The sequence below is a fragment of the Marmota flaviventris genome, chromosome 13 (genome assembly GCF_047511675.1).
Source record: "Marmota flaviventris isolate mMarFla1 chromosome 13, mMarFla1.hap1, whole genome shotgun sequence".
Taxonomy (NCBI): domain Eukaryota; kingdom Metazoa; phylum Chordata; class Mammalia; order Rodentia; family Sciuridae; genus Marmota; species Marmota flaviventris.
Window position 1 is genome coordinate 61,449,119 of NC_092510.1, and position 144,179 is coordinate 61,593,297.

A 144,179-nucleotide genomic window follows, 5' to 3' on the forward strand; every position below is an offset into this window, starting at 1 on the left:
AAACAACTATCTAAGCTAGGATTACCAACTCAAATGCTAACCTCACAGAATACCTGAAGCTCCTCTTTTTCAGAATTCTTCATTAGTGTGTCTTTATTATTACCAATTACACTGCTCTGAGCATTCATGAATCAGTATTTGGTCCAAATAATTCACAGGACAAGTTTTACCTTGAAAGGAATTTGAGAATTCTATGTAAATGTAGTTAGTTCTGTGTTATCTTTATTTATGGGTGATGGTGTAGCATGAATAAATCAAATCAAATAATACCCAGAAATTTAACTCTACAGTTAAATTAGAGTTATTATTATATTTTTATTGTTATTATTTTTCTCTCAGTACTGAGGATGGAACTCAGGGATTTGCATATACAAAGCATTCACTCTGCCAGTGAGTTATATCCTCATCCCTAGATGTATTCTGAATTAGTGATTTTCAAATTCTATGTAAGTCCTGAAAACCATTCTTCAAGTTCAATGTTGTGCATGAGCCTGATGTAGGAAACAGATAAAAGAGAAGCTGCTTTGATTTAAAACAGGATTAGAGGCTGGAACCTCCAAGAAACCTCGAGTTTCTCAAAGTCCTGAAGACCCTGCCTCAGACCAAGGATTTTCTTAAAACATGTAATCCATGAGTCCCATAGGACTCTGCTAAGAGGTTGTGGAGTGATTGATTATTTTCACAAGAAAATAATGCAAATTTCTGGGGGAAAAGAAGCTACTTAATAGTGATCTTTTGCGTCTTATTATGGGACACAAAAGTTGCATCATCATTGTTTTAATCTTTTCTTTATTATAATTATTAACATTTAAACAGCACTGAGTTCTTCCTCTTTTGAAAAGTGGTAGCCCAAATTGTAGGTAGGTCTTAGATCTTTTAGTTTATCTAAATGAGACATGGGGGAAAATGTTTGAAAGTTGTTCCTTTAAAACTATATTCAATTTCCTCTCTTGTCCAGTCTTGGCAATAAATAGACAAATGAACAACTTTTCATTCCAGCACAGTTTATTTCCTCTGGCCACTTTCTGATGGAGGTGTGAAAAGCCAAATTGTGAATAGCTAAGGGGAAAAGCAGAAATAGCAGCAAAGAGCCTCATTAATGGGAGAAGTAATATGTGAAAGGGCTTTGAGATGCTGAGAACACAGATATTGTGTAGCAGTTTATTGCTGTTATTATTCTACAGAATGTGCAAATTCAAAAGCAGCAGGAAGTCACTGCTCTGTCTCTGCCTATCTCCTAGCCTCTATGGACTTTCCCTTTCCATAGCCTACTGCATCTGGCCTCCCACACACAGGATCAGCCCCACCTGCTTCACACTCTGTTGTATGCATCACATTAGTCTTCAAATTCTTAAATCAGATCTGTTTTGCTGCAGATCTGATAAGTGGGTCTCTCTGAGTTTCATGACACAAGGCTTCTAGGGCCCTGCTACTCAAAGTGCTCCTCAGGGACCAGCAGTGTCAGCATCAGCTGGTATCTTGTTAGGAATGTAGCCTCTTAAACCTCACCTGAGACTCACTGAATCAGAATCTGCATTTTTCTAAGATTCCTAAGTGACTTGTATATACATTAACTTTGAGAAGCACTGGTATAGTCACCCTTGTGACTACTTGCAGGCTCAAACTTGTCCCTAGGATCCATGCTTCCCTGAGGGTTGTTGCCTGCTGCTCATCCACTTGCTTATTAGGTCTTGTCATTATTGCCTGCTCTGAGATTGGCCATCACTTTATTGGACTTAACTCTTTTCCTTCTTTGGGATCTCATCTCACATGGACCCAAGCTGATGCTTCTCCTGGTTTGCCTTAAATTGTATGCATTGATGATCTTTGGGAACAATGTATTTGCTGTGGTTTGGAAGTGGCCTCCGCCAAAGCCCACATGTTAAAGGCTTGGCTGCCAGTCTGTGATGATTTTGGGACATGGAACCTATGGAAGAAGTTAGGTCATTGGGTGTGTACCCTTGAAAGGGATATTGGGACTCTGGCCCTTTCTTTTCTCCTTTGTTGCTTCCTGGCTATCACAAGGTGAACATGTACTCCCACCATGATGCTCCATAGGGTTGAAGAAGCAGGGTCAAATGACTATGGACTGAAATCTCTGAAATTGTTAGCCAAAGTGAACCTTTTCCCCTTTTAAAGTCAATTATCTCAGGTATGCGTTACAGTAATGGAAACCTGACTAACACAATATCAAACTGAACTCTCTTGCGGTATCTGTAGGTCTCAGTCCACTGATCCTGAATAGCTTTAACAACCAATGCTCTTTAACAACCAACATCTTTAAATCATTAACCTGAAAAATACCTTTAAAATTATTTGAAATTCCTCAATGATTAATTTCTACAAAAAAATTAAACAAAGTTTTTTTTTTCTTTCTTTTTTTTTAAAGAAAGTATTTCTTAGGGAACTGTTAGTAATGGGAGTTGTATAATGAAAAAAAGCCAGCTACAGAAAGATAAATATTGCATGGTGTCCCTCATATGTGGAATCTAAAGAGGGTGATCTCATAAAAATTTAAAGTAGAATAGTGATTACCAGAGGCTGAAGAAAGTAGGGACAAGAAAGAAATAAGGAAGGATTGATATTATTAGGCAGAAAAAAAAATAAGTTCTGGTGTTCTATTGCACAGTTAGGTGATTATAGATGATAATATATTTTATATTTCAAAAGGTAGAAGAAAAGATGTTGATTATTTTTACTACAAAGAAATTATAAATGTTTGAGGAGAAAGATATATTTGGCCCAGTTTGAACATTACATAGAGTATACATAAATCAAAATATCACATGGTATACTACAAATATATATAATTTTTATGTGTCAATCAAAAAATAAATTTAAAAATTAAGAAAAAAAATAGTTTATTTTTGCTCCCTGCACATTTTTTACCTTTGTGTATTCTGTTTTTATTATATATTGGCTGGTACTTGTTCCTGTGATCATGGTAGACAGATTAATAACCCTCCAAAAATTTCCATGTTCTAAACTTTGGACCCTTTTACATTGCAAAAGGGACTTTGTAGATGTGATATAGGGACCTTGAGATGGGGGAGATTATCCTATAACCTAAGAGGGGTACAATCTAAGCATGAGTCCTTAAAAGTGGAGAACCTTTCCCAGCTATAGTCAAGAGAGATCTAAATACTTTTATTATCATAAAAATAACATAAAATAACATCTGGGATCCAAAAGATGTGACCTGTTATTTCTGGCTTTGGAAATGGAAGAACAATGCCATGAATCAAGAGTGGTGGTGCTAGGGATGTGGCTCAAGTGGTAGTGTGCTGGCCTGGCATGTGCAAGGCACTGGGTTTGATCCTCAGCACCACATACAAATAAATAAAGATATGAGAAAAAAAAAAAAAGAATGGTGGCTAGCCTCTAAAAGCTAGAATGGCAAGGAATAGATTCTTCTAGAACCTCTAGAAAGGAATGCATCCCTGATTTCATTTTGGTAAGTTCCATTTTGGACTTTCAACCTACAGAATGGTAAGGTAATAAATTTGTGTTTTCAAAAGCCACTAAACTGGTAATTTGTTATGGCAGCAATAGAAAAATTATGCTAAAAGAGTAAACAATTAAAGTATACAACACTCAGATGTATTTTCATGAAAATTTGCATTAAGATAAATATAAATTTTTAAAATGGTATTATTTTTCATATATCTTTTCAAAAAAGTTTTCTAATAGTACATTTATCAATAAAATATGATATTATCAAATTTAGCCTAAATAAATAAATGTGAACATTTAAAATAAAATTAGTAAATAAAGCTGAAGTTTTAAATATTTTGATATTTAATAAATCTGGTTATTTTATGATAATAAAAGTATTTGCATTTCTCATGTTCTATGTTCATCTAATTGCCAATATTTCACTTGTATTACACTAAGATTACATATATACAAATTTAAATCTAATATAAAATGCTTGATGTTGCAAAATGTTCTTCAGCAACCATGTTTGATTTTTAAAAATGAATTTAATTCAGAAGTACCTCTGAACTACAAATTGGAACATGAAGAAAGCAAGAAAATAGATGCCTGGTGCTCCTGGGAAACTATACTTCATTATGCAAGAATCTATTGCATTCATGTTATCTGAAAGGAAGGATTTGACAAGTTAATTAATTTGTCTCTTCTCTTACCTAAGTGCTTCTGCCACTCAAACACTCCCTGCTATCTAAAGCAGTGTCTCTCTGATTTCAACAGTGGCACAACCCTCAGACCTTCACAGAATTCAGATGTTTTGCCTTTTGTTTGGCAGTCACAGGGAACAGGTTGTGGAAAGCACTTCTCTGGGCCCTGAATGATATGAATCTTGAAAGCAGATGTTTATGGCTATGAGTCATGTGTGATAGCACTGAGCAATGGATCCTGAGGGACAGAGGCACCTGTGTTATTTCCTTAATGCACTTATTTGTGTTAGTTTCTTACATGCTAGGCCCTATAAAGAACAGGGAACAGATAAGTAACACCTCTTGCCTGCATCCCAGGGCAGTACTGAAATATCTAACAAATCATCCAATCTTCCAAGCTATTATTGTCTAGTTTTTGTATGTAAAAGAAAAAAAGTTTGTTTCCTTCAAGGTTGAGTTATATTACAAATAGTCCCCATTTAATTACCTTAGTGCCAGAAGTGCCAGCTCCAGAAAGGGTGAGAAAAAGCATTTAAGAAAACCCATTCCCTTTTATCAGTGAGCATGATTCACTTTACTGATTTTTTTTTATCATATGACTTGGGCTTATTACAGGTATTATTTGTGCTGTTGGCTGCAAGTTCTTATGTTGAATTTTCTTCTACCCTAACTTTTGTAATACACTGTTCTTTCTCTTCTCTGATGGCTCTCCTGTAACCACTTTCTCTCTCCTGCAGTGGTACACCAGGCTCAGGCAGTGGTCTATCCCTGCTGGACTTTGCATCTCTGCTACCTGAGCTTCTCCCTACACGTCTCCCTGTGCCCTGGGCTGAATCTGCTCCTTGTCAGATGGCTAACACCTCACTGGAGTTTTCTCCTTTTCATGTTGCATTTATTTTCCTGGAGTTGAGAATCAGTGTTGTCCCAAGAAGATCCTTGAGATCTGTTTGCATTTTGAAATTCTTTTCCTGATAGAACTAAGGTAAATGTCAACAGTTTCTATTATAAAAGAGAAAGCAAAGCATTGTTCATATAAAAGAAACATATGATCCAAGTTATTTTTGATGTAAATAATCAATCAAGATATAATTGCTAATCTTATTCCTTGAAGAACAGTTTGCATATTTCCAATCACTCATTATAAAGGCACACTCTAACATCTAACATTTATTTTAACAGGACTTAGTGGCATAAAAGTAAAATATGGAAACTGTTGAGATATTGTTGGGTATATTGTGGTGGCAGCTCAGCCATTAGTAAGCATCACTAATGTTAAAAGCTGTCTTGACATGTATTGTCCTTGCACTAAATTTGCATCCTATGGCCACAGGTCCTCTCTGCACTGTTAAGTGGACCTTTCTCATCTGTAGAGAGAGAGATCTAAATACTTTTATTATCATAAAAATAACATAAAATAACACCAGGGATCTAAAAGCAGTTCTCTAAAGTACTTCTATCTTGTTTCTCTTAGAGGAGGTAGGTCCTTAGAAGCAAAACTTACCTGCCTGGGAATTCCAAAGCTGAGCAGCAGGGTGACCTTCAACCCTATTGCCTACTCTGTAGGATTTAGGTAACTATCTTTAGATATTTGATGAGCACTATAGAGATGCTTCCTAAGAAACAATTGGTAATCTTATGAATCTTAGGAGATAAACTTAGTGGGAAATTAAAAAGAAAATGAAGAAGAAACCAGTGAAGACTTCCTCATTTTTTTTTTTTTGAACAAAAACAAAAAATCAGAGTTCTGCAATTTCTCGTCTTTTTTTTTTTTTTTTCCTCTTCCTTTTCCTGTCTTGCAACCTTATTGGTACAACCACAGCATAAAATTCTAAGATTGTTTAAAAAATTGTGGTTATAACCAAGTTGAACTGGAGTAAGTGGATGTGATGTGTTAGACTCAGGCTTTACCAAGCTTTGCCTCCTTGGCTGTTTTTCAACAACTGAGCCCATTTGACCCACACTTAAGAATTCAGTGCTGCCCAGTTTCCTAGGGCAGTCTCTTTGAAAACAGGATCTTTCTTTCTTTCTTCCTTCCTCCCTCCCTCCCTCCCTCCCTTTCTCTCTCTCTCTCTCTCTCTCTCTCTCTCTCTCTCTCTCTCTCTCTCTCTCTTTTTCTTTCTTTCTTTCTTTTTAAAGATCTAGCTCAGTGGTTTATAATTCTAACTGCACATGAAGAACACCTAAGGAGTTTGTATAAAATACCAGTACCTCAGCTCCATTTCAGAAAAATTAAATCAGAAATTTCAGGATGGAGCCTAGGAATCACTCCCAGGTTCTTTTAATGGTTCTCTTGGGTTGAACACTCTTCTATCCTGGGCCAGTGGCTCTCAGTTGTGTAGTTTTTGTTCTCCAAGGGATATTTATCAATGTCTGGAGGCATTTTTTATTGTTCCAAGCGGAAGGGTGCTACTGGCTCCTAACTAAATAGAGACCAGAGCTGCTGCTCAACATCTTGTAGTGTGCAGGTCAGTCCCCAGCAAGAGACTTATCTTGCCAAAAACATTAATTACGCCAAGATTTATAAACTGACTTAGATGAGCACCAAGACTGTGTCAAGTTATCCTGAGCTGAGTCTGTTGAGATTCTACTAGTCTATTCCAGGTGTCAGATTAGATCCTCACCTAATCCATAAGCCTCAATTCCTCTAGCTCTGTTTCCAAACCTTAATATTTATTAGTAGAATCAAAGATCTCCAAAAGGTTGATGGTCGTTTTGCTGTGTGGACAGATGAAGAATTATTAATCCTAACTGCCCATCACTGTGCTCTTCCCCCATGTTGGAATACAAATGTCACTACCTCTCAACCTTCCTGTTGCCAACTATTTGCCTTTTCACAGGGGTCTCAATCCTGGAATTTTCATTTGTTGTTATTATTTTATCTGTGTGGTTACATTAGTAAGTAACGGCAACAAACCAACCAACCTCTCAGTGGCTTTATTTATAGATAAGAGGTCACCTAGAATTCAGGGAGAAAATTGACCAGCAATTTCAAGACATTTCTGTAATACAATTGTTGATAAGTGAAAATGCTACTGGGGAATTTATATATGAATAAGACAAGCATACGACTGCCCCGGGAAATCTCTGAGCATACAAAACTATTCTTAGAATCAGAATAAATCAGAAGAAGAGTCAGGGAAGGGAAGAATGAATGCATAGCAGCTCCTTGCAGCCTCACAAATAGATTGGCAAACGCCATCACAGAAAGATATCTAGACTTTAATGTAACACTGTTGCCTGGGAGGATCCAGCTCCCTGGTATGGCAAAGACTTTAGGGAGAGACATCCAATAGTGACACTTTATTGCTTTGTACCCTGACTGATGGCATTAGAGAAGCAAACTTCATCCTTCTTTAGATTCTTGATATAGAGTAGAGTTGAAAGATTTAGCAAAGAAAGATAAAGGATACTCAGTTATATTTGAATTTCAGATAAATGACAATTGTTTTTTGTATAAGTATACCAAATATTACATGGGACATATTTTTATTTAATTTTTTTTGTTGATCTGAAATTCAAATTTAATTGGGCACCTCATCTTTTATCTAGCAGCCCTAATTTGGGCTTTCCTTCCAAGGAGGAATGATCAGGAGTAGACTAACTAGGATAACATGGAATTACTACTGCTTGACTTACTATCTAACACTGACTTAAACAGAGTTGATGGAGGAAGCCATGGGTGAGGAGTACTCAGGGGCTCTCTTAAAGCCTCAGCTGGAGATTCCAAATCTTACACAAAGCCATTTTGTGATCATCATATCCTCTCCATTCATGTCATCATTCTCCACAGCTCAAACTTTCTTGAAATTTCTACTTAGAAACAACATACTACAGAGATACAGCCACATCAATGTGTATAGCAGCACAATTCACAATAGTTAAATTGTGGAAGCAACCTAGATGCCCTTCAGTAGATGAATGGATAGGGAAACTTTGGAATATATACATAATGGAATATTATTCAGCATTAAAAGAGAATAAAATCATGGCATTTGTAAGTAAATGGATGGAGTTGGAGAGTATAATGCTAAGTGAAATAAGCTAATCCCCAAAACCCAAAGGCCGAATGTTTTGTTTGATATGAGGATACTAACTCATAATAGGAACATGGGGGGAGCATTTGAGGACTGGAGGAACTTTAGATAGAACAAAGGGGAGGGAGGGGAAGAGAAGGGACATGGGAATAGGAATGATGGTGGAATGAGTTAGACATCATTACTCTCAGTACTTGTATGAAGACACAAATGGTGTGAAAATACTTTGTGTGCAATCAGTGACTTGAAAAATTGTGCTCTATATGTGTAATATGAAATGAATTGCATTCTGCTGTCATATACAACAAACTAGAATAAATATACAATTTAATAATAATAACAAAAAAGAAAACTCTCATCCCATGACCACCTAGAGTTAACCTGACCTAAAATGGCTCTGCCTCTAATTATTATCTACTTCATTTGCATAGATTTTTTTCTCCTTTTTTGATGTCATTTTTATAAGGTGGGGAACCATTGCAAGGTTATTCCAGAATGTAGTATTGCAGAATTTTGATAAATATTACTAACTCTGCTTATTAAGATTCCTTTTGCATTCTTGTCTCCTCTTACTCTGATAGTGGAAAGAATAAAAATCATTCCATAGTTCTATATCTTCTCTTTGTTTTAGCCTTCTTTCCATTGGGTCTGAATTTTTCTTCAGTTCTACATCTCCTTCATTTATTAACTTAGCTTCACGATGCTTTTCTTCTTTTCCTCCTTCATAAGTCTTATTCTCATGTGGGCTTTCTACTCAACAAATGCAGTTCCTGGACACATGAAACAGAAGAGACAGCCCTGCATTAGTGTCATGCAGCTGAATGGATGAAGATGAATTTTAATGCGCTCTTGTAATTTGAGGGTTCTGGTTTTACCTAATTTGTGTGACCCTAGCTTAAGTAATAATATGATTTTCTGAGACAGGAACTTCAGTCATGAGCACTGTAAGGCATGTGGACAAGGATATGTAGTTAGTAGGTAAGCCAAGCTGACTGCTCAGCACCTGTCAACATTGTGTATTCACCATTCTAGTCCTGGAGTCTCAGAGGGCAACACACCTTATCCTCATAGAGGAGACAGATAATAAACAAATAAATCAGCAAATAAGTACTCTCAGGTGGTGACAAGCAGCATGAAGAAAAATAAGGTGGGGTGATGGATGAATGTATCTTATGGTAAGAAGGAGAATGCGTTTAAAGCATGACGGTCAGAGAGGAGTGACCTTTGACAGAGACCTTACTGATGGGAAGGAGAAAGATGAGTTGCTATCTGGAGAAAACCTAGTTAGAGGGAACAGAAAAATGGAAACACTTAAGCTCAAGAAACAGTAAGAAGGTGGTAAGGAATGAAGGGGAGAGTTGGGGAGGGGTAAGGGTAGTCAGAGAGGGAAATCTCTCAGGAGGACCCACTGCTTATACACTTAGGTCTGATATCTTTAACTGTGCTACCTTTTCACCTTTCCTGGCCCATAATACCCTGTCTTGACCACAGGTACCTCTTCCACTTTCCCTTCTTCTCCAGTTCCATCTGAGTCAAATCACTGTGCCAATCTTTCTCACTTAGCTTGGGCTTTTACACTTCAAACCAGGTGTTGTTTTTTAATCAAGCTTTTATTCTCTATTTTTTTTTTGCCACTTTTAACAAAGTGACACAACACCTTTTTGTTGAAAACAAAATATTGAAAACAAAATATTATAATATCATTTGAATATTAGGAATATGCTAATCAATGGTATAAATAAAATGAATGCTACAAGAGAAATAAGATGCAATCATCCCATGATAATAAGATATGTATTCCATGGTTTGGATTTGCTTCTTGATATCATAATTTAAACACTTTTGAAAATATCTGGAGAAAATAACAAGAATTACAAAAGATGAAAAGAATTTTCTTATTATAGCACCAAGCTTCAAGAAGGTGAAGGATGCAAAGAAAAATACACTGATGTGAAGTTTGGTTGAAGTTTTATGCTTGTAAAATTATAATATGCTTTTTTACTAGAAAACAATGAAGCTCTTAAAGAAAATTAGTAATTGAGGGTTTTTTCAGTATCTAGAATTGTGAAAACTGTGATACTTGATGTGATAAATTCTGCAAAACTCTCTCTGGGTTATAAAGCCAATTTCTTCAAGAGACATTGCTGTTGAATAAGATAATTTTTACCAAATAGCTCAGGGGAAAAACATGTTTGAGATTTAAGGTGCATCTTTTGTTGAGAAGTGCAAAAGAAAGTAAAAATTTTAGGAAAAAGGCAAATTTTGCTGTCAGCTATTTTATGCATCTGTTAATCTTTTATAACCAAGTTTGCAGAGCAGAAATATAAGGAAGCAAGTTTTCTACTTGATTGGGTTACAAAACCAGGTGCAAATTTCAGAATTCCTGTTGGAAAGGTATTTTTAGTTGTTATAAAATCACTTTTATTCCCCAAATTTTCTGGCTTGCATAAAATATACTTTAAAATAAGAATTTTTTCTTCCCTCTTCTTATAAAAAAAAAATAAAAAACAATTGCAGAAGCAGAAAATCTTTTGGTCTTAGTCCCAGGATGCATTTGACAGGATGCTGAGGATCTGCCTCATGCAACCTTGGGATGAGGTTACAGGATCAGCTGCAGCAGAGGAAATGAAACTTATTAGTTAGACTGCATCATGAAATGAAACTTACTAGTTAGACTCATATCACTGTTGCTCAGATCAGCAGCATTAGTGTCCATATCACCTGGCAAAGAAGTGCAAATTCTCTGGCCCCACTTCAGATCTACCACAATCAGGAAGGCAAAAATTGGGGTCCCACAATCATATTTTGTTAAGGTTTTCTGATGAGTTTGACAACACATGCTCAGGTTTGAAAAACCACTGAATTAGATTAAGCTACCATTGGCAAAGTCTCATTCAATAAAATTGTCCTTTCCTCATTTGCTTTTCTCTGGCATACATTCTGCCACTTCTTGACACCATGGCCACTACTAAAATTTAAAAATAAATTTTTTCAGCATATTAAAAATGTTTTCACACTTTCTCCTCTTCTCCAGACATAGACTATATGCTACTTAATACAAGAACTAGTGTGAAGTAACTACTCAGTAAATTCTAGTTCCCTTTCTCTTATTCCTCAGATATTTGCCTGCTATTCATTAATTAAAAGGTACAGAGATAAGACAACTGGCATTTCTAAAACCTCCAAAGGTAAATTCAGAGAGTAAGTTGGTAATCATTTTTTATAAAAACTATACTCAATCAAGTTCAGCATATCAAATATGTTAATTTTAAGAGCAAAGCAAATTAAACACATTTTTATCTTCCTTTTTTAAACAACCTCTTATACATTAATAATGATTAAAAATTAAGAGTACAAATATTTCTCACATTTCCTGACATTTCTATATTTTTTCCCCCACTGTGCAGGGACTCAGACCCAGGAAACAGATTCAGGGTTTGGCAGGTGGAAGAAGATGCAAGATGCAGTAAGGATAGTAGACATGCTTTATTCAGAGATGGTAACAGCTTTCAGCCTCCAGCTTCAGCGTTAGCCCTCAGCCACTTCCATTTTAGCCTTCATTTTGCCCTTCATAGCCCCTGAGTCTTTTCCCTTTTTACATGTAGGCCAAACAAAGAAGGCACAGTGACAACAGGTTACATCAGTAGCTCATGCTCCCATGTCATGCTACGACCTTTAGCATACATGCTGAGTTAGAGTGTTTCTGGCCTCCACTAAACATAACATAGCCAATTTCCAGCCCTGGCTATACGCTAAAAACATAACATAACCCACTAGAAGCCTAAATATAGCTATTTTGAGCCGGCCTCAACATCCCCTAAAAGCAAAAATGAAAAACAAAAACCAAACCAAAACAAAAAAACCCCAGTGCCTTCCTCATCATTTCAAAAATCTCTAGCAGTTACATGTTTCCTACTAGGAAATGTCCATGGGAAGCCTGTGGATATCCAAAGGCTGGTTCTCTTGTACTCTACTGTTTTAGGATCTTCATCCCTTGAACAACTCCTATTGGCCAAGGTCAATAATATGATTTGGTGGTATTCTATTTGATGAGGAAGAATGTCATAGGTAAATGAGAATACATATATTTTGCCTATTTCGACACATTTGAATTAAACCAGCATTTTCTCAGACTACCCAGTAATGATTTTCAGACTTTGGTCCATGTAAAAAAATCATTTTATGATCTTGTTTAAAATAGAAAATATGGTCATATCTTGATTTAGTGATCTAGGGCAAAGCCCAGAGGAAAAATATATCTAGTTTTTCAACTAATACATGAGCATTCTGGGCAGGTTGGGTCTTTTCCTTGATTCTTTGCCCATTTATAAGTGTTTGCATAATGGGGCTTGTTGTCAGTGTAGATGAACCCTCTATCCCTGCCATGATTAGATTATCCCTGCCAAAGATAGCAATGGGGGCTCAGTGGGAGCCAAGAGAATCATGTGAATGAGTGGCACCTTTCCAAGACCAGGCTCCTTGAAGTGGTTTTGAAACATAGAAAGAAGTCAGCAGTTCACTTTGTGAGACCCCAGCACAGTAACTCCTTAAGAACCCAGTGAGGAAATGTGTCGAAGAAGCTTCTCCCACTGTGTTCTGGCTACCTTAAGCTGGAAAGTCTGGGAGTATCCAGAGACATCATTGTCTATGTAGACAGTCCAGTTCTCAGGAAGGCTGATAAGGATGATAAGGTCTTTCCCAGCTGACCTTGGAGAGGTGATGTGGGCAATGGGGACTGAATCAGGAAAAGGAGGAGAGTCTGGGCTCTGTGTGGGCACTGACCTTATTTGGAGCACATTTGAGAGACTTCTTTGGAGACTAAAATAATGTGATGGTTTAAGAGGACAGTTTGATGTCTTCAAATTATATTGGCTAGGCCTGTTAAGGTCGGAGATATTTGGATCTCATATTTTATGTACATAAAGCATGTGTTTTCATCTATGTTAAGGGAAGTCATGGAAAATGTGGCATATATACAGAATGGAATATTATTCAGCAATAAAAGAGAATACAATCATGGTATTTGCAGGTAAATGGATGGAGTTAGAGAAGATAAGGCTAAGTGAAGTTAACCAATTCCCAAAAAACAAATGCCAAATGTTTTCTCTGATATAAGGAGGCTGATTCATAATGGGGTAGGGAGGGGGAGCATGGGAGGAATAGATGAACTCTAGATAGGGCAGAGAGGTGGGAAGGGAAGGGAGGGGGCATAGGGTTAGAAATGATGGTGGAATGTGATGGTCATTATTATCCAAAGTACCTGTATGAAGACATGAATTGGTGTGAATATAGTTTGTATATAACTAGAGAAATGAAAAATTGTGCTCTATATGTGTAATAAGAATTGTAATGCATTCTGTTGTCATATATAAATAAAAAATTAATTAAAAAGCTCCCCCCCGAAAAAAACAAAAACAGGGAAAGTCATGGTACTGGAGATACATCACTCACTGAACTGGACATTGTTGGGTTCTCATATTGACTTAAGACAATTAAAAACTTTGAGAAACTGTATGAAATGTGGGCATGTTTTTTTTCACTACATGAGTCTTTCTTTACCATACCTGGAATCTTGAAAAGGTGCATCTGTGACTGAGACTCTGACCTCTTGACATACACGTGGAGTCAACCAATCAGAAGGCAGCAGTGTTTTGACTGTAAGTGGCTTATAGGTGTTCTTGGAACCAGCCACCAAAATTTGATAACTATTATTGTGTTTCTAAAGCATGTTATAAATATCACAAATCAACTGAGAGTGGATTATCTGGTGGTAATAATTAATATATACTTAAAACATAGGTTTTTGTTTGTTTTATAAGAAATCATAAGAAGCATAGATAATTACCCTTAGAATAGACAGAAAGTTCCAAAAAAAAAAAAAAAAAAAAAGAACACTGTTTATTTGACAGACCTCTTTTTTCCTAGCAACTTTATCACTGGAGCTACCTTAGATTGTTTTTGTCTTAATGGATTTATTAGTGTACTACAAAGAGGCATGATGGGTATCTGGGATTGAAATCCTTAGATAACAACTGTTATCTTCAGGTTATAATTATACTAATTTGGTATAGCCATGGCCATTATAATTTCTTATATCAATTTCATGGAAACTTCCTGGAGAACAACTGAAGAGTCCCGCAATAGAATTTGCGATTGCTTTCATCATTACGTACGTCAGTGATTTTTATCTGGTAGAAAAGATGGTCTGATGTAGTTACACATTCTTTATCTGATTTTTGAAAATGATTTGTTGACATTTCAAAAAGGGATAACTAGACTTAACACTCAGAAAAACTAAATCATAAACAACCATATGTATTCAAAAACATATGAACACATAAAATGCTTAACAGTTTAGAGAAGGATGGGTCAACTCTGTCTTTTTTTATCTCTTCAAAGTCTCCCAAACTTTTTTCCTGACAACTATGTAAGAATTAGCACTCTTTTATTTTATAAAGATGAGGGTAGTAAATGTTTTCCTAATACAACTAACTATAATATGAATATTATGAATTATGAGATTCTATCTATTAAATTATTACTAAGTACATTTAATCAGCTGCAGGGAGAATCTATGTTAAGTAATGATAGTTTGAATGGTCTTTTTTCAAAAAATATCATTGAACTACATTCCAGTCTTTTATTAAAATTTGTATCAGTTTTGCTAAGTTAGCCTCTGGAGTAGCTGGGAAAATTTTTGTTTTAAAATAAACTTTAATATATAATTAACATGCAACAAATATACCCATTTTAATTATTCATTTTGAAGACCTCTGCAAATCATACAACTCTATGACCACCACCTCAATCAAGACCCCTGCATTATCTTAAGATAATTCCTCTTTGGAGTCAACATCTATTTCTCCATCACTCCTATTCTTGGCCTCAAATACTGCTCTACTTTTTATTATTACTTAGTTTTACTTTTTTCCCCCAATAATTTAATATAAGTGGAAACATAATTCTGTACTCTTTCGTGTTTGTCTTTTTATTTCAGCATAACTATTGATATTTGCCGGTTGTTACATAAATCAGAATTTAATTCCTTTTAATTGCTGAACACTCTCCATTGTGTGATGATATTGCCATTAGTTTGTATAGTCTATGACTAATGCATTTTTTGGCTGTCTCTGGTTTAGGAATAAAGCTCTATGGACATTCTTGTACAAGTTGTTGGATAGGCATGTTTTTATTTCTCTTGAGTAAATACACAAAAAATGAACCGATGAGTAAAGTTTTTATTTAAACTTTATTAATGTGTTTGTTTCATATGTTTATTTTAGGATTTGGTCTATTTTAGCTTCAAATAAATAACTTCCTATTTGTAATATAATCACTTGGTTAAATTTTTTCTATAATTTCCTCTTTATTTTAGTTGGTGTTTACCTTCTTGAACCCTGGCAGTAGCACAAATCCACTGCAGTTTTTTTTTGTAGTGTTGCCTATATTTCTGGAAACTGGGAACTTAGTTTATATGGGGGAAAAGGGAAATACTCTCTGTGGTAAAGTTTAGGAAGAAGACAACTGAGGACAGAGATAGTAGTCATCAAGATGGCCTATGAACTGGGTAGAAACGTAAGATCAGCATAAGGAGAAAGAAAAATACAGAATGCTGAGTACAGAAGCAACTTAAAAGTAATCTTCAAGACCTTTTTATCTTTTAGATAATAAGTCACTTTACCTTGGGTTCTTTAGGAACTCTAACAGGTGAAAACTCTTAGGTATATAATACCTTTTTATGAAAGGCAAGCAGATGTAGTATTTTTCTTTGTCTTTTTCATAACATATTATGTTGTGTGTTAGAGAACACTTCCATATCAGAATGCCCAGAAATTGCTGCATCTTCTACAAAACATTTTGCTTTTGCTTTTTCCTTCTCCTGAATCCAGATATAGTCAACTTACTGCTACAACTTGAAAGCAACTTGGAGTTCTAATTAGAGATTACAAAGAATAACTACACAAATCAGTTCAGGTAAAAAAGAGGTACACAGAGAATATATAAGGCTATGTTACTAAACTGAGGGTAGGAAATGTGGTCACATATTGTGGTAACCAGGTTAGGAGATAAAAAGCCTCTGAGAACTCTTAAGTTCCCTGCTCTGATTGTCATTCTCTGGATCTCTCAGTGGCCTTTCTGTCTCACTCCTGTCTTTATTTATCCTTCACTGTATCTCTTTAGCACAACACACTCTTTCAACTCTGACATTCCCACAAGGTCTCCTTCATTCTCCTCTATACTGTGTGGGTTAACTTCCAGTAACCCAGGCAGTATAGTCTCCATTTCTTAATCACTTAACTTGCCTTGATACCAGCTTTGGCTTCAACTCCACATGACCTTTCTGCTTTTCCTGACACCACTTATGTAGATAGAAGTTCAAATTCTCAAAAGAGAGAGAATCCAGTTGGTAATAGGCCAATGGACTGACAGGCTGGGAGAGCTGCCCATTTTGGGGCAATACTTGTGGCCAGGATAGGCAGGGTCACATAGTTCTCATCTGGCCATCCATCCCTTCCTTGTAAGAACAATGAGTGAGGAAGTTTAAGGGAAAGTCGTGCAAGATGGAAAATTGAAACAACACAACCACTATGAATAGATTTTATGCCTACTAGAGGGTGGTTTTTTTTTCCCCAAATCTCCAAATCTATCTTATAAGGTCCCTATTAACTAATGTTTCCCTGATGTTTAGTAGGTAGACAGGTGGGCAGGAGATAGACCAGGGCTATCAAACTAGGCATCTTGTTGAATGCCGCAGTCTGGCTGGGCACAAAATCACGAGCCACTCACAGCCTTGTAGATTCAAACAGCAATTCTTTATTCCTGAACTCACACTGGCACTCTACACGCACTTTCTGGGGGAAATCCACACTCTCCACCGGGCTCTGAATCCCAAATACTCTCTGAATCCCGCGAGAACTCAACGGGAACTCCAGGCGCCTGAGGCAGCAGGATATGCCCTATTCCCAGCAGGAATCACCTTAAACCTGGAACCGCCCTAAACCCGGATCGCCCTAAACCCGGATCCGCCCTGGTCCTTGAGCAAGGTCACCTTTCATGCAAAGTCACTGCAAATGACCTGGGTCCACAATGGAGAGTCCTTCCTCTAAGCAACATGGGGTAGGCTGACAAAGAAATTGCCATGCGTCATTCCTACTTGGCAATGGCTCTCAGCAGTTGAACTTCAAACTTTTCAGTTATTTTGAAAGAATATTCTCTCCTCATCTAATTAAAATTGTCTAGATTGTCAATGGCCTAGTGATTTTGATTTAAAACAACAATTTTAATGCTTGTTGGATGAAACATAATGAATAAACACAGAGGTGAGTCAATACAAGGGATAGTGACTCAAGATCTTCAACAGCAGTAAAGAACATGTTTGAATTTGCCTATGTCTGCTGAGCAGCCATTGCCCTATCCAATGCATTAAGATCTAAGCCATGAACCTACAACCTATATTTTGATTAGTCTAGTATGTCATAATACTTAAATTTAACAGAAGCCAGTTGTCTTTAACTCATCAGTGTGTAAATGGACTTCAAGGTAATTTTTAATTTATATGTAAATTAGCTGTTTCTATAACAGCCATAGTTTGAATTTGTGGATGTGCAGAAAAGAAGGATTGGATTCAAGCAATATTTTGAAAATAATGTCAAGAAAGGCTATACAAATGATACATGACTCCTGATGAATTTGAATAGAGGTTACATTAAGACACTTTCAATGAAATTATTGTCATTGAAAATTTTCTGGCGCCGATAATGCATGAAGTAATATGTAGAACAGAGAATGAAAATGTGAGTTCATTGTAGGTTGTTAAACTATGTTAAAGGTTACACAGTTTTCCATTAGAGAGCTTCCATTTGGCAGATTTTGTATAAAAGTTTATAGTATCTTTACTGAATTCATTTTATTCTCAGTAAAGTTACTTAAATATAAAGTGAATAAAACTCTTGTTTTTTAGGGGCAGGTAGAGCAAGGGACAGGGGAAGTACTAGGGAATGAAATTGATCAAATTATATGAATGTACAAATATGTCACAATGACTCTTACTATTATAATGTACCAGAAACCTTGTTTTTTGATACAAAAATGATGTGCTTTATCTATTTAAATGTAGGCTTATAAGTAAACATGCTGTCATATTTATAGCTGTAGTGGTACATGTTAAAACATCATAAAACCTTAATTTTTCCTAGTTTTAATCAGAATGAAAGTTATATTAATATATACCTTCCCAAGCTTTCTAATCAATTATTTCATTATTAAGGAACAATGCAGCATAGAGAAATGTTCTGAAGGATATTAACAAAAAATATAGGTATTCAAACCTCATTCTAAAGTTGAGTATTAGTCTTTGATTACAGTTGTGTAGCACAAAGATAGAATACAATGGAAAGATGCAGAATGAGTTATTTTGGTTGCCACTTTACTTTCTCTAATAGTTTCATTAAAATAGCTTGGCACAGAAGTAGTAGATTCAAGATATGACTTAGGACATACTTTCTGAACTTTTGTGATTATAACTGGCTTTAACTCAGTGTGCTATAAATTTATTTCCAGAGGGAAATCAGTGCATTTGTTAATGATTTGAATCATTGTCATTAGGATCAATCTAAAAATACAAATCACTACCCTGCATCGCTGACCTGCCCAGGGTAGGCCTGAGTCCATCCCACCACTGGCAGACACCTGCTGGAGCTCAGGCTAAGCCCAGTCCCACCTTTCAGACCTGTGTGGGAGCTAGGGTAAGCTTGGGCCCACCCACCCACAACTACCTGGGAGCCCAGGTCTAACCCATTTTCATCTTGAGACACTGCAGCCATCCCCATAGCCTTTCCCATTCAGTAGCCTCTACCTTGGAACAACAAACAGGGCCTAGAAGCAGCTGCATCTTGGAGTAGACATCCCAAAGCCAGTGTAAGGCCTACATTTTCAGCCCCATTTCTGAAAGACATTGCATCCATCCTGGGGCACCTCCAATGCTATCTCGAGTTATTTCCTGCTATTACCGCCATCACATATAGTGGCAGTAGCATCCATCTTGCGACACTGGCAGGGTCTGGAAGCCCAGCACCAAGGTGAGGTACAGATAATCTGCACAGATACTACAAGATTACAGGATACAAACTGTAATACCTCAAATCTGCACTGCAAGTAAGGAAATCACATAGACAACATGAATAAGCAAGCCAGGATACTACAATAACAAAACTCATGGACGGTTGCAGTTGATGAAATGTCAGAGAAGGAGTTCAAAAGGTTCATAATTAAAATAATCTGTGAATTAAAGAATGACCTAAATGAGCAAGTATAGGCAAAAATCGGTCACTCCAACAGAGATTTAAGAGAGCAAATACAGGCAACCATTGAAGACACCAATAAACAGATAAGGGAGCAAATACTAGCATGCACTGATCACACAAAGAGATAAGGAAGCAAATACAGGTAGCAAAAGATTAATTCAAGAAAGTGATAAAGATTCCGAAAAAAAATCAGAAATCCTTGAAATGAAGGAAACTATAAATGAAATTAAAAACTCAATAGAAATCATCACTGATAGACTAGATCACTTGGAAGACAGAATATCAGATAATGAAGACAAGGTATACAATCTGGAAAATGAAGTTGACCACACAGGGAAGATGATAAGAAACAATGAATAGAACATCCAAGGATTATTGGGACAGAGGAAGACACAGAGTTTCAAACCAAAGGAATGCACAATCTCTTCAATGAGATAATACCAGAAAATTTCCCAAACATGAAGAATAAATTGGTAAATCAAATATAAGATGCCTACAGGACACAAATGCACAAAATTACAACAGATCTACACCAAGACAAATTATAATGAAAATGCCTAGCATACAGAATAAGGATAGAATCTTAAAGGCCACAAGAAAGAGGAATCAGATCACATATAGGGGGAGACCAATTCGTATCTGAACAGATTTTTCAACCCAGATCCTCAAATCCAGGAGATCCTGGAACAGCATATACCAAGCTCTGAAAGAAAATGGATGCTAACCAAGAATCTTATATCCAACAAAATTAAGCTTTAGGTTTATTGATGAAATTAAAAACCTTCCATGATAAATAAAAGTTAAAAGAATTTACAACTAGAAAGCCTACAGAACATTCTTGGCAAAATATGTTAAACTATGTTAAAGGTTACACAGTTTTCCATTAGAGAGCTTCCATTTGGCATAAAGGTTACACAGTTTTCCATTATAGAGCTTCCATTTGGCATAAAAGTTGTATAAAAGTTTATAGTATCTTTACTGAATTCATTTTATTCTCTTCATTCTCATGAAGAGGAATTGAAAAACAACAATGAATCAGCAAAGGGAGGGATTACACTAAAGAAAAAAAGTAATCAAAGGAGAAACCAATTCAAGTTAAATACAAAAAATAAACAAAAATGGATGGGAATACAAATCATGTCTCAATAATAACCATGAATGTTAATGGCCTTAACTCACCAATCAAAAGATATAGGCTAGCTGATTGGATTTAAAAAAAAAAGAAAAACAAAAATAAAAAACCCAACAATATGCTGCCTCCAAGAGACTCATCTCATAGGAAAAGACATACACAGACTGAAGGTGAAAGGTACCACTCACATGGAACGTCTTCAAAAGAAAGCAGGGGTTTCCATCCTCATATCAAATAAAGTAGATGTTAAGCTAAAGTTAATCAAAAGGGATAAAGAAGGATATTTCATGTTACTTAAGGGAACCACTCATCAACAAGACATAACAATAATAAATATATAAGCCCCAAACAATGGAGTGTCTACGTTCATCAAACTCTTCTCAAGTTCAAGAGTCAAATAGACGACAACACAGTAATTCTGGGTGACTTTAACACACCTCTTTCACCACTGGATAGATCTTCCAAACAAAAGCTGAACAAAGAAACTATAGAACTCAATAATACAATCAATAACTTATACTTAACTGACATATATGGGAGGCCATCCTCGCACGTGATTTGAGTTACCTCCCTGGCTGGGCGAGAGGCGCTTAGGCACAGCTGTGTCAGAGCCTTCCCCACCCTTCTCCAGGTCCGAGGGCTTGTCCGTGCAGAGGCATGTCTGGCCACTACCCCAAAGACCCAATTGTCACCCCTGACCTTGGGATGCTGCAAACCTTAATCTCCATTGGATGGGATTTTCCCCAGAATTTTTTGTTCCCCAATAAAAGTCCACTCCCTGGCGTGTTCACTCTCTCTTGATAGCCTCTTCAGTAAACTTCGCTACCACAACAGGTGGCTGGAGGCTGGAGCTAGGAGGAGCCATCCTGGAACTGGTTTAAAGGTAATTAGAGTCTTGTCTCTTTAATTCAAAACTCCCTAGTGGTTTCTCCCTACTCGAACCTTCATTCATGAAGTCGGTGCGGATCTCGGGCTCAAGACATATATAGAATATTTCATCCTTCAACAAGCAAGTACACTTTCTTCTCAGCAGCACATGGATCCTTCTCTAAATTAGACTACATTATGCCACAAAGCAACTCTTAGCAAATATTAAAAAGTAGAAATACTACCCTGCATTCTATTAGATCATAATGGAATGAAATTAGAAATCAATGATAAAATAAAAAATAAAAGCTATTCCAACAACTAGAAACTAAATAATATGCTACTGAATGAATAATGGGTTACAGAAGACATTAAGGAGGAGTTTAAAAAGTTTTTAGAGGTGAATGAGAACACAGATACAACATACAAAAATCTCTGGGTCACTATGAAGTCAGTTCTAAGAGGAAAGTTTATTGCATGAAGTTCATTCCTTAAAAGAAGAAAAAGCCAACAAATAAATGACTTAACACTACATCTCAAAGCCCTAAAAAAAGAATAACAAATCAACACCAAATGCAGTAGAAGACAGGAAATAATTAAAATTAGAGCAGAAATCAAAGAAATTGAAAAAAAAAGAAACAATGGGAAAAATCAAAATTTGGTTCTTTGAAAAAATAAATAAAATTGACAGACCCTTAATCATGCTAAGGAAGAGGACAGAGCAAACTCAAATTACTAACATATGTGATAAAAAAGGAACTATCACAACAGACATTACAGAAATACAGAAGATAATTAGAAATTATTTTGAAAACATTTACTCCAATAAAATAGAAAATATTGAAGGCATCAACAAATTTCTAGAGTCATATAATTTGCCCAAATTGAATCAGGATTATACACAAAATTTAAACAGATCAATTACAAGTGACAAAAATAGAAGACATTATTAAAAGTCTACCAACCAAGAAAAGCCCAAGACTGGATGGATACACTGCCGAGTTCTACAAAACCTTTAAAGAAGAACTAATACCAATACTCTTCAATTTATTTCAGGAAATAGAAAAAGAGGCAGCATTTTTAAACTCATTCTAGGAAGTCAATATCACCCTGATTCCAAAACCAGGCAAAGACACATCAAAGAAAGAAAACTTCGGACTAATATCTCTAATGAATATAGATGCAAAAATTCTCAATAAAATTCTGGCAAATTGAATACAAAAAACATATAAAAAAAATCATCCACTACGATCAAGTGGGATTCATCCCAGGGATGCAGGGTTGGTTCAACATACAGAAATCAAAAAATGTAATTCATCAAATCAATAGATTTAAAGATAGGAACCATATGATCATCTCAATAGATAGAGAAAAAGCATTTGACAAAATATAGCACCGCTTCATGTTCAAAACACTAGAAAGACTAGGATTAACAGGAACATATCTCAACATCGTAAAAGCTATCTATGATAAGCCCCCTGGCCAACATCATTCTAAATGGAGAAAAATTGAAAATATTCCCTCTAAAACCTGGAAAAATATAGTGATGCCCTCTTTCACCACTTTTATTTAACATAGTTTGAAACAGTGGCCAGAGCAATCAGATAGATGAAAGAAATTAAAGGAATACAGATAGATAAAGAAGAACTGAAATTAGCACTATTTGCTGATAATATGATTCTATACCTAGTAGACACAAAAAATTCCACCAGAAAACTTCTAGAACTAGTATATGAATTCAGCAAAGTAGCAGGACACAAACTCAACACCTATAAATCAAAGGCATTTCTGTATATCAGTGACAAATACTCCGTGAGGGAAACAAGGAAAACTACCCCATTTTCAATATTGGGAATCAACTTAACAAAAGAGATGAAAGACTTCTACAATGAAAATTAAAGAATGCTAAAGAAAGAAATTAAAGAAGACCTTATAAGATGGAAAGTTCTACCATATTTTTGGATAGGCAGTATTAATATTGTTAAAACGACCATACCAAAAACACTACTCAGATTTAATGCAATTTAAATCAAAATCCCAATGGCATTCCTATTAGAAATAAAAAAGTAGTCATGAAATTCATCTGGAAAAATAAGAAACTCAGGGCTAGGTTGTGGCTCAGTGGTAGATCACTTGCCTAGCATGTGTGAAATACAGGGTCAATTCTCAGCATCACATATAAATAAATAGTTGTCCGTCAACAACTAAAAAAATATGTAAAAAAAAAGACCCAGAATAGCTAAAGAAATCCTTAGGAAGAAGAGTAAAGCTGGTGGCATCACTATACCAGACCTTAAACTATACTACAGAGCAATAGTAACAAAACAGCATGGTATTGGCACCAAAACATACTGGTAGACCAATGGTACAGAATAGAGGACATAGAGACTAACCCACAAAACTACAATTATCTTATATTAGATAAAGGTGCCAAGAACATGCACTGGAGAAAAGATAGCCTCTTCAATAAATGGTGCTGGGAAAACTGGAAATCCATATGCAACAAAATTAAATTAAACCTCTATCTCTCACCATGCACACACAACTCAAAGTGCAGTAAGGACCTAGGAATTAAACCAGAGACACTGCATCTATTAGAAGAAAAAGTAGGCTCAAATCTCCATCATGTTGGATTAGGCCCAGCTTTCTTAATAAGACTCATACAGTGCAAGAATTAATATCAACAATCAATAAATGGGATGGATTCAAACTAAAAAGCTTCTTCTCAGCAAAAGAAACAATCTCTGGGTTGAAGAGAAAGCCTACAAAAAAATTTGGGTACCAGTTTTTAACCACCTGCACATCAGATAGAGCACTAATCACCAGGATATATAAAGAACTCAAAAATCTTTTTTTAATATTTATTTTTTAGTTGTAGTTGGACTCAATATCTTTATTTATTTTTATGTGGTGCTGAGGATCGAACCTAGGGCCCCGCCCGTGCTAGGCGAGCACTCTACCACTGAGCCACAACCCCAGCCCAAGAACTCAAAAATCTTAACAACCAAAACACCAAATAACCCAGTCAATAAATGGGCCAAGGAACTGAACAGACACTTCTCTGAAGAAGATATACAAAGAGTCAACAAATATATGAAAAAATGTTTAACATCTCTAGCAACTAGAGAAATGCAAATCAAAACTACTCTAAGATTTCATCTCACTCCAGTCAGAATGGCAGCTATTAAGAATACAAACAACAATAAGTGTTGGCAAGGATGTGAGGGAAAAGGCACATTCATACACTGCTGGCACACTCATACACTGCTGGTGGGTCTGCAAATTGGTGCAGCCAATATGGAAAGCTGTATGGAGAATCTTTGGAAAACTTGAATGGAACCACCATTTGACCCAGCTATTCCACTCCTCAGTCTATACACAAAGGACTTAAAAGTAGCATACTACAGGGACACAGCCACATCAATAGTTATAGCAGTAAAATTTGCAATAGCTAAACTGTGGAACCAACCTAGATGCCCTTCAGTAGATTAATGGATAAAGAAAGTGTGGTATATTTACACAATGGAATATTATTCGGCATTAAAAGAGAATAAAATCATGGCATTTGCAGGTAAGTGGATAGAGTTGGAGAATATAATGCTAAGTGAAGTTAGCCAATCCCCAAAAAACAAATGTCTAATATTTTCTCTGATTTAAGAATGTTGATTCATAATGTGGTGGAGGGGGCATGGGAGGATTAGATGAGCTCTAGATACAACTAAGAGGAAAAGGGGAGGTAGGGGAAAGGAGAGGGCATGGAGATAGAAGAGACGGTGGAATAAGATGGACATCATTACCCTAAGTTCATGTATGAAGACATGAATGGTGTGACTCTACTTTGTGTACAACCAGCGATATAAAAAATGTGCTCTATATGTGTAGTATGAATTGTAACATTCTGCTGTCATATAAACAAATTAAAATGAAAAAAAAATACGAATCAATGTCCTTAAGATCAAGTTACTATTTTGACTCCCCAGAGATATTAAACACCACTGGTCCTTTAAGTAACAACTCAAAGAATTTTAAAAATTCTGATTTTATTTGTATTTATACAACCCCCTGGAGTTTAACCACTGTGGTGGATTGTTCTCACTCTGAAGTGACTCTTATGCAATTGTACTCTCGCTGGGAAGTGATTTTAATGCATAAGAAAATGAATGAGCAGAGACCAGTGAGCTATGTCTGCTGATAGACTATAATTTGCAGACTGTGATGTCAAAGCAGATTTGAGATTTGTAACAACATTTGGTTGTTGATTGCACTACTGGACAATTCTGTGGCCTCAATGAGCCATGTCATGTGCAATCTTACTCCACCACATGTGCACATGTACGTTCAGTCTGTATATATACATTACATGGTTATGTAATACCTGGCACATAGTAAGAAAATGATAGCAATTATTAGCACTAACCCTACCCCCAATGTTTTCTGATATTTTCTTAACAATCAGACTGACTTCAGTAAGCTTGTATACTAAAGTATTCTGTGTCTTTCAGAGCTCAGAACAGTTTTTCATAAGTTGGTTTGGCTACCTTCTGAGCCGATATGCATACTTGCATAGAGTTTTCTCACACTCATAGCTTCTGGAAGATAGCCTGGTGGTTTGGCAGCCACATTCTGGTATAGATAATTTGTGTGCCAGTTCTCCTGAGAAACAATGGTGCTGGTGGGAAGCAGAATTTTGGCCTCCAGGAGCTTAGCCTGTGATGACATGTTGCTCTCACATTATTTTCTTTGGCAATAGAGACTCTGCAGATGTAGTCAAGGTTAAAAACTTAAAATAGGGAGGTTATTCTGGATGTTCTGGGTGGGCCCAATCTAATTAAATGAGTTCTGAAAAAGTAGAGATATTTCTGAAGAATTTGCTGAAGTCAGAGAGATGCAAAAGAAATCAGACTAATGTGAAGCATTAAAGGGACTCCACAGCCATTGCTGGAGGGGCCACAAGGAAAGCATGAGAAACAATGCGAGTAGTGGCTAGAAGCACACACTTCTTCTCGGCTAAAAGCAGCTAGTGAGTGGGTACCTCAGCTCTGCAAATGCAAGGGACTACATTTTTCAAACAACCTGGATGAACTTACAAGTGGACTCTGTCACTGTACCTTGACTAAAGAATATAGCCCTGCCAAGACCTTGATTTTGAAGTGTAAGACCCTCAGCAGAGTGCCTAGTCTAGCCCACCCTGCCTTTTGACATTTAAAAACCTTGAGATAATACATTTGAATTGTTTCAAGCCATCAAGCTTGTGAACATTTGTTATAGTAGTGATAGACAACTAATACCATGTCTATCCCTGAAACATATCAGATATGGCTCTGATATTTCCACTGGTCAGATTCCATCTACCTTCTTGGTCTTTAATTTTATTTCAATTCTGTTCTCCTAACTGTTGATCCATCTTATGACTTCCTATATCATCCTATAACTCATTATAACATCCATTAATAGCCTTTAACTTCCACAACACAGTTACAATTCCTATAGCATCCTATAGTAGTCTATAACTTCTATGATATACACAAAATAAATCTACAAAGCATGGCTGGAGAAATTACTTCTCTGATCTAAGTAACTTTCATCTCTGGAAAATGACTGAATTATATGTAAATCTATTTAAAATATGTAATAGCCATCTCCTTCTCACTTTCTTACCTTTTGCTGACAGCTTCCCCCTCCTCCCTACTGAGCAATTGATTTTTAGTTGTTTGCAATTTAAATTTGGAAAACTCAGATTTATCATATGAAACCATAATGTTAACCTACTTCAAGGTTGTCATTAACAAACTCCAGCACAACTTACTCAATAGAGAATTGCCTTTCTTTGGTCCACTTTAGCTCAGAGAACAAATCAACTCATTTGTTTACTTCTAGAGTTAGATGGAAAGAATATGAGTTTACAGTTGAGTTATGAGAGCCCTTTCCATTAATTGCAGGCTATTGCAAGAAGTGTGTTATGTCCATAATTTCTATTTCCTTTGCCAATTTGTGAAAGCACACAGAGGTTTAATAATTGTGCCTTTTCATTCTGAAATAAATAAGCAGGACAGCCAATTAAGGATACATGCATATAAATCAAAATTATTTTCCATATTTGTGCTTGTGAAAAAGAGCGATCTAGATAACATTTGTAAAAAAATTCCCCAAATAGTTAGTGTTGGGAGGATCCCTGGAATTAGGAACTGCTACCCACACATTTCTTCAGCTTTGGAACCACAGCTGTGTTTGAATACTTTAATCCATCTCTTGGTAGCCATATGATGTTCATCAAGTTGCTTAGCTTCTCTAACCTTATGTTTTCTCATTTTTATCATGTGATAATAACATGTATCTTGAATCTTTAAAGTACTTGGCATAGTTCTTCCAAAGACCATCAGTGAGTATGCTTTCTTCAAGAAAATGCAAGGTCCTAACTCTTTTTAAAATAGTCATTTGCATATGGCACATTTCATGTAAAACATTGAGCTAATTGGAATCTCCGATCATTTCTCTCACTAAGCATGGCTAAGAGTTTTCTACATCTTTCAAAAGAACAAGAATAACAAAATGAAATGGGTGAGAGGGAAGAAAAGACTGAGATGGGTTGGGATATCTATGGGAGCTGTCCTGTATAAGCCCTTGGAATAATTAGTGTATAGATGTCACTGACATTTGTTCCCTGGAGCCAAATTATTTTGAAAGATCTTTCAATATAATTTTAGAATGTTTTGCTTCAGGGGCAACATCTATGATGTGTTAATATCAAATCTTTCAAGTCCATTCTCAGACGTGAATCTGAAGTTATATTTTCAGCATCTGAGATTAGAAATTGAACTTGTGTGTGCTGTGTTTATGATGGTAGCAGGGCATGTCAAGACAGGTCTGAACATAAAAAGAATTATTATTTCAAATTTTCTGAGGATCCCAGAGAGAGAACTATCTTCCTCTATAAAGTACTAATATTTTTCCTTTGATAGAAACTTAAATTGCAGGAAAATTCAGTTTGTTGAAATCTACCTTCTTTTTCTGCTTAGATATCAGACCTGCCAGCGGCAATGTGGAAATTTGTTCTTCATTTCAGTAGAGGACATTATGCTGATAATTTTGGGTGAAAAAGAGTCTTATTGTTTTCTAAATAATAGTTTGTCAGAGAAAAGCATATTATAGTCTCTTTAAAAATAATTTAAAATGGAAATAATTTCAGGTGAGTTTTTGTTAGCTGGCAGGGGAGATATGATAAATTGTAACAGAACAGATAAAAGATGCTCTTTCATATAAGTTAAAAAAAAAATCTTTCTATCTCAAAAATATTGAACTACTGAGAGTCAAAAGTCACAGGAATTCAGAATTCAGCCCCAAATTCCTATCTCATTTACCCCAAACACCCAGAGGTCCAAGCTCTCTGTACCTTACAGTTGTGCAATCTGAGCTTAACTCTCTAGCCACACCCACCCTCCTATTTCAGGCTGCTCCTTCCTCTTGCATAGACTATGTACATCTCCTAGCTGGTCTCCCTGTTCCTACCATTGGTCCTGCCACCACCACAAGTCACCTGTACAATGCTGCTGGTGTGATCTATCTGAAACAAATCCAAGCATGTTGCTCCTCTGCTTAAAAGTGGTTCCTGGCTTCCATTGTTTAGAGGATGAAGTCTGTTCTTACTTTTACATACTAGGCAGTTCACAATAGTCATTTCTATTTTTCTTTTTCTTTTTGCTCTACCTTCCAGCCATCACTCCCCATTTCCCCATTCCAGAAACAGCTCATTATTCCCTAAATACACCAGGATGCTTTGTTCTCCAACTTTGCTTAATTGGCTTTGATTATCTTCTCCCTCTCCCATGTTCCTTAGAAATATTCATCTTTTAAACTGAACTCAGTGCAAAGTCTCTGACCCTATTAACCCTACCCAGATAGAACTGCTCGCTCGCTCTCTCTCTCTCTCTCTCTCCCTCCCTCCTCTGGGTCTGTCCTATAGCATGGAAAGTTCTCTGGACTTTTAGTGTTTGTCATGTTAATTGCATTTGTTCAGGTGACCTTTTTTCAACCACAGACAAAAATCTCATTAAGACTTTATCTTCTCTTGCAAGTAGTAATGTGCCAGGCACTTCAATATGTACTTAATACATATTTGTGGAAAGGAGGAGGAAATTGTAAGGCCTGGAATAGAGCCATGTGCTTGCCATGTGTGAGAATATTGACAAACCACGTAATCTCTCAGAGTTTAAGCCTGTAAGTTGACAGCATTATGTTAATTCTTCCCATTGCACTGGAACAAACCCCTTCATCCAAAGGCTGTTAGCCCTGGTCTTAGACACTGTCTTCCCTCTGCTTTCCTCTGGAACCACATTCCAGACCACCATTCCCTTCCTTCTTGGTTCTGCCTTCTGAGAGTTTCCAGAATTTGCTAAGCTTTTTTTTTTTCACTTCCCACCACCCCTCACACAATTCCTCACACACTGCATTTGCACAGCTGATTCTTGGAACAGAAGTTCCACCCCCCCACTGGCCCCCCCTGCCACTTTTTAGGGCTGCTTGCTTTTCATCAAAAGCCACCTCCTCAGGAGGCCTTGACCGACTCCTCTCTAAAGTAGGTTGACTCACATTGTGTCTGATTATTTTCTTTGTTCAATTTTTCTATTTATTATGAGTTATTAATTTCTTAGGTGCTAATTTATAAATTAAATTTTATCATAGGCATGTATATTTAGGAAAATACAGCATATGTATCTGCAGTTTCAGGCACCCACCAAAGTTCTTGAATTTACTCCCTATGAAAAAGGGTGGGCCACTAAATGCGACAAAGATCACATTGGTCATGTTTGCTATTTATTTCTAGGGCCTGAAACATTACAAGTACATAAGTATATAGTGTACAGATATTTGTATACTTGTATATACTTCTAATTAAAGACATAGATCACAATTACTTATTTTTTTTAAGTCAGAAAAAAAGCCTTTCCAGAATATGAAGATATAAGCCAGAATATGAAGATATGACTGTGCTCTAGTTTCTGGTGTCCAAATGAACAGATCAGAAAGCTAGAGGTGTTATAGAATGGTGCCTATTCTAGGGCACTTCTAGGGCATTTGTGGGTTGTATACTCACATCCATACTCACGTATATACATATGCAAGAAATGTGTGGCCCATGTTAATGGCTCACTTTTCAAATTGGTTTCCTTGTCTGTTATTGGAAGAATTATGTTCTTGAAATTTCTTCTATGTTTTAAACATGATAAAACATTATGGGAAAGGAAACTTGTGAATGGGCGTGTGCAGTTTTCTAAAATATCCTGAGTATAGTTACCTACAAATATTTTGATTTTTTTTTTGATTGTCTTCAAAGTAAGCTTACAAATTCTTCAAGATACTAAGCTATTTTACTTTATAGTCTTGTCTTATGTGTGGATACAAAAGGGAACATTGTCCAGCTTCATCTGTCACTTTATTTATTATCCTTAACTCTGAATAACTTTTGTTGACTCCAAATATGCTTCTAAAGCATAAAATTTTTCCATTCCTTAAAAGAAGATGTAAGGATATGTCCCAGGAATAAGGGCAATTCCAAAGAGGATTCTCCTTCTCCTTGTCCCAAATTACTCTCTGCAGCACAAAATTTTAAGTAATTGCAACATTGCTAAAAATAACTAATTGTCAAATGCTCATCTTTTGTTCAAGGATACACCATTCATTTGATGGCTTCTTTAGCTTGGAGTCATACACTGAATACAGAGGAAATCTCAAAGGGGTACAAAATGCTCAAGATCCTTGACAGTGATTTCTGTGAGTTGATTAAGCATCCCGTGTTCTTGCTTCAGTTTCACATTTAAAGAAATAAGATTGTTGAAAGGATAAGACATATGCCTCTAATAGCAAGCAGTGACATGCCAGAAACGGACCTTGCTGCTCCAACTTCATGATGGCCATCGCATTCCATACCACCTGTGAGTCTGCCTCTGCACCTCCACACCCAATTCCTGTCTCAAAGATTTGATGACAAAGCAATAATGGAAGGTTGTGATGGGATGGGGTACATGCTAGATAGGAATCAGAAGACCTGGTTAGAAATCTGGGTGTTAATGAAATGAAATAGAGCCTTTGAAAGCACTTACACAGGGTCTGGCACCCAGCTGGCACTCATATATGGATTTTTGAATCTCAGCTTTAGAAGTTAAATCTATAAAAGTCAAGGCCTACTGGATTTTATATACACATTTTAATAATGGGATAAAATTGCATGCTAGAAGAGGTCAGTCTTTTAATAACCCAATACAGTGAATCTTTTAATTCTTAATTCAAAAGTATAAAAAAATTGAAAGAACCTAGCCTATAATTATTCTGCCAGGTCATGAGATACAAGCAGGTAATTTTAGAATGTTCTAAAACAATACCTTAAACCATGGATTGCATTAAGTCAAGGTAATAATTTTTTTTGGTTTCCTGTGGAAGGGTTTATTTTCTTGATGTAGAAATGTGCAATTCATCATGCAAAAAAAATTTTTGTGGGTTAGTCCTCTTCCTCATCCCAATTTTCTTTATTTCCATCTTTTTACACAGCATAATGCAATGTGTGTGTGTGTGTGTATGCGCGCGCACGCACACGCACATGTGTGCATTCTTACTCCTCTACATACAAATTAAAGCTAAATGGGCATAATTAGTCACATTTTGACTTATAATTTGTATTTCAGGTGAAAGCTCCATCTTATTTTTCTCCTTTGGAGAAAACTATGGAGCAATATATTAGCATTCTAGAATGTTTTGTCTCACGCCTTCCCTTTCTTTTCTTGCATGTAAACTTTGTCGTCTTGCCAAGGTGCTGTAATATCTGCATGTCAAACACAGATTACAAGCCCCCTGTGCTGGATTCACACTGGCCTCTTGGCTTTTCACAGAACCTTACATAGCCTTGTCACTAGCTTGATGTTATAGCAAATAATACTAGCATCCTTAGTAAGGCCTTTGCACTGAAAACTGAGGAAATTCGACCACAATAAACATGCTGAGAATAAAATCAGGCACTGCTGTAATTATTAGGTCAGAGGCAGGTAAGCACAATTATTTCTGTACTGAACAAAGACAGGTGGGGAGAGGCTGGCTTTGCAATGAGAGGGCAAGCTGCACGGGAGCTGGGGATACTCAATATATAAGCCCACATACATCTAACGCCCACATATTGCCTCCTATATGTTTTCCCCCCCTCTCTGCTATTCTTTCTCTTTGTTTTTAAAGACTGAATTAAATTGGTTACCTTTGTTTTTCTCCCCCTTCACATACTTCTTTCTGTGCTTACAGGCAAGGACAGTAAATTAAGCATATCTAAGGATTTAATGCTCAAAATCACCTTGAATAATTGGCTTACGGGGTTGAGCCATGCTTTTCCCTTGGTCTCTTAGTCTTAATGCAATTTCTCCTCAGAGGGTACATCTGTCAATAATTGATGGTGCTTTCTTGGGTAAATGAGCTGTTTCTTGAGACATTATAAATCATATTTGGAATCAAGTTTATTTTCAAGCTGCTTTTAAAGTCTTGATGCTGTGCTAACTGAATAGCAAATACTAAATGTTTGAGGGAGTAGTGCAAGCTCTCAAGGGCTAACGGCATGAGCCAGACTTAAGAAAAACAAATGGAATTTATACCCTCTGAGGAAACAGGAACACATTTGGTTTGTCAGAAAAGCATGTAGTTTGGCAAGGGCCTTCTGGAAAGGAAAATGTACCAAGTACCTACTATGTACTGAGCATTGTGATCCATGATTCACTTGGGGTGTCTGAATCACAACAGACTCACCTGGCACGTGTTACTGAATTTTCTGTGGAAGAAAGTGAGGTGTAGGGAAGTTGATAACTTTTTCAGTGCACAGATGGAACAGTGGCAGATTTGAAATTGGATCAGTTGGATTGTGAAGTCTAGGTATTCTCTTTCTACCTGAAGTCAGACATTCTGTATGACCTCTTCTCCACTCTGCTGTTGTTCATGCAGTGGGTTTAAGACTAAAGCCAACAGCTTCCTGTCACCAAGGCTCTTCTGGGTCTCTCTGTAGTGCTCAATTAGTGCAGCTCCATTTCTATGTGATTTGTACAGAGGACTTTAGCATGGAATTTTGATAATAAGACTCTACTGCTAAAAGAAGTTTTTATTCTCACAGCTGTGAGAATAAAAAAATCTATCCTATAAAATCATGCCATTAGCATATGCAAAATCATAACTGATATGCAGAAAAATTAGGGAATATTTTTCTCCTTTCTCTTCTTCAAAAGACACCATCAAAGGACATTCCAGAATGATCCTACTTGAAGCATTGCTGCACACTGAAAGCTGAACAGAGACTCAGCAGTCTAGGTTTTTGTTTTGCTCAGTCATTAATTCATTCTGTGCTATTATTTTCCCTTCCTCAGTTTCCACAACTATGAGCTGAATTTCAGACCCTTGATGTGATGATCAAAGGAGACAAGCTACTAGTCTGAAAAAGAAGTAACATGCTAAAAGAGTAAGTATTGCCACGACTGCAGTTTCTGTTTTTTAGGAGGTTGGAAATTCATCAGTTGTTGATCTGAACATCATAGTTAAGATTTCAAAGGCAAAATGGTAAGAGTTTAGGCGATTTTAACAAGGGACAGATGGGGATGTAAAAGGCATAAAGCCATTTTTAAAAGCTCATTCAGAATAATTATTTTAGAGATAATGGTTTATTAAGTCCATAATATCTGCCCTTGAGTTTTAGTTATGCACAGTATTGGCTGCTGCTCATTTTTAAACTTTCTAATGAAAAGATATAATATAAATCACATTGCCTCTTTGTTTTCCTCCTAATTGTCAGGGAAAATATATGCTAGATTTGAAAGGATGAAATAGCTGACATGAGACCAAAATTACTATCTGTCTCAGGCTTGTTGAGATAAGGAGTTGTTTCCTGAATGTCTGCCTGTCACTCTTCCTTCCCCTCCTTTACTCTTATTTTTCTTCTTCCCTTCTAGAAAACATCTATTAAAATCAATTATTTGCACACATGGATAGAATACAGTGTCTTCTCCAAAGCTTTTCGGCCCAGAATCTAAATAAACTCACTTCTTACTGTGATATGTACCGAGTCAGAGGTCCACCTTCACCTTACTGATGCTGCTGCACACCCCATTGAGCCCTAGAAGTACTGCCTCATTTTGTGTCATGACCCACTGACATGACAGTTATAGTTACTCAGTTTCCCAAAGCTAGGGTGGTGAGTCAGATTAGAAATATTAAAGATATGAGAAATTTAAGAAATAAGACAAGACACAAAAATAAGTAAAACAGCAGGATCTGATGGGGACCATCTCTAATGGAGACTGGGTCTAACTCCCCCAAACGGAGTCTCTGGTCTTTATTTAAATGAGTGGGAACACCAATGGGATACAGTGTAAAGAACTTCCTGAGGAACAGGAAGAAGATGGCAGAAATAACTCAGCTGAAGTTTAGCAGTTTAGGCTCCCCTCCTCTACCTCTGGGGAGACTGAGTTTGAACCTAGGCTGCTGAGTTAAGGAATGGCATCAGCATAATCTGGAAATTCTTGAACCAGGGAATTTCACCCAGGAGCCCTGAGAAAAGCAACCTTCCTGCCTTGTAATGGCTCAAACAAACCCATAATTCATAAACAGCCTCCAACAATTTTGCCTATGGAAGAAGCCTAAACAGTTTCACGGTGACTACTTAGCTATAGATAGCTGAGTGCTTTCAGGTCTGCTTTTAACTTTGTTTCTAATCAGTTGCATTATAGTCTACTTGAAGCTTACTCATATTCTTGAGTTTTGCCCATACAAGGATGTTCCTTGTATGAGGAAATCCTGAGAACTTTCTGTGTGTCTTGCTCTCTTGGTTGCTCATTCTAGCTACATCTGTGTTTTAATCTTGCAAAAACTTTAAACCTGCAGACACCTGCCCCTGATTCCCTTTCTTCCTTTTTGACCTCTGTGCCCTTCCAGCTTTCCTTCTATCTTCTTTAATTTCTTTCTCTTCCTCCTCTTACCCTAGGGACAAGAAAGTTAAATTGGTTATGGTAGACTTGGGGAGAATAAATGGAGAAAGTTGAAAAGAAAACAAATTGAAAATCAATGGTTTAATATTTTAATCTTCCCTCCAGTCTACTTCACCGAATTTCCTTCAGATTTTTCCATAACATTTCAAATTTGATTTTTAGTTATCTCTGGCCTGAGAGAAGAAGCAAAGTTTCTAAGTAGTACCAAGGGGGAACTCTCCTAGAAGACAAGATTGCAACTGATAGTGCTTGTCTGGACTGTGCAATTAATGTCATTTGGCACAACTAGATCTATTTCTTAAAAATTCAGTGTTTTTGGAGGTATTTCATCTGTCTGTCATTACAGGACAAAAGTTTCAACAAGCACCTCACCCTGTGGCAGAGGCCAGATCTGCAGAACACATAAGGGTTTGTTTACCTGGAATTAAAATGAGAATTAAATTATAGAGAAAGATTGAAATGAAAATTACAGGAGGTGAATTTGTCAGCCTACTCCCTTTGTAGCCAGGTACCTAATCATTTTCCCTTTTCCCCATTGAGCTATTTTTCTTTCTTGAATCCAGATAGTGGGAACACAAGTCAAAGCAGGTCCAGATCAACAGAAATGCCTTCAAAGGTCTTGGAGCTATCTGCTGGCAGTGTATAGGAGTACACAAAGCATACAGTGTTTGGAGCCAGATTGCCCTGGTTCAAATCCTGGTTATCCCAATTAATTTCTGTGTGAGCTTGGACAAGTGACTAAACCCTCTGAACTTCTAATTTGTAAAATGGGGCAAATAAAATTAACTTTGATGCAGTGTTGTATGAGGATTGAAGGAGGTAACAATTAGCTCTAATTCAGGATAATGACAATACCTTTAATTTATTGGACAGTGAACTCCCATTATGCCAGATAGCTACAGAAACTCAGTAAGGTGAGTTAGGCACTGAATGAAGGTACAGTTTTTCCTGATTCTTCTGCAGTTAGGCAAACCTGTCTTGGTATCTGTCTAGGTGAATTTATTTAACTCCTTTTAGCTGACATTGAATCGGACCTAAGACTTTACCTTCCATAGCTCATTTAATCCTCCTCAAAATTTTGCAAGGTTGGGTAAACATAATCCCACAACAAAGATAGGATTAACGAGGCTTAGAAATGTTAGGTAATTTGCCTGAGGATTTCATCCTAAGCCTGTCCACTCCCAAAATCTTTGCTCACCTACTACACCATGGTTTTTGGTTAGAGTTCTTATCAGTAGGTCACTTGCCTTCTCTAAAATTGCCTGCCATTTCCACACTGGACTCTCAAAAGTCCCTTTTCTAGCCTCTTGGGCACTCATTCAAAATGCTAACTGTTCTTTTATGCTTCTGCATATTCAGGAATCATATCCATTTGGTCTTTTTGCCTGTGCAAAGAGCCCTGTGCAGAATTAAACCTATTTATCTTCTAAGGTGTACTCAGAATGTATCTTGTCAAAGATCATCTACCTGGTTAAGAGGCAAACTCTATGCTGTGATGCTCACCCCCGCCCCCAAATGAATACTTATTCGTGCATTTTAAAGCAATACAATGTTGGATAGCATTTAGTCATTTTAAATTAAAATAATAATAATAGCATTTATCCAGCATTTGCTTGGTGCTGAACTCTATTGGCCTTATTTAACTTTAGGAGATATCTAATATGCCCCTCACTTTTGAGATGAGAAACTTGAGATTTTGATAGGTTAAGTGACCTGCCTCAAACCACAAATATGATAGAGCCAGGTTTCCAATGGTCTCATCCAGAAGCCCCATCTCTTAGTCACCACTTTTGCCACCCTCATTAGTCCTGGTTGTCCAATGCAATGCAGATGGCCCCGGGAGTTTGCCAAGTACTACCAAGGCACTCACTGAAGACAGTTCCTCAACTTGGTTCATTCAGTAGGTGTTTTACTAATTATCTTCACACATGCACACTAAACTACTGAATCCATGGAAAGTACTGGTATCCCCTGGCCTCTCAAATGAGGAATGAGAAGATACTGACTTCTAATCAAAGGGAACAACTCAATGAGTGAGTGCTCAATATCTTGAACTGAGGTTATTAAGGCCTCTACCACTCCCTTTTGGGTAGTCAGTTGAATCCATTGATTCCATTTACCTTAACTGTTTTTGAGAGGAAAGCTTCCAGTTTGTTCTATGTCTGAAGAAAAATGCATGCAACCATTTTCTAGAAAAGATGAAGCTGTGTATGAAGAAGGAGATCATTAACTATGAGGAGGATAACACAATCAGGTTCTCTGCATGTAAAAATCAACATAATGGTAGCAGTACTTGGAGTCTTTACTCCAGGTCAGGTGCTACTCTAGACACCCTTCACATAGGTAGTGCATTTCATCCTCACAACAATGTTATGAGTTTGAAATGTTTGCCTTCAGATTGTCAAAGATACTTCAATAGTCTCAGGGAGATTAAAGAATGTATTCATGTTCACCCAAGGCAGGGAGCCATCGCTTAGTCCACCTGTTGTCAGAGACCAAATTCTAACCACTTTTCTGCACAGTAGTCCTTCCTTATCCTGGAGGGATATGTTCTAAGACTCCCCATGAATTGTTGAAACTGCAGAGAGTACTGAACCCTATATGCACTTATTGTACAACGAGGCAATAATTTTTGCAGTTTTATGTGTGAGAGCAAAACCAGCAAAATTTTCTTTTTCCTTCTTTACAATTTCACAGAAGATTTTTTTTTTTTTTTTTTTACCATAGATCTTAGAAACTTTAGCATTGGATTTTTTTTCTTTCTTTAATTAATTTGAAAACACCTTTTTATTTAAGGGAAGCATTTTACAGTGGGTTCTCTTTGGCATCTCTGAATTAGCAGCATCAATACTCTTGTACTTTGGAGCCTTCAAGACAGGAGTTACTTGAATACAAGTACTGTGATACTATGATAGTCAATCTTATAACCAAGATAAATACTAAGGGACTAATGGATGGGTAGCATATATAGCATGAATAAAATTGGATAAGGAAATGATTTGTGTCCCAGGTGGAATGTAAGATGGCTCAAGATTTCATCACATTTTTCAGAATGGCATATGCTTTAAAAAGTACAGGTTGTCTATTGCTAGAATTTTTTATTGAACACTTTCAGCCCATAGTTGACTGCTGGTAACTGAAACTGTATAAAGTGGGACCTCAGGTAAAGGGGTGAGTGGGTGGGGGGCCTTCTGTACTGTCTCTGTGAAAGGATAAAAGAAACTGAAGTTAAAATGTAAAGGACCAGGTATTATAAAGTTTCTGAACTGCACTCAGAACCTGAAATTCCTGTGGCAGTTAAGACAATTCCCGGAACTGCCCATTAGATATGTGTCGAAATCCCCCTGACCACTTAGTTGCTTAACAACCTGGACCCTGTGCAGCTCGGCACGTAGGCACCTCAGGGCCCAACCAATCAGTTTAAATGTATCCCCCTCCTTAGAACTGACCTATCACTCTCGCCCGACCTGTTCCCGCCAATGAATGTGCTAATCATGTCTGAGAGTTGTTGTTTGACTTTCCCGCGCCTCATGGTGATTTGCTCTGATGTATGCAAAGCCCCCGCCCTCCCCAAAAAGTGTACTTAAGCACTGCTTAACCCCTGCTCGGGCCTCTTGGCCGCTCTCCCTTCTTGAGTGAGCACGGAGCCCCAGCGCGCTGGATTTTCAATAAACCCCCTTTTGCTGTTGCATGAGCCGGTGGTCTCTTGGTGGTCTCTTCCTCCGTCGTTCGCTGGTCCCTTACATCTGATAGGCTAGAGAAGACAAGAGGAGGAGATTGGAAGGGACAGAAAGAGAAATGAACTACTTCACATTTGTTGAGCTTTCAAGCAATTGAAGTTATTTTATATATCTAAACTTTAAAAGATGATAAGTGTTTATTTGTTTTACAGATGAGAAAACTGAGCCCCAGAGGGTGAGTGACTTTCTCAATGGTACTATGTTGGCACATGTAGAACCCAGCTTTGAATCAGCCTGTTCTACCTGTTACCCTGAAATGCTTAAAGGGGAGATGTACTTTATGAATCTCTAACACTCTGGGAGGGTAAGTGCTGCTATTATCATCTCCCCTTTTCAAATGGGGAAACTTGGATTGGAGAATTATACTACTTTTTTAAAATCATAATAAGAAAGTAAGTGGCAAAGACACATTGGAAGTCTTTAGACCTATTTAGAAAAAGTCCCATGTTCTACACCCCAAAAAACACACAGATGTTCCCCTGGGACCTCCATGAGCTTTTTGAAACCAAGAGCAGAGCATTGTTTAAAAGTATGTTTCTGCTGTGTGTGGTGGTGTACTCTTATAATACCAGCAACTCAGGAGGCTGAGATAGGAGGATTGTGAATTCAGAGCCAGCCTCAACAACTCAGGGAGGCACATAGCAACTCAGTGAGACCCTCTTTCCAAATAAAAAAAAAATACATATATATATTAAAGGGCTGGAGATGTGGTTCAGTGGTTAAGCACACCTGAGTTCAATCCCTGGTACCAAAAAAAAAAAAAAAAATAAAATAAATAAAAAAAGAAAGAAAAGAAAAGAAAAGAAAGGAAAGAGAGTTGAAAGTATGTGTTTCTAGATCCCAAAGAGGTTAAGCCAATGTATTAATGAAGCCAGAATTAGACAGGTAGTCAGTATAGATTGGTAAATCAAGTCAGATCAGATCAGAAAAAGAATGCCAATTTTGAGTGAATCCAGGAAGTTGGAGACTGTCCCCTGAGGGATTGAAATGTTAATTCCTTTAGAGGCCTTCCTCCACCCTTATCAAGCCTGCTTCAACCTGTTGCTAAAGTAAGCTGTCCCAGGAATTGCCCCTCCCTACAGGGAGCTATAAGGTTGTTAATTAATGTGTCTTGGGTTGCATCATCCTGCCCTTCTCCCTTCAGCCCACCTGTTTTCCACCTTTTGGCCATCCCTTCGAGCATTCCTGGGCCTAGTCAGGGTAAGCAGGAGGGAGAAAGATAAGGGGAAGAGGGCAGGAGAACAAAGGAAGCCTAGGACATATAAATAAAAAGAGCAGAATACCTTGCTTCTTGGGATACCGGGATACCAGGATACCAGCTATGGCCCCTTCTCCCTCCCGGAAGAAGTCTATGTTACCCCTTTTTAAATAAACCCTGCTTTATATGCTTGCCTCCGTGTGCTTCTCTAATGTTCAAACTTCAACATGTGAGGAAGCAAGACTCCTCACCAGTAGCCAGCAGTATCATTAACAGTATAGGGACATTGAGTTTGTTGCCAATCGCACATGGAACTCACTTTCTTATATACTGCTCTTAAGTTGTGTCAAATTGTGTAACTGGTTTTCGGAACCCACTCTTAGAAAAGTACGCTTATCCATGCTAAATTTCATCTTACCATTTTCATCTCTTTCAAGACAGTTTCTTTTCATCTTTCTTCTGTTTGGTAACCTATTTGCAATTTCTTCAAATAATTTAGTCAGCACTGTCTCTTAATCTGTACCTAAATTACTGCTAAAATCCAAGACTGACCCAGGAGGACAACAGTTGTGGTGATGCTTTCAAAGCCTGTACCTCCTTTGCATTTATTTTTCTCCTTAAGTTGCTGAGGGTGTGTCTTGGGAGTGGACAGAGGCAATCCTGCACACATTAATAACTAGACAAGCTGCTGTTTCCAATAAGCAGAGCCAGTTTCTGAGAGTCTGTCCATACTCCACGTCTTTTGTGTGAGGTTGTCTGGTAGGATGGTATTTGCCCTCTGCACTCTTTAGTGTGGCATTAGAGATTCACAGCTCCTTCCATGAAGGACCTTAACTATCAGGAGTTTTCTTATCACTCTTTTGAAGCACATCTCATCTTTCCACTAATCCTCTAATGCTTTCTGAGAAACCAGGCTCAGGTATGTATTAGGTCACAGAAATGAGACCTACCCCAATTTCTTCCCCTTGGTTTTCAGGTCATTTCAAAGGCAAACAACTCCGGTATTAAGTGTGGGACAGATTCAAGTCTTCCTATTTGTTTTTAATTTTTTTTTACTGTGGGTTAGTTGGGCTGTGTCTAGCAACATTAAGAATACCTTCAAAAATACATATTTTCAATTTCTGAAGAAAAACAAATTATCAACAGCATTTGATTTTTCTGCAAACTTCAGACTGATGTCTTCCTTTTGTGATAAGTAATAACCTACGTCTTGGCAGTGTTTTAAATCTTTTATGTCTCCTACCTATACTTTGTCATCTTTGATTTTTCTTTTTGGTAACAAGTGACATTTTATTCTATATTAGTGATTAATAACTTTTTTAAAAAAAACTCTATTTTCCAAAATGCCTGTTTCTCATCAAAGTTTCCATCAACTGACTGATTCTTATGCTGCCTTTGAAATCCCTTCCCTCCTCTTGGCTGAAAGCATTTGAACCATTTTTTTTCCCCAGTTCCATGCAAATCATGTCATATTTTTGTCATTACTTAGAAAATATGTAAGCTTTGGACTTTGTTTCCCTTTGACTATTCACAGCCTTCAGTGTCAGCTGGCACTTCTCCATCGAGGGAGTGCTAATGTGACTCCATGGCAACCACGGGCTTGCTCATCCCTTTTCTAAGTTGGACGTAGCATAGCACCTTGGCCTTTATGCTGGCGAATTATGGGGAAGACGTTTTAAGTGTTACTGTTTTTAAGCCTATTTTTCAAAACTAATCAGTATGTAGTAGGAAAAAAAACACAAAAAACAAAAACAAGGCTTGAGTTGGAGCCTTAGTTGGATCACTCACTGGTTCTATGACTGTGGCCACCAATTACTCCTGCAGTTCACAGCATGCCACATTTAGAAAGGGATTTAGAAAGGGGTGGTGATGCCTCCCCCATCCCTGCAGAGGCTGGCTGTGGTTAGGAACACTGCTGATGAACTATGTGAAACATGCTGTAAGTCATTTGCCCTCCCTGAAACAGAAGAGACTGTGTCATCAGGGGAATGGAAACAGGAATGATAAGCCCTGGTCATTCTCAGTCATTTATAACACTTCCTTCAATGCCTATGATTAAAGGTTTTGGAGTTCCTCTTCATCCCATGTCCTCTCCTCAGTCTCACACCCTGAGTACTCAGGAGCTGATTCTTAGTTTAAGTTGTATTCAGTATTTTGCCAGTGTGCAGGCCAGTCGGTGTTCCAGTACTGCCTGGGGCCCTTGGTGGACAGAATCCTAGATGGGGTCATAGCATGACTTGGCCTGAACTCTCCACTCCTCCTGGCATGCACTCTTTACCTTGCCTCTGTGTTTAGTCTTGTGGCTTATTTGGATCTGGAGACATTTGCATGATAGAAGCAGAGCCTTGAAAATTATTTGTGACTGAGTATGCTGCTCATCCTCTGCTCATTTTTGTTAATACCATGCCCCATATGTGAGGCCAACCCAGAATGGCCAGCAACCAGCTAACCCCAGATATGTAGGCAACGCCTGCACAGGTCAACAGAGTCAAATAGCTGACACCCAGCTGCTCCTACAAGTGATCATAAACATTTGTTGATGGCTCTGAAGCTTTGGAGTTGTTTGTTTTGTTTTGAGGTTATTGTGAATGGAATAGCTTCTAAATTTCTTTTTCAGCCAATTTATCACTGGAGTATAGGAATGAGATGGATTTATGGCTGTTGATCAAAGTTTTCTTGTGGAGTTTTTTGGGTCCTCTAAATCATGTCGTCAGCAAACAGAGATAATTTGGGCTCTTCTTTTCCTATTTCCTTTAGTTTCCTTCTCTTGCCTGATTGCTCTGGCTAGAGTTTCAAGGGCTATGTTGAATAGGAGTGGTGAAAATAGGTATCCCTATTTTATGCCTGTTTTTAGAAGAAGTGCTTTCATTTTTTCTCCATTCAGAATAATGTTGGATTTGTCATCTATAGCCTTTACAATGTTGAGGTAGGTTCCTTCTGTCCCTAGTTTTTCTAGTGTTTTAAACATGAATAGGCTCGTACTTTGGTCAAATGCTTTGCCTGCATCTGTGGAGATAATTGTGTGATTCTTGTCTTTAAGTTTGTTGATGTGGTCAATTACCTTTATTGATTTCTGTGTGTTGAACAACCCCGCTTACCTGGGATGAAACCCACTTGATCACAATGCACTCTTTTTAATGTGTTGTTGTATGTGGTTTGCCAATATTTTATTAAGAATTTTTGCATCTATATTCAACAAGGATATAGGTCTAAAGTTTTTTTTTCCTTGATGTGTCTGTCTGGTTTTGGTATCAGGGTGATAATGGCTTCATAGAATGAATTTGGTAGTGTTCCCTCCTTTTCTATTTCATGGAATAATTTGAGAAGGATTGGTGTTAGTTCATAATTAAAGGTCTGGTGGAACTTGATTGAGAATCCATGTGGTCCTGGGATTTTCTTTGTTGGAAGACTTTCACAATCCTTTTGTGTGTGTGTGTGTGTGTGTGTGTGTGTGTGTGTGTGTGGTGCTGTGAATTAAACCTAGGACCTTATGCATGTGAGGCAAGCACTCTACCAACTGAACTATATCCCTACCCCTGTTGGAAGGCTTTTGATAGCTGCTTCAGTTTCATTACTTGAAATTGACGTGTTTAAATTTCCTATATCCTTCTGGTTCAATTTGGGTAAGTCACACGTCTCTAGGAATTTGTCAATATTGTCAAGATTTTCTAGCTTATTGGAGTATAAATTTTCAAAATAGTTTCTGATGGCCCTCTATGTTTCAGTAGTGTCTGTGGTGATATTTCTTGGATCTTGTTGAGTTTTTCACATCTTTCTTTTGGTTATTTTGGCCAAGGGTTTATCAATTTTGTTTATCCTTTTAAAAACTTGACTCTTTGTTGATCTTTTATACTTTTTATTTCAATTTCATTGCTTTCAGCTAAGATTTTAATTATTTCTTGTGTTGTATTAATATAGGTATTGGCTTGCTCTTCTTTTTCTAGGGCCTTGAGATTTAATGTTCTTATTTATTTGATAGTTTTCTATTCTTTTAATGCATGAACTCAATGCTATGAACTTTTCTCTTAGATGTGCCTTCATGCAGCCCCAGAAATTTGATATGTTGTATCACTATTCTCATTTACTTTTAAGAATTCTTTTTATTTCTCCCCTGATTTCTTCTGCAATCCATTTATCTTCAAAAGTATATTATTTAATCTCTAAGTGTTAGAGTGGTTTCTGTCTTTTAGCTTATCATTGATTTCTAATTTCATTCCATTATGATCTGATAGAATAAAATGTGTTATCTGTCGCCATCTGATGACCTGATGCTGGTGACCTGATGCTAGGTTCACAAAATCTGACTATTCCAATAACTCAAGAAAACAACAAAGAAAACATGCAACCACACGGAAATACCTTTCAGTAATCCGGAGATGGCTCTGTGACCTTAAGGGTCCTTGGAAAGAGAGAGAGAGCTGTTGGAATTCTTTATTCTTATATAGGGAACACACAAGGGGAGTTTTATTTATTTACTTTTATGTGGTGCTGAGGATCGAACCCAGTGCCTCACACGTGCTAGGCGAGCTCTCTACCACTTAGCCACAACCCCAGCCTCCTCTATTCAACCTTATAAGAAACAAAATCTTATTACAATTGTTCTTTATGGTTCCTTAAATTTAGGTATAAACCTATAATAAAGTTCTGGAATAGGTCAAAAATTAGTTGTTAAGTTTAGCAAACTTATTATAGCCTTAAGTGAGGGTTGAAAGGTGGGGAGATGGGGCAAAAAGGAGATGGAAAAGAGAAATGGAAAACTAGCGGGGAGAGGATATAAAGAATAATTTACACCAAGGTAGAAAAGAGAAATGAACAAATGGTAAGTATTTGAGGTAGTAGCAGATAATGTAAGAGGATGAATAGAAGGTAAGAGGAGAAAGTATAAACTAGAGCCAGGAAAACAGAGAGGAAGATTGATTTCAATTAATGCCTTAAACCATTAGATTAAATACATTCAAATGGGTTGAAGTACAAAGTTGGCTATTGGGCTAACAATTATCATTAAAGTTAAAGAGTTATTTATATGATCAAAATTGACATTAGGGTTGTTTATGGTAAATCATGTCAAGGTAAAAATTCTTGTTGAATTTCAGTTTGGATTTCATTGGGGTTTGTACATTTTGAAGATGTCCATCAGTCTTTGGCTCTAGATCTCTCCAGTGTTGAAGGGGCACAGGAGTCAATTTCCTAGTTGCTATGAAGTTTCTACCAGTAGCTTCTGGTTTGTCAGCTCAGGGGCCTGCAGCTGACTGCTTGGAGGATGTAGTGTCTTGGGTTATCTCTTTCTATTGTGTGTAGTAGTTTAGAATGCAGGCTCTGGAGTGTCCCTGTGATTGCTGTGGGTCACCATGTACCTGCTCCCCTGTACAGGATCCTTTTTGTGGTAGTGAAGATCCTTGTGGCTATGAGTGCAGGAACTTTGTGAATTTTCCATGGGTGATCTGTGGTGTGGAAGTATTACCCTGGCTATTGCCATTCTCTGAGGTACTGTAGTGAAGGGTCTCAGGTGGCTCACCTGGACTCTAGTTTCCAGCGCCCCATATTGTGAATGGTGGGCATTGATTCCCTCTGTTTACTAAGTCTGATGCAAGGTCCCACCAGTCACTTGCCCTGTCACTTGCCAGTTTTGATCATGGGTTATGCTGTGCACTAGTTAAGCCTGTGATCAGCCCCTTCATGCTGCATAGACTCTGGTAATTGTTTGCAGGTCTTTATGTCACTGGATATTCAGGAAGCTTCCCTTTCAGATAGCCTTGGGATTATGGGGACCCTTCCTAGGCTTCCCATAGTGCCTCCCCACAATGTCAGTGATTTGGGCCTGGTGAATCTGCTTTCTTCTGTTTGGGCCCAAAGCTACTTTGTTGCTGTTTCTCTCTGAGTCAAGCTAGTGGACACTGTGCAGATCTTTCCACCCTTGCCTTTGTCACAGAGGCAGAGCAGGGTTAGGTGCATGGTTGAAGTATATTTTAAGAGGCTGACTATGCAGCCTTTTTGTGGGCATCACATCTTTGAATCACCTTTGATGGTTAACAGGAAGTGACTGTGGCATTGTGGTTTGCTTGGGCAGGTAATTGTACAATGTTAAACTGTTCAAAAGGTACAACTTTTAAAAGTTTTGTGCTGAGCTTCTTAGTTTAACATTGAATGTATTTTTAATTTCCCCTTTCTTTCCTTAAATTTTTTAATAGCACTAGCAAAATGCTTGTAACTTCCAGTATCTTCAAGGACACATTTCCACATACTTGTTCTCTGATGTATATACTGATAAGCTGAATATTTGATTTTCTCTCTTCAGGTTCCATAGAACCAGTCATTTGGTTTACAAAAGGGGAGAGAAATACATGGTTGGTGTTAGAAAGACATGAGTGAAACATTGATACCAACTGACCTCTACCAAATTTTAATCCCATAACCTTGCCCTAGTATGTCAGAAGGCATGTGAAACTGGCACTTCCCATTGGGGGTTGGTGGTGGAGTGCACAGGACAATGGAGATTGCTGCGAGGATAGGGAAACAGATGTCAAACTCCTGACTTAAAGGTAAAAGCTTTATCTCCCCATATTTTTACTTGATATCTCCTCTCTGTTCCCTTCCTTCTCTAGATAAATTTTCTCTCAATGAAGTGAGGAAAAAAAGTTGAAAACTAATAAAGATAAATGGACACTGGTTTTAGGACTATGTTCTCATTTTGAGCCAGGGCCCAAGTGATAGGTTAAGAGGCTGAGACACTAGCTAAGTGTGAAAGGGTGTGGAACTAGTCCTTCAGAAGGCATTGCTATGGGGCACGTCTCATCCTGACAATGTACTTTCTCTATCCCTTGAAGACAGATATGAACTTGTGACTTGCTTTGGCTAAAAAGTTGTGAATGGGAGTGATGTAGGTAATTTCTCTGTCAAAGCATCTAATTACTGGTGTTAGACTTTCTAGACTTCTTCTTTGGCTAATTTGGAAGGCTGAGCCATCACATGAAAGAAAGGTATCATGGGAATTTTCTGGAACTGTAATAAATTTTATGAGTAAAGAATGAAATCGTGTTACCCTTTGGATGTTGTTTATTACTATAGCACACCTACCCCATCCTGACTAGGGTAAACGTTGTTCTCTTTCCCATCTGGATGGTTGGAAGGGGAAAAACATCACAAAGACTCTCATTCCACTTAGCCTGGAACAGGAGAACTGAGGTGGCTGCACTAAAATGTTGTTAGGGGTACAGAGGACTTATTGACAGATCCTAATTGCTCCACTGCCCCAAGAAGACATGGGATAGCTGAAACTTTCTGGTATCCCCAATAAGAATGCATATTGTAGTGGACAGACACATATGGATATCCAAAGAGTCTAAAGATCATGATAAAAGATGCAACTTACAAGTTATGGCACAGGTCATTTGATCTGAGACCTGATGCCATCTGGGGTATAGCTACTTCAGTGGTAGCCAATTCAGAGGGGTGGTGACACAAAGAATCAGATGTTATGATCACCTGTATCAGAGGATCTCAATTCTGGGAAACAACTGAAACACTTCCTCATGTATATTATGTCACTATGTAAGCACTAGAATTAGAATCAAGAAGAAAGGGAAAAACCCATCATCTGAACATAATATTGAAATATCTAAGAAATTATTGAAGTGGTTGAGTTTACTTGGAAGCAATCAGATCAATTTCCTATCAGGAAGCAGTAAGGTATTGAGATAGAAATTAACCTCAGTTATAAAGAAAGAGCTCTGTATTTGCCCATTTGAGCTTGTGGCTATGGAAATCATGAAGACCTCATATTTTTTTGTGAATGAATTTAATGGAACAGATTTTAAAAAGAGAAAGACTAATGCTAGTTTGCAACATGGTATGGTTGTTGATGGTGAGGAATTACTGTATTCTTTCACCTATTCCTCTGCTGAGCCTTTTGGGAATCTGGACCTATTTCCATTGCACACTGCTGTACCTACCCAGCTGCCCAGAGATGGAGAACCTGTGGCTCAGACATCAGACCATGGCTTACTGTGACTGGGAGTCTTTAGCCAGGTGCTGGCTTCCCCAGAGATAAAACCATGAGGTCAGGTCACTTTGCTAAATGATCAACATGTCCATTGAATGCTGGTGTTCAGTGGCTCATCACCTTGGGCACTAATGTTAGGTGTGTCTGATTCTTTGGTTGTTAACACTTCCCTATTGACTTAGAGATTTTGAAAATAAAAGTATTTAAAATTTATCCATCGGATTAAGATACCCAAAAGATACGGAACAATGTAGTTATTCATGTCATGCTACACATTTGACAAGTGCTCATTAAAAAAATAAAATTAAGTTGCAAATATATTAGCTGGTTAAAATAATCCTTCAAATGCTGAGAATGTGGCAAGAAAAGAACATGCCTAGAGTGATGTAAAAATTTCAAAAGAGTTGAAATGTGAACAAATTGTTTCCTAAACATATTAATACAGGGCCTTCATTAAATCAGTTTAACAACTTTGTGAAGAATATTTATGTATTTTGACCATCAAATCTAGGCTCTTATTTAATCTAGTCTTTCTGTATAGGCTTCATAACACCTTATTTGGTGGTGTGGATTTTTTCCTCATTCTTACTGGCATTCCTGTTAGGGGGGATTTCTTTAGATAGATTAAATTGTCAAAGGGATGCTGATGTCAGGGAAATAAAATCCCCTAAAGGTTTGTGTCATTCAGTGGTTTTTGGCCTTGGATTTACATTAGAAAATCAATTGGGGGCTTATATATCCTACTGATGGTAAGGATCTACCTCGGTCCAATGAAAATAGAATCTCTGGGGGTGAAAGCTGGGCACTGTTCTTCTAAAAAGGATCCGAAGTGATTCTAATGGGTAGATAGGGCTGAGAATCCTTGACTTAAGCTCACATTTTAACACACTGAAAATCAGATTCTATTAGGATAAAGCAATTAGCACAGGTGCTAAGTCAATGCATTAAGCACCTTATCAAAATAGGTAATCATCAGTAGGAGGTAGAGAAAAGAACTCTAATCAGTCATTAAGGAAGGCCTGTAACTGAGTTACAGGATGTTATTCCGGAACTTGAAAAGTGAATGAGCTCTCAGTTGTTGTATTGGCATTGAAATTTCATATAATTTAAGATTTTAAAAATGAGAAGAGGGAAAGTAAATGATGAAACTCTGTTGGGACTGGTGCTTTGAGATTTCCCTATGCATTCATATTTGTGAAGCAGTGTTTGAATAGGAATGAGGTATCTGCATGTTAATAGAGCTACTGGCAGAGAGGAGGCCTTGTGTACTAGGCACACTCTAGTTCTGGGGGACACAAAAACCCACTTCCTGCCTGAGAGGAATTCACACTCCTAACAGGAAAGACAGGACATATGTTAAGAATGACCTTAAAATTATATGACTGAAACCATAGTACATTGAAATACATTTAAAACTTGATTCCTCATTTAAAAATTCCTACTTTGTGGTTAAAATGGTGATATAATTAATCATAGTAGTACATTCTAAATAAAAATCTTGAAATTCTATTATATAGTTGTGGAAAAATAGCTTTACTGTGTAATAGATTATGATATTCTGCCATTTCCCCCTTATCTAGGCCTTCATTAAATACTAAATTACCTTTCAATATTGTTAAATTCATCCTCTTCTCCTTTGATATCTTCAAGTGAAGTTCCTGCAATTTCTCTTGACCATAGAAGTCATCCTGTGTCTACTTTTAGCTTTTTTGAATTCTAGTCACTTTCAGTCTGGAAGAGCCACAAGATGGCCTTCCACTTCCTGCAGCAAAGGTTTAAGATCGACAGTATGGCCTACAGCCTTCTTACTCCAGGAGGGTTTTCAGACTAGCAGCATTTGCTTCACCTAGTAGCTTGCCAGAAATGAAGAATCTCGAAGGCTCTCCCTCAAACAACCTGCATTTTACCAGGATCCCAGGTGATCTGTGGGTATAGTAACATCCGAGAAGCAGTGGTATGTTATAGGACTCTTATGAACTGGCTTTAGTCTACTTCTTTCTCTCTTCTTCTGGGCATTGTGTGTTCCAGAAATATCAAACACACCTCTGAGGCTCTTTCTCAGCATTGCTCTTCTGGCAAATGCCAGCTTGTTCTTTAAAGACTTTTCACTGGAGCACAGTATTTTGTGAAGTTTTCCTTGTCGCTTCCCAGGTAGTAAATTCTGCCCTTCTCTGATGATTTTCGTTACATATGGAAAGTTCTGGTGTTGAAATGGCTTTTCTTTTTTACCCATGGCTAAATATTCACCCACCAGACTTAAAATGCCTGAAAGTCAGGGGCGTGTTTCTAATCTCAGTACTCCTGGTTTGTTGAATAGGGCTAGGTGGCTGGGCACTTGGCAGTTAGCACTTCAGATTTATTGCTCACAATTTGGTCTCATCATTCCCTCTCCCTGAAGGTGCATGTGGTTCTTCTTCAGCTTCTGAGATGGCCATGCCTGAAGACAATTCTTAAACTATCGCAGCCTTCTCAAGTTGAAGTTTATTACTAATTTTCCTCATTAAAAACGAGTGGGTATTCACATTTTTTCCTATGTAATAGTTTTCCACTTAGTCTACATTGGTTTTTATTTTGCAACAGGCTTCCACATCAGACTTCTTAGTTATATCTGAATTTTATAACTTGTAGCAAGGCTTTAATAGGAACAGGAGAGTGAGAAAGAACTGGTCCAGGGGCATCTGTCCTCCCAGCACTTCAGGGTTAGTAGCTTTCTGCTTTCTTGCTGCCTTGGGACACTGGAAGTGTTTGCAGGTTGCCTGTTGGGCTGTCTGGCTGGATATTCTCCCTCCTGCTTTTTCTCAGCTATTCTGTCTATTGTGTTAATCTCCATCTTTTCTTTCCCTCCATAAACTGTTTTCTCAAGAATAGGTTTCTAGGCCTAGCAAATAAAAATAGGGGCTTTTTAGTTAAATTTGAATTTCACATAAACAACAAATCATTTTAATAGAAATATCCTTCAAATATTGCAAGGGTCATACCTACACTAAAACATGATTTGTCATTTATCTGAAATTTTAATTTAAATGAGAATCTAGTATTTTATCTGGCAACTCCCTCAAGGGCTCAGTCTTTGAAAAATTCACACCTTTTATCATCTCTGAAGGGAGGAAGTAGACAAGCTACTAATTTGAAATAGAAAGGGGAAACAAAATCCAGGAAGAAGCATTCATATGTTAGAATTTCATGGTATTATCCAGTCAAAATAACTATGTTGAGTGTATAGGAAACACTCATTTCTAGGTACAAGGAACATTTTCAGTCCTACATTAAAACTTTGGTAATCTTACATAGGTGATTTGTATTTTCAGTGAGTTTGGTCTCAATAAAATTGGGAGAGGGTAGCAGATGCTAGTGCCAATTATGAAGTCAGACCTCCACACAGTCCTGACTTCATCACTGATGCACTGTGACATTGGCCATGCCATTTCTTCTGAGCCTTGGTTTTCCTCATCTGTAAACGGGGATAGTAATTGTAGCTACTAAATAGGGGTCTTTAAAATAATTTTTTTTAGTTGAGCTAATACATGTTTCTGGCAGATAGTAAGTACTTGATAAAGGGTTATCTACTAATAATACCTCTATTGCAACTAAATGGTTGTCTCTACCTAATGTTCTGAGTACTTCAGGGAGCCTTAGATACTATTTTTACCTTAGACTGCTTAGACTTGAGAAGAATGCTTGGGTGGGGACAGGACTCTGAACATATGTGGTACAGATGTTGCCTCAGATAATTTGGATAAAAAGCCACTAGTCTTCCTCCACCCAGATAATTGCCACTGACTTGAGGTATAGCATAAAATTAAGTCACACAGAGAAAGTCCTATAATCCTGAGATCCAAATGATTAAGGACTCTTGTTTTGAATGACTTTAAAAAAACAGTATACAGAGTTTTTACCAAGATGAAATAACATTTTTAAGTGGTTTTATTTTTATTTTTTTAAAGGAGAACCTGAGAACAGGGTAGAAGAAATAAAAAGGGATGACCACAAGGCTTTATGGTTATATTAACCTTATTCTAAGTCAATGAAAAGTATGAAATCTGAAAAAGGAATATTTTATGAATTTTAAATGCATCCTAAAGTCATTCATTTGAATAATTTAAAAAATAAATTAAGAGCCTTTTATTAAGAATCCTAAAAATATAAATAAATAAGTCATTCTTGATAGTTACATAAAGAGACGCATAAAAGATAAACATAGTAGGGAAAAAGTCCAAGTATTAGTAAAATCCTATATATTGGAGATAACTACTATAAATGTTTTCTTGTAGAAACATGTTATTTTGAAAAACTAGCATCTATATCTGTATCTTTATCAAACCAACGAGCTATCTTATATAAATTTTAAATCTGATTTTACCACTTAACTTGGTCTTATAAACACAAATACATACACACACATACACAAATGATACTCATGCAAAAGAAAAAAATACCAGATGCACTGAGGAACTCTGAAATAGATATCTGTTATACAGGCAAACTTGATCATCATGTTTCAAAATCATATGCTTACTATTTTAGCAAGTAACCAAACCTACAAAATTTTCATAATGTGCCAGATGCCCATGATTTTGTAATACTAAAGTAAGAGCAGTTACCATTACTTAATGTTTAGTGTCATCAGCCGTCCATGGGCTGTGTGACTATTGTGCATAGTAGCCAAATGAGGGGATGTGCCTGGCATTGCGAACTCTCTGTCATGGATTGATCACATGAGGCAGGTATGCCCCCCTTTAGCTCTGCTTAAGATCCCACACAGCACCTGAGATAGGTGTGACTTGCCAAGATGTCAATCAATCTGTTGACTACAAGACATCAAGAAGCAAGACTCCACCCTTGAAACCTTATCCCTGCCTCTGATGTCCCTGCTATAAAATAAACCAAACACAGGCTCACTGTCTTTCCAGTAAGGAATCTGACCTTTAAGGTCAAAGAGCTGTCCTGCCCCTGATTTGAATACTATGTCTGTGTTTTTAAATTGCAGCCAGCCTGTTTAAACCCAGTCATCTGTGTGGGTGGTGATAGAGAGTTTAGGTTAAATGTGAAAGCCCTAACTCATTCATTTTTTTTTTGTTCAGTTACTTCATTAGTCATTTAAATGTCATTGAGGACATATAGGTCTATAATTTTAACCAAACAGGCTTGGTATATATACAGAGGTCAAATACTAATAGGAATGGTAAATACAAATATATAAACAAATATCTAAATTAATATCTAATTAAAAGTTATAATTAGAAAAATAATCATGTTTTTATTTGAAATAATATTCTAGACTATATCAGTGGTCAGGGACCTTTGTTTATTTTTAGCATCATAAAGAGGTAAGAAGTGTTGTTATTTGTTGCTCAATATTTTAATTTGAAGAAGGTTTATTATGTCCAGTTTACATATTTAAAATATGGAACTCAGAGCTAAGTTAATATACTTTTTGTATACTACCATACAAAATTTTGTTACCATAAAATCCAGTTGTGGTATGGAGAGCATTATAGGTTTATATTTTGATTGTTCTCACTGCTTACTCATCTAGGGCAATTCCTGTCGATTGGGTTTGTGTAATTCTGTACCAGCTTGGAGTGGTCCCTGGAGATTAAAGTCAACAGATGCATATAATTAATAATGGCAGTTTCCCTTCAGTTTTTATTTCCCAACCTTTGTTTATTTATTTTTTTATTGTTGGCTGTTCAAAACATTACATAGTTCTTGATATATCATATTTCACAATTTGATTCAAGTGGGTTATGAGCTCCCATTTTTACCCCATATACAGATTGCAGAATCACATCAGTTACACATCCATTGATTTACATATTGCCATACTAGTATCTGTTGTGTTCTGCTGCCTTTCCTATCCTCTACTATCCCCCCTCCCCTCCCCTCACCTCCCCTCCCCTCTTCTCTCTCTGCCCCCTCTACTGACATTCGTTTGTCCCCCTTGTATTATTTTTCCCCTTCCCCTCACTTCCTCTTGTATGTACTTTTGTATAACTCTGAGGGTCTCCTTCCATTTCCATGCAATTTCCCTTCTTTCTCCCTTTCCCTCCCACCTCTCATCCCTGTTTAATGTTAATCTTCTTCTCATGCTCTTCGACCCTACTCTGTTCTTAGTTACTCTCCTTATATCAAAGAAGACATTTGGCATTTGTTTTTTTAGGGATTGGCTAGCTTCACTTAGCATAATCTGCTCTAATGCCATCCATTTCCCTGTAAATTCTATGATTTTGTCATTTTTTAATGCAGAGTAATACTCCATTGTGTATAAATGCCACATTTTTTTTATCCATTCATCCATTGAAGGGCATCTAGGTTGGTTCCACAGTCTAGCTATTGTGAATTGTGCTGCTATGAACATCGATGTAGCTGTGTCCCTGTAGCATGCTCTTTTTAGGTCTTTAGGGAATAGACCGAGAAGGGGAATAGCTGGGTCAAATGGTGGCTCCATTCCCAGCTTTCCAAGAAATCTCCATACTGCTTTCCAAATTGGCTACACCAATTTGCAGTCCCACTAGCAATGTACAAGTGTACCCTTTTCCCCACATCCTCGCCAGCACTTGTTGTTGTTTGACTTCATAATGGCTGCCAATCTAACTGGAGTGAGATGGTATCTTAGGGTGGTTTTGATTTGCATTTCTCTGACTGCTAGAGATGGTGAGCATTTTTTCATGTACTTGTTGATTGATTGTATGTCCTCCTCTGAGAAGTGTCTGTTCAGGTCCTTGGCCCATTTGTTGATTGGGTTGTTTGTTCTCTTATTGTCTAATTTTTTGAGTTCTTTGTATACTCTGGATATTAGGGCTCTATCTGAAGTGTGAGGAGTAAAGATTTGTTCCCAGGATGTAGGCTCTCTATTTACCTCTCTTGTTGTATCTTTTGCTGAGAAAAAACTTTTTAGTTTGAGTAAGTCCCATTTGTTGATTCTAGTTATTAACTTTTGTGCTATGGGTGCCCTATTGAGGAATTTGGAGCCCGACCCCACAGTATGTAGATCGTAGCCAACTTTTTCTTCTATCAGACGGCGTGTCTCTGATTTGATATCAAGCTCCTTGATCCATTTTGAATTAACTTTTGTGCATGGCGAGAGAAAGGGATTCAGTTTCATTTTGTTGCATATGGATTTCCAGTTTTCCCAGCACCATTTGTTGAAGATGCTATCCTTCCTCCATTGCATGCTTTTAGCCCCTTTATCAAATATAAGATAGTTGTAGTTTTGTGGATTGGTTTCTGTGTCCTCTATTCTGTACCATTGGTCCACCCGCTTGTTTTGGTACCAGTACCATGCTGTTTTTGTTACTATTGCTCTGTAGTATAGTTTGAAGTCTGGTATCGCTATACCACCTGATTCACACTTCCTGCTTAGCATTGTTTTTGCTATTCTGGGTCTTTTATTTTTCCATATGAATTTCATGATTGCTTTCTCTATTTCTACAAGAAATGCCGTTGGGATTTTGATTGGCATTGCATTAAACCTATAGAGAACTTTTGGTAATATCGCCATTTTGATGATGTTAGTTCTGCCTATCCATGAACAGGGTATATTTTTCCATCTTCTAAGATCTTCTTCTATTTCTCTCTTTAGGGTTCTGTAGTTTTCATTGTATAAGTCTTTCACCTCTTTTGTTAGGTTGATTCCCAAGTATTTTATTTTTTTTGAAGATATTTTGAATGGAGTGGTTGTCCTCATTTCCATTTCAGAGGATTTGTCGCTGATATACAGGAATGCCTTTGATTTATGCGTGTTGATTTTATATCCTGCCACTTTGCTGAATTCATTTATTAGCTCTAATAGTTTCTTTGTAGAGCCTTTTGGGTCTGCTAGGTATAGAATCATGTCATCTGCAAATAGTGATAATTTAAGTTCTTCTTTTCCTATTTTGATGCCTTTAATTTCTTTCGTCTGTCTAATTGCTCTGGCCAGTGTTTCAAGAACTATGTTGAACAGAAGTGGTGAGAGAGGGCATCCCTGTCTTGTTCCAGATTTTAGAGGGAATGCCTTCAATTTTTCTCCATTCAGAATGATGCTAGCCTGAGGCTTAGCATAGATTGCTTTTACAATATTGAGGTATGTTTCTGTTATCCCTAGTTTTTCTAGAGTTTTGAACATAAAGGGATGCTGTACTTTGTCGAATGCTTTTTCCGCATCTATCGAGATGATCATATGGTTCTTGTTTTTAAGTCTATTGATGTGGTGAATAACATTTATTGATTTCCGTATATTGAACCAGCCTTGCATCCCAGGGATGAATCCTACTTGATCATGGTGTACAATTTTTTTGATATGTTTTTGTATCCGAATCGCCAGAATTTTATTGAGGATTTTTGCATCTAGGTTCATTAGAGATATTGGTCTGTAGTTTTCTTTCTTTGAAGTGTCTTTGTCTGGTTTAGGTATCAGGGTGATGTTGGCCTCATAGAATGAATTTGGAAGTTCTCCCTCTTTTTCTATTTCCCGAAGTAGCTTGAAAAGTATTGGTATTAGTTCCTCTTTAAAGGTTTTGTAAAACTCTGCTGTATACCCATCCGGTCCTGGGCTTTTCTTAGTTGGTAGTCTTTTGATGGTTTCTTCTATTTCCTCAATTGATATTGGTCTGTTTAGGTTGTCTATATCCTCCTGACTCAATCTGGGCAGATCATATGACTTAATAAATTTATCTATGCCTTCACTATCTTCTAATTTATTGGAGTATAAGGATTCAAAATAATTTTTGATTATCTTCTGTATTTCTGAAGTGTCTGTTGTGATATTGCCTTTTTCATCCCGTATGCTAGTAATTTGAGTTCTCTCTCTTCTTCTCTTCGCTAGCATGGCTAAGGGCCTGTCGATTTTGTTTATTTTTTCAAAGAACCAACTTTTAGTTTTGTCAATTTTTTCAATTGTTTCTTTTGTTTCGATTTCATTAATTTCAGCTCTGATTTTAATTATTTCTTGCCTTCTACTTCTTTTGCTGTTGTTTTGCTCTTCTTTTTCTAGGATTTTGAGATGAAGTATGAGATCATTTATTTGTTGGTTTTTTCTTTTTTTAAGGAATGAACTCCAAGCAATGAATTTTCCTCTTAGAACTGCTTTCAATGTGTCCCATAGATTCCAATATGTTGTGTCTGTGTTTTCATTAATCTCTAAGAATTTTTTAATTTCCTCCTTGATGTCTTCTATAACCCATTGATCATTCAGTAACCTATTGTTCATTCTCCAAGTGATGTATTCTTTTTCCTTCCTTCTTTTATCGTTGATTTTCAGTTCCATTCCATTATGATCAGATAGGATGCATGGTATTATCTCTACTCCTTTATATTGTCTAAGAGTTTCCCTGTGACATAATATATGATCTATTTTTGAGAAGGATCCATGTGCTGCTGAGAAAAAAGTGTAACTGCTTGATGTTGGGTGGTATATTCTATATATGTCAATTAAGTCTAGGTTATTAATTGTGTTATTGAGTTCTATAGTTTCCTTATTCAACTTTTGCTTGGAAGATCTGTCCAGTGGTGATAGAGGTGTGTTGAAGTCTCCCATGATTATTGTATGGTGGTCTATTAGACTCTTGAACTTGAGAAGAGTTTGTTTGATGAACATAGCTGCACCATTGTTTGGGGCATATATATTTATGATTGTTATGTCTTGTTGGTGTATGGTTCCCTTGAGCAGTATGTAGTGTCCCTCTTTATCCCTTTTGATTAACTTGGGCTTGAAATCTATTTTATTTGATATGAGTATGGATACTCCTGCTTGTTTCCGAAGTCCATATGAGTGATATGATTTTTCCCAACCTTTCACCTTCAGCCTATGTATGTCTTTTCCTATCAAATGCGTCTCCTGTAGGCAGCATATTGTTGGGTCTTGTTTTGAGATCCATTCTACTAGCCTGTGTCTCTTGATTGGTGAGTTTAAGCCATTAACATTTAGGGTTATTATTGAGATATGGATTGTTCTTCCAGCCATATTTGTTTATTTATGTTACTAAACATGGTTTGTTTTCCTCTTTGATTATTTTCCCCCCTTTACTGTCCTACCTCCCACTGTTGGTTTTCATTGTTATTTTCCATTTCCTCTTCCTGTAATGTTTTGCCAAGGATGTTTTGAAGAGATGGTTTTCTAGCTGCAAATTCTTTTAACTTTTGTTTATCGTGGAAGGTTTTAATTTCATCTTCCATCCTGAAGCTTAATTTCGCTGGAAACACAATTCTTGGTTGGAACCCATTTTCTTTCAGTGTTTGAAATATGTTATTCCAGGATCTTCTAGCTTTCAGAGTCTGTGTTGAAAGATCAGCTGTTATCCTGATTGGCTTACCCCTAAATGTGATCTGCTTCCTTTCTCTTGTAGCTTTTAAAATTCTCTCCTTATTCTGTATGTTGGGCATCTTCATTATAATGTGTCTAGGTGTGGGTCTCTTATGATTTTGCACATTCGGCGTCCTGTAGGCTTCTAGGATTTGGGGTTCTGTCTCATTCTTCAAGTCTGGGAAGTTTTCTCGTATTATTTCATTGAATAGATTGCTCATTCCTTTGGCTTGAAACTCTGTCCCTTCCTGTATCCCAATGACTCTTAAATTTGGTCTCTTGATGTTATCCCATATTTCTTGGATGTTCTGCTCATGGTTTCTTAACAGTCTTGCTGAGCTGTCTATGTTCTTTTCAAGTTGAAATACTTTATCTTCATTGTCTGATGTTCTGTCTTCTAAGTGTTCTACTCTGCTGGTAGTATTCTCAATTGAGTTTTTAAGTTGGTTTATTGCTTCCTGCATTTCTAGGATTTCTGTTTGTTTGTTTTTTATAACCTCTATCTCCCTGTATAGTTGATCTTTTGCTTCTTGGATTTGTTTATGTAATTCATTGTTGAAGTGATCTTTCATTGTCTGATTTTGCTGTCTGATGTCTTCCTTGAGACTCCAGATCATCTGAAGCATGTATATCCTGAATTCTTTATCTGACATTCCATCTGCTGCAGCTATTACCTCTTCTAACGTTGAGTTGACCTGCATTGCTTGTGGTCCTTTCTTTCCTTGTCTCTTCATACTGTTCGCGTTCCTTTCTACTTGGTAAAACTGTTGTGCTATTGAATTTTCCCCCTATATATTTATATTGGTCTTGTATAGTTGCAAAGTCTCCCTCGCAGGCGCGGGCGGCGGCTCTGTCCCTCTGCGGGCCGCTAGGCTTGTTCTGTCGGTGGTCGCAGTTCTGCCTACTTTGCAGGCGCAGGCAGCAGCACTGCCCCTCTGCAGGCCTCTGGGGCTGTACTGCCAGTGGGTCGCAGGTCCGCCTACCTTGCAGGCGCGGGGGGGGGGCGGCGGCTCTACCCTTCCTCAGGCCACTGGGCCTGTTCTGTCTCTCGGTTGCAGGTCTGGCCTGTTCTGATGGTGGTCACAGTTCCGTCTACCTTCCAGCTTTGTTTATTTTTGACACAGCTCAAATGTATCTTAATAAGACAGAGTACTACTGGCTTTAAGACATGTTTTAGAATGTTTAGAGCAATGAATATATGAGTGTGTTTTAGGAACTTTCACAAACATGATTTTGGGCAACAGAGCTTTTGGGATGAATTGAAGAACAGAGTTCACGATCATCAGTGCTGCAAAGTTGCTGGACAGGGTACCTGGTGTTTAAAAAATATCCATATACATTGACAATTAAGACAGAATGAAAGTATGGGTTTGGGGCAACAAAAAAAAAAATCTAAGACATGCACTTGAATGAGTGCTCACATCTCATAGGTTATCAGTGAACCTTAGAGTACCAAGATCGGGTCTAGAATCTTCCTGAGGAAGGATCTGCTTTAACAAAGAAGGTTAAATATGTCCCTGTGTTTAATTCCATATTAACAGCATGATCAGGGTGAGTTTTTTTTTTTTAGGTAGATTTCAAAACAGGTATTTTGATTTCCACCATGATTATAAATGAAAAGTGAATCCTGTGAACAGTATATTTAATTGAATATCCTGTCGAATCCTGATGAAACAAAATGATCATCTGTTAAGTGCTGTTGGTTACAAACCATCTGAAGCTGGAGATTTTTTCACCTGGAGAGGTCTTGGGAATGATTTCTGTGGATGACACTGGGGAATTGTCTTCATTCCTTCCAGTAGACAGGGAGACTGGGGAGGAGCCGCTGACACTCACTTTGGTCAGAGCTCCTGCTCTTCTAGAAAAGTCACCGGCCTGGTGGCATTATGGTGAGTCCTGCTACTATGCTAAGAGACATCTTGGTGAGTTATTGGATGGCAGACCCGGCCCATTATATTAGCTTATATGCAACAGAGATACTGTTATCTGACTAACTCAATCCTTAGGGCCTGGGGGCAGGGAGTATCTGAGACACCCTCTAAATCTTATAATTATTCAAGGGCAGGGGACGATGGGATTTTGACTGCCATAGACCTTGAGAATTAAAAGACCATTTACTTGATAGAACATGCAATGCAATTTAAGATGAGCTGGTAGAATTCATTGTGTCATGGTGATTATGGGTCTAGACAAGTGGAGTGTTAAAAGTAGAAAATTTCGTCCCAGGTCACCTTTAAGTAGATGTTATAAACTTTTAAATACAAGTTGCTTTTCTTCTCGGGGGGAGTCTGGTAACGATTGCTAAGGTGACTCCCATTTATAAGGAGCTGGTGTAAAAGCTCTTGGCAGCTATTGTTCTTGGTAATCGGCTCCTTCTCTACTATCCTGAAATTACTTTCAAGGTAGTTCATAAACAGGTTTACAGTTATTTTATGGCTTGCTGTTCAATAGTGCCTCCCCAGTTTGAATTTTGCTCAATATATTTTATCTTCCCAACAGGGCTAAATTTATTGGCTCTATTAGAAATGGATACAAAGTTAGAAAATGGATGGAAGTAGGTGTTTTCTTATTGCACAAAGTAGATCTATCAGACCACATCTGCTGGATTTCAAAACTCAAGTTTGTTACTTTGCATTTGGCAAGAACCAATTTTATGTTTTTCTGAGAAAAAAATGAATAAAATGTAATTTACTTCTAGTAACTAACCCGGTGCCTTGTATCTAGCAGGCACCCAATGGACATTTGTTTATTGACAATTTATTTCAAAGTTTATTAGTTGCCTCCTCTGCACCAAGTTCCATGTCCTGCATGTAGTCATTGTTCAACAATTTTATAGATAAATGAAGACTTCACTCAAAGTCATTAATCATTTATGGAGAGATTGTCTATAAACAAATAATGGTAGAACCAAATAGAATATTTGCTGGCTAAACACCAAAGTTTAGTTAAAGCACTCAGAAAGAAAAGAATAATTCTCTCAAAGTAATAAAGATAAATTTCATGAAGAGCATTATTTCTGTGCCCCACAAAGATGTTACCAGGTATAGAGTACTGACCTGAGTGTAAACATTGTCACTTCACTGTGGCACCATGGCTGAAGGAAATGCTTGGTACTAGGGCTTATCAGTTTTAATTTCCCTAGCAAATTGAAAAGAAGAATGTGTTTTCAGTCACAAGGCACTGTCTCTTGAGTCTGAGATTCAGAAGACCTGTTCTGGATTCTAACAAGGGTGGTGACTTTCTCCATAGAATGTGAATTATTAAAAGAAAGAGAGAGGGAGGGGTGGAGGAGGGAGGGGAGGGAAGGAGGGAGGGAGAAGGGAGAAGACCAGAGAGAGAGAGCTGATAGAGCCAAAGAACGTTAAGATAACAGTTAATAGTAGACTACCCAGCACATATGGAAAACATATCAATTCAGAAAGGCATTCCTGTAAATCCTCATCATAGTGACTTCTGGAGCTGTCTAAATGGAGCACCATGATGGGCTGTTGTACAGGATTTGAACAAATTGGTACAAATTAAGATTATGTAAAAACAGGATCAATGGCTTCTGATCCAAAGTTAAGTGAAATAAAGGCAGATTATAAATATATCTGTGAAAGCCAGTAGCAACTTTGTTCGAACACATACAGCTTTGTGCAATAATATAATGGAACAAAGTGCATAGACTTATTGATAACATTTGCTGTAGGATAGTTAGACAATGACTTTCAAAAAGCCATTCGCAGCAGTGACCATATTTTAATATGAAAACACAAACTACATTGTTTTAAAAAATAGAGTTGACATTTAGTAGAGAAGCCTTCAGGGGAAAGATTCCCCTTAAGATTGCACTGTGGAGGCAGAAGAGGATTTGTTTATCCAGCATGATGTGTTTTGATATAGATTGTGGAGAAATGCTTTAGCTTCTAAACCTACTGCACTTCTTTGTTCCCATTTGATCTGCACTTATGGAACACTGAAGTGTTTTCTGAGAGTGACCTGAAACAGTTCTAGCCTTTCTGACTCCAGGTCACACAGTTCAACCCTGGGGCCATGTCCCAGGGCAGGAAGCAGGCATAGATGAAAGGCCCTGCAGTGTGGAGGTACAGAAAGAGCTTAACCAATGCTGTGAACTGGCGGATGTGACTTACAGACAAGGTAGATGGGAACAAGAGCATCGTTCAGCATTAGTGATCCTCGGGATTACCAGGTCTACCTAAAATCATCAGTCCTGGAAAGTACATACTAAGTTTATAAAATTTAGTTTATAAAACTTTCCTTTTGTGCTTACAGACCTAAACTGACCCTTTGATGTTAATAACACAACACTCCAGAGTCTCAACTTATTTCTTGCCAGCAAAGATTCAAAGTTCCTTCTTTGAGCAAACCTTGGATATTATCTTTGGAGCCCTCTGAGACATTTTTATATGGTAGTATTAATGATGTTGGTTCTAATAAGGCTCAGCATGAAACTCAACACATAGTGGGGCCCTAATTAATATTGTTATATGAAATTGCTAATGTCATCTTTTCTGTCTTCAGAACATCAGCATCTTGTGCTCCTTCATCCACAATGTGTCCAAAGTGTCTTGATGGCTTTACCTGGATGGGGCGACTATCATGCTATAACAGGGCCTCCTCCTCTGAGGGTAGTGTAGACTTCATTTTTTTTTGAAGGGGGTACCAGGGATTGAGCTCAGGGGCACTTGACCACTGAGCCACATCCCCAGCCCTATTTTGCATTTTATTTAGAGATAGGGCCTCACTGAACTGCTTAGCACCTCACTTTTGCTGAGGCTGGCTTTGAACAAGTGATCCTCCTGCCTCAGCCTTCTGAGCCACTGGGATTACAGGCTTCACTCTTGCTCTCTCTCCCCACTCTGTGTTCTGCACCTCTCTCTTCGGATTAGATTTCTGTTTACTGCATGGCATTCAGCTATGATGCTATGGAGTATCTCTATGGTCCAAACCTCTGTCCTCCTTCTTCCCCTGAAGGGGACATTGGCACAATTTTATTTCTAAAGAAACTGGCATCTCAAATTCTGCCCGAAGTCACCTAAACCCAATTTAAAGCTTTCTTATCCTCATAGCTTTTATAGATCAGCAGCATATGTCTTGCCAAGCCATCAAATCTAATAAGAGCAGACAGTCTTCTCTCTCTGATGGTTCCTGTATAATCATCCTGCATCCATGTGTCATCCAACCCAGAACCTTTTGTCAGGTTAGGAAAGTGAAATTCATGAGCTTAAAAATAGAGGACATCCTCAGGAGACTTGCAACCATGCCAGAGTTATACTTTCTTCACAAAGGGGCTGTAGGAAAGCTGCCTTGCTGGTGGGATCAACAGAGTTTGTTCTGTTGACTCCCTTGGAGGTGGAATCTAAGACCACTGATCCATCTGGCACTGATATGGAAATCTTGACCACTCTTTAGCACATTTCCTTGCTTAACATTGCCCTTTGGCTGAATTCTCCCTACACAGTGTGCACCGCTGTAGCTTCAGACAGCAGACTGTCATATCAGCACTTTCTGTTATTATTGCATTGGCCTCCTTTGATTCAGATGTGACAGTGCAGTCCTGATAAGTGCAAAATTAAGAAAGAACCAGCAAAAGATAAAACACACACTAGATGTCACAGCAAAACATAATTACCATTAGGCTATGAACACTTCAAAAAGAGGACCTTTTGAAATGTTAAAAGATACTGTATTGGATGTTGTATCACCTGTTGCCAGGATACAGCTGACTCTAAAACAAAAACAAGAGTAACTAAACCCTATTTATTTGCTGCCAGAAAATAACAGCAATTAAAATTTCTCACTAATAAGCCAAATTTGTAACATATAGTAGACTTATAGGATTATTTGAATAATAAGGGTGATATGATGATGATGATGATGATGATGATGATGATGATAAAGGTATTTACAATTTCATCTGCTAAGTGTCTTACATTTATTTGCTCCTTCAACAAATCTCTCCTTCAAAGAGGCCTGCAAAGTGGAAATTACTATCCCCATTTTTACAGATGATAAACCTGAAACTTTGGTAAGTGATATCCCTAAGTTCACATAGCTGATAACTACAGGAAACACATGCTCTAATTACAAAACTTCCATGTATCACTAGGTGTTTACAAGGGAAGTAGAGTAACTATCAGTGATACAGAATTCATAATTGATTCTAAGGGTTGGAGCTTTCTGAATTGTAGGAACTGAAGTCTAAGAAAGGTTTTTTTTTCCCTATATCTCTGAAGGGCTTGAAGTTGCTGTTGATTAGCAAAGGGGTTGTATTGCAAGTATACAGAGGTATCTTATAAAATTTTTGTCCTCATCAAGTGCCTGGAATCAGTCACTGGCAGGTCATCAAGAATAGATACAGGTTTTTCTCTCTCTAGATCTGTTGCATCTTCTCATTCTAGAGATTCACTTTTTGTGCTTCTTTGTGCATATAGTGGGAGATGACAACTGTGTAGTTATCATATCAATAGATCATATAACAAAGACTAATTTGAGTTATGGATTCTAATTCCAGTTTCCAGGTTCACAGAATTTCATTGACCCAACTTGGGTCCAGTCCAATCAACTGTGATTGGAGTCAGGGGAGGGCAGCTACCTCCAAAAGAGTGTGCAACTATGATTGTTCTGGCACTTTGCAAAGAATGAACGGCAAGAAGTGATAACTGTAACAGGGAGAACAGGGAAGACACCAATGCATCTTCCCACTTCTGTAGTTGTGGTGCAGGTGAAGAGCAGTGGTTAGATTTTGGATATTTATTTTACTTTGTCTTCTTTTACTTTATTATTTTATTTGTGGTACTGGGAATCCAACCCAAAACCTTGCGCATGCTAGACAAGCTTTCCACCACTGAGCTATCCCCCTCAGCCCTTTCTATTTTTATTTGGAGACAGTCTTGTTAAATTGTGCAGGCTAGCCTCAAATTTGCAATTCTCCTGCCTCACCCTCCCAAGTTGCTGGGATTACAAACATGTGCCATACTGTGCGTGGCTAGATTTTGGATATTTCTGAAAGTTGATTTGACAGGCTTTGCTGCTTGGTTTTGTAGCATAGAGACTTTCAAACTAATTGGGCAAAGGGGCTGAGATTTTTGTTTTTAAACCAATGTATATATTTCCAACTAGATGTAAGACTGCCTTGGAAAGATTATATTCTGTCCGGATTTTCAGGTAATTATAGAATTGTAGCGATACAACCTAATTCCATTTCCTCAATTCATTAAAAAAGAAACTAAAGATCAGAGAGATTAAGGGATTATTGAATCTTTCTTTTAATTTAATTATACTTTTAACCATAATCCTGTATCCAAATTGCATAAATCTTTTTGGAATAGGTTTAGAAAAGAAACTCAGTGATCAGAACTCTATTTGACAGGTTGAGTTAATCTTTAAATTTTCAAGTGAATTAGGATTAATATAAATTATTCTCACTATATCTTAAAATAGCAAATTTCCTCACCAAAAAGAACATGCACTTAAATTGACAATCTCTTGGTTCTGATTCTGCAAATGTCTCTAGTTTGAACATACGGTGATTGTACTTACCACCTGTGCTGAAATTCTTACAAACACTGGGGATTTGAAACCAAATGTCAGCCCCCAAGTTTGATATTTAATGGCTTTAGTAACTCTTTCTCATAACCTTCTCTCGACCTTAAAGCAGTTTGAGATTATTATGTTTTTCTGAGTGTTAGTTAAAACATCATTGCACTGTGGTGGAGAACAGTATTTTAGCAATTGTGATTATTTGCTTCAATGATACAATATTGTACTTTTTTTGTCATTTCAAGACTTCGTAAACCACTGATTCCTCTCCTTAATGTATCATAATAAAATTCTTGGGTTTTTTTCATTTTATCATTGCATTATCTTATGTGAGTTTAAAGTCATTTACAAAAGGAAAAAGAATAAAAGATTTTTCTTAGGCTCCTGCACATTTAACTTTTAGTACTGAAATACTTTTATGCTGTTCTTATTTTATTGTACCTATTAATATTTATGTATAGTTAAATTCTCTTCTAATATTTTCCAAGAGACCAAACTTTAATAATATAGGCAGAACAATGTGAAATGTATAATACAGTGGATGTTGAGGCAATTTACAATAGTTAGCCTGCAGGTAGGACTCTTCTTAGCATAATGCATCAAAAATATATCTCATCCTATTGCACAGACTTGAAATGGATACTATAGAGGAGCAGATTCAAAATAAAAAAGATTATAGGCTTTAAAAGGAAAGGTAGAATAGAATTAATAGAATCAAGGACTGAAATGGAATACATTGACTGGATGTTTATGGAAAGATTTTGTTCAGATATAAAAAAATATTTATATCTGAACAAAGGGGTATGTGTAGATACATTCCAATGAGTTGGGGTGTGTTTTTTTTTGTTTTTCTTTCATAAATGATAAACATGACTCATAGACATATTGACAGCTTTTCCAATTTTGTCATTTATCAGTGAACCACTAAAGGAATTAACAGAAAGAAAAAGCCTTATGCCCTAACCTTTAGCTCTGGCTTAAATTTTGTACCACCGTAAGCAAATGACTTATATGGACTTGATCCAGACTAGGAATTCAGTAAACTACTTATTGATTGAAACACAAAGCCTCAGTTTTCTCATCTCTAAAATTGGAATAATAAGACCAAACTATCTAATGGGGGAAATTTATAACTTACACAAAAACACTTGAAAAAGTTTAACAAGAAGGCTGTTGAGAGTTCCGTCTCCTACAACTCTCCTGCCATATTGCTTTAAAATACAACATAAAGCAAGAGGAAGTGTATCCACTTGTGATTAGTCAATATGTGATTTTAGTTAGACTATTAAAAGCTCATAAAAGTTATAGAAAAGCAAGAGAGACCATGTAGAGGAAAGCTAACTTTAGGAAGAGCAGAGGCTGAAGTGAGCTAAACCTGACCAAATGCAGTGGGAATCAGAGATGATGTTGCCCCTTTGCTTTTGAGTTCTGTGGAGCTCTGCTTCAGTGTCTGCCTTCAATCTGAACCTCTCTCTATAGAAGCCATATGATATCCCAGTGAAGTTGTAGGCTCACAGGTGGGTTGGAATGCTCCCTTCCTACCTCATTGCCAGCATATGGTCTATGTGAGTAACCTTCTATTATTTGCACAGCTGTTGAGTAATATTACGTTAAAATATTACATGCACAATTATGTACAATTATATAAAATGAATCTATTTTACCTAATGCTTATTCTCCAGGGTTTGCACATCTTTAGTTACAGGAAGTTTAGCACAGAGTGGCAGATGGTACAACACAATGTTTGTCACCTAATAAATTTAAATGTCATGGCTTGCTACATTTTTTAGAATATATCTCTCTATATTTTAGTCAAATGCCTGACCCATTTCTGAAGTAAAAGAACGACTACATTAAACTTCATTTATCTAGATCCTTCTTTGGTATGATAATCTGACTTTTGGGTTAGAGGGCAAGTGGCGTTAAGCTACAACATTGTCTCCTCTGTACTTTGGCCTATGGCTCTTCTCCAGGGATACCACCTGTCGGAGGCACTTGCGTGACATTGTTCTCTGTCCTTTCTCTAATACTGCTTTTCAGATTCCCTTTTCTTGTCAGATGATAGTGGCAATGCTGTCACATCTCTCCTTCAGCACAGTTTCCATACCTGGCCAGGCAGGATGAAGACTTGCTCCTTCAGTGATTCCAAGCAATCCCCATAATGTGCACCAATGACATTGCATACTTAATTTACATCTTCTCCCGTTTTGAATATTCTTCCCATTCTGTTGGTTCAGGCTTTAGTTGGAAGTGACAGGTATCTGTAATTCAACACAAAAACTATGAGATAGATGTAGCTTTCCTCCAGTCTTGCCTTCCTGACTTCTCCGAATGAAAGTGTTTCTCACTTCCAGCCTCCCTTGTTGGTCTTCTTTGCTTTGAATGCCACCTCTTCTAAAATTGCCTGGCCAATGAGACCCATGTGTCATTGAGACTAAGGGTTCTTTTTTTTTTTTTATGGATCTGAATACTTCCATGGGCTTATTATGCTTTTAAAATGATTTAGCTTCCTATCTTTTTAAGATTTATTCCCCAATATTTGGCAAAACCTGTTCATCTCTGACTGGAAGTTTGCAAGCTTTGCAAACTCATGTTGCTATTAAATGTAGCAGAAGAGCCCAGATATGTTTAGGTTTGCACTGTAATCAATAATGTGTCTGATTCCTTAGCTGTGCCAGACATTCTGCCTACCTTGAAAGTTTAATCTCTCTCCATCTCTAAGATCCTCCACAGCAACCTCAAGCTTAGAATCACTTTATGTTCATCTCATCCTTATTTGTCTCTATTAAGCTATATTGCCTGCTATGATTGGTGGATTATAAGAACGGTTCTATTGGTGGAAGCAGGACACAGGAATGGTTAAGAGCCCAGATATTGGGGGTGGAGTTCTGCATCTCACATGTTAATTTTCTAACCTTGGCCAAGTTTTCCCCCTTTCTGAATCTCAGTTTCTTCACTTATAGAACGAGGATAGTCAACTTTACCTCTGAGTAGAAATTAAATTAAATTATATTAAATTAAATGCCATAGAAATTAAATTAAATCATTTAAAGCACTTGCCATGGTGTCTAACAGAGCCAGTACTTGGTAAACAGTAATTATTATGATGACAGGGATGAAAATTATTGGGAATAAGATTTTGTTCTTTCACCAAATCAATATATTATGCTAATAATGGTAGCTAAATAAAATGAACAAGCATGTGATTCTTGTGATACTTACATGCTGTGGAGTTTATGTTCTAGAATTTTTCTATTTACCTCAGAGTTCACAGACTCAGGTACACAAATCCAGCTCCCAGTTGTGTGGAACAGAGAGAAGCAAGGGGTTCCAAGTTCAAATGTGGCTCTGCCACTTATTCTTGTGAGGCTGTAGATTAACTCATGTATCCTTTCTACATTAACATGATAATAAAGATAAAATTGCTGTGTGTGGTGGCATATGTCTGTTCTTCTCAGACTTTGCTTTATAGTTTTAGTGCTAGTTTGAATAAAACTTCTAGTTTCCTTTGGGAATGGTTCAATTTTATTTTTCCTGGATGGGAAAACTCTGCAATCATGGAAATAAGGAGAAACACTGGCACCGGAAGAAGCTAGAGATGCCAGAAAGAGTGGGTTGATTCATGACACTGGGATGAAGGTATCAGGGTAATTGGAAAGAATAGCTTTGTCTGGACCAAGAAGAGGAATCTACACATGCTCATGGAAGGTAAGCACTGGCAAAAAACAAAGTCAGGACAGAGAGAACCAGACTCAGAAAAGACTGCCCTCAATTGCCGGAGTTGTCTGGGCTGTGTCAGGAGGAACTGAGTGCTCTCTTCCCATGCTGGTCATAGTGTGGGAGAGGGGTGCAGAATAGAAAGGATCCATGAAGTAGAAGGTTACAGCAGCATTGGTAAACATTAGTGAGGGGCGGGAGCAAGCAAGGGGAAAACAACTGAACCTGCCTTAATACAAACTTGGTTTCAAAACTTTGGTCACTATTTTGAAGGGGAAAAAAATCATTTCTCACACAGCTCACACATAGCTGTTCTCCCCTCCTTGCACTTATAACAAACTATGGTGGTAAGGACAAGAGTACTGCCAGTTTGGAAAGGGATAGGACAAAATATTTTAACAAATGTAAAAGTTTTATATATCTGTGGAGGGATTTCCCTCTTGGGAACTGATCTGAAAGAAATGATTCAATAAAGGGACAAAGCTTTATGTACCATGATATTTATTGTAGCACTATCTGTTTTGAAGAGAATATGAAAATTGCCTCAAAGACCAATATTAGAAAAGCATGCACTAAGTTAAGTTCATCAAATCAATAGACTCTTCTGCTATCATTATAAGTTATATTTGAAGACTTTGTAGTAATAGTGGAGAAAAGTTTGTATTATAAGGTAAAACTTGCAAAGATTGTATCAAAGTTGCATCCAATTATATAGCGTTTATTTCCACTTACAGGAAAGGATTAGAAAAATGAAAATGGAAATTTTTTTAGGGGTGATGAGAGTGTAGGTGATTTTTTTTTTACCTTTTTAATGTTCTTAAATAAAATTCCTGTGTAAACAGAGAAAGTTTGGGGCCAGCCTTGAGGGTGGTGACGAGATACATGAAGAAAGGATTTTAGTGATTTTTATTCCCCAATCAGGGCAACATAAATGAGCTCTTGGTTATAAGGAGAGCTTTACAAGGTGTGTTCAGTTACTCTTTTTTCTTTCCTTTTGCAGAAAGCTGGGGTCAGTTATTGGGGGAAATACAGTAGTTGAAAGTGAAATCTCTTGGAAAACCAAAAAAAATGTTAGTGTTTCATGGCAGTTGCAATTAAAAGATACCAGATGTAGGTCAATGAACAATTTTCCAGCAGAAAAAAATATTATTGTCCTTGGAGAGCCAATGAGATTAACAGGTAGGTATTCTGGGAGTCAGCTTTATCTGGGAGCAGTGTAATGACACGGGTGGGAATATTTTCCCTTAAGTGTCCTCAAAATTCACTGAGTCTGCAAGTGTCACTAGTTTGATATGAGTGGAGGTTCTTGTAGTGTCAGGTAGATTCTAGTTATTGCAGTTAGTGGAGGGCTATGGTCTCTGTGCTGCAAGAATACACCAGCTCAGAGGCAAGAGGACTAGCTCTTAAGGAAGGTGCCTAAGAAAGCCCAGCTGGGAAGAAACTAGTAGGAGAAAAGTTGTGGGAAGCTGCCTAGAGGCTGAAAATCTAGTTACCTAGGCTCAAGCAAGTACAGGTGACCAGATGGACCCAACCTTAGGTAATCAAGGGTCTCAAATCCCTCTGTATAGGTGAAGGGAAGCACTGAGAATGAGCACAAACTGGGATTATTGCAACTGTTTTATTTCCTGAGGTCACAAAACATTCTTGAGGCAATGCAGAACCACAGAGAGCCCAGGGCCTGACTTCTTGGGGCAGCTTCTTCAGGCTCCCATGCATCAGAGGTCTTTACATACATACTTTGTTCCTCTCCAGGATGCCTTCTTTTCTCTTTCTTCTTCATTTTTTTTTTTTAATCAGAGAAGAAAGCCTTTCTGATGGGAAAAACAACCACCGCAACAAACAAAAAAGAACAAAAAATAAGCAACACCCTCTTTCCTCCTGCCCACAAAACCCCAACCAAATAGAATTCTTGTGCTCTTGCTCTGGGGACAGAAAACTGATCTTAGACAAGCCACTCCCACCTCCTGGCCCAGTGGCTGCTTGCCTCTAACAGGCTTTGGTGGCCAGCCTGACAATCACCAGCAGGGACTGGCATCACTAGTTGGATTTTCTGTTTAAAAATATGATTTGGGGAAGACAGAGGGTTAATGCAGCAGGCTGGGATCTGACAGGATTTGAGACAGAGGAGATAAAGAAGGTCTGCGTTATCTGGGGATAAAGCTCAGTAGAGACAAGAGAGGCAGGTGAATAACCCCAGAGAAGATGGGGGAGGGGATTGCCAATGGGGTGAGGCAACCAAGGAGTCTGCTAGCAACATGTGAAACTGAGAGGCTGATTGCTCCTGTTCAAGGAAAATGGAATTGGAAATACTAAACAATATCCCTACCTTGTGGTGCAGCAAGATGTGGCTCAGGAAATCTAGTTTGTGAGCCTATAAATGGTCTCTCCTTCCGTGAGGTCCTGTGGGCTGGGATTCCGTTGGGGCTCTGGGTGATGTAGAGTGGCTTTCAATGTAGGAGACATTTCAGAAACAGAACTGGGTTTCTTCAAAGGAAAATCAATCTCTTTCTCTTCCCTTCTCTCCCTTCTTCCCTTCCCTTCTCTTCTATTTCTTCTTCATTTTGCTTTATTTTTAGCCTCACCCCATTTGTTATCCTGATAGAGACAACTACTGATGGGATCAACAGCAGGCAGGAGGCCAGAATGAATGAGGGAGGAGTGGACCTTCTGTAAGAAATGTGGAGCCAGGAAACACGGGCCATGGGTGGCTGCATTTCCATATCCTGAGTAAGGTCATTGAATCACATCACAAAAAGGAAGAGAGCCCTGGAAACTTGAGTGAAAGGAAGCCAAAAGCAAGGGTTTTTTCAATTAGGCAAGACCCAAATGGTTATTGGCACAGTGGAGTGGCGGGCTGTGGGAAGGCAATTTTGATAGCAGGAGAGAGAAAGCAGTGTACATTCAGGAAATGAAAATACCTCATGGTACTTTGCATGAAGAGCCCCCTGTGCCTTGAGAAAGCACTTGGACTCTATATAGGAGCTGGTGTGGAGCACTCTGACAGCAGCCTGCTAAATGGGATGGGCAATGGCTTGGGAGGCTATTGGGAGGCTTACCAGGGAAACTGGTGAGACATGCACAGGCCCTGACCTGAGGAACAGGAAGAGAGAATGGGCAGGTGGTGAAGGGGAAGGTAGGCTCAGAGTTTGTCTCAAAAGGCAGGAAGGGAAATTTAGAGATCTTGCCATTTCTGGGACAAAAAATATCTTCCAAAATAATCTATTTATAAGAAATCAAAAGTCATTAAATAAATGAATGTTGTCCCTCTAACCAAACTGAAGATCTAGGCAAGTTGGAGAACAGGTAAGAAAAGAAAGCAGAGACAGCCAGAAGGAAGGGTTGTCACTTCTAATCAAAACCTGAATTTCTGGTGACAAGACCCTCCTTGGTTTATGGCTACTATCAGTGGGGTCCCAGGTCAATGGTATGGCACAAGTACCCCGTCCTTTAATATACCAGGTGAGATCTAAGACTGGATCACAAAGCTGAGTTTTAATGAAGCCTCAGGGGATATAAAAGGGAAATAAACATATGGTAACATGCAGCCAGAGAATCAGCTTGTAAGAGATGGCTGCCTGCCAAGGACATAGAATCAACCACCTCAACTCCATAATGTTCAGCTCAGAGAGAGGAGACCCAAAGGAAAAAGTGATTCTGAAGACTACCAATGACCTCTTCTTTAGTATGCACCTTGCCTTCAGTGAACAATGTGAACAATAGCCATCTGGCTGGGCTGATTTGTCAGGTGGGTAGATGGAGGCAAAGGGGCCTGCAAGAGTTACTTGTTTCTTGGCATTTTTTGCATCTTGCCAAGTTCAAGGGAGCCTCCAGTTCCAGAGAATGGGTCACATGAGGGCAAGAAAGACACTTGGATATAATGTTTTCAATGGCTCTATGACTGTCACCAATTCCAGAAAATAATTTCTAGCATGATTTTGGATATTTTAGTGTTTAGCAGAGGCTTGTAGACTAGAGATAAAGGTGGTTAAAGACAGCTGAGGAAATCCACAGGTTCCAGTGGGGTAAGGCTGTGGCGTGACCCCATCAATAGATAGGATGCATAAGATGTGGGGATGTGGAGATGGATTAGCAGGAGGTGAAACATCAAGGGTTGATCCTGCCACTCCCTGAGTCATGTCTGAACCCCTGTCCTTCATGTGAACTCAGCTGGGATCCTGGCATAGACAGGGAAATTCTGACTTATAGAGAAGCCGGCTCATTCCTGGAAGAGACTTGGCTCTCTCAAAGATATAAACCTAATGCACCAAGGGAATGACAAATATTTTCTCTTCACGCCAGAAGGGGAACAGAGAGAACAGCTTTAAATCCAGGTGGTTAGGATTCTGCTGGAAAGAAAAGACCAACGGTCATAAAAAGCAATACAGATTTTTTTTCCAGTCTAATCTGGCCTTTTGACACTGGCATAGTACATATAATATTTCACTTTATTTTCACACCAATTTGATAAGGAAGGCATTACCATTCCAATTTCAAGCATGATGAATCAGGACTGGTTGGAGAGGTTCAGTAAGTTGTTCAAAGACACCCACCTAATAACTGCCAAAGTTGTTATCAGAACCCTTGGTCAGTCTGATTCCACAATCCCTGTTATCTGATCCAGTGCATGGCCCTACCTCTCTTAGCCATTTTTTCCTCATTCCTCTTGGACATTTATGTCTCTGGAGGAACCCTGACAGCCATAAGGAGAGAAGCAAAGAAGCAGATTGGGAATAGCCAAAGTCCCTCCGTGCACTGGAATGATCATGTACTCCATTTGTGGAACATTGTCGATAGACTTGATCACCACATTTCTCAGGGAACTCTGAGATACCAGAGCATGTGCCCTATATCACAATTGGGATGGGAAAGAGCCATTCATAAAAAATAAGTGAGCCAATCATTGGATATTGATACTACCTCAGAATAGTCCAGAAGATTGTGAAAATTTTTGCGAATGTTTATGTGGAATGGAGGCTTATTGATAGACACTAGAAATAGGCTGACATGCAGGTAGATTTTGGTTCATTGTAAAAAAAAAATTTTTCTAAGAACTGGAGTTGTCCTCAGGGGAAGTGAGCTGCCTCTGTTTCAATGTCTGTCAGGCATATTGGAAAGATCATTGCTATTATTGGTAAGAATTTGGGCAGATGGCTCCCCAATTCCCTTCTAGTATTCAAATTCTAATATATAAAGCTCTTGAAGCTGGGTATCATATTTTATGCCCCATCTGCTCTGCTAGATTTGTTGATTGAATAAATGAATGGCAAGTTGACTCCTGGGGCTCTCTGCAGTAGTGTGTAGATCATGTTTTCATCTTCCCCCAAGCTTGGTGATCTCATTTCTGACAAATTTGAGAAGCTATTGCTCCGCACAGCCCTGGAAAGGTGCAGGGGGTATCTGCAGGCATTCACATAGATGAAGAAGAGCAGATCAAAGGACAATGGCCAGGAAAGTTTTGAAGCTCTGGTGGGATGTAAACATTTCTGAGGCAGGTGTTCCTGCCCTGGGGCAGAAGAAAAAAGTGCAGCCTGGAATGACAAGGCCAGATGGGGAGGAACAGATGTGGGCAAAACCAGGAGCAGGACTGGGAGAGGAGACTGGAGGTGGGGTCAAGACCTTACTGTCTGGGGGTAATGTCTGTGATTCTGTAAAGCTCTTCACAAAAAGGGTCCCAACTCTTTCTATGGGGAAAAACCCTCTCATGGTACCATGAAAGCTCAAAGTGTCAAATGCAAATGACCCTTGATCTTCATTTAACCAGAGTGAAGCTTAACCTCTCTGAGGTAGGTGTGAAGAGGAGAAATGGGAAGGTGGGAAGGTCCTGCACTCCCAAAAGGAGACTGTGGGGGAAGGGAAGGGAAGCTGGAGAACAGGGCCAATGGAGACTTGTCTCTCACAGTTTTACCTCAGCTCGAAACTGAGGGTGATGATACTGTAAATTGAAAAAAGCCCCACTGGCCTGAAAGCGAAGGTAGAATTTAAGTAATATTTCATGTCTCAGGAATTTCTCTGAAATTTTGATTCACTAAACTGTAACTGGGAGATTTTGGCCAACCCCAAGCATCTACCGAGGGATTCTTGAGGGCCCATTACCCAAGAACACCTCTGGTGGTCTCAGCAATGGCTCCCTCTGCTCCTTCTGATAAAAATGTCTAAGAGGTTCAGCTGCTAGGAGAGGCCACTCCTGGAACCTGAAATGTCCCTGGATCAGTGGGAGATGCTGGCTGCGCAGTTCACCATGGCCAAAACCCTGAAGTCCAGCCCATATGAAACTTATGGACAATTCTGAGTTAGAAAGAGAGATCAGGATAAGTTTTCATATAAATTTTAGATTAACTAGTTCCTCAATCAATAGCCATTGCTGCCTATTTCTATTGTCTCTAGCATATGCAATTATGAAAGTCCAAGAGAAGTTTAAGACTCAGGAATCAGAGTTGATATACTGCTATCAGGTCAATTAGAGATTTACTGAGTTTGGAATTAGAAGCTGGTAACAGCAACTCTGTGAAAAGTCTTATGTTGTGCTCTTTGGATTTAGGTTAGTTGGATTAAAGAGCAACGATGGCTAAAGGGAAAACAGTCAAGCCACCCATCTCTCAGGTAAGATATAAGATTGGGTGAAACAGTCATGTAAATTCCCAGACAGGTGGGCCTATAGTTTAATCTCAAGCATGGTTCTTTTAAGAGATTGTGTGGACAAATCCTACATAGGATTGTCCTATAGAAGAGAGTACATGGGATTTGCCCAAGAAATGAAAAAAAGTGTCTGACTCTCAGAGAAAGCTTTGCATTTAGGGTTTTACTTTACATCTCCACATGTCCCGTGGGCTGCATTTCTGCATCCTCAGCCTTGAGCACAGGTTGCTGAGGTAACCAACTCCTCCCATTTTTCTGTTAGTTTATGGTGTTAGCACTGAAAATTCAGCATCCTGTGGAATATCTCAGTCCCTAAAAAACAGGGATGATTGGTTACCCTATATAGTGTGATGCATGAATGAGTGCCCATGAAATGTTTATTGAGTATATGAGGGCATGTGAATGAGTGTCATGGCAACAGAACAAGTGTCATATAGAGGGAAAAGCACCAGCTTCAGCCTGACATGGGCCTGGGTTAGAATTCTCACCCCTGCTTGCCAAATGTATATTCTTTTATAAGTTAGTAACCTTTTCCTAATAGGTAATGCATAGAAAGTGCCTGAGTTAGAGCTTGAATATCAAGTGCTCAATAAACTGGGTTTATTATACATTATTTGAGGCATAAAAGTGATATTTGAGAAAGGGTTGTAATCACTTATTCTTTATTTCTATAGAAGTTTCTAGAAGCCTTAAGAGATCTCCTCTGAAATGAGGGACCCTTTGGAGGTCTTATGTCTAGTGTATTTTAAGGACTTGAGTCTTTCTATGCTGTGTAGATTTGGAAATATCTATGTATTGCTCTTCACACCATTGTGAAAACATTTAGGAAATGAGGAGATAAAGCAGGGCTCCTTCCACTCTTCTAAAAGCTTTTCCTTCATGAGCTCCTGGTTTGTGGGTACTCAAGGAAGCTGACAGTGAGCTTTCATTGCTGTGGTGGGGCTGGAAGGTGAGTAACCCATGATGAAGCATAATTGAGAGAGGAGAGGGTCTCAGAGTTTTATCTAGTTCAACTCCTTCATTTTACATGTGAAGGAATTGGGGTAAGATTCAGAGAAGCAAAGCGATTTGCCCAATGTCACTCACTGAATAGGTGGAGTCAGGTTCAGAATTGAGGTCTCCTGATAGATAGTGAGAATATTCTATGTTACATGTTCCACCTTTCCTGAACCTTGCCCATATTTTCTTTGTTTTACCACAAACTTAGTGGCTTAAGACAACATGCATTTATATCTCAGTTTCTGTGAATGAAGTCTAGGCACAGTTTATTGAGGTCCTCTTCTGAACATCTTTCAAATCTATGATCAAGATGTTGAATGAGCCTTGCTCCTTTCTGAAACTCAAGGTTCTATTTCATGTTCATGAGTTTATTGGAAGAGCTCAGTTCCTTTTATTTGTAGGACTGTGGTCTGTTTTCTGGATGGATATCACCTGGAAGATTCTATCAATTTTAATGACCACTCTCAGGACCTTGCTATGAGGCCTTCTTGAAATCTCTCCCTAAGGAAGGTGCCAACTCTTTTTTGCTAAGGACTTTTACCTGATTAGCTCAGGCTACCCAAGATATCTTCCTTTTGATTAATTCACAGCCAACCAATTTAGGGCCTTAATCACATCATTAAAATCTCTCCACCTTTCCAAAATAGTATAACCTACTCATGCGAGTGACATCCCATCATATTCAGTTTCTTTTCACCTTCCAGGTGAGATATATACATCAGGGAGCAGAATATCTTAGAGGACACTTAGAATTCTGCCTCCTCAGGAGCATTGGTCAGGGAACACATCTCATCAGAAGGGACACCTGAAGCTGAGTGCTGGGGGATGACAGAAGTTTCAAGTGTTCCCACTGACCTTGAGTTACTCAAGGGTATATTAGTCATGCTTCTGTTATTTAAATTTCAGATGCACCGCACAGCGCCTGGCACATCAAAGGAATTAAGTTTTTGTTGTAGAATTGAATATAAAAAGAAACAAGTTTAAATCTTAGATACTTGATAGAGCATTTGATTCTTAGGAACTACCACATGGTCAGGTTGAGGAGAAGACAAAAGAAGGATTATGAAACCTCCATCATCATTTGGTCTATATTATTCTAATGGATGAAGAGAATCAAATGTCCAGATCTGCTTTCTGTTGCCCATCACTTCTAGTATTTCATCCTGCATCAAACTCTGGTAGAAAACTCCATGGTTTCTAATGCTGACCCAGGAGGCTGTTTGGGGCATACTCAGCTGGATTCTCTTGCATACAGAGACGGCATGTCCAGAGGCGTTATAGCTTAAGACCCAAAGAATTAAGCAATAATGGTTTTATCATTTCTAGAAACCTTAAAGGAGACTTGGGATTGCAGTTACAGCTCTGTGAGATGAAAATGAGCTTCAATCAAGAGAAAGAAGGAAAATTGCTTAAGTCAGACCCCACCGCTGAGGGTAAAATGCCTAGGTTCTTCGAAAATCTTAGTTTGAAAGCGCTTCTACTGTTCAGCTCAGCTAACAGGAGGGAGCTTTGTTACAGAATACAATGACAGCTCTGGAAAATAGCAGCCTCTATGGCTTTCTGACACAGGGAACACAGATGTAGGAGGGGAAATAGTTTTGTGAAAAGCTACCTTATTTGGAAAAAAAAAACCTGGTTTAAGTTAAAGGAAAAAAAAACTTGAGCTTTGTAAGTTTGGAAATGAGTAGAAATTGATATTTCTCCTCAGATGCACCTAGTGTACGTATGCAGGGAATTGGGATGATTGCACTGCATGGCATGTTTTTTCCTATATAGGACTGAAAATGTATAATTTTGGTGCATTTTTAGCTCAACTGTCTACCTTCTTTTTCTTCCATGTCTCTTACCTCAAATTATCCTTTCATTGAAACTGGTACAAAAATAAAATTATAAATTCTGAACTTTATTAAAAACAACAACGAAAATACACATAATCAACACCACCACTATCATTTGGGAAAAGTTCCAAATGTAGTTTGTTCTGTGTGTGTGTGTGTGTGTGTGTGTGTGTGTATGTGTGTGTTGGTGTTTATATAAGTTCTGTACAAAATTTCATTGGTAGGGTCTATCCCATAATGTCACCCTGACAAAATGAAATATGACAAAACTTTTTAGACTAAAGATTACATCCTCTCAGTTTAGGAAATATAATCTAATGATTTTCTCTGTTCCCTTAAGCTTTGCACAGTAGCTAATGTTCCAGCTAATGTTTGAGGAAATTGGATTTCTGTTTAAATATCTGGGGCTCAGAGTCTCTGAAGACCCAAATTTCTTCATGTAAAGTTTCTGATACTTGAATTTGCAAAGGGATCCATGGAGTTACTTGTTGAAAAAGTGGAAAGAGTCATCATTCTGGTGTATAAGAAGTCACATCTTAAATATGCCTTTGAGGTATTTTGATTCAGGGAATTCACACTTGGAGAAACATGACTGATGACGTAGTTTAAGAATTCACGGCCATTTTTTTTAAGGAAAAATACGTCCAGGAAGAGGACTGGCACTTGTAATTTTTTTTTTCCCCAAACCCAGTATGTTCATTCTGAGAACACGAATACACATGATTATTGAATCGCTGTTGGAATAAGATGCCATTGGCCATGTTGCTCTTTTTAGACACGTGCTCTCTTTCCCCCACCTTAATTCTGATTGCAAACACTGAATTTTATATTCTCAGAAACCTTAGTGACACTTAGTAAACTCTGAAGCTTTGCTTCGATAGTGTTTGGCCTTCATCAATCTCTTCTTTCTGTGCCCTTTCACTTACTTGCCCTCCATTTCTGTCTGTCACAGAGAGTTGACTCTGGGGTCCTGGAAAGGTCGTGCTTCCTCCTAGCATTCTAAACATTTTCTTTCTTTAGGTTAGGACCAGAAGCAAGGGCACCAAAGTGATGTTCTTAGCTTCTGCTAAATGGCACTTTAAAAAAAGAAGATCTAAAGAATGCCCAGGGCTTTAAATTAAAGAGTTCTTCCTGCATCCTCCTGAGGTTTTGATCAAATTATCTGCATTCTCTGCATCAAGCACTCTAGAAATCCACAAACTGAAGTTGTACTGCTTCCCCCAAAGTGGGAGGGAAACCCCTAAGCCCCTCCTTGCCTTCTGCTAGCAACCCTTTTTGAAAAGGAGAAAAGAATTAATCTTTCAAGTGAGCTAAATGAAGTGTGATGGAGCCTGTTGACTTCTACCTCCCTCCACGGGAGGCCTGTTCCTCTCTATTGACTTCTGTTGGCCCCTGTGGAAGTCTCCCAACCCATTGCTCTGGCTCTGACTTTTCTTGTCAACTTCATCTCACACTTCCCTCTGTCTCCTGGCCAATCCCTCTGGCCCAATGGGCCTTGTCTGTGAATTTCCATAATAAGAATGTAAACTTATTATCTCCTCCTACACAAACCAGTTGCCCCGTTTTCTCCATTTCTGGCACTTACTTTCAATTTCCAGACTGCTAAATATAAAGTCATATTATATTCCTTTTTCTTCTATAATTCTACAAATGTTCACCGATAAAATTTTATTGTCCTTCCTAAGATCTTTTGACTAAACCTATTTTTTTCCATTGTACCATCTAATTTAAGTTTTTAACATTTCACAGGTGAAATATTACAAAAGGTCCTTAATATGAATTTGCATTAATTAATGACTAGTCGGATGTGTGGACCTATAAATCCACACATGATAGATAGAGAGACCTGGACATTATTTAGCTCTTGGGAAAATGATATCTTCTAAGATTTTGCTATACCTAAAAATTTTTGGATTCTAAATCCTACAGAGATTTCACCTATTTATTTATTTTTATTTTTTTGAATACTGGAGATTAAACTCAGGGGCACTCGAGCACTGAGCCACATCCACAGCCCTATTTTGTTTAGAGATAGGGTCTCACTGAGTTGTTTAGTGCCTCACTTTTGGTAAGGCTGGTTTTGAACTTGTGATGCTCTGTCTCAGCCTCCAGAGCCTCTGGGACACCAGGCATGCACCATCTCCCCCAGCTTCACCCATTTACTGTTTATAACACAGAAAATACTTCCATATTTGGGAAAGTTTTTTCTGTCAGTTTAGCTCTCAGAGGACTTCAGTGACTAACAGCTGTTGTAAATTGGGGCTGGAATGTCCCCCCAAATCTCATGTGTTGAGGGCTTGGTCCCCAATGCATCAGTGTTCAGAGGTGGGCCTTTGGGGGAAATTTTGGGTCATGAGGGCTCTGATTGCCTCAATGATTAATCTATTGGTAAATTAATATTTAGGACTATTTGGAGGTGATAGAAACTATAAAGTGGGACCTACTTGGAGGAAGTAGGTCACTGGAAACTTATATTGTTCCCCCACCTCCTTCTCTCTCTCTCACTGCTTCTAGCTTTTCTTTGTGACATACTACTGCCTTATCACAGTCCCAGAAACAATGAAACCAACCAACCATGTACTGAAACTTCTGAAACTTTGAGCCTAAATAAATCTTTCCTCCTTTAAGTTATTTTTCTGATTGACAGAAAAATAACACAACATCCTTCATCCTTCCTGTTTCACACCTTACTGCCTTGTGCAAGCCCTACCATTTTCTCCTCCAGTTCCATTGTAGTCTTTATCCTAGATCAGAGTCTTTACACATCCATCAGGAGAAAAGAGCAAAGTAGGTCAGTGGAATCTCCTGTCAGAGCTTGCAAAGGCAAGTTATCAACCATTGAACATGGGGGTGAGGTGGGGGGACAAGACCTCACAAAACTAGGAAACACTGCAGAGTATTACATGTGAACCCCAATGTTAATTGTGGTCCCCATAATTTTTGAGATTTGAGTTAAGCTGCCTTGAAACTCCCAGTACTACAGACCTTGGAGGTCCAAAGCACTCCTCTGAACGTCTGCCACCCTGCAAATGGTGTGCTTACCTTGGTTCTTAGGGTTCTGGCTTCTTTGCATGCTGCTTCTGTCCTGCTCTACATGGGAATCTCATTCCCCTCTCCAGTTCATCCCTCAGGCTCATGCAAGTGTGAGTAGGTTGTTTAGACTTGAAAACTTTAGTTATTCTTGGTGCATTGTGCAGCTGACTCCCCTCCCAAATCCTCTTTGCCCAGCATTACTCACCTCCTAAAGTCCCTCCAGAAGCTTCAAGTTCTTTCTTTTGTTTTACAATTTTTCCTTCCTCCCCTAAGCCTCAGAGCTGACAAAACCTTGGTTCTGGGAATGGGTAGGAAGGTGAGGGAGCATGGGGGAGGGGGAGGGCATTTAACAAAGCCCCCCCCCCCCTTCCAGGTTTGTCTTTTCCTTAATATGAATTGTAGTTAATCCTATTAAGATTAAAACATTTTCTCTCTCCTTATGTCCTAGATAATATATTCAAATGAATAGGTATATACATACATATGCCTATGTAAGGAATATTTGAAATTAAAAAAATAGCTCTCTCTTACACACACACACACAGGAAATACAATAATAGGTTAACTAACAAAGATTATCTGAATGATAGGATTATGGATGATATTTATGTTCATCCTTATCCTTTACTGTAATTTTAACATTTATATCTGTATTATTTTGTAATAGAAAGACCAATGGCAGATCCCGGAACTCACCTGCTGTCAGAATTCACTGCCCCAGTACACTCAGAGAGTCAGAGGGGAAACTTCATCCTGGCCTAGTCCCTGTGACTTGAGGGATCATTTCTCCTCTCTGAGCTGTTGGGGACAAAGATTGGATTGGTACAGTTGAAAGTCATCGGTACCTTGAAAGAGCTATTTCAATGCAGTGGTGGGGACAATTCTGATTTCCAAATGTGTGTATGTGTGTGTTATCTTTGATCAATATTATCTGAACACCGATATCCCTTGGAAGACTTGCTCTAGCCAGGTGCAGTGGTGTGTGCCTATACTCCCAATTACTTGAGATGCTGAGGCAAGAGGATGACTTGAGTCTAGGAGTTCCAGGCCAGCCTGGGAAGTGTAGGGAGACACCTCCTATCTCAAAAGAAAGAAAGAAAGAGAGAAAGAAAGATGGAAAATACTTGATTTATAATCTTCTAAAGAGATCAATCACTTCAAGACCTTGAAAATGCAGACTACCTTTTTTCATTATTTTGAAATATGAAAATCATCCGATGTGATCTCCAGAGTGAGAGGTGGGCAGGGCAGAATGGGCTCAATGTGGGTTTTGGAATGAGTTATAATTCTCTCTCTAGGAAAGGTATGTCATGACTTTCTTTGCTGTAGCTGATACTTAATGTATTTTTTCCTGTCATTGATGAAGGTGATGCTATTTATCTCCTAGGAGAAGGCCTATAGAGCCATTTCTGCAGAAGTAGGCAAGGCTTTTGAAACATGCTTTAATACTCCTCATGTGGCTCTTTTTGTCACTAGAAGACTCACTTTCAATATAGTCAACTAGGCATAGTGTTGAGAACACAGGTTTGAATTTAGACAGGGACCTGGATTCTAAGATTCTCACTATGGCTTGTCACCTTAGGCACAAACTTAATCTCTCTATTTTTCTTGTCTATAAATGGGGATTATTATGCTGACTTCATTGACTACTTGGTAGAATTAAATGGGCCAGCATATGTTCAGAAAGACACCTTGCGTCTGTGAATGGTAATCCTCCCTCTGTAGGGAACAGTGCACCTATGAACTTACCTTTGGGGTTGAATAACCTTGGTGTACTTGGCAACAATACCAACTAACTGGTCCAAGTGATCACTAAGCCATCCATAATGTCACATGCAATTCCTAGTTTGAGAAATTTTTGTCATAATGCTGTGCCATTGTATGTTATTTGCTGTATGTGATGTGATATGATGTGTTATTTTATTAGAAGCTTCCCTGTAACTTAAGGGAAAAATGACTGGCAACAGGTAAAAATCACTTATCGGGTCGTTGTTTTCTTCCTCCGGTAAAGCTCCAGACACTGATAGTATGTCATGATGTCAGCTATGCAATTAGGTCCCAGCCAACATGACAGCTATCTGGTTGAACAGGAACACTCATAGGGTCTGGGGAAGGTTTTGTCAAGAATCTACAAGAAACATACTGTGTATTTCCAATTTTGTCTTTTACATTTCCTTTTACATCTATACATTTTGTCCCTGAAGATAAAAGAAACTTCATTAGGGATATAGAAGAAAAGGATATTAAAATTGGTTCAGTTTTCAACCCTCATGTGGGCAACAGAGTCCCAAAGTGAACCAACTCTATTTTCTAACATGAAAGTAGAGTCTCACAGACAAGTAGGGCAGCAAGAATTGTGGGGCTAGAGTAAAACCAGTAGGTGGCGCTGCTGCTCCACGTGTCATTTCTGAGGTTCTCAAGCGTACATAAAGAAAGTTGCATTTCCGAATGGCGAAGTATTTTAATGATGTCAGTGCAAGGGTCTGCTAAAAAGAGTAACCCCTTATTGTGTCAGTTTGGAGTAAGCTCCTCTCAGAAGGGGCTAAGCTTATTTGACCTTGGAAACTGACGGCTAAGCTCCACCAAAGAGAAAGAAAATCAGAGGGAGATTTGCAAAGAGCAGAGCTTTAGATTCCCCCATTGAGAAATACGGTTAGTGGTCTGGAGTCAGAAAGCAAAAAACAGCACAACTAAAGATATTAGCCCTGGAGAGCTCTGAGGTTAATGTGGATGATAAGAGCCATGAAACCCTACTACATACTAATTTGGTTTGTTAACTTATTACATCCTTGAGAGAATATTTTGTTCCCCCCTGGACTGGATGAAGAATTCCCCTGAGCAATAGTGGTTTTTGTACCAGGAGATTAAATAGCGTAGAAAATTACAGCCTTGCATTTGTGCTGTCTGAGTTAAGGTGGTGTCAGCATTCCTATTTTAAGCCATTATTTTCAAGGATGTGAGTTTGCCTGGAACATAGAGATTCAGCCCACAGTATCTCACATGCAAGACTTGTGGTCTGGGAGGGCTCATGCAGACAACCAAAATCACTGCAGGAGAGACGGGTCACTAGAATTGACTCACTCTCATTCTTAAACTGAAAAAGATCACATAAGTTAAAAATCCATTGCCAAAATACATAATGATTTAAAAAAAAAAAAAAGCTGCAAGAAGATTTGTAGTGCAGAGACTTAGTGCTCATGCATGACAACCGAATTGACAAAACACACTCTTATTAGCTTTTAATGATTACTTGGGCCAATGGTCTGTGAACTAAGATAGATCTCCATGAAACTGTAATGGCCCTAAAGGGTGTCTTGGTAATAAATACATATTTTCAAAATTGGTTAGCACACACAGATGAGCATTACTCTGAAAGGCCAGCTGGCTGGGTTGTGTGATAACAGAGTTAAAATGTTTGAGAATATATAGAGCTTCTTATTTTCTATATATGCTCATTGAAATAATAATGGAAGAAAGGTAATAAACACTTGCAGAGGTTTTTGTATGGTTCAGAATCTATATTATTTACCCCTAAAATGACAATAACTCGTGTGTAATAGGGATTATTGTTCCTATTTTAGAGACGTGAAGACTGAGGCTTCACCAGGAGAAGCGGCTTTACTTGTGTACTCAGTTGGTGAGAGCCTGGGATTGTGAACTCAGAATTATTCAGAGTGAAGTCCATGTTTTTTTTTCCACTTCATTTGCTTACAACTCTCTTCTCAAAAGATATTTTATTCCTTTTCTACTCAAATTTGTTTTTGATATAGCTACTTAATCTCAGCACCCTCATCTATGGAGTGAGGATAACATTATTTGCCTGTCAGGTTTGTTTGAAAGAGATTTAGGAGGTACCTGACACACAGAAAGCATGCAAGCAGCCACCATGATGGCTGTGACATTTGGCATGGCTTGGAAAACAAAGCCAAGGTGACAAGGAGCTTGGGTTGCAGCTGCACCTTTCAGCATTTAAGGGAATTGTGCCACAGAACTGTTAGTTTCCTCAATTTTCCCAGATTCATGAGGTGTGAGAGTAGAGTACATAGATTGATTTTCCAGCCAATAAGTAGACAAAGACCAAGAAGAAAACAGGCATGGAAAATTGCATGTCAATACTTAAAGAAACAAGGCGATTGCAGTAATTGAGTGGAACCAAAAGAAGTCACATGTGCAATCACTAGCTGCCCTTAGGGTATTGGTGGTGGTCTTGCCTTCGTGGTCTCTCAAGATGGACTAGGTGGGATTGTGTAGGTAGGACACCTTCATCTCAGATCAATAGGGTACATTTTTAAGGGGGCTATTATACACAGGTAATGAAGTAATTTCAAGAAACAAAACTCATTTTGCCAATAAGTGCATCAGTGCCTGAGTCTATCTCAGGCTCCAGAGCCTCTGGTGGGTTGTCATGATGCCAGGAGGTCCCTCGGCTTTTGTGTTGTGGAGTTCACAATGATGCTTTAGGAACAAAAAGTTTGCAACTGTGAGAATTAGGCTGGCAGTATAGAAGGAGACAGCATTTGGTGAGGAAAATGGGGGAGGCAGAGGAGCAGAGACAGAGGAAAGGGCAGGATAAGAACACAGAAGAGCAAGAAGAAGAGCATGTGTCCAACGTGGAGGTGGAGAAGGAAAACCGGGCCAGGGAAGAATCTGTCCAGTCTTATGTTTTAGAACAGTCATGAATGAGAATTTTGTGCATGGTGTTTTAAAATTTGCATGTACTGCACCCCCCTCACACACACCCCTTGAGCTTTATAGAGAGAGGGATCCCCAAGATTACCATGCCTGATAAAAAGCTAAGAGCTTCTGCTCTCAATAACTAATGGGATCCTCCTACAACGGATATCACATTTTTCCACATGAAGACACGAACTCAGCCTTCAGTTGTATAGCCAGAAAGAGGCAGAGCAAAGGTTTTTCACTGTGCCCAGACTTTCACTTTTTTTTCTAACTAGGTCAATGCTGTGTTTTCACTGTGGTGCAAGATGTTAATAGTAGCACCATTTTCTGGTCACTTGTGAAAATAAAAATGGACAAGATTGCATAGAAAAGCCCCTCAAACAGAGATCAGTACATAATACAGGCTGTTAGTTTATAAAAGAAAATGTTAGTTTATTTTTACTGTTTCATTAAACAGTCAGAATGTATGAAGCCTAATGCCTCCCAGTTAATTACTGAGCTGAACTTCATTCAAACCTTTGTATTTGGGGAGAGAAGTATTTATTTATTTATTTATAAGAGAAAAACTTTAATTTTATAAATGGCCTCTAAGAGACCCTGAGAGGTTGCTGAGAATCAAGTTCTGTTTCATTACAAATAAAAACAATAGCAATGGCTGGGACAAGGCAGGGTAATGAATTATACGTGATGTCAGGAGTTGTATTCACTGGGAAACAATCTACAAGCACAGCGATATTGAAACAGTGTGAAGTGAGGTGTGTTTTAATGGTTCTGGCCCCCTGGATACAGGCAGGTGTGTAGGATATGACTTCTTTAAACCACATTATTCTTCCTCCTGAGGGATTTCAATTCATTTCCAAGAGCTCATCTCCATACCATGCAGGCTGTTGCTAGTAGAAGGTGTCATAAGAGGGACTGGTGGTGAGATCTGGAATAAGGAATCAACTCCTGTTTAATGCAAAGGAAACACACTGATGCTAAGTAGAGAACTGTGCAAATTAACACCATCTGGGTTAATAAGGCCGATGTCGACAGGGTTTAAAATTGCTTCTGCAATTAAAGAGCCCAAGGAAATCTATATGCCTGAGTCTCAGTGAGGATACACCAAATAGTGATGAAGATTCGTTGTTTTACTAAAAATAAGAAAGGAAGGTTTTACTTTGCACATTTTAAAAGGAAGGGGATGGTGCAAAGTCAATGGAACCAGCTGGAGGAAGCCTCTAGCCTCACTCGCAACAGCCCATTTGTAGCATAGCCAGGTAACACCGGTATTTTCCCAGCAAATTCAACTAAGCCTTGGAACATACCCTGGAATGGAGGGAAGGCAACTCATTATTTTCCAGGGTTATGTACTGTGCAATAATTATTTGCTGTTCTATGATCACCATAGCTCCATGTTACAGTGTAAAGAATTGAGGCACAGAAAAATCAATGTCACAATCCTTGCCAGTGAGTGGCAGGGTTTGTGTCAGGATGCACTTCACTGCCCACCTCCAGGGAAGGTCGCACAGGCTCCAGATTTTACATGGGCTGATTGGCACCTTTTGTTCTTCAATAACTAGTGACTCTTCTAGGGTTGCCCCGATGACATGAGTATAGGCTTGGTGTCTAGCACCTGCCGCAGGCAATTCACATCACAGACCTGCCAGGTTGGGGCCAGCCTAGTTTCCTCTCTCCTCTCAGCTAACAAAATCTCTTAACGAAGAGTAAATTTGAATTGACGTGTTTAACTTTTGGAAATAAAATAAACATCAAATCAGACACTTCATAAGGAAGCTGTTCCCCTTGCGGTACTAAGTTGCCAACCTGGAATGTTTTTTGTTTACTTGTGGGGTTGTAGGGGTGAGGTCTCTCTGGAGTCATCTTCTCCAGGTGATGCTCACCTGAGAGCATGGTCCAAAGCATCCTCACCATTCCTGATGTGTTCTCTGCAGGGGCTTAGACTCCTGGCAGCTTTTTGAAACCAGCTGTTCACACCTTTCTTTGTGAAAAAAAGAAGAAAAAACTGCAGTTCCTTTCCTCCATGTGATGCCTCTCTTTATTTCTTTGTCTATTCTGTCTTAATCCTCCCTACCTTCATGACAGGAACTCTTAAATTGAGCGCTTAACCCATGGGCTTCAAGAGCTCCACAGACCATCAGAAATTGCATATACATTCTTATGTGTGTACTCTCACATATTCTTGCACATATTTCTGAAGATGGGGTCTATGGCTTTAATCTGATTCTCAAAGAAGTTGTATAGCCCATGGAAAAGTTAGGTTGCATGGTTCTGTGAATTCCCTTGGCTTAGCAACTTCTGGTATGCTTTGGGTCTTATATTGTGTTTCTACTATGCATTATTATGTATTCTACATTCCATTTGGATTTTTAGTGGAATAATAATGAACGATTAACAAATAAGAATAATAAATAAGAATGTCTGATGTTGTTGTCTACTTATAAATTTTGGACTCCAAAAGTGGGGGAAACTTTTTGGGGAGAGTAACTACATTTTCATTACTTACTAAAGTAGGGATTGCATATTGTTAGTCGGGCTCAGTGTGCAAGCCTGTAATCCATCTAAATAGAAGACTGAGGTAGGAGGGTCACAGGTTCAAGACTAGCCTTGGCATTTACTTATACAGATTGTATCTCAAAATAAAACTTAAGAAAAGGTGAGTAATACTGGGGATGTAGCTCAGTGGTAGAGCTCTTGCCAAGCATGTGAGAGGCCCTGTACACCACACACACACACACACACACACACACACACACCATAGCTCAATTTGAAAACATTATTTATAAAATTATTATTTTAAATTGGATACAGCAGGCAGAAATTGAGAAATTTCCAATTAAAATTAAAATTGTTGGCTCTGAAGAAGCCTACTAAAACTGGACTTATATCCAGGCATGAAAAGGTGAGCTAGTCTCTACCTCTTTTTATTTTACCCCTGACATCAAGGTCACCTTTATGTTACTCATTATTGCACTTATACATCTTTTCCTCAATGTAGGGAAATATTTTCCTAAACATGCAGTCATCTCATTCATTTGTATTCCCTGAGGCATTTAAGTTTAAGGTCTTGTAAAGGTCTTTAAAAGCTTTAGGATTAGAAAAGGGGAAAGGGTGGTCAAATCCCCTTGCATCCAGCACATACCCCTTTCCAGGCTTGTCTCTCACCCTACCTGTCCTGAGTATTGGCTGCTGATAGCCCATGGCTCTCCCTTCTTGCCTCTTTCTGCTGGCTGGGAAGGTCACTGCCCTTGGACACCCACTGGGAACACTCTGCACCCTGCAGCACACAGCCTGTGACTGATTGACCCAGGATGCCAAGGTGTGGGGAACTTGGCTGTGCAGTTTTTGTTTCAGAGTCTCTAGTGGGGTCAGGCTAAACAGAGGCTCCAGCTGAGAAGGCAGTGCTTCCCCACTCCTGGTCTCTGAAGGGTGCTTCCTAATCAATCACTTGCATGAGAGTTCCCATGTTTGGCTGGGAAATTCAACCTGCTAAGGTGTAGTCAGAAGGAGACCCTGAGAACAATTGCTGTCTGTGCTCCCATTTCTTAATAGAATAAGTGGGACCAGAACCAGAAAAGGAATATTTTAGAACCCTTGAACTCTTTCCGTACCAGAATAACTGGTATTTTAGAGATGGCAAATAAATTTCACCTCTCATCTGAATACTAGATTTGTGCTCCTCACTTGGAGCACTATGTTGAGAATGACAGATATTTTGTGCCCTGCTCTGAATTTAGAGAGTTGAGCAAGTGACAATACAAAGAGATCAGTGGGTGGTCTTCCTAGTTTCCTAGAACCTGGGTATTTTAGGGCAGGGGAAATACTGCTTTGGTGTATGGGAATTATTATAAAAGAGTCAGGTGGAGGATATGAACTCAGGATTGATTGGTTTGCATAGAAAAGTTTTGCTTGTATTCAAGTTATTATCTTTATAAATTAGCTATTCCTGTGAGGAGCAGTCTTTCCAGGGATCTGAAAGATGAATGAAAGCCAAATGGACAAATATACAACCTGTGAAAGTACAGAGTGAGGCGACAGGTAGGCTCAGAGAGGGAATGTGTGCGACGAATGATTATGAGCTCTGTTGATACTCCAGGTAGGAAGGAGTAGCGTGTACATCCTTCCTGTCTTGCCTCTTCCTTCAAGGCTTAGTGTGGGTGCCATTTCTTTCTAGAAGGCTCCATTGACCTGTGAGTCAAGACTAATTGTCCTTTTCTTTGAGCTTCTGTAATTACCTATATTGTTAAATTTTCTAAATGCTTCTTAATCACTATAGAGGTGTAATGATATATGTATCTAAATTGTACAATCTGAGAAGTTTAAACATATGAGTACCTCTGGGAAAACCACTGCCACAATTATGATAATGAACACATCATTTACCATCGAAGAAAATTTCCTCATGCCCTTTGTTATCTTTTCTAGCAGCCCCATTTCCTCACAGTCATCCATTCTTGGCTACCCCAGGCAACCACTTACCTGTCACTGTGGAATTGTTTGAATGTTTGAGGCTTTTATGTGACAAAAATCATTCATATGTACTTGTTTTTTGTCCCTTTCGTGGCGGTGGGTATTGAACCCAGAGCTTTGCATGTACCGGGCAAGAGCTCACTGACCCACTGAGATATATCCAGTCCTACATGTTCTTTTTTGTTTGATTCCTTTCACTTCTTTCAGTTATTTTGCTGCATATATCAATAGCTCATGTCTTCTTATTGATAGGTAGTATTTCATTGTATGAATGTGTCATAATTTGTTTATGTCATTTTCTGTCATTGGGCATTCCTGTTGTTTCCATATTTTTGGTTATTACAAATAAAATGCGGTGCCCATTTTGAGAGAATGATATGATAAGCCATAGAGGAGCCATTGAAAAGTTTATGTCTGAAATATAACTTGTATCCATAGTACCCCAAACCCTCCCAAAACTAAATAATAGGAAACCCAACCACCCAATAAAGAAATGGGGAAAAGATTTAAACAGACACTTGGAGGAGATGGGGATAACAAACAAGCACATGAAAACTGCTCAATATCTTTGGTCAATAGGCAAAATTGAAATCCAAATGAGAAGTCACTACATACCCAATACAGGTTGGAAGTTTTTTTTTTTTTTTTTTTTTTTTTTTTTTTTTTTAAGAGATTAACCATACAACTACCATGTGATTTGGTTGTTCTTAGTATTTACTCAAATTGAATTTTGATTCCTGGTTATTTGGCTGCTTATTTTACTAGAGTACAAGTATAAACCTTGAGTTGAGACATTGTTTTTAAAATCTTATTTTATATTAAAAAGCAAAATAAGCAGAAGACAATTAGCCCAGAATTGTTTCTGTACCTGGGATCCTCATGTAAGCAAACCAAACACAAAAACCCAAAGCCAAACCCAAAACACAAAATAAAAAAAAACACAAAAAAACAAAAAACAAAAAGCCAGTCATAGCCATCCAACAGCCAGTTGTTCAATGGCTAGGGACCTCTGTTCAATCATGTTCAGAGAGGCAAATTCTGAGCTGTAGCCTGTCTAGTAATTTCTTCACTTCTGTGTTCAGTTATAAAATTCCACTGCTTGTGCTACTGAAGTGGAGCTCTCTGGACCTCTTCTGGTTGGAGTGTTGCTCCATTCACAAGTCGTTCTTTGCTTGTATGAATTCTGTTACATTTCTTGTGTTTAAAGTTTTTATTTTACCACTAGCATCAGGTCTCATCTCTGGGACATGATGGTTGCTCAGAAAAATGTAATCCCATGAATGAAAGGCGGCAATAGAAAATACTCCTGAATTTGAGTGGATTATTATCATTTTCAAGAATGAAGATGACAACATAGAACAGGCACCCTTTGGATTCTGCCTTTATGCTCTTTGCATTCCTGTGAGACATTCTGTAGGGTCTCCTTCAGAGTGGCTACTGCCTACTCATATGTATATACTTCCCAAGTCAAGGGGAATCCCTTTAGGTCCATGGCCTCCCTGGTAGCCCTTCCGCTTCCCTCTTTCTTTACCTAGTTTTATATTTATTTATGTAGATGAGGCCTTAAGTTATTTAAGGGTAGAATCCAATTCTGATTTATTTTTGGGTCTCATCTCAGTCTCCCAGTTACCATTTATACATATATTTGCTTAACTCAATACAGTAACTGGATGAATTAAACACAGCGTGATACCCTAGACATGATCTTTTACTCTCAAGAAATATGGGAACTACCAAGAAGTAGATAATGACACTGTATTTACTCAATTAATCCAAGTATTGGTGCTATCTCTAGAACAGAACTCTGAAATTTTTTAAACAACACACAAAAGCTAATTTTCCCAAAATATTTATCATCTATGCACATTATAGAAAATATAGAAAATATGGAAAAATCACAGCTAGTAGGAAGGCAAATTGGTGTAATACCTTTTGGGAAGACAATTTGTCAATTTTGATTTGCTTTCCTTTTTAATCTAGTATTTGTATTTCTATAAAATCATCCTACAGAAAAGATTAAGACGTCTACCAGACTTTCTTTCATGCACTTTTTAGTTTATACAAGACATAATTTTGTATCCAGTGTGTTTCCACTTAACAGGAGATGATTATAAAATAATCATTCCTTTGTGTTGTTTCAAAGTCTTTTACATATCATTTTAAATGGCTGTGCAAGTGTCTAGCACAGAATGCTAGCACACTTCTCTTATTATTGACGATGTTTTCATGGCATGGGAACGAGTTATCAATATTGCATGGATGATATCTTTAGAATAAAGCTTTTTGCATTTATCAGATTATTTCTTTATTTATAGATATTATTTAATTGCTTTATAGGAAGATTTCCAAAAGGGTTATGCCATTTACTGTAATCCTGAAGTACTTGAGTGTTTTTAAGCAAACTTAATTGCTTTCGAAAATTCACTTGATTGTGAATCAGTTACATGATTGTGTGAAGAAAGAGGTGAGAATGGATGGTTATTTATTCAGTCCCTGACACCAGCTAAAGATCATCTTCTTATTTTGTGCATTTTATTTTCACTGTTTGCTTATTAAATAAAGCAGAAGTTTAAATATAGCATAAGATTAATAATTTTTTTTGCCACAGTTGATGTTCTGCAGAAGTTATAAGCACTGATTAAGGATCAAAAGAATCTTGCAATTCTGTGCTCTAATTTTTGCATCAAAGCTTTCATTTGGCACTCAAACATTCCTAATGATATGAAAGCATGACAAGCAATATTCTGACTAATTTATTTTCTCTGGTTTATGATTTTTCACTGCTTGCAATATCGCTACCACTATCTCCTGAAAAGTGGAATTGAAGGGATTTAGTGTCCATCTCTCAGTCAAATACAATCATCAGATTCCTAATCCAAGATTTGCCTTCATTCAAGTTAAATAGCTTTTCAGGTCTATGGCAAGAGAGGGGCAATTCTAATAAAGATAGATGAAATGCCAATCATCAATATAATTTGGCTTCAAACTCTAAACAGAAGAAATAAAGATATACTAAGAAACATAACTGGAGAATGTGAATATCAAGGCTTCATCTTTTCTTTTGAACATGCCGTTGATTCTTACATGAGAAGTAATTCACATATTCTTTGTTTTTATTAGGGATCTCTATCTATCTAATCTATCATCTACCTATCATCTATAACAGTGGCAGGTATCAATTGATCGTTTTTCTACTGTCCATCACTCCTCTTTGTGATTCTGTGGCTGACCTTATTAGTTGTCAGGCATTGTGCTAGGTCCTGGAGACATGACAGTGCAGAAGACTGACTAGATTCCTATCCTCAACAACCCTTCAATTTCCCCATAACGAACAAGTAAGTTGTTATGAATGACAAGGAAACACATTTAGGATGAGAGTCATGGATCAAAAATGTCCTCCTTAAGGCAGTGACACTTTTAACCAAAAGATCAATAGAATCCAGCCAGAGCAAGAGGAGGATGAGAGTCATGGATCAAAAATGTCCTCCTTAAGGCAGTGACACTTTTAACCAAAAGATCAATAGAATCCAGCCAGAGCAAGAGGTGGGGAGAGAGTGTTCCAGTCAAGAGAAGAGTTTGTTCAAGGACTGGAGTCAGACTTGAGAGTGATGTGTTTCAAGACCTGCTGCAGGTAAAGCCTACTGCTGAGGGCTGGGAAGAGGGGGAGAGATGGAAACACAGGCTAGCTTTCTGAAGGCACTGACAACCATGTTAGGAATTCTGGATTTTACGCAGTAATCGCAAGGGTCATTAAATCATTGTTATTAAATAAGGAATAGGATCAGATATTTGTGTGCTCATAACTTGGAAGGGTGGTTCTTGATCCTGAGTGCATGTTTGAAAGATAAGGTGCTTAAACAAAACCTGGATGCTAGGGTCTGAATGTTGGTGCCCCCTCATGTTGGAAAATAATGCTCCATGTGATGGTATTAAGAAGAGGAATCTTTGGGAAGTGCCTAAGTCATAAGGGCTCTATCCTCATGCATGGAATTAGTGCTCTTATAAGTGAGGCTAGAGGGAGCTCCCTTGTTCATTCTGCCATGTGGACCACACAGCTAGAGGGCAATGCCTTTGAAGCTGGGAGGTCTTACCACACACCAAATCCATAGATTTTTCTAGCCTTCAGAACTGTGGGTGATAAATTTCTGTTTATAATTTATGTAGTCTAAGATGTTTTGCTGTAACAACCCAAATGGACGAAGAAACTGGGCCTGACCTCAGACCAATGACATCAATCTCTCTGTGACCAATACCCATCGTCATACCAGTGACTTTTAATGTTTTCCAAGTGATTCCAGTATACAGGCAACTTTGAGAATCCCTATCTTGAGGAACAAAAACAAATAAAAACTATGACAGTGCGGCATAATAAGGTTTAAATGACCAATTACCAACCATTACCCATTTGTTAGTAGGTGAAATTTTCTAGCCTAAAGATACTTAAACTTGTGCGTAATGATGTTTCATTATGTTGAAGTCACTCAGAATTCCAAATGCACAGATTTGGCATTTTTGCTAATTAGAAAGTGGTTACAGGTGGCAAATATTTTTTTATGTACATTTTCTCAAATACTCAGGGCAAGAGTGGTATCACTGGAGAGTAAGCAGATGTCTAAAATTAAGAAAATAAATGTAACAAAGAACTTTCTAATGAGTTTTGCATTAGCTGAAAAAGAATGGCTTCAGAGAGTTAAACAAATATTTGCTGGGAAAATGAATGAATGAATGACCTCTTTATAGTTAGATTCCAATTAAACAAAACTAAGGGAAGCATATCTGACATCTCTTGACTAAAATTAATTAAAAATTAATTTCTCATCTGAGATTAACCTCAATATAAACCAGCTCCTTAGAGCTGTGTTTGACTAATTTATGAAAATCTATAGTTAGCATAAAGGTGAGAAGTATCAGTATCTTTAATTTGATTTTCCTTTTTTTTCTGGCACTGAAAACCAAAGTCAGTTTCAAAAGTATCTGAAGCATTTTTTTTTTTTTTTTGGCTTTGCAGCTGCTTCTATTGCTTTCTAACGTGCTGTGTTGACCTCCAAAGCACACTGTTTATCTTACTTTAGAGACTAAATCAGAGACCAGGCAGGTTAAAGAAAAAAAATCATTAAGCTTTGCATTATGGAAGCATTATGGGGAACAAGGATTGAAACCCTAACATAGCCACAGTAGACAAGCTAATCTCAGTCAAATGGAACACGGCTCTTGTGCACAGATTACGTGGCATGATAACTGATGCACAAATGGATTGCTGTTGAGAGAGAATAAATTAATTGATTATCAGGGGGTATTTTAGTCAACTTATAATGTAGCTAGAACATGAAAATTAATATTATTAAAATTCCCATTTGATCCCGAATCCCCTTCTGTAGCACTTATTTTCCATTCCACTTCTTTTGGCTGTCTATTTTACAAGGTGTTGCCTTTTTCTCCAGCAGTTGGTTGTGTGCTTGCAAATCTCTTCCATGAGATTAGAACCCCTTGAGACTAGAGTACCAAACTCATTATAGACTACTTTCCTCTTACTCACGTGTCTGGTGGGGAACTAGACTCACAGCTGAGATGTGCAGTTAAGTACTTTTTGAATTATGTTGGAAAGAGGATTGGGTTGATAGGTCGTTCCATAAAGAAAACACGTGACTGCATCCAGGGTATTATAAAACACTTCAATATGCTGTAAAATAAAAAAACCCCACCTCATTCCCTGGGGTTTCACTCTATCTTGTTTCATACACACTCAGCTTCCTCATACATATTCCATAGCTGAATTACTGTGACACGGGAAGCTTTGTTTGATGGTATCTGAATTTTTTGTTTTTGAAGTAGCAGTGGAGTAAGTCCTAAGCATAATGTGTGCTGTTTTGTGGTACCTGAAATAAGACTCAAAAATTCTAACTGACACAAAATAAAAATAACAGGAGAAGAGTATCTTAATGACTAGAGAATGAGTAAATCTCCCAATTGTTCAGTTTAGACTCAGTAAATCCTTCACAGGGTTACACTGAGAATTACAGCTATTTACATATTATTGTCCATACTGAAGCCCATTTGACTGCCAGAAACACATTGCTGGTCCCCTCATTAATTATCCCATCACTTATAGCTGATATTAATAGCTACTATAGGAGAAGGAGGTAGAGGAAAGATAACTAGGAAATGTAGGTGCTAGCTTTGGCTGAGCGGCTGAGTAGCATGTGGCCTTGGGAAATTCATTGGCTCTTTTTGGAGAAGACACATCTGGACTGACTTTTCAGCCAAAACAAAGCATTCTCTGCAACAGAACCTCTGGTTGATTTAGCTTCCATGTATACACTTCCTTTAAGATGAGAGAGCTCACTGTGATGTAGTCTATTCTTTTATTAGATACCTCAAAAGACTTGATTTTAATTGGAAGGCAGGGTTTAGCACATAGAAAACATACTCTATGACCATTAGCCATCATTCCCACCATAAGCATCATTATAGACCCATATTACATTATAGTGTCTGAAAAAAATCAACCTTAAATGTATCCGTATTAATTCCAAACCTTGATTTTTAAAATGTCCTATATGAGAATTTCTACCCCTTGAGAACCTTCTGTGCAAAATGCCACCATTGACTTTTTTGACCACCAGGTTTTGATTGTTAACAGTTTTGCAGTGACAATCTTCTCATGACTTATAACCGCCTATCCCATTTTAAAGCCCTGTAAGGTAACATCTGAAATGGCAGCCCACTGCAGCCCATGCTCCTCTGAGCTGCACCTGTGTCCCATTGACCTTCTATTAGTTTGTATCACATTGTGTTGAAGTTTATTTCTATCACTGTCCTATTGGCTTATGGGCTCATTGAGAGAAGACTTTATATCACTGCTTCTTTGCATAGATTCAGTTAGTTGAATGATTAATGCTAAAGGGTTACTGTGAAGATTAAATGTTGGGAAAGATTCTGTGTCATGTGAAGTTAAGGTGGAATTTGTAGGTATCTTAATAGGTGCCTCACTGAAGGAAAAAACTTTCTTAGCAGCTGAGAAGACTATAATGAAACAGTGAAGAGAAGAAGCACATTATTTTCAATGGATCTAACATAGATTCAGAAACTTTCATGGTTCAAACCCTAAGTTATGGTTGACACTGGGTAAATCACAGATTTTGCTAGTTCTTTTCAGCCTTGTAGAGTAATTCTGCGGGATTAGGGTGTCTTCTAGAGCCATGGAATTCTGGCATGGTTTCTCCTTCAATTTATTTATGGACAGATTATGAAATATGAATATCCTCTAAGTTCCTATTAGAAATTATCTTTTTTGTTGTTGTTGTTCTCAAAGCAAGAACTAACTTCTTATTCATTAAAATTTGTAATAAAATTTCCTTCATACCAGCTTGCTGTTTTTCATAGCTTCAATACCAAGTATTCTCTGGGACAGGGTTCAGAATCTTTGTGTGTGTGTGTGTGTGTGTGTGTGTGTGTGTGTGTGTGTGTGTAAGCCCAGATGGTAAATATTTTTTAGGCTTTGTGGACTGGAAGGTCTCTGTTGCAAATTCTGTACTCTTATAATAATGCAAAAGCAGCCATAGACAATATGTAAATGACTGGGCATGATTGTGTTCCAATCACACTTTATGTGTAACAGCAGGCAACTAGCCAGATTTGGTCTGCAGGCCATAGTTTTCCTACTCTTGACCTAATACATTGCTACTTAAAGTGCCCTCTGCAGAATCTGAGTATCAGCTTCACTTCGATACTTATGAGAAATGCAGACTCTGACTCTATGGAGAACTACTGAATCAGATCTGAAATTTAACAAGACTTCCAGGTGATTCATATGCATATGCATGTTTGAGAACTGTGGCTGCAGATGAATAACACAAAGGAGACATCTGGGGGTATATTATATCAGCCTTACCAGGGTGGGCTGCCTTCTCTGAATGTAACTTGTGAGCCTTTTTCAGTCTCTTCTTCCTGTGCCAATTTTCTTCCCCTGGTACATTCTCACCCACTAACCGCATGCTCTGCTTAGGCTGTCAGCTTGCTTTGCCACCTCCTCAGCCTAGCAGCTGCTCATTCCCCGGGTTCGATGTCCTCAAGGGAGGGCCTTGGGAACATGAAGCACTGCTGAATACATGACTATGCCTTGTATATTTATCCCATGCCCCTGCATACACACCCTCTTTTCTGCACCCATCTCTCCTTTCAAATATCAATATAAATAGAAAAAAGGAAACTCAGGGTGCCGACATGATTTCCCTTCCATATTGGGATACTGAGGAGCCTACAATAATGATAACATTCTTCAGTAATATAGCTATGGCAACAACAACAACAAAAAAAAAATTCTAAGAGTGACAGGAAGCAAAGCAGTTGAGATTTTCTAGTATTTTCTTAAATAGAACCCAGAGGCCTTAATTATGATGTATGTTTCATCAGGTAAGACTTTCAAGCAAATTTCAATAGACAATTATGTGATTTCCCTTGCAGTTCTCCACCCCTCTTATCCTTCTTTATTAATATAGACACCTATCAGAATAACGTGGGCCACACACAAGTTTGGGTTTATTCAAATAAGTGCAAGTCAATTATTTAGCTGTGAAATCTGATTAAAACTCCCCCTCAAATAGTCCTCTAGGCTGCACTAACTTTTCTACAGTGGAAGATATACTCTGTTGGCTTTGGTTCTCATCAAGTTGTTGTCTAGTTCATACTTAAACATAACCAGTATAGACACTGGTTTGGAGCCTAGTGTTTCATACACATTAGGTTCTCAATAAATATTTTTTGCAGGCATGCCCATCCTTCCAGAACAGTGCTTATTAGTCCTCAACCCTTGGTAGAGCATCTTACTAAAATCTCCTTTCCTATCATTCCTACCCACTAACTTTTCTGTTGTCTAGTGAAATCCTACTTGGATTCTACAAAAAAAATGATAAAAAAATCATTATTTACTATGTTTGGCGCTATACCTTAATTTTCCCATTCAACCCTTAGTAGTTGCTACTACTATCCTTATTTTAAAGATGAAGAAACTGAGATTTTAAAAGAATAAATTGTTTGAAGTCTTGCAATTAAAAAATAGAAGAACAGAGATTTGAATCCAGGCAGTATAACTGGAAAATAAATTCTCTTTATCATGAACAATACCATGGGACTCATAATAGAAATTTAGGGTATGTTGGTTTCCCAATGAAGCATTTCCAGAAACTTGCAAGTATCGGTTGCAAAGTGAGTCAGGGGCTCTTGATGTCCATGCACAGGAAACTATCTTGCATGGGTCACCAGGAAAGGTTCTGAAAGATGGTGCTGACATTCTATTAGTCCCATAAAAGTACAGCAATGCAAAATCCTTCATTTTGTCAGAGGTCACATTGTAATCAGAAGTATAGCTCTGCCGAATACATGTGTAGTGGAGGGTTGCATGCAGAGTTAGCTGCTAGGGTCCTGGTGATCACCTTTCACGTCTTCCTTGATAGTGAAGTCTCCAGGCTTCCCATAAAAGCCTCAAATGCAATCCTAGGGCTGCCAACTGTGCTCCTTGGGGTAAGCAATGCATTAATGGTGTGAAAAATTGCAGCTTGAGAGCCATTCCTTGTGCAACTGTGGTGACAATTACAGACGACTTCTACCACTCTGGGGGCAGGTGTCCTAGCAGAATATATAATTCCTGAAAATTAGAATAGGCTGGTTTACCCAAAATGCATAGAAATTGAGATTCCATTTGGATTTCTGTGATCATAAGCCTAAGTATTTGCCTGGAGCCTGCTGTTTCAAGCAGTTACTGAGGCCAATAGAGCTAGGAGAGAGAGGAGACTGAACAACGTCTCAACTATTCTGTAAAATCAAACCTGAAAGAGAGGTGAAAAAAAACAGCACATGATTTTTTTCTCTTCCTCTGATTGAAAATGACAGCAAATCATTATTTATAGGCGGACACACAGAAGTTGGCTTTTTGTATGGTAGAATAATCATTTTATGATTTCTAGTGTTATATAAATACAAGGTGGATGCTATTGTTATCTACCTTGGTTATAGTGGTTATCACTGGATTGGCTTTGGGCATAAAAGCAGTATCAAAGCAAACGGGAAGAAGAAAGAAAAGAGAGTGTTGGAGAGACCACAATGTATATGTGAGCTGAGAGCATGCTGTCTCAAAAGTCATATATAATAAGCACGGATGGAATTAGAGGGTGATTTAAACCCAGTTCAAACCAGGCTGTGATAACTTGCAGCATTCATTTCTCCTTGAGAGTCATATCACGGAAACACTGTGTTTGTTTTAGTCTATTGTCCTCTCTTACTACTTACCAGGTTTCTCAAGCTTCCATATCCAACCAGTCTTCTACTGATACTTTCCAACCAGTCTTCTACTGATACTTTAATATATTCAGACTGATTCATTTGCTCAATAGATACTTACTGAATAGCTATCATATCAGAGGCTCTGGTTAACATACCGGTACAATGACAAATAAGATAGGCGTCTGCTCTCAGCATCTTATAGGATGACGGAAACAAACACATGCAGACAAAAAGATATCACAGGCTCTCAGAAGTTACCTGCACAATTTACACTTGGAGAAAGGAAGAAGAGATCAGCTCATCTGAGGGAGTGGGCTAGACACAGATCAGAAAACATTTCAAGCATAATCTACTCTGGTCTGGAGGTAGTTATGACTGACTCTTCAAGGAAGCTATATCCCTGATCTGATCCGTGAGGCAATTCTGTTTGCCTAATTTCCAAACATAAATTGGGCACCTACTTTGTGCCAGGTATTCTGCTGAGAATTTAATATAATGTGGAGGTAGACATACACTTAAAAGTGTCCACAGAGAAGAGGTACATTCCAGGAATAAAGCAGGTGGCCTTCATACATTTTGCCCTGGTCTGAAAATCTTTTCTGCAGGCCTCTGACCTCTCCTGCACTTTCTGATGCTCACTGGGATCCGCCTTTATGATTCAGCAGAGTCATTGCTTGTTGTGCATGTCATTACCAAGGGCTTGGGACAGTTGGACTTCCTACCTTGGTGGGGCCACATGATTATTCTTGGCCAGTGAGATGTGAGAGATTGATGAGTGCCACTTTGGTGAAGTATTCAAATGCTAGGGCCAGAGCCTCAGAGATCTCTTTGTCCTTCTGGGTAAGTGTTTGGTATCATTGGAGTTGATGATTGTCCCATTAGTCTGTGTCCCTAATGAACCATTATTAGCAGAAGCCTTTGCTGAAGTGCATTGGGCATCTAGGTGGGCAAGAAATAAATTTTAAAATTTTATATACCTTGGTCATCACCACAAAACTCAGGGTGTACTGATTACATATTTTGCTTGGGCAAGGACTTCATATTCCCCAAAATAAGCTGTGCCTGTCATCTCTGTGTGTGTTGCTACCTGGAAATTATCTTTTATTAAAAAAAAAAAAACACAAAAAACAAAACAAAACAAAAATGCACTTTAGTATATGTTTAACTGGTTAGATTCTGTTTCAGTCAGGTTTTTTTTTTTCTGATGTGAATAAGAGACCTGACAAGAACAATTTTGGAGGGGGGAAGGTTCATTTGGGGGCTCACTATTTCAGAAGTCTCAGTCCATAGACAGCTGGCTCTATTCCTGGGGGTTCAAAGTGAGGCAGAACATCATGGCAGAAGAGTGTGGTGGAGAGAAGTGGCTTACATGATGATCAGGAGGCAAAGAGAGACTCCACTGGCCAGATGCAAAATATGTACCCCAAAGGTGTGCCCCCCAAGACCACCTTCTCTAGCCACAGCCTACCTACCTTCAGTCATCACCCAATTAATCCCATCAGGGATTAATTCACTGATTAGGATAAGAATTTCATAACTCAGGCATTTCACCTGTGAATGTTCTTGCATTATCTGACACATGAGCTTTTGGGAGACATCTAATATCTAAATCATAACAGACTCTAAAAGGAGACGAACCATACTTGTCTTATTTATTACTGTGCCCCAGAGGCCTAGTGGTGATTGGCACATAGAAAATAAATGCTTGTTGAAAGAACAAATGAATAATGAACAAATGAACCAGGAATCATTGTTTGAAATAAAATGTTTTGATGAGAAACAATTCTTCATGTACAAACAATTCTTCATATATATTTTTCACATATGTCTAGGAGGTATGAAAATGATTTCAGAGCATTTCTTGCACCTGTCCCTGACCTCTATCTTACTTTTAAATGTGCTTAACTTAAATAATTCTAATTCCAGTAGGACAAATTGTAGTTCCCCGGAAAATATGTTTTGTAAGACCCATTTGGTAGGAACAAAAGTTTTCCCTGAATTGTCCTGGAAGTGACTCCAACACCTTTGCCTTCATTGGAGGAAGGGCTGTTCCTGGCTAACATGATTGGGCCTCTGGTTAACCGTAAGCCTCTGATGTGGACAGTAGCACCCCAGACTACCACATGCTCTAAAAAACATGTCTCTGATGAAGTGACTTCCCTCCCTGCAGAAACACAACAATTAACCAAAGCAGGTAAGATTGTACCTTGGGAAGATAATGAGGTTTACTTCTCTGCCTGTATAATTTTGCCTGTGTGTCTGGTATCCTAACTTGGATCTCATCCAGCTCACCCCAGGGGAAACATAGCTGGTGTACTCCGTAGTGCTTTAATGAAGCACCTGCCTGGGTTAAGGAAACATCAAAGTGGTTCTAGCTTCAAAACAAGCTAAAATGTGGCAGCTACAACTTGGGAGCAATATGGACAGCTCTGACCTCTCTAGTGAACTAATGACATGCACCACTGCCATTATGTGTCACATGTATCACTGAGCTGAGTCTTACCACATTATATGAGATTAGGATATGGGAGGCACCTGGAGAGAGGCAAACAAGAAAGTCCTTGCACATAGCTCATAATCAGGAGACCTGTGTTCCTTGAGGGGAAGAGGCAGGCTGGGATGTGATGCAGCAAGTGCCAAGTAGCTTCTGTCAATCACTTGCACCCGCCTCTCACCCGTTCTTCCACTGTGCCTCAAGTTGACTTGACAGTCTGTTTTGCCTCAGGTGTAAACTTATTTCCAGCTCCCTCTCTGAGGCCTGCCGAGCATTTATGTGCAGAGGCATTGGCCGCATGGCTGAAGTGATCAGTGATCCGTGCTCACTGCCACCTCTCTTTGTCACGCTTGATTCCAGGACATTCATCTTGTTGCTAATTTTTGTCTTCCTGACCATTTGTGATTGGCTGTGTTCTGCCATTGTATGACCACTCATCCTTATTTCCCAGTGACAAGGACAGTCTCCTTTAGACAATTAGGGGCACACAAATATAAATAGCATGATTTATAGACCAAAGTGCCAAAGCTGGGAGGAGTTCTCATATAACCTCCATAATGTTGATCTACAGATATACTCACAAAGTCAGGAAATACAGAAGTTAGGTTGTCTCTTTCAAAGCTGTGTGACTCCAGCTTGGAGGGATAATTCTAGGTTATATTGAAGAAAATACATAAAACTGTGTCAACATGGTAGCGAATCCATTTTATCACATCTGCTGTGGATAGGCCTGGATGTTAAAAATGTTAAAATGCTAAAGAAGGACATTAGTTCAAATCTTGTATAGACCTGTGTATTTCCGTGTGTCTTATGACTAGTACAGAATGTTTTCTCCTTCATTGTTCAGAAAGGAGTAGGAAGGGGGATTTAGGAAGAAATAAATCAGCAAAGGAGTATTAAGGCAGTACATACAATTATGGTTATAAAATTTAAGCCATATGACTAATGAATGTCCTTTGGATATACGAAAGGTCCCCAATTTACTATGGTTCAATTTATAATTTTTTGGCTTTACAATGATGTGAAAACTACCATGCTTCAATTTTTGAGTTTTGATACTTTTCTAGACTACCAATATGCAGTAGGATACTGTCTTATGATGCTGGGCAGAGGCAGTGAACCCCAGGTCTCAGAAAGCCACATGACCAGGAGGGTAAATGACTGATACCCCATAGTACACTGTTACTAAGCTAGGATGTTTGGTAGATTAGGTATAATAAATGCATTTTTGGCTTATGATATTTTCAATGCTTGATGGGTTTATCAGGACATAATTGAGGACCATATGTGTCTCAAACCATTTTTTTTTTATTCAGTTGGTTGGAGACTTCTGTTCAGAGTCAGTGTGTGGTTATGAACCTGATCCTATTGATCCACTTAGTCAACAATTAACACAAAGAACATTTATCAAGCACCCTGTGTTTGAAAGACAATGGAGAGGAAAGGACCAGTATATCTTACTTATCCCTTAATTCTCAATTCTAGAATGAGGCAGGGCATGTAGCCACCCCATAAATGTTTGCTAAACTTAATGGGACTAATATATGGGGAAGGCAGGCTAATACATATAACAAGTGCTCACTGTTACCGGGCATGCAAAGCCCTGAGAATGCAGTGGCAGAAGGAAATGTCTGCTTCTAAGAGCCAGGCTCAGGTCTTTCCTCATGGATTAAACATGCAGAAGATGATTTGATAAATTGATCCCTTACCTCATACACAATAAGGGAAGTTTTGGAATTGTCTAAGTTTATGATTATTTTTTTTCCTGTTTATGCCCTTGATTTGCTTGAAAAGAGGAGGGTATAGGCCTCCGAGTGGACCTAGATGTGGCATGGAAACCTGAAACCTACAACTCACATTTTCCTTTCTTTTGGTAGATGGATGGCTTAGGTTGTATCAGAGCAAAACACTCATCAATCAATCTGGGTGCCTTGGAGGGCACTGATTCCCTGCACTGAAGTTGAGTGCTGGAAGCATCTCATAACATACCAAGGGTCATGCATATAGACTAAGCCATTGCTCAATGGCTCTTGTGTCTAATTATCTGTCACCTTACTGAAAACAACTACAACACAATAACCCTGGGAAACTGATGGTCCCTCCTCTGGGCTTCCACTAGCATATGTATGACCCTTTCTTCTCAAAGCCATCACTGTTCAGCAGTAGTTTACTGCCCTGTCACTAGCTTCTTGAGTTCAGCCTCCTCTAAGTATAGGTGGCCCAAAACCACCTGCAGGGGGAGCTCACATTGCTAGGAGCTGACACTTCCCTTGGAAGAGGTAAAACCATTAAAACCTCTGACTTCCACTTTCTCTTTTGGGTTGCTCTGAACATAAAGGACATTTCTGTTTTGATCATATCTTCTGTGCTGCTAATTTGCTGAGACAGGCCCAGGAGTCCTCCCTTTCCCACTCTTTAAAAAGCCAAAGGGGAACTGGAGTGAATCCTAGGAAAATTATGCATGAGGAGAGGTTCATGCAGGGTCACCCATTGCATCGACAGAGGTCACTATTCTCATGGAATATGATGTGAATTATGCATCCAGGAGCTGCGTCTGCGAATGCTAACTTTTCCCTCTTCAGTGGTCACTTCTGTGTGAAAGGCCAGCCAGTTTTCCAGAATCAAAAAGCAGATAAGAATTTAGAACCATAACCTAAGCTGTGTTTCCACTGCTGACAGGACCTCTGAACAGTGACTATGCCTCAAGTTCTGCAGTGGGGACAGTTAGAGACCTAGAAGCAATATTCCATCGTTTACAATCACACCTTCATCTCTTATTCATCTCAGCTGCATCAGGTACCCTGCACATGAGAGGAATTCAACTGATGGTGACTGAAGAAACCTATTTGCAGGTTGTTCCTCCTACAGATCACAAAAGAGGTAAGAAACCATAAGGATTAAGGATATGTGAAGACATTTGAGATCATTATTGGCTTGGTCTGATGCTTGTACTGTCATAGATCCCATTTTAGTATACTAGAAAAAGCATAAACTGGGGTTGGGATTGTGGCTCAGTGGTAGAGTGCTTGCCTAGCACATGAGAGGCACTGGGTTCGATCCTCAGCATCACATGAAAAATAAACAAATAAAGTAAAGGTATTGTGTCCATCTATAACTAAAAATACTTTTTATATACCTAAGTAAAAGAAAAGCATACTTTTTTAGAGTCAGTTTCAAAATCAGAATTTAGCTTTCCTACTTACTGTATGTATGACTATGGAAAGATTCTGAGTTACATTTTCCTCATCAAAATTATAGGGATTATATTACCTATCACTGGGACCTAGTTATTATATTTATTATTTTCTATCTTCAAATCTGGGTCTTTGTATGTCTTTGTTCCCAACATCTAGTTACCCTTATTGGGTTTGATTTCTTTTCCATGACCATGACATGCCACCAAATTTTTAGTTCATGTCTAGACATTCTAGGTTTGCCCTTCCCAGTATTGCAACCACCACCAGATGTGGCTGTGTAAATATAAATTAATTAAAATTGAAATTTCATTTCCTCAGTTTTACTAGACACACTTCAAGTGCTCAGTAGCTGCATGTGGTTAGTGGCTGTCATATTGGACAGCACAGCTATAAAACTTATCTATTATGCAGCAAGTTTGGAGGCATATGGTTCTCTAGATAGTGTTTATTTCTCATATCTGGATATCACAGAATGATTCTCCAAGAAACAGATTCTGAGACAGAGATTTGCATTCAGGTCACTAATTTGGAACATATCTGCTGAGAGCCATTGCTAAGTAGGAATGACGCATGGCAATTTCTTTGTCAGCCTACCCAATGTTGCTTAGAGGGAGGACTCTCCATTGTGGAAATGGGCTTGCCTTGGACCCAGGTCATTTACAGTGACATTGCATGAATGTTTGAGAAAGGTGACCCTGCTCAAGGACCAGGGTGGATCCCGGTTTAGGGAAGATCCAGGTTTAGGGTGGGTCCAGGTTTAGGGTGTATCCTGCTGGGAATAGGGAGTATCCTGCTGCCTCAGGCGCCCGCCCGTTGAGTTCCCGTTGAGTTCTCGCGGGATTCAGAGAGTATTTTGGGATGCAGAGCCCAGTGGAAGTGTGGATTTTCCCCAGAACGTGCGTGTAGAGTGCCGGTGAGAGGTCGGGAATAAAGACTTGCTGTTTGAATCTACAAGGCTGTGAGTGGCTCGTGATTTTGTGCCCAGCCAGACTGTGGCACATATCTATAAGAGTGAGAGAAGTAGTCATAGGCAAAGGAAGAGATGCAACTGTGATATATTCACAAAAGGAGCCTTATTACATACCACACAGACTTCTGGACTCGACAGAGTCCTTCAATAGTTTTTGGGATTGAGGCCAGGCTTCTGTATCTGTGTTATGGTTTTCCCCCAAAGCTCATGTACCAGGCAATGCAAGAACATTCAGAGGTAAAAGAATTGTGTTACAAGAGCCTTAACACAATCAGTGAATTAATTCTTCGATGGGGATGAACTGAGTGGTAATTGAAGGCAGGTAGGCTGTGGCTAGAAAAGGTCGTCATTGGGGGTATATATTTTTCATCTGGCCAGTGAGTCTCTCTCCCTGCTTCCTTATCATCATGTGAGCCGCTTCCCTCACCACACTCTTCTGCCATGATGATCTGCTTCACCTTGAGCCTGGAGGAATGGAGTTCACTGTCTATGGACTGAGACCTCTGAAATAGTGAGCCCTCAAATAAACTTTTCTTCCTTTAAAATTGTTCTTGTCAGGTCTTTTATTCACAGCAGTAAAAAAAGCTGTCTTAACCAAGCCAGCATCAACAGTCATTGTATATGGGTTTCTCTGTCTTTCTCCTGAGGATGAGGCATAACTTGGAGGACACATATTTATTTCAAGGAGAGGACATCCTAGGGACAACACTACCATCAGTTGGGGAATAGATGCTTCAGTCCTTAAGGGGTGGGCGGGGTGATACACTACTATAGATCCTGCATGGCCCTGTGGTGCTCTGACACCAGAGCTCACACACTCCTGATACCCAAGGATCTCACACTCTGGGGTTTTTGCCTCATCAACTCTTTTCTGCTGATGCTCCTGTCCAAGTAGCACAACAATGGGCTAAGAGTAAAAGAGTTTATTTGAGACTCTGCATTACTTCCAGGTCTCAAATGACGATACTAACTAAAGTCCAAATTGAGTGATGTTGGAGCCATGTACATGTCTTACCTTCTGATCTTTAAAATGAAAAACAAGGGAGAAGAAAACAGGAGTAACTCAGCTGCTAGGCTAAGTTCTCTGGTATTCCCATATTGACTGTTAATCACAGAAAAACAGTTGTCTATAGGTGATTTTGTTTATAAGAAACTAATTCAAGTTACCTAAGTAAAATGGGTATTTATGAGAAGGACACTAGGATATCTCATGGAATCCAAGGTCAGCTGAGCTAGAATCCAGTCCATGCTCTTATTTTAGCTATTGTCATATTAGAGGAACTGATTTCTCTCCACTGAGCATGTTTCCCATGTAGCAAGACCTCTATTGGTGTAGCACTCCATGTTGTTTTCTATTCCTTCACTCCTTCCTTGGAAAGGGCAATTAGTGAAATTGGAGGAATAAACTAGATCTGTTTGGTTCAGCTTCTTCCTTCTATGTTGGAGTTATCTTTTTATAGAGAACATACATTCTGCTCTGCTTCTTTATTGTACAGGCTTTTAAGAGTCTGACACCTGCAGGGAAAGGCTATGGTGGTCTAGCCCAGACTGGGAAAAAGGAGCCTGCCTAATCTGAGATTATGAAATAGGAAGAAAATTTTGCCAAACACCTGAAGTTGTAATCTCCAAGCTGTATCACAAATAAAGGATATTTTTGATCTCAAAATATATTCTGCGTCTCTCCATGGGTTTAGAACTTGGGCAGCAAAGACAGGTCTTTGTATTGTGCCTTCACAGGCCCCCTACTCATCGCTCTTCTGTCCATATCTACTTCAGTTTAGCTCTTTCTGGTCTTTTGTGAAATGGCAGAAGATGACCACATTTACAACTTTTAGTTTAAATCATCTGACTGGTTGCCTTTGAATCCAAACTCTGAATTCATATGAAAGACAGTCTCATTGGTACAACTTAGATTAAATGTCCTTCTTTGGCTGAATAAATTGTGAAGAATTGGGAGGCAGTAAGTTCACATATTATATAAATATATGTGAACTGTGTGGGGGATAGAAAGCGAACTGGTCAAGACTGTTCAAAGCAGGGGTTAGGTATTGACAGCAGGGTTTAGGTATTGTGGGTCAAATAATTATTTTCATTAAGCTGATTGAAAAGTGGCTTTTTAAGTCTGTCATTGTCATGATGTGCCTCATGTTTATGTTGCTGTGATTCTACACTCTTTCCAAGTTGAATCTTCGACTGGGAGTCCTCAGGATCATTTGGCCAAATAAGCTCTTTAATCTATTTCTCCCCAAATGTCATATGCTATTGAAAGATTTGTTGGGCAATTACATGAGAAGGATGAGGAAAAGGGGCAAAGGTAGATATTTCATGAAACACAGTCAATTAACAGATAGTAAATTGCTACCCAGAAAGAGTCTTCCTATATTTAGAACCAGATATCACCAAGGTTGATACAACTGCTGGCTTTCAACGGTATTACTAAAATAATATTTTACTTGACTGTGACGCTCCATAATAAAATGCATGGTCAAACCAGAGCATTGTCTGTGCTTTTACTTCAGAATTAGTCATTTTCCCTAGAAACCCAGAGCCAGCTCAAAGTAGGTTCCTTTAAGAATCATTAAGGTCATGTGACCTCTGTCACACAAAAGGCAGGATATCAATGATGAGACACCCTGCTGAGAAATTAATCTTCAATCAACATGTGTATATGTGTCCTCTGGAAGTCACCATTGATATTTCATGGTTTCTTTTATTGTAGAACTGAGGGGCATGTTACATGTCAAGATGAAATCAATGTGAAATTGATGGCTGAGAGGAATTTGGTCTTAAGGGCTTTGCAGTGGTGTAACAATCAACTGATTCTTTCCCCTGTCTTACTGAACTATTTTACTTGCAGTAGCAAATTCTCCACATAACATTCTATGTATTCTTTTAACCTAACTCCTTTTATCCAGTTCTCCTAACTTCTTCACTGCATTTCTTTTTTTCTTTTAAAATTACAACATGAATATATGATGACTGTGTAATGTTGAAAAACAGAAAATAAGATAAAATTGATCATAATTCTACCACTTTAACATTTTAGGCTATTTCCCATGAATGTTTCACAATTAAATGTATTTTATACCTGTCACTTTGTTTCTTCTTTTTTTTCCTAATTGCTATTATAATAAATCACGTTGTTGATTATTATACTAATCACATTGTTCTAGCTGCCTTTTAACATAATTTTACTGACTGTTTGACCATCTTCTCTCACTGGATATTTTGCTTAATATCAAGTTTTGATAATTACAAGATCCTATGATTTATATAACTGCATTCATGCAAAAAATTTTGTGTGTTGTATACATGTGTATATATTATATATTATGTATATGCATATATGTATGCATATATATGTATATTATATATATATAATTTTTCCCTTCAGATTAATCCCCAGAGTGGAATCACTGGTTCAAATTTTCTTTCTAAAATGTCACTTCCTTTTGATTCAAGCCCAGAAAGATTTGCTGGAAGCTTGTGAAAAATATACTCCCTTGCTCTGAGATTCCTCTGAACAAACAGAAGTGTGTCCTCTTCATTTCAGGGGAGATGATTAAGTCCCTTTTTGCTTTAGAATGCTTTGAGATGCTTTTACTTTCTCAGCCATTGCATTGCCCCCTTCCCCCAACACACAAAAGCACACACCATTCAATCATGGAAAATGGAAAGTTTCTGCTTATCTTGTGCTGGCTGAGAAAGAAATCTCCTGGCAATTTTGAATAATACAGTTGAAAGTAAAGGAGTTCCAAGTGATTTTAAGGTGTTCTTTTTTCTTTTCCTTTCCTCTGGCATTCTATACACATTTGCTACTGAAATCAGTGACCTCAAGTGCCTGTGGTGTTATGAACACATGGTGGGCTCTTATGGGATGGAGGAAAGGGCACCAGATTTGAAGTTGGAACATCTGGCTCTGGACCTGGTGATCTGCCACCTGTGTGTATTTCACACCATGCAGTGTACTTTTTTCCATATTTTTTACAGGTGCATTTAACTATACATGATAGAGAGGTTCATTGTTATATATTCATACATGCACATGATATAACAACATAATTTGATCAATATTGTTTCTTAGTATCTTCCTTTTCCTTCCCACCTTCCTATCCTGGTTGCTTTCCTCTACTCTATTGGTCTCCCTTTGATTTTCTTGGGACTTCCCCACCCTTTTCCCATTTTCCTGACTAGTTTCCACAAATTCGAGAAAACCTACAACCCTTGACTTCTTCCTGAGTTTGGCTTATTTCATTTGACATAATGCTCTCATGTTCTATCCATTTTCCCACAAATGACATAATTTCATTCTTCTTATGGCAGAATAAAACTATATACCACATTTTCTTTATCCATTCACCATTGACAGAGACCTACACTGGTTCTATAGTTTGGCTATTGTGAATAGTGCTGCTATACATATGGATATGCGTGTATCCCATGTGAGGTACTTTATTTGAAAGTTCTCATCTCCTTTGGTCCTTATAGAGAAACTTTAGTAAGTAGATGAAACAAGCCAAGGTTTAGCATGGTAACAAGATGACAGCTGGCTGGCAAGTGGAAGAACTGAGAAGCTCAGCTGTTCTGACCCAATCTTTTGCTTTTCTCATTGTCCCAAATTGTTCTTATTATCCACGTTTCATGGGACAAGTACTTCACCTCTCAGAGTGTCATTCTTGTCCCTTTTAAATTGTGGATAATTATATCAACCCCACAGGGCATTTGTGAAGATCAGATAAGATCGCTTAAATTGAATGTGCTATTTAAAGTGGAATATAAGTGTTAGGAATTATGAATATGCTAATGACAAGTTGACTAACACAGTGTTTACTTACATGGCTCATATTGATATCTGAAAATTTTATATTTATTTGTTTAGTTCCTAGTTTCCTTTACTATTTTCCTCTAAAAAAGAAAGCACAATGCAAAAAACATTTAATAATTAAATATTAAAGTATTGGACATAAGCAAAGCCAGAAGTTCAGTTTTTGAATACCAGTTTCTAAACCTCATTACCAATGATACCCCAATTTTGGGGTTGGATAATTCTTTGTTGTAGGGGCCTTGCCTGTATAGATAAACTTATCATTATTCCTGGCCCCTACCAACTGGATACTGTAGCATTCCTTCCCATTGCAACAATAAAAAAAATAATCTCCAGATACTGCCAAATGTTTCTTGGGAGTGGGGAGATGCAAACTTGTTCCTACTGCTTTAACAGGATGCCCCCAAAGAAGCGAATTTTATTCACTAAGGATCTTGCACTGAATGTTTTTATTTCTTAATATGACAAAAGTATAATACAGGAGAGGTAGTTCTGCAAAGAAAAATATATTTGGCATTTGTTGCCTTAGTCTATTCAAATTTACAACCTTGTTACTAGGTGAACATCATTGTTTTACTGACTGCCCAAACAAATTTCACTGAATGTCAATGCTTTAAGATCTGAACACAAGATTATGAAAAACAAGTAATAAAGACAAATAATCCACACAATTACAACAATAAGCCTTTTCTGGGAACAATATCTCCTGTAAAATTTCCCATTTTTATTAAAAATGTGGTTTCCAGAAATGGGTTTGTGCTGTTTTCAGTTCTTGTTACCATCATTGTCATAACAGGAAATGAACCTAATTGCCATGCCTTGAAGGGTCTGTCACTTGCAATAGTGTGGGGGCCCTGCTCTGAACTTCTGTTATTCAAGAGCCACAAGGAGCCAAAGCCACTAACCAGAGAAGATGAAGCACTCTGGAGAGATCAAAGGCCATTGGGGCCTGAGTGGCTGTAGGATTTGACACCAGGGATTCTGTTCAGCAGTCTAAATTGCAGCAGGTCCATCTGTCCAAAGAGCAATATGGCACATAGCTATGTGACATCACTCAGCTCAACAAAAGGCAATTTCCACTGCAGGAAGGAGAGGAAGATAAGAAGAGATTTAGTATTTCTTGACACCTACTGTGTACCATTGGGCTAAGAATTTTTTTCTGTGTTTATTCATATCATCTTCATACCAAATATAAGAAATAAGTATTATTATATCCATTTTTTTTAATTAAAGGGACTTTCCTAGATTAGTTACAGTTGGGGGATTCCAGATTATGGCTTGAAAACCCCTTGGAGCTTCTAGCCAATATATTGACACATGAGCTCCTCATCCAATAATACGAGCATATTGTTGTGTTATAAACTTGATTCAGCTATTTAAAATAATACATTATTTTGAACAGTGGCTTATTAACTTGGTAGATATTTAAAACAACACATTATTTTGAACAGTGGCTTATTAACTTGGGAGAGGGCCAGGGAGTCCCATGACCACTTCAAGACTAGTTGGTAAGCAAAGGAAGATCTCTGGTGGTCATGACTGAGGTTTAGAAGTTCTCTATAGTATCTTCCAAGATATTATAGGCTTTTTGTTTTTCCAAGAACCCCCAGCCTTTGCGATGTTGACATAATTTAGTATTGCTCTTTGTTCTTCTTAATTCAAGGTTTATTTATTTTTAATTTTTCTATTAAATAAGCATTTATAGAAGCTTTGTTATATGAAGGGGCCTAGAACTTGGTTCTAGGAACAAGGATAAAATACAGTTCCTTCCCTGAAGGGACAAAAGAAATGTTTGTTAATTTCTAAAACACTTTAGAGATCGTTGAGTAATATTAAGAGAAGCTCAAGTGAAATAAGAGCATTTAGATCAGGGCGTACACTCCTTTGATGGGGGCTCACAGCACAACTTAGGAAACAATCAGAGGAGCAGCGGAACTGAGAACAGACTTGCAAAAATGAGCTTTAGGTAAAGACAAAGGTCGCTGATGAGCATCCTTTGCTGACTCAGCTCCCTTTTATAAAACCCTCCCCACCCCAGCTCCCTGAGCCTTTTCTCTCCAGCCACTGTAGGATGGTCGTGGAGACTTTACCTCCTGCTGTTCTCTGGCCATACTATCTAAAATCACATTCTCACATCTTTCTTTAAATCCGTCTTAACTTCTCTACTAACCACATATGTTTTTCTGTGGACTCATCCGCTCATTCCATTCCTGCTGAAGAAATTGGCATAGACATTCCTATGGTATGTGGGATCCTCTCCTGGTCAGTAAACTGGCCAGACGTTTATGCCTGGCCAAAGGGAAACCATTTGAGCCAAGCAGATTCTGACTCTCAATAACTGGAATTAAGTGGCGCAGAGTCTTTCCAGTGGTGAGCGAGATGGATCTGATAAGTGAGATTGACAGCGATGTTGGCCCAAGCAGAGGAGTGGAGAAATAAAGAGAATAAGACAGCTGAGAGAAACAGAGATCAGAGAATATTTGTAACTTCTCAACAAATAACTGAAAGTGCTGACTTTCCAGGGCTCCTTCAAGCGCCCAGGAGGATCAGTTGTTCTTATTCCTCTGCTATAGATGCCAAGAGACTTATAAGCTGACACCAAGTTTCTCTTTTGACTCAAGCTAATTAGAATGGATTTCTCATTCTTTCAACTCAGCAGGCTTGGAACAAAACCCCTGGCTACACTGATCTTCCCATTCTCTGAACTTCCATTCATTTAGTCAGTGCTTATTTTGTTCTGAATCCTTTGGTTCTTTCTAGAGTTCTTACTGGGCTGTGTGTGTCCATTTGTGTGTCTTTCTTTCACAGTGTGTATCCATTTTCCCCAAGAGACTACAAGCTCATCAAGGGGAGAAGTAACCTCTCAATTTGGGAAGCAATATTAACTAGTGATTGGAAGCAGACTCAGGATTCAAATTCTAGCAGTACTACTGTATCAGCCACGATAGGTTGGAGTATGCTCCATTAACAGACAGCCCTCAAATTTATAGAGACTTGACATAGTACAGGAACATTTCTTTTGCTTATGCTAAATGTCCCACACAGGTTGGCAGGAGGCCAGTGATCATCCTGGTTACTTAGAAATATAGGCTGATGTAGGTTCTATCCTGATACTAACTACAGTGGTCCTCAGGTCAGGGTAAAGAGAACATGGTAGATTAATCATTGGCTCTTCAGAAATTGTACCTGGAAGTTATTCAATGACTTAACTTCATATTTCTTTGACCAATACAAGTCACAAGGATTGCTTAATTTCAAAAGGAAGAAAGTGTAATTCTCTCATGAGCTTCATGAAACCCGAAATGTTTGTGAACCGTCTTTAAGATTTAGCTACTTGCTAGTGGTAAAACTTGAGGCATAATATTTAAACTTTTTATTTTGCCTCAGTTTCCTTTTCTTTCAATGAGGCTAACAAAAAATACCTGTTGTGAGAAATGCAATGATACACATAAAGGGCTTTACCATGGGTCTGGCTCAAGGAGCTGATGCTACTTGTAAATACTTAAAATCAAAGTTACTACTTGAGTTATTTCACTCACATTCTTGCCTAAGAATCAAAAACTCCCTCAGATATCACAGTTGGCATGCTTCAGGGATGACATTTTGATAGAACTACTTGATAATCTTTGATTTCTTATTCATGCAGGGGCAGAAATTTCAACTGGTGGTTGTTTGTGCTGTTTTCTTGCCCTAAAACTCAGTTTTCTTCTAAAAAATCAATTGTACTGCAAATGCTGGCCATCATTTTTCATTGCGGTATATATCCTGCTTTCTGCATGAAATGATATATCCTAAATAACCGTTGATAGCCAAAAAGAAAGGAATATACATCTATTAGCTATCGTGTCCATAATCCCCTTGAGAAAATAAATTTAGTGACAAGTTGCCACATTGAATACCTGCAGATAATTGGTTTAGGGATTTTTGTTCTTGTTTTCTAAATAGAGTCCCCTAAATAACCTATCACCTTTCTAACACTACTGGGAAGGATTTTTTTCTTAGCTCAAATCGCTGTGCTCAGCATAGCTTCAGGGGAAAAGCATAGGGTTACTAGCTGCAGAAACCCTGACATTACTTTCAGAGTTCATTTCAGAAAACTTTCCACTCAAACTGAGCACTGGTTAGGAAAAGGAAAAGAAAAAAAAAAAGTTTTAGAGAAGCTGCTTAGAATAAAAAATGGTCTCTATTTTAATAAAGAAGAAATGTGGTTTGGCATCAACAAGGGAGTGGATAAGATGCAGTGTAATCAGAAAAATGCAGCTTCTAGCCTCATCCAGGGATCAAAGCAAAAGTCTGTTCTTTGGAATAGCTAGTTGGTCGGGTATTTGTTTTAGCACACCCACCAGGGGGCCTCAGTGATTTTTTTTCTCTCTAGGAGGGATGATAAATAGCACTTTGATCCACTGGGAGAGTCTATTTACATGGCATCTCCAGCTTTGTCTCTCTAAAGGCAGAGCTTCTTTCCACATGGTGCAGAGCTCTGCTAACTCCAAGAGGAGCAAAGCAGGTGGATTCGCCTGGTGGTTTTTGCCCACCATGCCTAGCCCTGAACCAGCAGATTCAGCAGGTGGCTTTTTCTATATTGTTTTCTCACTCCTCAGGGATGTTGCTGCTCTTCTTTCTTCTCTTTCCCTTAAGTCATCCTTATTTTTGTAACCCTTCTTCTCCCTCCATTTCTCTTGACCTCCACTGGTCTTGCTTGAATCCCTTCTTTTGCTTGAGTGTCAGGCTGGGCATTATTTTATTGTGTTTCTCAGCTACAGGTAGACTCAACCAGAAGATGGGGTTGGTGTTTTAGTGTAGAATTTGTCTATGGCCCTTGTCCAGGTCCTATAAAGATGTAGTGGATATGGGCTGGCAGTTAGAACTAACGAGTGGACAAGTCATCTGTTGGCTGAGGTTTGGCAGTGTGCCAACCTCGGTGCTCCTGGGTTCCATGGAATACTCAGTTGACTTAACAGACCTTGGCAGTGCTTCCCATTATCATTCTCACTTTACAAACGTTGCACTGGAGACTTGGAGAAGTAAAACGACAAGTCTGAATTCTAAGCCGTTATATAATACTTTAGCCTCTCTGGATCTCAGTGTCTCCCTATGTAAAATAAAAGGATTTGTCTCAATGAGAGTCTCAGCCTCTGCACTATAGATATTTGGGTTGGATAGTTCTTAGGTATGCCGGGGGAGGGGGTCTGTCCTTTGCATTGTAGGATGTTTGGCAGCATTCTTAGCCTGTACCCACCAGATGCCAACAGCATCTTCCTTCACCCAGACAACTCAAAGAAAAATATCACCAATCTTTATCAAAGGGGAGCAAATTACCTCTGGTTTGCCCCTAAATAGTTTCCATGGCATTTGCTAGATTGAACTGTCTATAGTTCAGTGGGTACTTCCTTGGTTTTCTCTCTCAGTTCTTCTACATTTATTTTCCAATCCTTCTCTTAGTTTGCCCATCTGTAAATCTGGGATGGTAAAAGTGTCCACCGTCCCATGCAATTGTTTTGAGGATGAACTGAAATAATGGATACAAAATCCAGAGAATGATCTTTAGCACATGGTAATGCTCAGTAAAAGCCACCTGTTCGTTAAAATCCCTGTTCCTTGCAAGTATATTCATAACCAGGACTCCAGCTCCCTGTCCCAGCTCCCTATGGCAGGAGAGAAGAAAGGTGTATGGCTACTCTGAAGGTCCTGAAGGAAGCCCCCCACCCTTTCCTCCAGGCCTGCAGCCCATTTATAATATTGCAGGCTAGTTGTTCTAGTAGTGTGGGGAAAAATAGAACTGACTTTATCTGAAGTTAGTTAATTGATGCAAATCACTGTCCTGCCAGTCAGAGTTAGGTAAGGGTAGATCTTAAATGACAAACCTTGCTATTTGTCATTTTCACTAAAAAAAATAACCTCTCAGCTGCTTTCCATCTGTAAATTCTGAAGAGAGGCTGATAGGTTTTGCTCATTTAAATATAGCATAGATGCATTTTTAAGAACCCATTGCATATGAAGGGAGTGGAATTGACAGATCTGGACCTTGGATGCTCATTTGATATACTGATGCTCTATGAAGCTTGGCAAGGTTGTTTTTCAACCCACCCAGGAGCATTTTCTGTTTCCCTCCTTGGTTCTATTTTAGACTCTTACTTTACATACTACCTGCAACCAAGGCAGGGATTATCTTCCCCTGAGAGAAAACAAAATATATTTTCTTCTGGAAAGTTCTAAGATCCTTCTCCTTTCTCTATCCCATATGCAGACCTAAAAAAAGTCCCCATCATGTATAAAGTATGTATGCATTTGTCATGCTCCAGTCATTGTGTCAACTGTCATTTTAGCCAAAATATTTTTGGTAAATGAGTTTTTGTGAGCAGTTGGGCTGGGCTGGAAGTCTCTCCCCTGAGGTGATGTTCTCACTTGTCTCTTTTGGTTTTTAGGAAACAGCTTCACTTGTCTTCCAGCTACCTCACAATCTCTCTCCATCTTTTATCTTGGACCAATTTCTGTGCTAATGTTTTCATTTAGCCTCTTTCTTTCCTTTCTTTTTTAATGAACTTTAATTACTGTCTACAAGATGGAGAGGCAAGAAAGGGAAAGTTTCCCACTTTACTTTGTGCTCTGAGAGAACTTCTAAAGATGATAAAGACACTTCGACCAAACATTTACTCCACAGGTGCTCATTGGACCTTGTCATCAAATTAGGGTTGAGTATTGAGAGGCATGTCAATGTAGTAGTTTAATAATTAGTAGTTTTTTTTAATTGAAGCATTTCTCAAGTTTTTAAACATGATAGTGTGGATTGTGAATCTCTAAGAAGAAAGATAACTGTTTGACAAGGAAGCATCTTACGGTGTTTGGTGAAATGCATTTTGGGAAGCACTATTTTAGGATATGTTGCTTGTCAAATTCCAAATAATCCTTGGAGTTTTATATACCTGATATGTTAAAGGCTCAAACCATGGGACTTCTGATTTCAAAAAAGACATGTGTTTACAAAAGGGCAGAACATAAAATATAGAGAGTACACTTTCTTAAGAATTATTATAACATACAATACTATGTGTTACTGATTTAACAAATGCGTTGTTCAGAGTTATGTGCTTGAGTAGACTTATTCACATCTCTACCTGTGAACTGAAGATACCAGAGTTGTCATGCTTCAGAGATGACAAAAGAATTACTTACTAGTTTTCCTTCATCTCTTATTCATATAGGGACAGAAATTTCTTTTTTTTTTTATTGGTTGTTCAAAACATTACAAAGCTCATGATATATCATCTTACATACATTTGACTCAAGTGGGTTATGAACTCCCATTTTTACCCCAAATACCAATTGCAGAATCACATCGGTTACACACTCACATTTTTACATAATGGCATATTAGTGACTGTTGTATTCTGCTACCTTTCCTATCCCCTACTATCCCCCCTCCCCTCCCCTCCCATCTTCCCTCTCTACCTCATCTGCTGTTGTTCAATTCTCTCCCTTGTTCCCCGCCCCCCCCCCCCCGCCTTTCCCTTCACAACCTCTTATGTGTAATTTTGTGTAACATTGAGGGTCTCCTACCATTTCCATATGATTTCCCTTCTCTCTCCCTTTCTCTCCCCTCACTCGACTCTGTTTAATGTTAATCTTTTCCTCATGCTCTTCCTCCCTGTTCTGTTCTTAGTTGCTCTCTTTATATCAAAGAAGACATTTGGCATTTGTTTTTTAAGGATTGGCTAGCTTCGCTTAGCATAATCTGCTCTAATGCCATCCATTTCCCTGCAAATTCCAGGGACAGAAATTTCAACTAGTAGTTGTTTGTACTGTTCTCTTGCCTTATAGCTCTGCATTCTTCTAAAAAATCACTTATTCAGCATTTATATGTAAGGAGGTCTATCATTATGGACATTTTTTTGGACTCCTCAATCCATATGAGGTGAAGTCATTCCTCTGCTTCCTAAGGAATGGAGGCAAAAGCCCACCAAAACATTATACTTTCCACCTCCGAGAACTCTCCTATCAGTCTACCACCTTATGGAATTTCTAGTTGTCCCTCATTGGAACTGTTATGTAGGTGATGAAGATTAGTAATCATTAGGATAGTTTTATTATTCTTAGCATGGAAGAAACTTGCATTATTCTTTAGTGTTACTTACAAAAATTAATTTCAGAAGACAACAAAGAAAGATCATTTAATATTACTTAACACATAAAAGAATTCCTAAATGCAAATCGTCTTCATAATATTGTTTTGTGATGGCATTGTGTAATTTCTAAAACACTTTTCATTGTTTGAAAATCTTTTGTCATTGATAGAACTATTTTACTTCATTCAAATCCTGTTTTCTGAGCTCTATTTCCAGGAGTGGCATGTCTGGGTGAAAAGGCATCAGCAATGGTCCAGCCCTTGCAAATTTATGGCTAAAGTTTATAGTAAATGACTTCCAAGTGTTTATCAGTAAGTTCACTAAAATTTTGAGTAATATCCTAGCTCATGTGCATGAAAATTTATAATAGTAGGCACTTAGTGGATTTTATATTTAATATTAGCAAATGGAATTACCTAATTAGACAATTTTCACACAGTTATTTTTAATTTTATCTATTTAGAGCTATAGTCCCATACCCATTCTGTGACCTGGCTGGGCCAGCTACTCATATATTCCTTCTCATTGGTATATTCATATTCTCTCTATTTTCCTATTTTGTTGTTCAGTTTAGTTGCAAGTCTCCAGTAGTGCAATTTCCTGCTGGGTTCTCCAGCTGTGAGACACTCCCTCAACCCCCCCCTCCCCCATTCTCCAGCTGTCTGTATGGCAACATCAAATTGCTGATTTTAACACATTTGTTTAGTATTTAGCAGGGGCCGAGAACTCCTGTTAACATCTAAAATGTGTTTATGAGGCAAAGACACATTTTGCTCCTAATTAAGCCTTTCACTAAGGGGAAGAAGAAAGGGGTGTAGAGGTTTGAGATTTTAAACATTCACCACCCCAGAACAGGGCAGAAAAAAGTCAAATGAGTAATCCAAGAGTTCAAAGGAACCTGAAGCCCACAGTGCTGATTTGGGGGCTAACATTTATTTGCCTTCACTCAGGCTGGGCTGTCTATTGGGAAAGCAGCAGAAATACCTGTTAGGCAGGAACCCCTGAAGTGGACAACACAAGCAACTCCTTTTATGAAGGTGCCAATTTTCGAGTGTTCCAGTATCCTGGAGGTATGTTGTCATTTTTGAAGCGTTCACAACATGCAATGGCAAGAAAGAGACTCTTTGTTAGCTCCATTCAAGGAGGAAAATTGAGATGCAGCTGAGAGAAACAGGAAGAATCCAGTCAGCAAGATAGCAAAGAGAATTTATATTAGATGGCAGATTGTGAACATGTTTACTTTACGACAGACACGGTGCTGCTATAAGCAAGGCAGGATGTGATTTTTTAAAAAAACATGGTTCTAATTTGTCTCAAGATAGTGTCCCCATCAACCTTGATACTCAGGAAAAGTATTCTGAAGGCATGAGAAAGCCTCTAGACAAATGCTCGATATAGAAGAAGCCCTCAATTCATTTTTCTGACTTTCTTGATTGCTATTTTGTAATATTCTTAACTTGGCATATAAACAGGATAATAATGTACATAGTGTTAGAAAAGCTTTTGTATTACCCTGGTTGTGATACCACCTACAGTAAGATTTACAGAAAATCCAACCTTTCAGGTAAACCAGTTCATTCCTGATCACTTGTCTATTAGATCCAAAAGAAGCCCTGGGAGCCCTGTGAGTTCCCAGTAAAATTCACCACACTTGACTTCTAACTCTACAGTCTCTCTACCTCACTCCAGGTGTGCTAGTTCATGTTTTCCTTGGAGCACATGCCAAGACAGGACTGCAAGAAATTTGCTATGGGAAATGTTTATGAAACATAATAGGGAAAGGGACAGGCAGGTTAGAGAAGTCTCAGACACAGAGATAGGTTGGACATCTGAAAATGAAGAGGGAAAGAAGAAAGATTTGGGAGGAAGTGCCAGGGCAGCTCTAAGAAAGTCTTAATTAGCACTATAGGGAGACTCATCCCAGAGGGGAATCCTGCTTTGTGCAGGAATAGGCCTGTGTCTACTGTGTGCACATTGTGGCTGCTAGTACCCAGGGAGAATGTGGCCCCTGGGTGAACATAGCAGCAAATTTGCTAAGTGAGGCAGCTAGAGGCTGTCTGCTAACCATGAGGTTCTGATTTGCAGAGAGATGGGAGCAGAGTATTCCCATGCTACCACACCATGATGCCATCAATCACTTCACTACCAACTCCAACACACTACTCCTAGAAGGACACAATCACTAGAACCAACTTTCTGAGAGACAGTCAGACCTAAGCTCTCCTGATTGTCTCATTTACCATCCAAAGTTCAAGACTCTCAGGTCATTTGTTACTGTCCAAATTTAACATCCACATGGCATCCTGAATCTCCTAATGATCCCTATCCTATGCTGCCCAAACCTTTCCACTTACTCTTTTGAACTCTTATTTTGTATTGTGTAAAATTTCCCATGTTTTCAGTCTTCTCTTCACCTAGTTGTCCCAGCTAAACCCAACACACCAAGGACTCTGCTTTCTTTTCAGGTTGTGGTGACTTTTTTTCTCATATGAATATACTGGGTATGGAGCAGTCAAGTGACCTGCTCACTCCACATTTCTCTTTCCAATACATTTTCTGATCTCTTTCTCAAAAAAGCAACTCCTTTAAAGAATACATCAAACTACATCCCCTACTCAACTTCTCTGTTACAGTTATCTCTCAACTTCTTGGTCACTCCTCATTCCCTATCTTCCTCTTAGCCATGAGTTCTGTTACTATTGGGGGTTTTAACATTCATGCAGCTAATTTATGCAATCCCTGGCTGTTCCTTTGAAAGAATTCTTCCTGCAGCTAACTAAGGACCACCTTTGCAATGGGCACTGGATCCTTCCTTCTCTTATCTATTCATGGAAATGACTTTTACAATTATTCCCTATTTTCTGTATTTGAAATGTGCCCACTTATGAATGGATTACTCCTATCCACTGTTATATTTCTAATTTTAATTACATGAGCAATAATATTAAAAATAAATATTTTCTCTCCTAAAATAAAATCTGTCTTACTTATATCCCTCCTGGCTTTCTTCCCATTTCTCTGCTCTCTTTCAAAGCAAAAATGTTCCATTTATGCCTTATGTCCTCACTTCTCATTGTCTGCATAGCCCATTCCAATCAGGTGTTCATCTCCTGTAGTTCACTATTCACTAGCATTGACTTCCAAGTTGACCAGGGACCTCCATGTTGCCAGACTCAATGGTGATGGTGACTTCTGTCTCCGTATCTTGCTGAGTTTCTTAGAAAAATTTGACATAGTTTGCTTTCCCTTATCTTTTCAATATTTCCTTCACTCAGGTTCAGACATATTATAGTCACTGTTTCTTCTTGTTTCATCACCTTTGCTGGCTCCTCCATTTTCTTATCTAAATGTTGGTTCAGTTCTTGGCCCTCATATTTATCAGCTTACACTGATTCTACAGCTGATCCCATCTTGTTCCATGACCTTAATACCGTCTGTATATCTTCAACTTATATCTCACTGATTATTGCATTCTATATATAATTGCCTCATGACAACTCTTCCAAATGCATCTGAAACCTTACCATAGCCAAACAGCATCTTTTTCTTTCTTCTACCCTAACACATATGTATGGTTGGGGAGACATGTGCAGATGCACATAAGCACATACACACTTTCTAGATTCTTCTCCATTTAAGAAATGAACTTTTACTTGCCAGGCCCCAAATCTAGGAGTCATGCTTAATCTTCTTTCCTTCACAAACCACATTCTTATGCTTTATCAGTAAATCCTGTTGGTTCTACCTTCAACTTATATCAAGAATATGACCCTTTTTAGCTGTCACCAGTTGTCATCCCATTAATGACCACTGTCATTTCTCTCTTACAGACTTCAAAGTTCTTCCATTTCTCACTTTGCCATCCTCAGTGCCATTCTCCACACAACAGATAGTGATGTTTTTAGAAATCAGATCAATTCACACACCAGTGGGGATCACCAAAAGCATGGTAAATAAATATTTTGATCTAGTTGAAATAGAAAAGTTTTGAATTTAATGAAAGTTTACATTGTATTTCCATAATTTCTTTCTTCTCACATATCTGCACCTTTTCACACATGCTAATCCTGAGGCCTTAAAAGATCTTTCTCCTCCCAGACTTACCCAGCTTTTATCAGTCCAACCCTTCCTTCACCTTTTAGACTCCTGTCAAACAACTTCCACCTTCTCCAAGTCTAATAAGATTCTCCCAATCAGAATTAGCGTCTGAATCATTTGTGCCTCTCTGTATGTGGTGTTTACCTCTTCATAGCACCTGACACTCTGTTTTATTAATTCTTTTTATGCATAAGCTTATTTTGGCTCCTCAGTTTAGCATGGTACCTGACAAATAGTAGGACACAATATTTGTTTGATGGATAATTGAATAAACAATTTGGCATATAAATTTTCTACTTCAATTGTAGGAAGAATGTAATCAGCCAGCATGATATTGAATAGTTCCCTAAAAACAAAACCAAAAGCAGTCCATTTAGCAGCAGTTGCTAAGGGAAGCAGTAGTTGCCATCTCTTCATCAATGGAGTCAGATAGAGGAATTGATATGGAAGGAGGACTCATGATGTCTAATCAAAGGCAATGTAACCAGGTCCACCTAATGAGAAAACCCCCAGGTTAGTCATATTCACCTTGGTTATAAAAATAATTAACTTTTCAAGTCTTTGAAAATAACGGATATAAACTGGCTCGCTGAATTTTAACAGCTATTTTCTTAAGTTCTGTGACTTCAGTGATAACTTCTATCTTGGTTCTGGGTTAAAAACAAAGCAGAAAACAAAAACCATATGTTTGTAACAATCTTTCATTTAAAAATCATGGCTAAACTGGAGACTTACTTTCCATTCATTTTTTAAAAACAATGTCTGCTATGTGTAGTAAATAGTATTTTAATCTTTTCTGCAGAAGTGTGAGTGGTGTGCACGCTAAGGGGTAATTCTGTAGGAATAGACTTTTAAATTCAATTCAGCACTTTTATCGAGAATGGAAAAGCTTAAAAATTAAGCCAGCAGGCATCCAAAGCCTGAGAGAACACTACTGGATGCATTCTTAATTAGAGCCAATAAAGTGTGGTTTTAGGGAGTGCTTTCCCACAGAAAGCTCAATGGCAAAACTCAGAAGAAGCAAACAAATTAAATTCTCAATATTAACTGTTTGGCACATTGCTTCTCATGGAGTTATTTAGCCCAATGCAATGTTGACAAAATCTTACTTTCTAACTCCAAATAACCCCAAGATAGAGTACCAACTACTTACATATTTTCCCCAAATATAAAACGATCCATAGTAATTTCAAGTCCTACTACAATGCAAGCTGAGAATAGAATTAGTCTAGAAAGCTGGAGTAAGAATGATGAGTTGAATGATGGATGAAGACTTCAGATCTTGGAATTTGAACCCCCCCCCCCCTTTTTTAAACTCATTAGGAGTATTTTTGTTATGATTATTAAGACATTATAATTTAAAATTAAAAATGATTACTAGTTGATTTGTGGAACATTCTTTTCTGAAACTCTTTGTTGCCAAGAACAGACAATAAATAAACAGATATTATTAACAGGAGATGGAGCTTTTGAGACATGCTGAGTACTGTATTCCAAATATGGGGTCATAGATAGCATTTAAGTCTTTTCTGAAGATCAATTAGTGGGGTACACAATTTATTAAACTGCTTCCCAGAATTTTAAATCAGCCTGAACACTTCTTTTCCTGTCAAATAAAGAAATATTCTGAGGTCATAAAACATAAATATGCCTAATGATTTAAATTTAAATTCTTGTAGACCCTTGGGAGAATATTTTAATTCAGAATATTTTAAGTACAAAAAGGAATTTGTGAACTGACATTCACTAGACTGTGAACTTTTTGAGGGCACATGCTGTCTCATCCATGTTGTTTTTCTTTCATTGATTCATAATGAATGGTTTTTAGATGTTATTTCTGAATTCTCAGCACATTGAACAGTCTTGCACATAGTGGGTTCTCTCCTATATTGTTGAACACATGAATGAATGAACAAGTACTTGTCACTTATCAAGGCTTATTTTCCTTTGGTAAAGTTTTTCTTCCTCAAACTTCTTTTTTGAGGAGGTGTATGCAAAAAGCTATTTGATATACCTCTGTACCTAACATAGTACTTTTGACTCCATTTGGAGAAGTACTTAAAAAGTACTTAAAATGTTTATTTGGGAAAGTACCTAAAATTATGTCAAATGGGGACTAGATGGAGAGGAGAAAGCTCAGGTCTAGCAGTATGGAGGTTTTCCAATATCTAAGTGCATATAGGGGAGACTGACTCTGTATTCTGGGAGGGCATCTCTGTAAAGGCTCCTGGGAGATTTAAGTTCATGGTTTAAGATTGTCCTGGGAGATTTAAGTTCATGGTTTAAGATTGTCCTCCACTGCTGTGGAATACACGGATTTCCACTCACTGAAAGTACCTAGTAACAACCAGAAATCCTGAGGAGCAAACTGAGGGCAAGAATTCAGCATCAGGTGTGTGATTACAAAGTCTCTTCTAAACTGAGAGTTTGTTCTTTGGCTGAATGAATGAGTAATAATGTTATCCACTAAAACTCCTTTTGAATATAAGCCCCAGGTACTTTAAAACTGTAATTCTTTCTGTAGCCTTTCCAGAAAGAATTTTCTGTCTACCTTTCCAAAGACCCAAAGATATGAGTCAACAAAAATCTAAGGAAAAACATGACTTGGAAAAGGCATTAATTTTCCCAGTAGTTTTAAGAAAACACTTTTTGAATTCAACATGGTTTTAGCCAGTTCATATTAATTTTTAGTTATTACTGTTACAAAAAATATGTGGATGTGTGTATTGGGGCACAAAAGGGAAGGAAGAATAGTTATAGGGGTTGGAAATTTCTTTAAGGGGAAGATTGATGACAGCCATTTTATTTTGGTCTTTATGATTCCATAAATTAGTAGTCACATGAGGCCAAGAGTTGTTACTTAATTTCCTTGATGAAAGAATTTTCCAGACATGTCTCTTTAAGCTCATGCATATTAAATGTGCAATAAAAATATCAGCTTCTATCTAACTAGAGGGCACATAGTCTTTTCAGCATGTCAATCTAATTATGTTCTGCAGAATGTGGCCTAATTCAGAGCTAACTATTGACCACCATTACATGTCAATTCTTAATAGTTAAACTATTAATTATCAGTTTGCAACTGGTTATAAGCAAAAAATATACATTTTTTTCATTTCAGAAAGGCAATGCTAAGACAAAGTAACATTATTATTTATGAAGTTCTATTCAAGCTCAATTTCTACTTTAAACTGCCACTGAAGAATTTGCACTTGTGTTTATTGCACAGCATAAACCATATAAACAGAATAATACTATGTGCTTCAAAATAAGTACCTACTAATGTAATAAGTACCTGAAGAAATACCTAATTATTTTTTATGAACTCATAATAGTACATGTGGTATTTCATTATTTTATTGCTCTAATAATCAATTGTTCTTTATTCTTAAAATGAAAAAAAAGGACACTGATGCAATTTCAGTGGAAACTATTCAAATTCTAACTAAATTATTGATATAATGAAATCAATGAATAAAGTATCACAAAATTAGAGAGAACTAAAGGAGCCAAGAAAAAGCCAAGTATAAAAGACTCTCCTGGCATTATTCCAAAAGGCAGAAAATTAAGAAAATTTTCACTTTTCAATAGCAAAGACCAGTATAATAGGAAAGGAAAAGAACTACATGAGGCCTTGTGGTTCTGAGTAACTCATAATTGTAGATACTTTCATCAACTATAGGCTTGATAAAAATTTTATAATTAAAAAATATATGTAAATAACAGGCTTTTAAAAAAATCTGCTTTTTAAAATATAAATGTATTTTTAACTGAGAAATCCTTTTTCATTTGATGCATAAAACATAAACATGATATATATTTGTATCAAAGACAAAGGGGAATGAAGGGAAGGGAGGGGGAATGGGAATAGGAAAGATAGTAGAATGAATTGGACTAATTTTCCTGTGTGCTTATATGAATACATGACCAATGTAGTTCCACATCATGTAGAATCTGAAAGGAAAGTGACCACAACACTTGGAGCAACCAAGAGATCTTTATTGCAGCAGTGCAACAAAGGAAAAAAGAAATAAACAGAAAGAGAGAGAGAGAGAGAGAGAGAGAGAGAAGAAAGAGAGAGCAAGAGCAAGAGAGACAGAGAGAGCAAGAGAGAGAGACAGAGCAAGAGAGCAAGAGAGAGAGAGGGAGTTTTTATAGCCCAAATCTAATAGGACTTCTGGGTCTGCAAGCTGCCTTGTTGGCACAAGGAGGGGTTGAGTGTTCAGCCTTGACCCAAACAGGTGATAAAGGGCCAGACAGAGAGGGGTTTGGGTGCGTGGGCTATCCTGCAGGTAACATTTGTTCAGCCTGCCCAGCAGATAACACAGTTCAGCCTGTTCTGCACCTAACAGAATCCTTATATATATATAGTACATCAAAATACATCTTATTGTCATATAACTAATAAGAACAAATTGAAAAAAAAAAAGAAGGTTAAGAGTATGAGTAAAACTTTCCATGTGTGTAGGGACAGGGGAAGGGTGTGTTTATGTTGGAAAAGATTATTATATCCAACCAAAGGTATTTCACATAATCTCAGAGCCTCGTACAGTCAGTTTTAAAAAGGAAACCATGTTTTTCTAGAAATGTAAGGTGCCAATATACACATGTTGCACTCCCAGAGAAAGCTTACTGACTACCTGAACTGTTGAATGGTTCACATGCAAAATGGATATGAATTTCTTCCTGATAAACAACTCTGTTTGCCCCTAAAGAATCTTGGAACATTTATTGATAAAAAGTCATTGAAATATTATATCCTAAATAAAATTTCCAAATACATTCTTACTTTTAAAAGCAGACTGCTCTAGGCTATGAGGAAAATCAAAGTGAGAAAAGTACAACACATGGAGAAAAAGAAAGGGAACTACTCCACACTCTTTATTCCAGGGCACAGTCCAGATGGTTGTGGCCCCTGGCCAAGATCCCTGATCTGCCAGGGTGAGGGCACCGAGGCCAGGCAGTGCCAGCTCACTCACAGATGTGGCAATGAGCCTCAGCAGTGCTCAGAGCAGCTGGAATTCATAGGACCTGACTCTAAAATATGACATGACAAGGCATCTCACAGAACTGTACAAGCTCAAAGATTTGCTTATCTGTTCTCCAGAGAAAAAGCTTGAATAGTGACATTCTTGCCTCAGAAGTGTCTTCAGTTCAAGGTTGGAGAGATGCTAGTTGTTAAGATGAAGGTCAAACAAGCATGAAGAATGGGACTCCTGAGGGTACCAAAGCATCCAGTTCACAAAGCCGTCACAATAATGCTGATGTCTTGCCTCTTCTTGTTTTCTGTATTAGAGCCTAGACCAAGAAAGGGCAAAAGGGAAGACAGACAGGTCAGAAATGAACTACAACAGCCAAACAATGAGAGTCTGTATGTGAGAACTCTAAGATGAAGGTTCCATTATTTGTCTATAAAAGCCAATGGGATTTTAAATAAACAAATCCATATCTATTTGACATTGTATTTGGTACTTCCTATCAATTAGTGGAGATTCCTACAACTTGGTACTATAGTTGTCACCAATTTCTTTCTTTTTTTTTTTTTTTAAGAGAAACTTGAATGCCTCTGCTTATCTTATTTTGTTCTTTGGTCCACTAAAATAGATAATTTATATAAATTGATTTTCAAATGTTGAACCAGCCTTGAATTCCTCAGGTAAACCCCTTTTAGTCATGACACAGTATACTTATTATACATTGTCAGCTTTATTTATTAATATTTTAAAAATTTATGATGAGGAATATTGTTACTGCTGGTTATCGGTGAGGAGTCCTGCTTCCCCACATGTTGAAGTTTGAACATTAGAGAAGCACGCCGAGGCAAGCATATGAAGCAGGGTTTATTTAAAAAGGGGTAACATAGATTTCTCCTAGGAGGGAGAAGGGGCCATAGCTGGTATCATGGTACCCCAAGAAACTGTTCTGCCCTTTTTATATGTCCGAGGCTTCCTTTGTTCTCCTGCCTTTCCCCCTTATCTTTCTCCTTCCTTCCTGCATAGGTGACTAGGCCCAGGAATGTTCCATGGGATGGCCAAAAGGTGGGAAACAGGTGGGCTGAAGGGGGAAGGGCAGGGTGGAGTAGCCAAAGACACATTAACAAACTTATAGCTCCTTGTAGGGAGGGGAATTCCTGGGACAGGTTACCTTAGCAACAGGTTGGGGTGGGGGTGGGGGTGTGTGCAGGTTCTAGATAAGATCCCTCAGGGGACACTCTTCAATTTCCCAGACTCACTCCAAATTGGCCTCCTTGACCTGACTCGATTTACCTATCTACACTGACTGCTTGTCTAATTCTGGCTTCACTCTATAATTTTTCTATCGCTATTCAATCAGTGTAATACTGGCTTCATAAACTAATTGGGAAGTATTATTTCCTTCCTTACTTTCTCAAAAAAATTATGCAATATGGGCATTATTTCTTCTTTAAATGCTTGCTATACTTTATTAGTGAAGCCATTTTACTTGGAGATTTTTATGTTATAAAATTTTAAAGTATGAATTCAATTTCTTTGACATAGGACTTCTCAGATAACATATTTACTCTGAAGTGAGCTTTGTAGTTTGTGCTTTTCAAGGAATTTGTCCATTTCATCCAAATTGTTAAACTTATACACCCAAAGCTATTTACTATATTTCTTTATGATTCTTCTCATATCTTCTGGGGTCGTTAGTGATGTCCAATTTTATGTTCCTGCTATCAGTAATTTGTGAAGTAATTTCTTGGTCACTCAGGCTAGAGGTTTATCAATTTTATTGCCTCTTTCCAAAAAGTCAGTTTTTTGTTTTATTGAATACTTTAGTTCTGTCTTTCCAATTGAATTGATTTCTGTGTAGTTATTTCTTTATATCTACTTGCTCTGAGGTTAATTTCCTAGTTTCTTAAGGAGATTCATTGGTAATCTTCTTTTCTGATATAAATATCTAATATTACAAATTTCTGTTGAAGCACTGTTTTAACTGTATCCCTCATATTTTGAAGTCACATTTTAATTTTCACTCAACTCAAAATGTTTTCAAATTTCCCTTGTGACTTTGATTTTGAACCATGGATTATTTAGACTTGGGTTGCTTAATTTTCAAATATTTGTAGATTTTTTTTTTACACATCCTTTTGCCATTGATTTCTAGTTTAATTCTGAGAAACTGATGTGATTCCATTTTTGAGAAACCAGCCTCTACCTCAGAGCAAAGCCTGTCCAAGGAAGGGGGCTTGGCCCTTGTCCTTGGAAAAACCCACAGAGCACTCCTAGGCACATACCCACCCTGCTGAGTTGTTTATCTATAAATAACAGAAGAGATCTGCTGAGCCAGGTGTCCCTGACTCAGTCAGGCTAGATGAGGATCCATAGCAACCCCCTAGCAACCACCAATCAGCATGAGACAGAGAAAATACCTGGGATGCCACATGACCCTCCCAGTAGTTTATGGTGGTTGATAACATGTTGGGAAACCATGTAGTTCAGCATGTACACCCTTGTGGCTTAAACCAATCAGTTCAAATGAATCTACCTCTTATACTAACCAATCATCCTTACCCAACTTGTTCCCGCCAGTGAATTGCTAATCATGTTTTAGAGTTGTTTTATGATTTTCCCGAGGTGTGTGATGATTTGCTAAGAGATGCTATGATGTATGTGAAGTCCCTCCCTTCCCCAAAGAGTGTATAAAACTGCTGCAAACCCGGGCTCATGGCCTCTCAGCGTCCCCAGTTGCTGTGTGTGCGGAGGACCGAGCTAGCTCACAATAAATGCCTCTTTGCTGCTTACATCAGGCTTGGTATCTGGTGGTCTTTTGAGGGTCCCGAACTCGAGCATAACAATTCCATCATACTCAGGGAACTATTTGTAAGATTTCAGTATTTGAAAATGTTAAAGTTTGTTTCATGGACTAGAATACAATCTATTTTATTGGAAGTTTCATGTGCACTTAAAAATGATATATATTCTGCTGTTATTGGAATGTTCTATAAATGTCAATTACACCAAAATGAATTGTTAGTGTTTAGGTCTTCTATGTTCTTTTTGATTTTTTCAATCTCTTCTAACCATTGCTAAGGAATGCTACAGTCTCCCAATGTAACTGGATTTTTCTGTGTTTCTTCTGTTCTGTCAATTTTTATTTCATGTCTTTCAAAGCTATAGCAATGCATGTGTAGATATTTAAGATTGTTCTATCTTCTACAAGTATTGAGTCTTATTTGTAATGTACTGAAGTAAGGCAGAAGAGGCGGGACACCTGAGGAATTTTGGGGAAGCAGGTTTATTGACTGCAGGGTTCAGTGGTGGCTTTCGCCCAAGACTTCTTCCACTGAACAAATATTTTGCAATTCTTTGAACTTTATTCCCAGTGTATGTGGGGGAGGGGGATCTTGGAGGTTTATGTGACAAGTGCTCTTTGTTCCATCCCCTAGACCAGAGACACGGGTTTCACAAATTTTTAACCAAGAAAACAGAGATAATATCTTTATACAACAAGATTGCAGACTAATTCTGTCACACCTTTTGTGTGCAAACCTGGTATTTACAAGAAAGAGGAAACTACCAACTAACAACCTCTGCAGACATCCTGCTGATCTGACAAGAAGAGATGCTTAATTATGGCAAGGGTCTTTAGGGGTAAGGGGTATCCAGTCTGCTCCAGTACCTCTTTATCTGTGGGATGTTCCTTAGCAGATTGTCAATCCGCTTAATTTCAAACCACAAGTTTTCTTTCACAGTCTGTGGGCTATAGTTCCAATCTCAGTTTTCTTCTAGCAGCTTTGGGTCTGTCCTGCTTATATGCCTGTCAGATGTTCTGTGACTTGAGTTGGGGTTGGAGTTTTAGCTCCATTTTAAAAACATTTGCCATACTGCCTTGGGTCTGTCTCCTACAGGCAGGCTCAACAATGAGCCCGAGACTGGTATGGGTTCTTCTTCAAAATAAGTGTAGCCCTTACTTAGCCTGTCTCCTCTCTGGAATTTCCTCCCACCCGCATTCTCAAATTTCTTAGTGTCCTTTATTCCATTCCTCTATTCAGAAATACAGTGTTTCTTTTGTAGCGTTTTTTTCTACTTACATCACCATTTAACCTATATGTAGCTTCCTTCCCACTATTCTGACTTTTCTCTATAATGTACCACTTTTTTTGGGGGGGGACCAGGAATTGAACTCAGGGGCATTCAACCACTGAGCCACATCCCCAGCAGCCCCCCACCCCCTTTTTTTTTTTATTTAGAGACAGGGTCTCACTGAGTTTCTTTGTGCATTGCTGTTTTTGAGGCTGGCTTCTGCCTCAGCCTCCAGAGTTGCTGGGATTATAGGCATGTGCCACTCACTGTGCTTGGCTCTACCACTTTTTTTTTTTTTTCCTTTTTAAACCTTTCACAGACCTCAGGAAGTGGCCATCTGTATTTTGTCAAGTAGTTTTCCTTGCAGTGAGAGGGTAATATGGTCTGTACTGGGGTTTCCTTCAATTTATTGTTTTGGGATCATCAAGAAAATGGAGAATTCTTCCTAATTTGGGAGGGTCAAGGAGAAAAATAACAGTCCTGGGGCCCTGGGAAGCTTTAGTGGCAGGAGAGGATAAAAGATTCAGGTGGAGCTTTGCCTGTATCAGCTTTTCTTCATTCTTTTCCCCTGCTCCAGAGAAATTTACTGACTTGTGCCTGTGAAAATATTTGAAGAAACCCAGAGCCCTACATTTTCACAAAGGATATAAATCTGTTCTTCTGAAAAGTCTGTTGCCCAAATTTGAAATTGTTCACTCAATTGGAATATTGCCCCTGCAGGACCACTCTTTCATTCTTAGGGTGGGAATTGATTTTTCTTCTCTTATTTGTCATGTGAGAGTACTAAGTATATTACAACCTCAGAATTTTCACACATTATTTAAAAACCTGTTCACAATGTGAGAAGGTCTTGCATAGGCTTGTCTATGCCAATGTGTAAAAACCTCCAGCTGCCTTTGAAATTGTGAAGACAAGCCATGTGCCTCATTAAGTATACAGACTAATGTCTGGGGAAAGTGAACGCTTTCTACAGGCATTTTCCGAAATTTGAATTTTTCCTTATTTAAAGTGACTTCACCCTAACCTCTAAGTTTATGCACACAAATGAATGGATCTTTTCTCTCCATAATTATAATAGCTGCTTACAAAAATACATTTAGACACTTAAAATTAGCGAGGAAGTAGTTGAAATTTCTGATTTATATAAGTTAATGCTTTTGGAATAAGCACATCTAAGTATTTATACTTAAACACTTGTGTGTGCAAATTCTGCATACATCAAATTCAGAATGATTATTTATAGACTAGTCTTGGAATTGAAAACTAACTGATATAACGTTGCCATATTCGAACTTATGTTCTCTTCAGTTCCTTGTCCATACTTCCTACTTCCTTTGATTCTCAGCTTTCAAAAGTTAGGCTATTCAAAGGTTTCTTTTTCTGTTAGTAAGAAAACATGGAAATGTTCAAAAGAGAAAAATTTAAAAATAAAAAATTTAAGCATTTCCATAATATTATTTATGAAATGGGCTTGTGCAAATATGGTACAGATTGGAATTTGAAAAGAGAAAGGTCAGAGGATTCATGGGTCTCCTATATTCTCAAAATGATATTTCTGAACACAGATGAACCTGAGAACAGGATCTAAGAGGGGTCCCCACCTCCTTATGGAGATTTCCAATAGAGAAGTCACTAGCTACATATAACTTTATAAATATAACTATTTAAACTTAAATTAGGATATACATTTCTATGAAGCAAGTGTGATAGTTGCTGCTGGAGAAAATATTTTGAAACAGATTGCCAAATAGTCTGGTCTTGTTAGTCAGCTTCTTTGGGGAGTTATTGGAGACTTTGGGAGAAGTTGAGGTCATTTTCAGCCCCTCTTCCTGGGGGAAGAGCAGCCCCCATGCCCAATTAAATGATTGCCAGGCAGTCCAGAGAGAGGTCACAGGGGTTTTGGACAATCCTGCTAACACTTCAATGTCTGTATTTAATAAACTTTTAAATTTTGAATAACTTTTGATTAATAGAAAGATTGCAAAGATAGAATAGAGCTTTCCTATATATGCTTCAGTTAAAACGAATGAAACATTGTTAAATCTAAGAAATTATTAAGTAAACTTCAGACCTTATTCAGAATTTACCAATTTTTGCATGAAGGACTTCTTTCTTTTCCAGGATCCAATCTAGTGTACTATATTACACTCAGTACATTATCTATTTTTTATGTGAATGAATATTATGACTTTTTGTCCCTGAAAATTCTCTGAACGTAATCCTTTTGGAAATAGTCATAAGCAAAACAGTAGGCAGAAGTGAACTGATTGCGAGTTTCAGTGAGGAATGCTTCATATTGACACTTGACACTCCAGGCACCAGGTCTTGATCAGGATTGTTTGAGGTCAGGGACTTATCTTTGCACCATATTTTGTCCTCAGCATGGTGCCTGGGCCCAAGAGACATTCAATACACATAATGAAATTAATGAACAAACAGACATCACTCCCTGAAGTTTACCTGTCCTGGTGCAATCTAATGTTTCAACATCAGTACCATTTTATTTTTAGAATTCAGATGGTGTCTTGATGAATCTTTAGTTTCACAACAATACATGTGATTGAGGAAAGAGTAGAAAATAGTCCATCCTATTTTTTTAAAGCAAAGTATAAGAAGAAAAACTATAACCTGACCATTATTCATGGATAATATAGATTCTGCTAGACGTTACTACCCATTTCTAACTTCTTCTTCTCCTCTGATTCTCTTTGTTAAGAAAAATTAACTTTCTCAGTAAGAGATCATCAAGAAGTTGGGTATTCAAAAAGTTTACTTGGTCTCCACTTGAATGGATGAGGTGTAGTTATAGTTTTGGTGAGTTCTGTTACAAATGTGGAGAGTTGGTAGGTGTGCCAAATTTGGTTGATCAAAAGATTGAGTCAGAGAAGATAATGCTAAGTGAAGTTAGCCAATCCCAAATGCTGAATGTTTTCTTTGATATAAGGAGGTTGCTTCATAGTGGGATAGGGAGCTGGAGCATGGGAGGAATAGACAAATTCTAGATAGGGCAGAGGGGTTGGAGGGGAAGGGAGGGGACATGAGGTTAGAAATGATGGTAGAATGTGATGGACACTATGATCCAAAGTACAGGTATGTGTATCCAACCAGAGATTTGAAAAATTGTGCTCTATATGTGTAATAAGAATTGTAATGCATTCCACTGTCATAGGAAAAAAAAAGTAGTCCTGGAATCTCTGTTATTTAGATACATTTGCAAATGGTGTTGACCCTGCCCAAAGACCGACAGACATGTACTCCACCCCACATACATACAACATCTCCTCAAAAGCAATTGGTTTGTTAAGACATTTTCAAAGAAACCTTTGCAATAAAAGTAAACATGGCCACAAACACATTAGAAAATGTGTTTCCAATAGAGAAATCACTAGCTATGTATAACTTTATAAATATAACTATTTAAACTTAAATTAAGATGAAATAAAGTAAAAAAAAAATATCTGCTCCTCCATCACACTAACCACATTTCAAGTGCTCAGTAGTCACATGTAGCTAATTACTACTGTGATGGATAGCAAGAACATTTCTATTTCTATTATCGTATAGATTCTGAAACAAAGCAGAACTAATTCATTGGTTAAGTTTTACTTTAATTCAGCTTAAATTCAACCTGAGCAAGTAATCTAGTATTTTCAAGTAACCAGTATTTTCAACTTGAGTGATAGCAGGGTTTTTTTTTTTTCAATTGTTGTTTGCATGTTTTTTTTTTTTTTTCAAATTGTTGTTTGCAAAAGTACTTGCAAATGAACAGATTTTTATGCTGATCTAAATTTCCATAAATGAATTTCTGACTTTATGTTTTAGTTTATTCAAACATATTGCATTCTTCAAGGTTTATTCTACTTACATATTGAGTTTCATTATCACTTTTATCTTCTCTATATTGCTGTTGTTTCTGGCCCTTGGAGGTTATTTGGTGAGCCCAGCTGTCTTTTGTATTTTACTTTTAAAATATTTTATCTATCATTTCTATGTATTTGGAACAGGTTGTTGGTGGGGGCATGAACATACACGAATGCTTTAATTTACTATATGATCTCTGCAGAAAAGAGTTAACATAGCATGTCTCAACAGCTCTCTTTCGGAAGTCTTTCTTGCAAGGTAGCCTTTAGCTGTCATCTGAGAATTTGGCTATCAGATCAGTCCTAGTCAATAGTTAACTGATAAAATTGGTTTACTGTGCTTAAACGGTTTAAATAATAGAATTTATGCTAAATAACTGTGTTCCATCTGAGTTCTGCAATTTTTGTAGGTATCAGGGAGAGGCTGCCTGTGTGACCAGCCCCAATAGGCGTTGAGTCTCTAAAGGGCTTCCTGAGGCAGAACCATGGGACACAGAAGGCACTTTTGTGGCTGGGTGAAGAATATGCTTTGTAGGTCCCCTCCTGGAAGGGAAAGAGAATAAGAAAACCTGTGCATGGAATTTCTCCCTATTCTTGCATTTTCCCTTTCTAACTGAGATATTATTCTTATTAATTTGCTGTAAAAAGCCTTAGCTATGAGTACAACTAAATCCTTTTGGGGGATCTCCAAACATGGGGGTAGTTGTGGAGACTTTTGATATACCATCTTGTACAAAAGTTCTGTTTTTATTTTTTAAAGAAAAGATAAAAGGACTTTCATTGTAGGCAACTAATGAATATCAATATTTAAACCAAGACAGACTTAACTAAAAGTGTTTTCTAGAGGTTAGAGAAAATAAAAGTGTTTAATATAAATATATATGTGGAGGTTCCTGGTGCATAGTAGGAATTCAGATTTGGCTTGTATTTCTCTTTCTTCTATTCTTCTACCCCCAGCCCCATTAGAACCCAATGTCCTCATAAGTGGGTGGACATTATAATATATTTATTTGTCTATTTTTTTTCTGATGCTATTTTCTTTGCTAGAAAGCACACAATATATTTTAAAGTTAGAATACTGTTCTTTAAGCATCTGGTGTTTGAGGCAGTTTGAGTTTTTATTCCAATGTTTTTCATTGTGTGTTCCTACCAATTGAATCTCATTTACTCTTTCTAAAAGGAGAAATATGAAACACAGAGACTTCATGGCTTTGAAGTCAGCAGGGTCAAGCAGGAGAGCTCATAACTGAAATCAAAAATGCGTATGTTTTCTTCTTCACAAGCAAAGGGGAAGAGAGAAGGCCATGACCCAAACTACTAGCACATTGGTTGATGAACAGTAGATATTAAGGCAATTACTAGAGCTTACATTTCAGGTCTGGGATATGTGGGAAGGCACTTACTTCCTAACACTGGGCCAAGCGACTTAAGATCTTATCTATTTATTTTATTATTAAGTGTATAGCATAAACATGATCCATAAGTCAGGTCACTGACCAACATGTAATCAAAAGGCACACGGCAATATTAAGGGCTCGAGTGTGATAGCCCTCAAGACAAAACATTTTGTCCTCTAAATGTACAGTTATCACCATCCCTTTTCACTTCTACCCCTTCCTGATTGCACAAATTTGGGTTTCTTTTTGTGAACTTGAGTCAAGTTGTCAGCAGTGTTCTAATGAAGGCTGATATTTCCATATAATAATCTGTCAACATCTCACTGTGTCCAAAAGTGAATTCAATTCAGAGAAGAAGGTTACTAACTCTTAGTGAGTACAATCATCCCTCAGTATCTGTGATGGACTGGTTCCAGGAAATCCCGTGGATACCAAAATCCATGGATGCTCAAGTCTCTTATATAAAATAGCATAATATTTGCATATAACATATAATATCCTATGATATACTTTAAATCCTCTTTAGGTTACTTACAATATCTTTTTCAATGTAAAACCTATATAAGTAGTTATTATGCTGTATTATTTAGGGAACCATGGCAAGAAACAAACACATGTTCAGTACAGGTGCAGCAATCAGAGACCTACCTGCATAGCACTTGAGTGAGGAGCAGGCAAATGATGCTGCAGAAATGAGTGCCAGAGAGACATGAGACCTGTAAAATGGAGGGAGGCTATAGCATTTAATTCAAATTAATTCAGCATAGTGCTTTGTGAAAGTCAAATTCAAGTTTTTGCTTTCTAGAACTTTTCTGCAATTTTTTCAAAAACCGTTTTTGATCTATAGTTGGTTGAATACATAGACGTAGAACCCACAGGTATGGAGGGATAACTTTGCCTGTTGTGTATCACTTGCCATGCTGAGGGTATCCATATATGTCACTTTATTTGATTTAGTTTCGTGTCTGAAATAATCATGCAATGGAGGCACTGGTCTTGGCAGTAAATATTATGGGGAAGGGGATGCCTCATAACAGTATTGGGATGTTCATTCAGTGGTCCACAGGCCCTGAAGAGGTTGCACAGATTACAATCATTTTGGCTATCTTCCAGCTTTGTGAAGCTGGCAGGGGAGACCTTCATCTATGTCCCTCTGCCATTCCTGAATGAATTGTAAGTACCTTACAGTCAGCAGGCAAATCATTCAATCTAGTTCTCCATTTCCAGTGTCACTTATTTGATGAATGACGTAATTATAAAAACTTCAGAAATACTCAAAGTCAGTGCTGCAGATTCCCAGCCCTGAAAACACCCAGAGGTCATCTCCCAAGTCTCAGGCTATTCATTTGATGCTTTTTGCTCCTTATCTATTTCTCCTGCTGCTGCTGCTTCTGGCTTCCTCCTTACCTGTTGATTCTATATTGACCTTTCAGATGCAGACACTTCTAAGTCGTGTAAGTAACTTCAGATATTATTATCCCTGCTCTGACTGCAAAATTTCCAAATGTTCTATTTCAAAAAGCACTGACCAGGAGTACATCTGGTTATCTACCATTGCTCACACATGCAGCCTGTAGCACATCTATTCTTTCTCAATGAAGACCTTTATTTTCATACATATGACCCACTGGCTCAAAAAAAGGAAGGGAGTTGGGGCTGGGGATGTGGCTCAAGCGGTAACACACTCGCCTGGCATGCGCGGGGTGCTGGGTTCGAACCTCAGCACCACATAAAAATAAAGATGTTATGTCCACTGAAAACTAAAAAATAAATATATAAAAAAAGGAAGGGAGTAGATGCAGGTGCAGGAGAATTAAAAAACATATGGTTACATGACTTGCCATAGCTCTGAGCATATTTACCATGAAATTAAAATTGTACACCAGTACCAGCTGTAGAATTTTTACAAACCATGAGTGTTTTGTGATTCCAATATCTCACTCTGTGGTAATCTTTGCTATAGCAAAGATGTAGCTAGAAGTAATAGAACAGAATAATGTTTGTTGAACATCTTTGTTATTTCCTAGATTATATCTAAAGACATGTAAATGGTGACAGCTGATTATCAAACTGAGACTATCACCCCAAATGTCTCTAAAAATAAATTTCCAAGTAGAAAATGATGACATTCTAGATTAGGCTGCCATTTGCTTCTTTAGCAAGTGCTAGACATACATTTTTAAGTCTGTGGGACCTTTTTCTCTTCAAATCAACTATTAGAATACTACAAAAGAAATTCCACTGGGTGTGTTATGTGTACTCTCTGGATAAGGACCAAACTAGAACTCTACTCCTGCACTCTCTTCTTTGAAGGCCCTGAAATCATACCCAAGGATCTTTGGTCTTTGTGGATCATAAGGGATTATTATATGTTCTAATGGAAACAGAAAAAAATTCTCTTGTCAGAAGGACTGGGAATTTGAATCCCAGCTCCACTGAAAATACTTATTGATCTCAGCCATTTATTTAATTTTGCAGAGTATTAGTTTTCTCAGCTTTGAAAAATAATTGGGAGAAATAGTACATATTTGAGAACTTTTAAGAATTGAATATGATTTGTAGAGTGAGGTATACAGTAGGGATTTCACAGAGGCTAGTATTCTTTCCCTCTTCCTTCAAGCTAGAATGAGAAGGAGGCACTTTTGTTAGAATGAAAGTTCGACATTTGGGGATGGGAGTTTGGGTGCTGTCTAGGACATGCTGCTATATATGAAGATTGGTTTAGATTAGAGTTGAGAGCCAGACAGAGAAGATGAGACCTGGTTGGGTTAGGAGAGGGTAACAAGAGGGAAGCCAGGGGACAGAGGAGAGAGCCATAAAGATGACCAACTCAAGTCCTGCCCAGTGAGAGGATCCTTAAATAATGGGATACAGAAGACGGTAAAAAGATTCAGGGCTGAAAAATAAACTTCACCAACTAAACAGGGAGGGAGCCTGATGAGTTTATAAGGGCATCTCTGAGATAAATGTCACTACTTGTGATTGGTTATGGAGAGGATAGGCAGATTGTATCACAGAACTTCTAAACTGAAAGGAGATTTATTTTTCTTCTGGTCCATTTTCCTTAGCTTATGGACAAGGAAACTGAGGTGCAGAGAGGTTAAGTGACCAGTATAGAGTCTTTCACCGAGTTAGTAATAGGATTGCGGTCTCATATGTCTGTATCTATTGCCTGCTTCTCCAGTTTGCCCCTGATTTCCAGGTCAGACTGCACACCGTTCCACAGTCTTCTCTAGCAACTGCTGATGATGCTCATGGCCCAGAAGGTAAATTCTCAAATAAGAAATTCTGTTTTACATATACTTGAATCTCATCTTTTAACCATATTTTCTAAAAGTCAATATACCCACAATAAATCTAACTATTTTAGATAATCAATAGTGTGTTAAAGGCAGTAACCCTGATACAAGAGGAACAATTCACATAGATAAAATGAGGGAGTTTTGATATAGAATAGAACCACATTTTAAACCCCTAGAGAGAGTGGGGCCATAGCAAGTCTGATTAGGAGTAGAAACATTAAAATACCTTCCCAAGTTAAGATCTAATTCAATTTCCATCAAGGAGTAGGTTTTGTCTAGGGCAGAAAAGGCAAAGACTTGTTAGTTAATTCATTAGGATTTTTAAAAAGATATTTTAAATTAAAAAATTAAATAAAAGAAAAATACTTTGGTATAAAAAACCACAAGAATCTAAAAACCATGCCTGTTTTAGTTTGAGGAAGAAAACAGTAATAATGTCCCTGAAGGGAGTAGAGGTTGCTGTACAGACAGCCTTTGCATCTCAGATTCAACCAACTGCAAACCAAAAACATTGGAAAAAATGTGTCTGTAGTGAACACGTGCAGACATTTTTCTTGTCATTATTCTCTAAGCAATGGAGCATAATAACTATTTACATAGCATTTACACTGTAATGGGCATTATAACTAATCTAGAGATGATCTAAAGTATACATGAGAATATGCATAGGCTATATTCAAATACTATGCCAGTTTGTGTAAGGGGCTTGAGCATCTGCAGATTTTGCTGTCTGTGAGAGCGCCTAGAACCAATCCCTGCAAATACTGAGGAGGGATTGTACACTAATGTGATCACCACCTTCCAGAGGTTATGGAACTCTAGGAGAGGTACTTGATAATAAAATTTATAAGTAACTAATGTAAAAATCCTGTGTCACTTTACTAAGTTTCAATCAAAATATAATTGTTATAAGGACAAGAAAATATAAAATGCTTTTATAACAGAAACCTATACTCAGTTTGAGCCATCTCTAGATAATAAC